General features: G+C 44.8%; 4 protein-coding genes across 7 annotated transcripts; 2 read left to right on the top strand and 2 right to left on the bottom strand.

Annotated features, from left to right (window-relative positions):
- Positions 1-5,538: 5,538 nt before the first annotated feature.
- Positions 5,539-14,370, bottom strand: LOC128913380 (high affinity choline transporter 1-like). Its single transcript, XM_054210805.1, has 8 exons — positions 14,060-14,370; positions 12,916-13,029; positions 11,228-11,383; positions 10,595-10,743; positions 9,947-10,090; positions 8,794-8,947; positions 7,668-7,885; positions 5,539-7,232 (listed from the first exon to the last, which is right to left on the bottom strand). Exons 1-8 carry the CDS (start codon positions 14,235-14,237, stop codon positions 6,711-6,713), a joined length of 1,635 nt encoding a protein of 544 aa, XP_054066780.1. The 5' UTR covers positions 14,238-14,370; the 3' UTR covers positions 5,539-6,710.
- Positions 14,371-14,804: 434 nt separating this feature from the next.
- LOC128913366 (transmembrane 4 L6 family member 1-like) lies at positions 14,805-35,898 on the bottom strand. 4 transcript variants are annotated; one of them, XR_008467923.1, is made up of 7 exons: positions 35,748-35,898; positions 32,536-32,715; positions 28,995-29,060; positions 23,346-23,491; positions 22,387-22,573; positions 19,037-21,870; positions 14,805-15,779 (listed from the first exon to the last, which is right to left on the bottom strand). XR_008467923.1 is itself a non-coding variant. In XM_054210784.1 (6 exons), exons 2-6 carry the CDS (start codon positions 32,704-32,706, stop codon positions 21,850-21,852), a joined length of 591 nt encoding a protein of 196 aa, XP_054066759.1. In that variant the 5' UTR covers positions 32,707-32,718; positions 35,748-35,891; the 3' UTR covers positions 18,916-21,849. The 4 variants fall into 4 exon arrangements, 1 of the variants encoding a protein (XP_054066759.1); XR_008467922.1 differs by having other exon boundaries at positions 32,536-32,718; positions 35,748-35,891; XR_008467926.1 differs by lacking the exon at positions 28,995-29,060 and having other exon boundaries at positions 32,536-32,718; positions 35,748-35,892.
- Positions 35,899-51,192: 15,294 nt separating this feature from the next.
- HEPHL1 (hephaestin like 1) lies at positions 51,193-84,951 on the top strand. Its single transcript, XM_054212768.1, has 20 exons — positions 51,193-51,434; positions 60,880-61,124; positions 61,919-62,131; positions 63,958-64,137; positions 65,147-65,401; positions 66,439-66,607; positions 67,331-67,470; positions 67,607-67,738; positions 70,475-70,686; positions 71,136-71,286; positions 72,456-72,668; positions 74,818-75,031; positions 76,665-76,804; positions 77,647-77,787; positions 80,852-80,958; positions 81,383-81,605; positions 82,342-82,481; positions 83,088-83,247; positions 84,581-84,661; positions 84,742-84,951. Exons 1-20 carry the CDS (start codon positions 51,265-51,267, stop codon positions 84,942-84,944), a joined length of 3,489 nt encoding a protein of 1,162 aa, XP_054068743.1. The 5' UTR covers positions 51,193-51,264; the 3' UTR covers positions 84,945-84,951.
- A 4,297-nt stretch (positions 84,952-89,248) lies between these two features.
- Positions 89,249-119,158, top strand: PANX1 (pannexin 1). Its single transcript, XM_054188028.1, has 5 exons — positions 89,249-89,486; positions 101,141-101,280; positions 112,531-112,754; positions 114,445-115,115; positions 117,067-119,158. The coding sequence occupies exons 1-5, from the start codon at positions 89,306-89,308 to the stop codon at positions 117,150-117,152; spliced, it is 1,302 nt and encodes a 433-aa protein (XP_054044003.1). The 5' UTR covers positions 89,249-89,305; the 3' UTR covers positions 117,153-119,158.
- Positions 119,159-120,092: the final 934 nt, after the last annotated feature.

The following is a 120,092-nucleotide window of genomic DNA, read 5'->3' on the forward strand; positions in this document are numbered from 1 at the left end:
TCAAATGCTCCACAGGAGACGAAGTCTAAAAACGTCAAGGAAAACCAAGACAATGGAAGCCTCAGGGTATCTCAGTGGATCCTGCCAGCCCAGGTGACAGTAGAGTGGTGCCCAGATGCTGGTATTTGCTGCTTTAAGTCCGTCTACTGCAAATATTTTATTGTCTCCATTCAGTCCCAGGTCCTGGGCCACTGAGTATCCACTTCATGTGAGTGTTAGTGCATTCCCTGGGTCTTTTTTGAAGTGAACCAAATGGTTTCTTCAAAACCAAATCTCAGGTGCTATTCTGGAGAAAGTTCACTTCAGATCGCTCCAGAGAACTGAGATTGAGCCAGATTTAGTTCCTCCAACATCTGCAGTCTGTCACTTCTATTCCAGCAGGCTTTGCAGCACCCTCAAACACCCCCCAAAGTCTGGTTGCATTCACTCTACAATTTGGCCTAGGGGCCCAGGACTGTTCCATCGTGCAGAAGCTTTTAGTCATGTAGACATAATCTTTGAGACCACTGTGTCGTCTCCCTGCACCATGGAGTGACCCAGCACAAGCGATCTCCAAGAAGCTCTTCATCTCCTTCGAGGTAGCTGACCAAAATCCAGTACAGCCACTCTTTTAATCTGGAAGCTCTTTTTCCCATTTTTAGAATCTTTCTGCTCATTGTCATGCAGAAACCACAATGACGCCATAAACCTTGAAGAGTCCTTATCACACCCACATTCACACAAATAATCCAGACCATTCTGGCCTTTTTGTTCCAGCTTTTGTTAGTTTTCATAAACAATTGCATGTGGCCGGCTAGGCTGGACTTCTGTTACCTTGGACACTTTTGGGTCCAGACCATTGTACAGCAATAAAATGATAGCATTAAAATGAAATTTTTCTAGGATTCAACTGCTTGTTATTACCGGTGGCTAAAGCGGGAACATACCTGAAAGGAGCCCCAGTCCAGCCCACCGAAGGGATGCTGCTGCCAAAGCAGTTTAGCTTCTTGATCCTTCCATGAGACTGTCATTGCGCTATTCCAGGGTCACAAAATCATAGAGTGACCGAGGTGGGAAGGCAAGACTGGACATTATTTAGTCCAACCTCCTGCCTAGATCAGAGTCAGTGAGAGCAGGTTACTCAGACCTGTGTCCATTTGGCTTTCAATATCTCCAAGGATGGAGTCTGCACAACATCCCTGAGTGACCTGTTCCAGTGCCTGACCACACTCACAGCGAAAAATACTTTTCTTATGGATTATCCTGTGTTTCAATTTGTGCCCATTGCTTCTCATCCTCTCACTGGGCGCCACTGAGAAGAGTCTGTCTCTGTCTTCTTTCCCCTGCCCCTGCAGGTTTATATATACACATTGATAAGATTCCCCTGAGCCTTCTCTTCTCCAGGCTGAACAGCCCCAGCTCTCTCAGCCTCTCATCATATGAAAGATGTTCCAAGTCCTTAATCATCTTCATACTCCTTCAGTGGACTGTCTCCAGTAAGTCCGTGTCTCTCTTGTGCTGCGCATCCCATCACTGGACACAGCACTCCAGATGTGTCTCACCAGGGCTGCACAGAGGGGAAGGGTCACCGCCCTCGACCTGCTGGCAATGCCCTGCCTAACGTAGCCCAGGAGGCCGTTGGCATTTTTTGTCACAAAGACACATTGCTGGTTTGTGGTCAGCTTGCTGGCAACCTGCACCCCCAGGGTCTTTTCTGCAAAACTGCTCTTGAGCTGGTTGACCTCCAGCCTGTCCTGCTACCTGGGGTTATCCCTCCCCAGGTGCAGAAATTTGCACTTCCCTTTGATGAACTTCACAGGGTTCCTATCAGCCCTTTTCTGCAGCCTGTCCAGGTCCCTTTGGATGGTAGCGCACCCATCTGCTCTGCTATTCAGGAGGAGTCCTGTTTATGTATCATCTGCAAACTTGCTGAGTCTGCACTGTACCCCAACACTAAGGCCATTCATGAAAACGCTAAACAGTAGTGGTCCCAGCATCAGATCCTGGGGCACACCAGTAGCAATTGACATCCAGCTGGACCTTGTGCTGTGGATCACAGACCTCTGAGCCTGGAAGTCCAGCTGCTTTTCAGTCAACCTCACTGTCCACTTATCTAACCTGTACTTCATCAGTTTGCCTGTGAGGATTTTGTTGGAGGCAGTGTCAAAAGCCTTGCTAAAGTAAAGATAAAAAAGCCTCCACTTGTTCAGGGCTGTGAATTAAACTGACCAGGAAAACTGCCCTCCAACTAAAAACAGAAGCTCTCAAGTCATGCAAAATGAGTGTGGAGTCACCATCTCTGAAGGTGTTCAAGACTCGTTTAGATGTGGTGTTAAGGGATATGGTGTAAGGGAGAACTTTGTAGAGTGGAGTTGATGGTTGGACTCAACGATCCCAAGGGTCTTTTCAAACCTAAATGATTCTATGATTCTATGATTCACCATTTATAACAGAGCTTCCTCCTCTAACCGTTCTATCATTCTATGATTTCTTCTGAAGATCTCAAAATCCTTCTTGGAGTCAATTAAGATGCTGTCCCTCTTCAAGGAACTGGGAAAGTAAAGCATGAGTGAGGCAAGTGAGATGGCTAAGGGAGATTTGCAAAGTCTGCCTTGGCAGCAATACCTCCAGGGTCAGATAAGATAGCTGGTGGAGGGAAACTGAGGAGGGGAAGGGGAAAATGGACACCTCTGCCAAGGCAGATCCTGTATTACTTCAAGAGACCTGCCAAAAGATTTAAAAAAAAAAAAAAGAAACAACCACTTGGCCATTTGGCTAAAGAACTGAAACAAAATACTGTCTCTTCTTGAGGTTGTTTAATGTTGAAGGAAGACATTTCCCAGTAGACTTAAGGAAAACTTTAGCTATGTGACATTTGGGATGTTCATGCTTTTGTGTCTAATAATGGAAACCTTACTCCAGTTCACATTATTCTCCTTCTTTTGATTATTCCCTCCAAGTGTTAAGGATCAGCAACGCAAGCTGGCTATTTTTCTGGATTTACGGATTTCCTGTTATGGGGGGTTATTGCCTTTGAATTCTTCCCTTGTTGTAGGACCACGAAAGTCAGTGGTGATCTAGAGCAGGAAAAGTTGTTAGAAGACCAAAGAGCTCTGCTGGCTGAGCTGATGTATTCTCCAGCAGAGGCTGTAGTAAAGTCTGAGAACTTTGGAAGATTGGTGTATGGCATGTGGGGTAAAGCCAGAGAGCATGGCATTTGTGTGGAAACAACAAGAGGACCATCTTGGCCCCACACAGCTCATTGCTCACATGGAAGTATCTCCCTGACAGTACTAGAAGAGTCTGGCAAACCTGCAAGCATTTCTTTGCTTTCTTGCTGGACACCAGCTGTTACTCTGGTGAGGACACATTTAGGAAATCCTACAAATGAGCATAAGTGAGAAGGGGAAGAGATGCAGATTTCCCTTCAGAAGTGTTATGTTCCTATTCCTCTCATCTGCGTAAACTAGACATACAAAGATCCCTGGTGAGGAACTGGTGAGGTGCTGAGAACTCATTGAAAACCAAATGCTTCCTAAATTGCAGATCTTCTTTTTATTTATTTATTTTTTAATTAGACATGACAGATAGGGTATTATTAACTTTGAAAGTGCCAGAAACAGGTAGCAGCTGTCTAGTCCCGGAAAAGTTAATGAAAACTGAACTGTACAGAGTCGTTGGCATGGACACCTCTAAGGGGCAAAGGAGGTAAATCCACAAGTGGAGAGGTAAACTGGGGCCCTCCAGTGCCTGAGCAAACTTTTTATAAAGGGGGGCAAAGAAAAGAAAGGAATGCTGAACTGGAGGCAGTAACCCACGAGAGGAATGATTTCATAGGAGCTGGGTCATTATCCCCCATGCTGGCAACACCTCAAGGACTTTGGGTGTGCTGGGCTGGAACAACCAGGCATTTTGTCATTAAGTATAGGCTAGAATTGCTTTTATATTTATTTTACTTGCAGCTAATTGCTTTCAAAACTTTGCCTGACCTTGATGAATGTTTTCTTTTTAAGCTTGCTGGGGTATGTTCTGAGGAGGGAGTCATATAAGGGTGGAAAACAGTAAACATTCAGGAGAGTTACAGTAATTGTGTCTTTACCATTTTTGTCTCCCCATGTGAAGCAGAGCGTGTTTTAGTTCAGAGAAGCTTTGTAAGGGCAAAGTGACCCTGCTGAGTATGCCAGATACCCCTTACAGCCCTAAGACTTTCCTATTTGAAGTTGCTGGGAGTTTTCTGTGGTGATGCTGGGTGGTGACGTGATGGTGGTGGTGATGCTCTTCAGCAAGGTCCTACCCCAGAGTGCTCTTCTTCGACGCTGTCTCGGGAAGCTGTGGATCTACTGCCCATCAGGCCAAGCATGTGAGCACGTAAAAGTTTTAATATCAAACTTTGAGACTCTGCAGGGGAACAGCAGGAGAAGTTGGGCACAGTGGTGCAGAGAAAAGATATCTCCAGATTTAATCATATGTCTTTCAGAGCCACTAGGTGGGATGGTCTGTCAGTGGGATGAGGATGGATGCTGACCTGGACATGAAGGCATTGGAGTTACCCTCTCGTCTGGGCCATGCAGCAGGTCCGTGCCCTTGTGCGAGTGCGCTGTGGCAGCTTTGGTCTGCTCCACACAGAGGGACATACAGGTCCCCAAACTAGGTCATCCCTAAATCTTGCAGGGGAGTATGCTTGAGTCAGCATACGGCAACTGCGATTTAACAAGAGCCCAGTTCTTCTGGCGCTATGGTAATGATAGCCTTAGCGTCTCCCTTAGCTAAGCACGACCTCGCATGCTCCCACTCAAGTCACTGGGGTGTGAAAGACCTCAGTGGGTGACCGCCTAGGGCCATAGTTAATGCTAATGCTTCCAATTTTAAAGCCTTTTTTTGTTCCTCTTTTCTAGACGTAGAATAATAATATTTCACAACAATCTCTACAGGAAAGAATTTCTGGTCTTGGTTTAACAAAGCGTATCAACAGCACTGCTGTGCTCGGGAAGTTAAGTGTGCTCGTGGGTGTTTACCAACACCAGGGCAAAGCATAAAGTGGTGTGATACGTCTGAAGAGCAGGCTCTCCACCTTGCTGAGGGTGGATGTTTTAAAGGAGACGGATGCTCCCCATGGGGACCATAGTCATCAAAGCCATATCTAGAGCTTGGGGCTGCCAGTCCTCCTCCCGAGACACTGCACTTGCCTTGGGTCCGTTCAGAGTGACATGTGGCTCCTTGCTGAGCTTTCTGCAGCTGTGCATGGTGGCACCAGCAGAGTTTCTCACCTCGTGCATGGTGTTCAGCACGTGCTGGAAGCAATTCACCGAGCAGCATGTTGTTTTCGCCCTCAGCAGCTCAGAGTATCTGAGCTGTGGGGTATTTTGGATATGTTAGCAAATATCTTCCCTCCAGCAGTGCCAGATATTTCCACGCACAGCAGCTCCCACAACCACTTTGTAAAGGTTTTGTGGTGAGGGGCTGCCCGGAGCGTGGTTCCTGCTGGGTCTTGGTGAGCCACTGCACGGCTACCAAGGGAAGAACAAAATGACAGCCATCCATGAGCTGTCACTGCAGGGTCTTTCTGAATCTTTATTTCAGCTCCCGTCTTAATGACCCATCCCACTGAGGGATGACCTTGGTCCATCAGACTTCAGGCTAGAGTCCGAACTCACTAGTTAGCTGGGCTGCTTTTCTTCTGACCCGTTGAGAATTTATGCAAACAAGGTACCGGGGGCTTTTCTGTACAGATCCTGAGGCTTGAATCTTTTGGGATCTTGCCCTTAGGGTGTCGTGTCCCTGCAGGCAGGTTTAGGATCACTTCCCAGCACCTTTCTGTCATCACAGTCCTCTGAGGTCTCACACGCCAGTTTGTGTGTGTCCCACAGCATCCCACGGCTCTGCACGAGTAACACCTTTGCATGAGTGATTTGACCAGGTTTTTTAGAGAAGACTTGTTGAAGAGTCTCTCAGGCACCTCCATTTTTCCAGCTGGTTGAGTTTTTGTAAATAGTGGCTACATAAAACTTTCTTATCCAGTAAATAAGGGCTGCTGCTTCATCTTGCTGCTTCTGCCCTACCAGGTCATATGAGAGGGGATGTCCTCTCCTCAGCCATGTGGCAGCAGACTGTCTGCTTGGCCTGAGACCACAGCTGGGGAGAGGCATATGCAAAACTTCTTGCAGTATCAAAGAAAGCTTTGTAAAGCTTACAAAGAGTGGCGCTGAACTGATATTACTGCTGGAATGCTATTGTGGTTGCGCTGTGCTCAGTAATCTGTGTTTTTATAGGTCTGATGAACTCCCCAGGGGAGATTATGCTAAAATTCTAGCTGTTGTGATGGAAACAGGTTTGCTCACCTTTTTTTTTAAATCAAGAATACCCAATCTATTAAACATTAATTTGTGTCCTTTGTGGTGAGAAAAGTATGTGACTTGGGAATGCCATAAATGTTGGAGCGTGATTTGTAGCTTTGCCTTCAGGTGGGGTACCAGCAGAACCCTGAAGCAAACACCGCTGGGGCCCGTGGTGGCCCATGGTCACCACCACAAGATTGTGCTTCATCACCACGCGCCTTTAATCACTGCAGACTTGGAGGTCACACATTCTCCTTGGATGAACAGAGTGCGTCTTTATTACTCTGTGAGGACTTTAAATAATTCATTACTGGAGAAAGCAAAGGGAAGAGCAATGCTATTTGTGCCAGGCTCTAATTGTTGAATGCACCATGACCTTTCAAAGAGGCCCCACATTTAAGCGCAATTCTCTTCTAGTGCAACTATTGGCGAACCCATCTGCTTCTCCATCTGCCGTAGGGGAATGAGGGTGCTGGCCCCCCCCGTGATATTGCAAACATCCCACCTGCGGGGAAGGATGTTCCTTTGAAACAAAACCACAGCCACATACGAAACAGCAAGGATTGTCCCCAAGGTGACAAGCACGGTGAATGTTTTAAAGGGGAAGAGCTGGCTGTAGGTCCCGTTCACCAGGGAGCAGGCTGGGTAGCAGATGGCAGGGGGGATGCTGAGGGCAGGTTCTCCTGCCAGCAGCCTCAGGAGGAGCCCAACCAAGAAGCCGGCAGCCGAGCCATAGGCGTTGGTGCTGGGAGCGAAGAGGGCGCAGCAGAGCTGGGGGAAGAGCAGAGCGTACACCAGTTCCCCGCTGAGGAACCAGAGGTCATAGACAGAGCTGGAGTAAAAAGCCAGACCGGCAGCCGCAGCCCCAAACACCAGCATGGAGGTCCTCATGGCCCATAAGACTTCCATCTCCGTAGCCTGTAAAACAGGAGATTGCAACATTACAGACACGGTGTTTGCTGGCCGGGGGGTCAGCACTGCCCTGCCCTGGGCTGGTTCCCACCAAGCCCTTGCTGCCACTGCCAACAGCCACCCAAGACAGGCAACCGTGGAGATGGAGCTGCCCTCTGTAATTTTAAGGATCATGGTTTTATGTTGTTTCCATTAATATACTAGACCAAATTCTGTGTCAGTCATTTTATAAAGAGCAAAGCTCACCAGTGTGGGTATTTGTATCCCTACCAGGGATACGAACACCCCTGACCTATGCTTGAAGCTCTGGCTCCAGAGCTCAGTTCAGCAGCTGAAGGACAGACACTTCTACCTGCAGACCACACAGACTGGACTTGAAACAGTCTTGAAACAAAGGCATCTATCCTCACTCCAAAACCACTGAACGTTGTAACCAAGTACCTTTTTCCTCAGGGTTTTCCTGTAGATATTGTGAGCGAACATGGACCCGGCGGAGAGTAGAGCTGAGTCTGCAGAAGACATTGCGGCAGCAGCGACGGCTCCCAAACCAGCAACGGAGATGTATGCTGGGCAGAGATAGTGCAGAACAAGTGGCAGTATCATTGCCGATTCCCCTCTCTCAAGTGGACTTGGAAGACCATAGCTTGTCTGGTTCCAGTCTTTAAAACAGAACAAGGAAAAGTTACTACAAATCCTTCACTGACATTTCTGCTGTCTTTGAAGCTGCCTTTCCACAGGGACCAGTCGCAGCAGGGCTAACCAGTCGCAGCAGGGCTAACCAGTCACAGCAGGCACACTCAGTGTTGTAGGACTTGGATTCATTTTTTGGATTCTCTTTATCTTTTGTGATTCCCCTGAGCATGCTGCAGCTCCCACTAGATCAAAGAGTTTCCTTTTCCCCAGTAGCATCTACAGAAATAGCTGTACTTTGTGCGTTTCCAGGAACGGTGCACTTAAAGGTCAACCGTCTAGACCTCGCTCAGGAGGAGAAGGGAGTTTTTCTCTGATGCCCCTAGTCACAGATGAATTCATGAGTTCAAGTTTGGTGGTCTGGCTGCTCTTTAACCCTTCCTATAAACCAACACAGGATTGATCTCCTGGGCTGGGGCTGTGCGTTTCAAGGACTGAACTTCTTGATTCCTTCAGGCAGGTTTTCTCCTGAGTGTTATTAACAACCTGCAGTAATATTACTGGGTCTTACATACAGAAGGCATTAACAGAAGCAGGCATAAGATTTCTTGGAAAATAGGATTATACAGCATTTTACAGGGTCTGCCTTCATCTTTCCTTGCCACAAGATCCATAAGGAGCCATTTCACCACAATGAAATAGCTTTAAACAGGTCTTGGGGCTGCTTAAATGTCTCTAGGTAGTCATACACTGAACCTCAGAGTGCTCCACGTTTCTGGTACAGCCTTCTGGCTTGGTGGCCAGGTCTCCCATTGAGGGCTTTTAGGTACACAGGATGAGGTAATTTGAAGTATAAATCAGGACTTCTTTGGGTACCATTTTAATCAGCTTTGACCAAAACATGTTAATTATTCAGAGACAAACGATTTAGTTTTACCTGTTGATGCTGCAACTGCACCAATGAGCACAGAGGGGATGGCCATTAAAAAGCACCCCAGTCCGGAGAGGTAGGAGATTAGCCTTGCCTGTCCTGGTGAGGCAGCGGAGAGCACTCTTTGGAAGTAAGTTTGCCACGGGATGCTCCCAAGCACCTGAAACATTCAGATGTTACCGGTGGTACCCACCAGGCTGCTGTAGGGCATCATCCATCCCTTCAGAGGGATGATGATCTTTACCGTTGTAAACCTCTCGCTTCAAATGCACAAACTTTGCCCAGTTTTACCTATTGAGGATGATATTTGTCATGGTTGAGGGTGTCTTTTTACTTTGTTTTCATTGTGATGGGTGTGAAATGTTGGTCAAAACAGGTTAATGGTTTGGCAGGCTGAGAAAGCTAAATAGAACAGGTTAAAAAAGAGTTGTTTGGCATAGTAAAAGAGGCACAGAGGAAGGAAAAGAGAAGCTTTTCAGGAATGGAACTTTTGTAAAAACCTACCAAAACTTAGCTAGAGTATAACCCAAAATTAAAAATAAAATCACCATTTTCACTTTCTTAGCAGACAATTTCGTCAAATAAAATCTGAAGATTCTGTCCTCACCAAACAGGCTCAAGCTTCTGTGTGTCCCTATTACCAGCCTGGCAAGAGCATAACAACCTCCTGTAGCCTTGGTTATATTGGTAGCTCAAAAGTTGAGTTGTGCAGCGGAGCCAGTGGCACCATGCTTGCTGATGGCCTGCAGTTGTGTCATTTTAATTTTTTTTTTTTTTTCAAATAGAGGAATTTTACATAATTATGTTAAAAGCACGCTATGGAGGTTGCAAGACCAACCTCTCAAATGCTAGGAAATGCCTCATTTAGTGCCAGGAGTGGAACCAGTTACCTGGATGGTCTTACTCAAGAGGTACATTCCTTCACGTGGGTAAAGGATGGAGTGTCCCTACTGCTTTTTTCCTTCCCATAGCTGAGCCCTGGATCTCCCTGGTCCATTCAATGCGCTGCATAGTGGCTGAGAGAAGGTTTTACACATCATCCTAACTCTGCCAACTGTGCAATGTAGGGCTCCTGGCTGGAAGAACCCACAAGTTTTCTAGACAGAAAGTCCCTGCACAATCCCTTCTACCAATCATCTGTCCAAGAAATACTCCATACCAGGAAGAAGAAGTCATCCAGCCACCTTCCAAGGTACTGTTTTTCTATCTTCCCAATCCAAGGGTCTTGGTAAGATTCATGAGTTGCAGTGTAATAAATACTTTCCGTTGCAGAGTTCATCAGGGCAAAAGGGATGCAGATCCACTAGAGCAGAAACAGAAATAGTTAATCATTTCCCCAGGGTACTTGTTCTTGGAGAATCTATTCAGATATTGAAATTAAGGTAGATGTAGAACATAAAGCTACATAAGATTAAACCCAGACTAAGAGTCTTCCTTTTTCCCCCTTCCTTACTCTAAATCTACGTATTTCTGGTTCATGGCATCATCAAGAACACAAGTCTGTAATTCGGGTCAATTGATGCCTTCAGTAGACAGATCTCTCTCCTTTCCGGTCAAGATTGCTCTGGACAAGTTCTGCAGACCTTACTTGTGAGCAGCCACGTTCACCCAGCAAGGTCAGAACCTTGTGTGAGCACTGCCTGAGATGCGTAAGGACTGTAAGATGTTTCAGGAGACCTGTTCTCCTGAAGAGGAACTGCAGGGCGAGGGCCAGTGGTGGAGTTATTTTTGGTCTGAGACATACTGAAAGGAAGAGCAGGCTTTTGTCCCTTAGGAATCTGGGAACAAAGAAGTGCACAGGACTTGCCAGGCTGAGCGTAATGAAAACCAGCTGGATGACATCTGTGTACGCAACAGAGTAGAGGCCTCCCAGTAGAGTGTAGAGTATGACAGTGCATGCTGAGATGATGATAGCCAAAAAGCCTCCAATATCCAAGATGACCCTCATTGTTGCTCCTGCAGGCAAGGACAGTGGTCAAGTGTTTTAAGACAAGATTTCGTACGTGCAGAATACAGAGTTAAAAAGGATATGTTATTCCCTTGATGCCACACTGTATGAGAAGCACATGGTCTACAGAGAGCGAGCAGAGTGAGGACTCAGGAGGGACCATGTTCCCTTTCTGCTCCTGTTGCTACCTTGCTGTGTGGCCTTTGCCAAGGCACTTTGCCTTTTTACATTTGCTGTCCCACAGGCAAGATGAAGGTACTAATTCATGTTGCCAGACCTCTCTATTACAATATCATGAATATATACTAATGCCATTTGTTTTACAGCTAAAAAAGTATTTTCCAGAAATGAGAAAGGTTTGTGTTCCTCTCACAAAAGGAGACATGAAGCACAACTTTCCACAGCTTAGTCCAACACGATTCCCAAATGTGGCAACTCTGATAGTCGTGCCACATGACCTTTAACAAATACAACAGCAAAGTAAGTATTTACCCAGGGACGCCAGGATAGCTGCAAACCAGAACACCTCTCCTAGCAGTGGTGGAATGAAGAGTAAGCTTCCCATCACATTCCCATAAATTTCTTGAAGGGGATCCATCACTGTCACATAATTCTTGGATCTCATTGGATTTACAAAGAAGAAACCACCTATCAGAAGTGATGACATTTTGGTAGAATTTTGCATGTATTATATTCCAGGAAAACAAAGTAAGAATACTATGGTATTTGTGTATCAGACCTGTATAGTGAGCATGGAATTGGACATAATGGACCCGAGAGAATGATGCAGCCAACCACACACAGGGGCCTCAATTCACTTGCCTAAATGTGAGGTTGTATCCATCTGAAATGTCCCAGGTTATAAAGGACATCTGCTTACAGCTAACAGATATGACCCTCCACTTTTGGCAGATCTACATCTTTCCAGAGTGGCTACTGGATGCCAGCTAGGATGCTCTGGGGCACCCCAAATGGCTTAAGATACCTGTGTGACTGTAACAGGAACTTAGCTCAGAGGATACCCCACAGATAGTCTCCTCTCCATCTCCAATAACCCACCAACCTGAGACACAAAGTTTTCTGAAGTGCTTCCCGTGGAAAAGGTCAGTAGGCAGAGTGAGGCATTGAAGACCCATATTTGGCTAGAAAAGAGACAAACTTTTGTCCTTGACCATGTGATGCAACATGTTGATATATGTTCCTTTTCTGGTTACATTTGCATTTTGGTGGCTTCATTGTCTCTTCCCAGAACCATATTGTTTTATTCTGCACATTGAGCTGAGTCCGACCCTGCTTCATCTGAATATTAGACTTCAGACGTAGAACCGTCTCATTAAAACCAAAGAATACGTATTGTACCTAATGCGGGAGCCAAAAGGACTGCTTGTCTGGGCACTGCTGACCTGAGTAAAGACTGCAGGATCAGACCTGCACTCCCCAATTTCATTAGTAAGAATTACTCACATAAGAAATGCTGGCAATGTAGTTCCAAGCCTGATTCATATTCACGTCAGTTGGACTGGTGTCCTTGCTTTAATCATCCCATGTCCCCAGAGAGTTATGGTATAACTCAGTGTGGACTGGAGGAAAATTTGGTCTTGGCAAGACAGCTGAACTTCAGCGTGAGTCCAGTAATTCTTGTCCAATGGCAAGTTAGGTATAGGACACTGCCAACTTAGCTTAGTTTCAACGAAACAGCGACCAGCTGTAAAGTGGGATAAGCTGGATACACCACAAATTCATCCTGAGATGAGACAATTCCCACTACTTGGAAGAATGGATCTCAGTGGAAAAATTAAGATAGTATTATTTCATCACACAGAAATTTAGAAGAAAAAATTACAATGGTACTGATACTCTCAATAGTCTGTGAATAAAAGATCATGAGAAAAAAGCAATATGCACATAGCCACATGCTTCTAAAGTTCTCAGATAAGATTTTTGTCTTATGAATTGCTCCAAGCAGGCAAAACTCTACACTAGCTCCAAGCTACCCCAATTTATTATGCTTCAGTTTAGAGGATAGTATTATAAATGCTTATTCTCGATCTATTGGAGACTGGAGAAACAAAATCTCCTTTAAAATGTACTGTATCCTCTTATGCATCTTAATACATTCATATGATTTAGTTTGTTTGTTTTTTTAAAGCTTATGTGTCCTGATTACGTGAATTATTTACCAATAAGAAGGGACAAAGCAAATCCCACAGGCGCCTGGACCCACAGCAGTCCTTTTGAGGGCAGGTAGACAATTTCAGCTGTGCCATTGATATACGCTCCTCCGACCCAGGTGGCTGTAAACATGACAGATGGAAATGTAAGGATCGCAGTACATGCTTTCAGCTAGTTTTGCAGAACACTCTGAGAGCTTGTAAAGCCTTTTCCTCATACAAATATTTAAGCGCATTTCTATTTTCTTTTTAGAGTTTTCTCCCATAGTGAGAGGTGCTGCTGAGTACAAGTAACAGTATTGGAATCTCACCCTAAATGATTTCCCGTGTTCAAGAAGGAATATCTGTGTGCGCATGGAAAAGCTCAATGTTTAGACATTTAGAGGCAATTTGAATATACTCATTTCTAATTTTGTTTTTCTCAATGGAAGTCTCTTTCTAGAGCAAACAGAATTGTCTTTGTTTTTCTACAGTGACTGATAGACCACCCTTCATAAGTATCACCTTCACATTAAGAAAATTACTTAAGAAAATAGACATTACAAAAAAAAAATGCAAGCAGCCATTGCAGTCAGAATACAAACCTACAACATGGGCTTAAGTGTCTTAGCCAGGCATGTACCACATGGGGAACTCTTCACAAAAAACTGGGCAGCGAAGCAAATTTCAGATGATGCCAGGCAGCAAGGAGAAAAAAGGGAAGGGGAGGGCAGCAGTCAGTGGGGAAACATTTTTTCTTTAGGAGAGAGCCCAATTTATTCCACACAGAACTGGATTGTTCCAGGAGTGAAATTCTTCTGTCACACTGGATAACAGAAACTGTTTCAAGATTAAGACCCCAGTCTTCCTTAATGAAAAGTGTCACATTCTCCAGTCACTCTTAAATTAAACTCTTTAACGCTTAACTAAACTCTTAAATTAATCTCTTTAATTTAAAAGAATCTACATAAACATTAGGTTCTGCTCAGTGTGAAGAGGTTTGGAAGAATCCATCCCAAAATGATTCATGAAACCAAACTCCTTTAAAGCCACACTTAGGTAAAATCTGCCCTGACATTAAAGGAGTTCACCTGCTTTGATAGAAAAGTCCCCCAGATCTATGTAATGCATATGTTTTAAGAAGAATTTTTAAAAGTCCTTTAAGAAAACTTACCTGTTGCAGTGAACAATCCAATGAAAACATTTATATTCCTGCCTCCAACCATGGCCATTTCAGCTGGGTTTCTGTTCTGCTGGTCCTTTTTGCTTTTCCAAGAAGCCCAAATTCCAGTAGCTAAAGTTAACATAAAAAACACACTCAAAGATACTAAACCTGGTATATTTAGAGCCATTTTCTGTTAATTAATTTAGGTCATAGAGAGGAATAATGGATTGACGATAATATTCTTTGGTCAAGTCCGCAATCAGAAAAAAAAATAGAAAAAAATTAGAAAAAATAGTGCTGTTTGTAAAGAAACTGCAAAGTATTAGTTTACTGTACTTTGCAAGGAAAGATGCAGTATGAAACAGAGCCATAAACCTAAAAGTCTTGAGAAGTGAATGCAGAACCTCTGTCTTTGGAGGACTACTGGCAATTCTTCAGTACTTCCCGTTCTTCAGAAGATATCCAATCTTATTTTTCTGGGGAGCAGAGATTACGAGGGTAGGAATTAGTGTTGATAGGAGCAACGGAGCACTGATGTGTGGATCGCTAGCTTGACTTAAAGGAGGGGAAATGTTATATTTTGTCTAACATGCAATGGTATGAAAATACTCTGTATTTCTCTGGGTTCTAGGCACAAGGCTAACGCAGAAGATAGGGCTAAGAATTTGTCTGTTTAAAGCTGACTGAACTAAACCCACAATAATAATGAAAATAAACCTAGGAAACAGCAAAAGAAAATTTATCACTGACTTACCGAAGGAGCTGCACAGATATTCAAAGCAAGCGCCTTAGCGTTTCGCTGCTGGAAGCAGGCAGGAGAGCAGGCTGGTCTTAGCCTCTGCAATAAAACTAGAGGAAAGATAGAGACTTTTCTTTAGCTATTTTGTGAAGCTCCCGTTAAACAGACATGATTCTGAGAAAATCTCATACATGCATTAAAGAATTAAGTTGGTAGACGTGGTGCTGAGGGACATGGTTTAGTGGTGGTTTTTGTCAGTGTTAGGTTGATGGTTGGACTCGATGATCTGAAAGGTTGTTTCCAACCAAGACAATTCTATGATTCTATGATTATAGAATCTGGGCAGCCTGTTCCAGTGCTCTGCCACCCTCAAAGTAAAGAAGTTCCTCCTCATGTTTAGGTGGAACTTCCTATGTTCAAGTTTGTGCCCATTACCTCTTGTCCTGCCACCGGGCACCACTGAAAAGAGCCTGGCCCCATCCTCTTGACCTCCACCCTTTAAGTATTTATAAGCATTGGTAAGATCCCCCCTCAGTCATCTTTTTTCCAGACTGAAGAGACCCAAATCCCTCAGCCTTTCTTCATAAGAGAGCTGTTCCAGTCCCCTCATCATCTTGGTAGCCCTTTGCGTCCCCTCTCCAGCAGTTCCCTGTCCTTCTTGAACCAGGGAGCCCAGAACTGGACACAGTGCTCCAGAGGCGGCCTCCCCAGGGCAGAGTAGAGGGGGAGGATGACCTCCTCCGGCCTGCTTGCTCGCGTTCATCTGTGGGGTGAGTAGCTCCTTTCCAGGTGGAAATCACAGATTTCTTCATCACAGATGCACTCTGAGCAGGAGTTTGAAAGTTCAAATGTTCAGGAAGGTTTTCTGCAGTGTGCCATCTCCTGCAGGCAGGCAGCCAGGAGTAGCTGCGCATGGAAATGGCAGTGACACAGGCTGAGCATGTCCCATGGGCAGGACACGGTAGGAACACACATGCACACAGGTGATGGCTGCGGGAAGAAGGCGGAGAAGTGTAGGAATCCCCTGTTTTCTGTGACACCTCTCTGTACAAGGGAAAATAAGGTTTTTGCGAACTTTTGCAGTGATCTGGTAGGAAGTCTCTCTAAGGAGTATTTAGAAAAAAGTGAAAATTAAAAAAGATGAAAAAGCCTGACAACCACATGACTATTTATTCTGCCTTAGGAGAAATATTCCTTTATATTTATATTCAAATATTATTTTGACTGAGTGAGGGGTTTTAACTTTGACCCAATATTTATGTACAAAAGAGACACCGTGCAATTTTAAGGTGCATTTTCTGGGTGGTAATTAGAAACACTCCCTTCCACCTTAATTGCACAAGGTTGTCGAAACTGCAGCTGTCGGTGGCAATGGAGCCGCTGGTTTCTCTGGGCTGCCTTCCTTGCTCAGAACAGGATGTTTCAATAGCCTTTAAAATGCTTTTTACATACAGGCACACACTAAGCTTTTTTTTTTTCTATGCACAAAAGTTTTGCGGCAAATTTCCTAAGCAAGGACAGAGCAAGGTTGAAGGTGCATGTGGCTGAAGGTGCACATGGCCAGGTCTCAGCCCACTCTGCAGCCAGGAATTCCTGGGAAGAAATATCTGGCATTGCATCCTTCATGTGGGGGTCAGCTAAATATCAGCACATCCAAAGCAAGATTTGAATTTGTTCTTTGACGTCCGCACAGAACGTCTGGAGTGACTCTGCTTTTTATTATCTCTTTAAAAAAAAAAAAAGAAGAAAAAGGAAAGGAAAGGAAAGGAAAGGAGAGGAGAGGAGAGGAGAGGAGAGGAGAGGAGAGGAGAGGAGAGGAGAGGAGAGGAGAGAAAAAAAAGAAAAGAAAAGAAAAGAAAAGAGAAAAGAAAAGAAAAGAAAAGAAAAGAAAAGAAAAGAAAAGAAAAGAAAAGAAAAGAAAAGAAAAGAAAAGAAAAGAAAAGAAAAGAAAAGAAAAGAAAAGAAAAGAAAAGAAAAGAAAAGAAAAGAAGAAAGAAAAGTGAAAGAGAGTGACAGGCATAAAAATCTCCAGGGAAATTTTATTTAAAGACCCAGAAGAGTGGAGGGCAGATGTGGTAGGACAAAACATAAGTGAAATCTTTACACGGTGGGATGAGGGAGACTTAGAGAAAAAGTATGTTATGTAGTTCATCTGAAGCTGTAGAGTTTTTGCTGGTATACAGTGCATGGAAGAAGGATTGTAAAAGCATGAGAAGACGGATTCCTCACTGAATCTGTCGTTGTGCTCTTTTGCCACTAGGTGACTCTCAGGAAATGCATCTATTTCACCCCTAAAAGAGAAATCTCATTAAGGGAGAGATGGCTGAGGTGTGCTTCCCGCTCCCGATGGGGGGCTGCAGCTTTGGACATCACCTGCTGCACCGCTCACCCCAGGCTCCCTGCGTAACCCGTGGGGGGAAATATGCAATTTTAGGATGTGATTCACTGACCTATTTTAGGTCCTGTGGGGCAGGACAGGGTGAGGGCAGATCTCAGCCTGCTCAGGGCTGTTTTTAGGTGCGGTGTTGCTGTACCCAGTAGATGCTTCAGGGCTTGATTTGGCTGCTCATGTCGAGATGGCTGGTGCCACCTGAGATGCTCTAAAGCCTGTGAGATGTCCACATGGGCAAGTGGATGTTACAGAGCCCCTGTGGGAGACACATGCCCTTCTGGAGCAGCAGACAGGGTATTCTGATGTATCTCCAATGGTTCTGAGTATCTACTTAGGAGATACTCAGGTGAGCTCTTACTCTGTCTTTATCACTTGACCTTGATGGAACAACTCTGACACAGCTGTTTGAGAAAAACAGAGGAGTGCCTGGAAGGAAGCGAGGAGTGCTGCGTACCAGGGAAGTTTTCGATCTATGGTGGAAATCTTCTGCACCTCAGTGAGCACTTACAGCTACTCAGCTTTGAACCAAACCAACAGGAAGAAATAAACATGGACAAAACAATGGCCTCTGTCCCTAAGATAAAGCCTTTGCCCTGCTTTTCTGAGTTAAATGTGCTACAATGGCGAGCTTTAGATGTACCTCTGTGGCCCATGGGCTCAGGAGGAAAGGGATGCTGTGGAATATTAGCGGACCTGCAGGGAAGGGTGTTTCTGAACAGTAGCTGTCCCCTGCCACTCCTCTGGAAAGGGACAAGCCCAAAGAGCTGGTGCTCCACAGAAAATGAAATAAAGTACTGTGAGAATTTTGAAAGCGTTTTTTTGGTTTGGGTTGGTTTTTTTTTTTTAATTTCCTTTGCGACTTTTTTGAAGTTTGTTTGCAAAGAAGTGGTTGCCTGAGAGTCGCTGCCTGGGAGGAGAGACGCAGGGCTGGGGACGGGGCAGAAGAGCAGAGACTGTGGCACAGGGAGGTCTGCGGGGACCAACCTTTCACTGGTTTGCTTTGCTCTTCCTGCCAAGAAAAACCCAGCTCTGAGGCCTGAGGCGTCTGAGCTATTTGCATCAAAATGATCTGACGGTTCCTCTTGAAATGAGATGGTCTGAACTAGTCTGTGGTTTCCAGCTCAGGTATTTGAATCATGTCCTTGATCCTGGCAGCTGAAACATGGGTCTCTTAGTCTTTAAACATTTACAATTTTTCAGATGGTGTCCTGGGTCTAAAGTTTTGTTCCTATCCCAAGTCAATCCCAGGAACACTTTTTTCTCTTCCAACCAACATAGATTTGCATGTGGCTGATCTCCTGCATGAGTTTCACATGCAGAAGAGAGAGGGATAATTTGATTAGAAAGTAACACATTTGTACTCCTTGTATGAGAGCCTGTGTAGTGAGACTGCACAGTGAGTAATAAATATAAAAATTAAACCAATATTTTGTCATTATGCCTGTGTAGAGTTTTTGACCATTAATTATTTAAGATTGATACATATAGAAAAGACAGACTGACAAATAGGTAGGTAGGTAGGTAGGTAGGTAGGTAGGTAGGTAGATAGATAGATAGATAGATAGATAGATAGAAAGAAAGAAAGAAAGAAAGAAGATTAATAGAGATAAAAGATTAAGAATATATAGAAGATCTATATATATATAAAGAATATATAGAAGAATATTATGAGTTCCTTAGTTTTACTGAATTCTTCATGTCTAGAATACTGAAAACATTTCAGAGACAAAATGCCTCTTTTCTTTTGTTAGATTTCCCTGAAATAATTCTTTCCATTTTGAAAAAACAAACCAAAACCAAAACAAAACCCACTTAAAATCTGTAGTAATCCCAGTTCTGAAAGGTGGTATTTTACCTTAGTCAAGCTGATTCTCTGTCCAAATAAAAATTATTATTAGTAGTATTATGTAGTTATTTTCTCTTGAAGCCCACCCAAAAAAGCCTGGGTTTGCAGGTCTCCCCGCAGTGCTCGGTGTGAGGGGCTGCCCCTCTTGCAATGTGCTGGCTGGTTCCTGGAGATGGCTCTGGAGACACCTCAGAGAGGTCAGGCTTCGACACACTTAAAATGTGATTTGGGAGATCCGAAAAGCCATGATCTGAAATGATTTCACCTAATTTTAGCCACCTTTATGTATCTAGCTGATACATAACTGAATTTTTAGCATCCTTGTGTTTGCAAGAGACAAGCGTTTGCTTTGGTCACCCACACGTCCGTGTTGCGGGCTCCGGCTAGATACTTGGGTCTCTAGACATTTGCGAGTGGCTCTCAGGTGTGACAGAGGACATGTGGAAGACCCTTGCTGCCTGGAGCGGTATCTGGAGACCGAGCAGGATGCTTTGCTGCACTTCAAATGGCACTAGATGCTCCTGTCTGGGGTGGACAACTGAATCTTACCCAAAGAGGCAACGCCTCCCCCCTGCCCTGGACACCTCTTTCACTTTGGGCTGCCTCTCTCCATGGACTATGTAGCTTGATGCCTACCCCAGAAAAGACTCCTTTTCAGTGGTTTAAGTTAGACAAGATGAATTTAACTCTACTTTCTGTATTATTCCTTGTCTCTTCCTACTGGAGCTAGTTTGAAGTCACAAGTCCTTCAGGTCACACAAATCAAGCCAGAAAATAACTTCAGAATAACAATATTTAATATTTACATATATCAGTGAGGCCAGCGATTGCACAGTTGGCAGATCAGAGGGTGTCCCCGTAAGCACACAGACACTAAACTTCCCCAGGGCAGGACAGTTTGGAACAAGCAGATGGCAGCAGTAACGTGCATTTATTTACTTTCCCGTGCTGGAGGTGGTGTGTGCCAGTGGGGACCTCTCCCTCACCCGGTGGTGGCACAGCCCAAACTGCCTTTATCACAGAGGCGAGAGTCAGGGAGAGCAAACTAAAGGATGAGGGCAGGGCTGATAATTTAGGGACCATGAAGGGCTCATAGAGCCCCTCTGCTGATGGAGTCTCTCTCCTCCTGACTACATGCCAAATATCCTTACTTCTAGCTGCCTCCTTGACCCTTTTTGAATCTGTTGGCTTTACTTTGATGTCTGTTTTATATGGTAGCACTGTCCAGCCTTTATCGCTGACAATGAACGCAAGTTTCTAAGCCAACTGGCAGGTTTGGATGCACCTGGTCCTGATTGCAAACTTCAACGTGCCTTATGTTTTTTTTACGGAAGGTACTTTTAAGTTTTATGGGGCAAATTTCCTGCTTCTAAGGGTGAAGCTGCTCTCCAAGGAAGTGTACACGTGCTCTCCTTCTTGGCACAATTGACATTTTCTTCCCCATTTTGTATAAAGAGGTTTGTGTGCTGCATTAGAGAACAGCACAAACAGCCATATGTGTCTGCAATAACTGTGTTCATATATCTTGCCCTCGTGCTACAATGCAGAAATATGAACAACTTTTGACTGAGAAAACACAAACGTCTCTCTTTGAAAAATAGACTCCAAGTGCTTTAGATATATTCAGCTTTTCATAACTGCAAACACCCTTTCAGGATGGATAAAGATCATCTTACAGTTTGGCTGACTCAGGGAAGTCAGTGGTATGTCCAAGAATTAACCTTTGAGGGAGTCACTGAAATGATGGGGTTTCTGAAATTTGCCAGTCATGGACTTTAGCATCAAGGGCTTGATCTTGAGCGAGGATGGGGAATTACGCAGTTCCTGGTTGGGATTATGGTTGCCGTAACATGAGGACTGATGCAATTTGTTGCCTTTCAGATTATATCTCTTATTTGTTACTAAACTGCGCATAATTACTACCTTTACCAATTTAATGTTTATCTTTACCAGTTAATTACTTTGCCCATGTGATCTATTCAAGAACAGCCCTACAGACTTGTGTGGAAATTAGTGAAATTCCCATGCAGTCTCGTGAGGGCAAAATTCGTGGTGAGGTTCTCCACCGTTTTGTTAAACTGGACAATTCCAAACTCTTGCTCCAAACCCTACTGTCCATATTGACCCAAATGCCCCTCCAGGGCTACCACATCTCTCAAATGCTCCCGAAGAACTTATTTAGAAGTGCACTGGACTTTGTCAAACAAGACAGCAAGCACCGAATGGGCACAAGGGGATTTGGCTCCAGGGTGGCTGAAGGAGGCTGAAAACTGTATGTTTCAGTTGCCTCCGTGGTGCTGCGAATGCCACTCGATATATTCTCTGCACAACCTCATTTAAATCCGGAAGCGCCTGGTTAGCAGGTTAATAGGAACAGACAGGTGAGCTCACAGCGGCATTTGTTGGGGACGGGAGGTTATTTACATCCAGCCAGAAAGCGCCTGCTTCGTGCAGTTGATAAATGTATAAATTAACAATGGTTCAGTTTCCCATATGCACAAGAGGGCAAGTGGCGAGCTTTTATCTGGGGACTGTTGTGTTTTATGCAGCAGTTTGGCAGTCAGGACCAGGCAGATCAGTGTTTTTGCCAGTACCTGCGATTTAGCAGGTATATTCAGAGAGACGAAAATTTGGAGTCTCAGTCTAAATGATCTAGCCCTTTTCCACCCTGACTTCTTTATCAAAAATTCATTTTGCCCCATGAAACTCGTGAACATTTTGGGTTTTCTTTGTCGTCCCCCCGTAAATACAGCACAACGCGCTATCCTTATTGTATGTGAATCGGCAGCTCGGGGCTTGTCCTGGCATTCTCTGTAGGTCATTCACATTCCAGAAATATTTGTCTGAAAGGCAATGAATGAAAGATGATTAATTAATATTCCAGGAGGATATCAGACTTACTGCAAACATCTCATAAAATGAAAATAAACAGTAAAAAAGAAGCAGTAGTGATAAAAGAAACTTGAAAGAGGTTTTCTTCCATTTTGTAAAATGATATTTTTACCACTGTTGACCAATTGAAAACACCTCTGCTTCTTATCTCTCTCACTTACAGATGGTGGGGGTCATTACACTTTATCAAAAAGGTGTCTTGAATGGGAACAAAGGCACGTAACTGAGTACATCGATACATCACATTACTCCACTGTTTTGAAATATATGAGGATGGAGTTATCCCTGACTACAATGTGAGGAGAGAGGAACAGTGTGCAAATGCCTCTGTACGGCCTCAGGCTCCTCAGAGGAGCTCGGTCAGGCGCTGTGCGGATCTTTCTGATCATCTACTATTACCAGAGCCTGAAAAGAAGTAAAAGTGGTAGGAATGTAAAACACTCCGATATCTTTTACGGCATACCAACCTTTCTTTTCCTCATACATGTGCCACATATGAAGCCAGTAAGTCCGTTGACAACTTGAATGAAACAAAGAGCAGCTTCAATCACACCGATGGCCAGGAGAATAGAGAAAAGGATAATATTCCAAAGGACGATGTTTTCAGGTTCTTTGCAAATGCTCCATGTTGTCTTGTTGAACAAATAATTGTCTCTGTGATACAGAAAAATAATTGGCAATGTATTAGAAAGTAAAAATTGGAGAATGCTTTCTGCGTTAGCTTTTTCTGAACTTGTTTGCACAATGTAAAGTGAGTCTCATATTCTACTATAATTGGTAAAAACGGGCGATTCTCTTTGGAACTCCAGAGGTGTAATTGCAGAGGTGTAATTGATGACTAGGGAAGAGAGCGGCATCTGTACGTCGTTGCATGCACAAGAATCTCCCTTTTGTTTTATGGCCATGCTAATAACTAACGGGAAAAGTCCCTAATGTTTTAAAAATGTGTCTCCGTATTCTCCATTCCTGCTGTGGTATCTCACTCAGTCCAGTCCATCCCTCGTCTCTAGCGCTGGCTTGAAAAGCGTGGTTGCCACAGTTAACTTTAAAGATTATTTGCTTTGCTTTTCAGAAGTAGGTAGAGTAGACTCATTTCATGATGATTTAACAGATTGATGTGGCATAGTTATCAAACACTTCCTTTTGACTCCAGTAGGAGTCACAGCTCAGCAGCCTTTTGAAAGCTTGGTGCAACTTGCACAATGGGCTGCTGACAGCATGACAGAAGCAGCTCAGGCAGTTTACCCAAAGATGACTCCTTGGTCAACGAGATGACTAACTGGAACATGCTACACAGAGAAACGTGAATTTAGGTGTAGACAGGGTGGACCACCAATTCACTTTGGAAAAATCCAAATTTTCTACAAAAAGATGGGGATGGGGATTAGGGAAAGCAAAGTTAGAGGAGCCTGTAAGTCATACTCACTCCAGAGTGTCATTCCTGAAAGGGTAGAGGTATTCTCCATCACCTGTGTTGCACAGAGGGCCCCCAATCAGCCCCAGCGAGGAGATGACCGCACAATACGCTCCTCCCGCGAATCCCATCATGGACAGGACCACTGACAGCAGCATCTGAAAGGGAAGAGACCTTCAATATCACATGCACAGAGGCTTGAGCAGCATGGAAAGCTTACACTGAATGGGAAGGAATGATCTTCATCTGTTTCTTACTATAGAACCATAGAATCATAGAATTGCCTAAGTTGGAAGGGACCTTTCAGATCATCGAGTCCAACCATCAACCTAACACTGACCAAAACCACCAGTAAATCATGATAGTATGATTTTTGTGGGAACAAAAAATGACTTTTTCTGACTGTTGTGGCTATCCTAGATGTTAAAGGATTTCAGACTGTATTTGTTTTGCTTTTAAAAGTGGTTAAACCCAGAGCTTTACTTATTCAGGGTTTTATACTCATCCCATCAATTATGAAAAGTCTGGTGGATCTTCTTTCAAAAGGCCAATATGGAGCCAGTACTGGCTTGATGTGGTCCATATCATGTGCCTCAGCATTCCCAACTCTTCACCAAGAGCACCTTTCTCAGCCCTTATACCAAGAGAAACTAGCAAGCAACTACTGAACCAGGTATGAAGGCAACAGAAGATGCATTAATTGTTTTTGCTAATTGATGAGGAATGCCAAAGAGCCTTTCTTATTGCTGCTTTCCTTAATTTTGCAACAGGTTTGACATGTGGTTACCACTGCTTGTGTTGAGAAATCTAATTGTGCTGCATGTGGCAACGAACCAGTGGTGACTTTGAATTATATGTGGTGCACCTGTGCCTTTTACGTCGGCGACTCCCACAGAAACGTTACTTTTACTATGTTTTGGGGTAGTTTTCTATTAATGGGCGGGATGTATCTGGTTGCTGTTTCTATATAGAAACAACAATCTCAGGAGGGTGCTACTGGTGGTGTATCTGGGACAGGCTTCCCACTAGTCTGGTTAAGAGTCCTTGCCTGTGGTTGTTCATAACTCTGCCAAGAGAAGAGAGAATAAACTCCGGAGCAGACTGCCAGATCCAGGGGAAGACCTGGACCAGGGGCAAGGCAGCAAAACTGCCTTGGAGTCAGGGCAGAGGCACGGCTGAGGAAGAACATGGGAAACACTCCCGTCCATGACTTGGGTTTGAAGCCTAATACCTCAGGCCTCACGTTTCACCATTGCCAGCAAATACCAGTGAACTCTAATAGCCCACAAGGAAGGTAGAAACCTTCTCCTGATACCAGCTGCTCCACACAGCGCTGCACTACAGAGTCAAATGGAAACACCCACCACCCACATTGCAGATTCGTGACATTATCTTGAAAACTATTCACTATTTAAACGTGTTCAAGCTGGTGAATGCAGTTTCCAACTTGCCAGCTGATGACATTACTGCTTTCTGTACAACCTTGCATGCTGCCAGTGTGTGAATTGACTCATTTTGTGTGTCCTTTTGCCTCTAAAGCAATCCTTGGGTTAGAAGTTGCTGGGATTTCTCATGAGGTTTATTTCATCATAACTGATTAATGACTCGTCTTTTTTTGCAAAGCTGGACACTCTTTTTGTCTTTATCTACATGTTGGCTGAGTTCCCTCTTAGCAGACCTTTATTGTCAGCAAAACGCAGGTAATTTAGTATATTGTCCAGACCAAAGCTGGGTTGTAGCTGATGCACTGTCTCTCACAATAAGATCACCAGCCATGCCTCGCGGTGATGGTGAGTGACTGATATTCTGTCTGAAACTCCTGCCTGCGCTGAACCACTTCTCCCCATCTGCTTTCTCATTTACTTCAACAGTGCATTCTGCATCTTGGCTGAAGGATCTTAATTACGCAAACGATTAGTTTTGGCACAGCATAGCAGTATGGGATATCCCAAAGACAATTATGGTAGAAAGAGTCAAATGGTCTTTTGCTACTTCTACGTTTTATGATAGTGGTTAGTAGTAGTACTGGTACTACTCATTGGTGCTACCTTTGATGGCTATTCTTTGACACATGATTTTGTCATTTGAAATCTTGGATAACTTTATCTCACCTGTTTCCTTCACTGTGCACATGATAGACAAAGACTGTTTGTCACTGAAAGCGGAGTCTGAAGTTGCTGCAGCTGTTAGATTGTCTCTCTTGGCCATTTTACAGACACACAGTGGCATTTCTCCCTTATATCTACTCTTCTGTAGTCTTTTTTTGAGGATTGTCCCATGTTCTATGGAAATCTGACAATTTTATTAACTATTGCATTATCTCAACCTTTCAGCATTTTCCTACCTGTACCATCTTCATTTATCACTTTTTTTTTGCAATTTTTTATTTCCTCATTTGTGCCTTTGGTTGCAACATGAGGACTAAACTGGGATGCTTGAGTTCGTTGAAATTAGTTTCCCATGGTGTTGGCTTGTTATCTACCTCTTGCAAAGGTTTTGCTGATCATTTTTGCTGATTTTTTTTGATGTTCTCCCTGCTTTGTCTTCCATACAAGTGGTTTGTCTCTGCTGAGCTGATGAAAACTTTTAGCATTCATTCTCTGAGCATTTGCATCAGCTCCTTTAGTGAAGTTACCAAGTTCCTCCTGTCTCAGCTTGTGCTGTTCTTTATTGCCCTGATTCTTGTTTCACGCACATTTCTTTCTTCTCTGTTTCTTTCTCTGGAGGTGTTTTGTTGTGGAATTAATATCCTGTCTGTTTATCCAGGTATCTTTGCTTATCTAGGTTTGTTTGTCTGGAAAGCTGCTATGGCTATTCTTGTTCTACTAGTAACTCTTAAGGAAAGCTTAGAGAGAAATATTGGAGTATGTGTTTGCCTTATTTTGGGGAGCCTTTTTTCCTCATTGTGCCAGTCCAGTGGATGCTTTCAGTTGTGGACACACTAAGGTGCAAGACGTGGAAGCTTTCTAAATCTGTTACTTTCCAAAATCATTACTGTATAATGCAAGGATATGAAGCCATCTAGGTATATTTGCAGGCAACAATTGTAAATGGATTAATGAAAAAACTTGCTCAATGCAGCACATAATCACTGTGAAGTGGAGAACTCAATAAGGTGGATAAAAGGATGAGAAAGTTAGTAATTATTATTACTGCTGTTGATACTTCAGCAGAGCGCAAAGGCTGTGAAGAAGTCTGAAACTATTAAACCAGGGATTGCACAAAATATAATAGGGCAGAGTCCCTACCCTGAGGAAAATAGTTATGGTCTGATTGAATAATAATTCTGATCAGTATTAGTTCTTTTACCCTTTTTTTTCCCCTATGAAAAGCAATGCTGAACATTAAGTGTAAATTATAATTTTATACCTAAAGCCCCCAAAGCAGAAAGGTGGCCAAACTAGCCTTTGGATTACACAGGCTCCTGAATATCTCCAGTGTGGGCTATTTCTCTGCCAATAGGTAGAAGTTGGTGGACAAGCCACCAAGAGCTGGAGGGCCTGTATCAGGTCCACCCAGAGCCACCTCACCAGGAGCTCTGGCACCTTGGTAAGCTGCGGCCATCATGCATGTTTGAACCAGTCCCAGGGTTCTTCTGCTCTCCAGTACCTGCTGATTCACACCATACCCTGCCTTGGGTATACAGCCCATATGCTCAGGGCGTCTGAGCAACCCTGCTGCAGATGCCTGTGTGTTTCCTCATGTTGTCCCCAAAGTAAAGTTTCCCTGATGTTTCTTCACCTGAAGAAGCACATCATTGGCCTTCAGCTCTCCCCGCAGTACTCACCTCTTTTTGCATACTTGCGAATCACTCTTCCCCAGGAACTGTTCTGGGAGAAACCGTTGTTTTTAATGCCATTCATAGCCATTTGCTCTTTACTCATGTCCCCATCCCATGTCTACAAAGATCCACATTCTGTCACATAGGATAACTTGTAGAACTGCACTCTTTTCCACCTCAAAGAGGTGGGCAATTCCCACAGTCCCAGAAGACAGCATTTTCTAAGATATACTGTCTTCACTGAGCCTCTTGTCTAGTTTGGTTTGAGCAGCTTCATCACCTGGCCATCAGCTCATAATCAATAGCACATAATCAAACTACTTTCTCTACAATGTCTACTGTATTCCTCTGTAACAGCAAAAGAGGAAGAGGAGGAACACTTCGTAGGTAATCGATCAGTGATGGGAAGGTGCAGACAGGATACCTGGCATCCATGTGGTGCTGGTAGGAACGGTTCAGACCGTGAAAGGGTGGAGCATGGTGGCTGCCAGATGGCACTGTGTTACCACCTGCATCGGCAGGCTGGGGGAGTGAACCCAGCCAGCCTGGGGAAGTTTGACTCTTGGCCCTGTAATATTTAGTGCTGGAATGACAGATGGAGAAGGGAGACCTGAGATGCTATGTGAACTGGTCCCAGTTCATCTGGATTTCCCCTCGTGACTTACCATGTTCAGCAGAGCGTGGGAACACCCACAGTACAGCTGTTTTTCACCACTGCTTTCTACATTGCTCAAAACCCGGAGAAGCAGCTGGCTCAGGCACTGGGTTCGGGATGCCTAGGCTCACATCCCAGTGCTGCAACTGGTTTACATGGCCATCATTAGCAAATCCTCCTTGCTGTCCATGTGACATTTGGTAAAATCAATGTAATGACATGTCCCTTGGGATGAACTTGCTGACATCCTAATGGAGAATGCTATTTTGATATTTTCAGTAATGAATTAAGTAAAACATCTTGAAGAGGTAAAGGTCTTCTCATGGATCAAACTAAAAGTTAATGGAAGAGTACAGAAGAGACATCCTTTATTGTATGGAATCTCTCATTCCAGGCTTCTTCTGGGAAGCATGTAGTCTAAAATAACATTTCTAAGTCAGTTTATTCTTGCTAATAATGATAGCCACATAGAAGTCTCTGCCCAGGGCTTGAGGATTAATGGAGATGCCTGTATAACATGGTGTTTTATAATATTCTTAATTCTCAAGAGAAAAAGTCTCTCTGGTCTTTCTCTGGATGACAGAGACACCAAATTGCATTTGCACCTTTCATGTGCCTAACACTTGGGCAAACGCATGCTACAGTTCAAAGCTTTCCATGTGGACCAGCCTCCGGGAAGCAGCGCTGGCTCCTTAGTGCCAGCAGCAGCAGCTCAGACTTTTAGTATGGACCTGCAAAGTAGAAGACCTATCTGCCCATATGGAGGTGAGCAGGGCTGAACCTGTGGAAAAGCAAATTGCCATGGAAGGGTATGGAGGAAACAGGACCTAGTGAAAGCAGAAGGCACAGACAGCCATCTCAATCTCTAGGATTGCCTTGAGCGGGGGGAAGCTGGAGCCACGCTTTACTTCATGTGCGTTGAAGTAAGCAGTTTTGTCCTTCTCTGCCATCAGCAATGTGGCTCAATGCTCCAGCACCTGCCCTGGCTGACTATGATTTCCCTCATATCAGTGGCTGCAATATCATAACATTCTTGTTGGCTAACTGAGCTCTCAGCCCCAGCCCAGGGACGCTGTAGATCAAGCTCCTCTTCTGCATTTCTCTGACATGGCTGTTGATGGTGGTGTGGTGGTTTGTCATTGTACGTTTCCACCTGCTGAGCAGCCATTTAAGAGCTATTGGGCAAATCATATAGTGCCATTTCAACACACAAATATCCACTTACCCCACATCTGTTAGCGCAACATCCTGCTCCGCCTGCTCCCAGCATCATGAATGCTGGCAAAATAACCTGTGAGAAAAGCACAAGCTGAATTGGTGTGCAGTACTTCTGCTGAGATGGTTTGTAAAGACTACCAGCGGGGCATCTTGTTCCTCAAATGCAAACCACCTTCTGCCTCTTCTCTGTGAGTTACACCTGCTTGGTGCTTGCTGAAGAGTAACTCAGGAGGAAGTGTGGGACTACAGCTAGAGCTGGCTGGCAAATTTCTGTTACAGTAATTCCAATTGCTGAAGCTATACTGCTTCTTTTCAGCAGGGTTTTGGTTTTTTTTCAGGAACAAACATGTCCGTTTTGAGAAAATGGAATTTCTGCTCGGAAAAGATGCGTCACTGGGGTAAGAATCATGTCAGTTTAAATCTTGTGAGCATCCTGCTCTAGATTATATTTGGGAAATTAGTCTTAAATTTCCTGAAACGCGTCTGACTTTGGTTGGTTGTGCTGAGCTTCCGGAAAACCTGTAGAATGGACTTCACTCAACAGGGAACTCCCAGTTCACATCAGCTTCTCCATGGTAATTATCAGGTGGAGCTGGATGATTACAATGAAGTCAGTAAGCACCCGTGTCTCAGGATATAATGCCACCTTACAGAGGCACTTTGGAGATAGAAAAAGCTGCATTTAGTTTGATAGCTAGAGGGCAAGAAAGCTTTTGTGGGTCTAGCTGTGCATCCAGAGCGCTCCTGATGCCTTGCCTCTGCCCACTACTGCTTGTGTAGGCATCTCAGAGCAAGACAAGAAAATGAGTATTTGAGAAAGTAGGAAACGGTCCCTATAAAGTTAATGAGAGAAGGAGAACCCACCAAACAAACAAAAAAGGTAAAAGCTGTAAAAACAGCATGACTACATGCTGGAGAGATATTTGGCCATGTAGGGCAGGAAGAGCACGTATCCATGGTGAATGAAGCCCAGGGAATTTACGTGTGTAGTGTGAATATCTCTGTTAGACTATGTAGGACAGGGTTATGAAACCCACTTAGATTTGCAGGCCCCTAAACATTTTTCGAAGGATTTGCTCTCCGCTGCGTTTTATGCACACCCCAGAGGCAGCCTCCAGCACCTGCAGTGGTCGCTGGACCACAGCTGGAGGCCTGCAGGGGTAGACCATTGAGGTTAAAAAGACATTCCTCTTCCTGGAAAGAAGTCAGCTCTTAAGTAACCACAGGTGGTCCCCAAGGCAGCCCCAGCCCCAGCGTGCCACTGTCTGGCACTCGGAAGGAGAGCTAATACCTCTGCCCATCAAACCAACACTCCCTTTCCTCCAGGGCTGTCTTTCTTCTTTGGAGGTTTCCCATCTAAGCTGCAAACACCTTTGTGTCATTTATTAGCCTGGCTCAGGATGAAGGGTTCACTTGGCAGCTGTCTTTTTTTGAAGTGCCTGATTGTAAGCACCTGCCTTTTGACAGGGAAATGAGAATTTGCTAGATTTGGCTGTTGTCAGTAAAATGAGGACTGTGTGTGAACCGTGGCTCAGCCAGGCATTTCCAGGTGTTGCACACAAGCTTTCCATCAGGAAAGACGTTATTATGACACATGGAGCTAGTCCTCCTCTCTTTACACCCTAAACTTTTGAAATAAGGAAATGGAGTGGTTTTCACGTCATATAAATTTCCATTAGAGAAGCAGCAGAGGAGAAGGAAAGGGTGGGGCTGGTTGCTCAGCCAAAGAGTGCGCTGATGGTCTAGGTATCTACAGATACAGATACAGTCTACAGATGAAGTTCCCAGGTGGAGGTAGGTTTTCTGGCTCACACAGCCAGGCCAGGCTTTTATGAAATTTCCCCCACAGTCCTGGCTCTGGAGACTGTGCCCTAGTTACAGGGAGATTCTCCAAGATCGGGCAACCTGTTGGCATGACTTTCCTGAGTTTCCTTTGGGAAGAAACTGGGTACGTGGGGAATTGCATTGCAGCCTGGTCACTGTGGAGTCAGGATACAGACCAGGCTCCAGTGGTGGAGCATTCTGCCCCTTGCTTAGCTCCCTGGGAGGACTAGAAGCCAGTCTTCATTTTTCCATGCTTCCAGCACCTGGAAAATGGAGCTGATGATAACGCTTTCTTTCCCCTTCCCTTCACCTGTGGGCATTTTTCATGCCGTTTTCTGGAAAACACGTACACTCAACAGCATTGTTTGTGGATCAATAATTACTCCTAATGCTGTGTTTTGAAGGTCAATGCAAATTTTTCCTCCCCTCTCACTTGCTGTTCTCATTTTTGATGTACGTAGTGCTGGCCACAGGCAAGTCTGTGTGGAAGCCTTAAAAGAAGGCACGTTTTCAATGAGCCTGTGATGCTCTCATGCCTAACATCTGCCTTTCCTTTCATTGGACGCCAATGACTCCTGGGCTTGCAGTGATACGAATTTTCCACAGGCCTCTCATGTAGTTCCACTTCTTCCTTTAGGCTTCCTTCCACAAACTCATGCTTACGTTCAAGTTCAGCATGAGTAATAAACCCAAGTGGTAGCTGGAAGAAGAAGCAGGCAAGCTGCTGGTGGAGAACAATTTATTGAATGATCTTATACCATGTTTCTGCTTTAGGAAGTATGAGTCTGAACCACATCCATTGTAGCTTTCCCATAGACTTAAGTGGTAGCTGCATCATAGCCTGACTGTGAATGAGATTTGCTTTTTTCTAAGTTAATTATTCTTGAACATTCATTTTTTTGATGCTCAGGTAGCCAGCTCTGTGCCAGTTTACCATCTGCCTAGGCTGCCTAATAGCCAGTACTTGTCATATGCATGTTACTTGCTTGGCTTTTTATCTGCACTTGGGTGGGTAATTGGAAGACCGTAAAGGGATCAGGCTTTCTAATGAACTGGAAAGATCGGTATCCCCAAACCTGTTCCCTTCTGGTTATGGATATTCACATAAAAGCGATATTTCCTGAGTGTTGGAATAGAGAACTGGTTATAGAAGAGCACATGCCAACCAGGTCAAACCCAAAGGGTGTTGGGTGGGTGTGTGGGAACGTAGGGGGAGTTTGGGATTTCAGCCATTTGCAGCTCCACATTCGTTGAGTGATGGCTGGGTCTCTAACGAACACCTACTGAAACATGTTTCAGTTTTGCCCTTAATGTCTTTTGTGAATTATGTGAGCATAAAATCAGTGAGAGGAGTAGCGAGGGGGTGTAGACAATACTGAAAACTCACCACCTCCAGCTGAGTTTAGGACCTCAGCTTTGCTTTGACTCATAGCGGATGAACACCCACGACACCCTTCTCCACAGTGAGAAGTCAGTCCTATTGCTTCCTCCTGACTTGCAGAACTGATATTTGTCTCAGGAATACCTTGTATTCCTGTGATTAGGGACTTTTTTCAGACTTGAATGCACTTTCTCCGCCCCATACCCAGCTTCCCAGTTAAGCTGCTCACATATTTATGCAAAGCACTTTTCTATGACTTTTTTTTGTTACCAGAGATTTTCTTAGCCCTGAACTTATAACAAACCAAAACCCATAGGAAACAGTAGTAATACTTTTCTCTTACCAGTATCCCAGCTCCTAGAATGCCGTGGAAAAACCAGACCAGATCGGTTATCTTGCTGAGCTGCAGAACTCGTCCATTGGGGAAGTACAGGAGGATGTTGGAGACTATGGCACATGCTGCCAGTGGGAACAGGGTGATCCCAATGCACTTTGAACACTTCCCTGTGCACATGGTAGCTCTCTACTGAGGAAAGACATGGAGAGGTTGTGGTTATTGCAGTGAAGGGAGCACGGGATGTCAGCAGTTCTTTTGTTTAATGACAGAAGAATCAGTTTCGAAGCAAGAAATGTTCCAGTTAAGGCTTACACGGATAATCCTGTTCTACAGAGACTGTTCCCTTCAGAGGCTCTATTTAAAATGGAATTATTAAAAACTGGAATGTTTAATTGAATTTATTTAAAATTGCCAGGACTGAACATGCGTTGGTATGAAATGAACCGAGAGTTTAATTTTAGTTGTTAATGGACCATGGTCTGTCCATTGGGAACATCAGTAACACAACCGTGGCTGCACAAACTGATACCTGGGCTGTCAGACTTCATGGTGGGGCTAAGGCCTTGGGTGGAAGGGGAGGTGGATTTACTGGGTTGTCTGGGACCACTGTCTTGGGAAGCTGATTTGAAATTCCATGCACTAAAGGTCTAGAAGAGCATGAAATAACTGCCAGGAATGCCATAGAAATGTTCATCCTTGCCTTGGTGCTGGGGCAGCTGGGGGAGCCTCACCAGGGCCCCTACCAGCTGCATCTTCTCTATTTTGGTCAAAAAAACATTGCCAGCAAGAAATGGAGAAACTTTGGTTAATGTTTCCTGTGACCTGCTTATCCTGCAGATAAGGGCAGATAAGACCGTGGGTTACGGGGCTGTTTGGCACCCACCCTAAAATATCCAAGAAACTGGAAGCATGTCTAATCTTGTGGCTATTTTCTAAGGGCAGGTCACAAAACCATCCCACCTCACTTTCAGAGGTCTGCCATAATGTGTAAACCAGCAGCTTAATATTTCACAGTTGTCAGGTTCTTTTAAAATCAAAGAATCATCTTTTAAAAATCAAAGGATCAACACAAATGAAGCACAATGTTTGAAAGGGATCTCTGCAGGTCTCCAGTCCAATATCCTGCTGGAAGCAGGACTACCACCAACACTAGGTTGTTGTGTCAGCCACCGCTCTGTGTAGCTGAGCTTTGAGAACCCCCAAGGATGGAGCTACCACCAACTCTCTGGGTGACCTCTTGCAGGGCTGCCCCAGCCTCTTGGTGAAAAAGTCTTTCCTCATGTCCAACCTGAATCTCCCAAGCTGCAAACATGGCTGTTACTCCCCATTATATCCTCTCCCACCACTCCATCACCTCTGCCGCTCCCTTCCCACTTTGTTGTAAGCTGCTATTAGATCCCTCTTCACCAAAGTGAACCACCTCCGCTCGTACTGCATCCACGCTGTGATCTGTAGCCGAAGAGAAAAGGCTGATCAGTACAAACGTGGACCCACAGATATTTCTCCATGTCAGGTTGGAAATCTCAGACTACTGGGTCAGAGACTGAACCATCACACTGCCATTAACTTTATGGCACAAACTGATCCCACCTTCTTCATGATGTTTTATCATAGCTTCACTCCAGCTCAAGGCTTTCAAACACATAAAAGTACAAAATATCAATCTGTGTATTTCTGTCCTCAGAGAAAGCTGACAGACAGTTTATGACAAAGATGTGCCATGAGAAAGTTACAAAATGTAAGAGGAGGAAGATGATCTGGACACACACCATTTCAATACACCCCCTGTCCTACACACGCACACACACAGCCATGCACGCGTGCATGCCTACGCTTGCTACGTGCAAATAGTTTTTGTAATAACCGAGGCAATAAACAGTGAAATGTCCCTCAATTTAGTCATGTGCGTTGGCTAATCCTGGAAGTTTTGTGACAGAAGTTGGTATTGAGAAGGTATTAAGCAGGCTGGAAGTACCGGAATCAATCAAGGTTGGGTTCCCAAGCAAAAAAGCCCAGGTGAAAGACAGTATGAAGATATTTGAGAAAACCAGAGACGGGCTGAAATTGGCTTCATTGGCAGAACAAAGACAGCGGAGAGATGAGGTAAGCCATGAAGACAGACTAGCGTCCTCAAACCTCTGTAACTGAGAGGGAAAACAGAAAGACTTTATGGGATGCTGTATATTGCTGTGAGGTGGCTGAGACTTCTTCTGAGTTTGCATTTCTATAGCAAAAAATTTGCATTGTTCTCTGCTGCTACAAGTTTAACAAGAGCACTGTGCTTATATGCTTTTTCTTCTGAGCACTTTATAATCACTTTATGCCTTTTAATCCAGCTTTAAAACAAGTTGACGGGCATTAAACTATTCCAGAAGGGAATGTTTTTAACAAAGATACTTCTTGGTTTACTGTCATTACCTATTGTTTATATAGTGCTCAAAATTGGGCAGGGCATTTTGCAAGCCTCTTGAAAAAAAGCTCCAGCTCAAAGAGATAAAAATCTAAGCAGAAGGAAGATTTGCAAATGAAAAATGAAGCAGAGAGGGAGCGGAGGGAAACGGAAAGAATATTGGATATTTCACCCGTCCTTCTCTCAAACACCCAATGCATTTGCTATTTCTTTTTACACTGACTTTTGCCTGTCTGCTTTCCTGTCTCATTCCAGCTTCTGCTTTTCCATGTGTCTGCCCAGCCTCACTTACTTCCCCTCCCCAGAGAGAAGCAAACAAGCACAGGCACAGCTTGGCCTCCTCCTGTAAAAGCTAAGTCTTGTAGGCGAGTTATAAATTCCCTTCTGCATCTTCCGTACATAGCCGGAGGGCCCAATTCTCGCCTGGTGCGAAGCAACACGACGCTGCTTTGGCTGGAAGAACAGGGGTTGGCAGCCCATTCTCTCTGACCTATCTTAATACCACTTCAAACTGCAAGGAGAACTTACCTAAACATCCATCACCAGACCTAGTGAGAGTCTCTACCGCCAAAATCAATGCCGCTTTGCTACCTGTGTACATCAGAGGATCTGACGTCTGTTATTACAGCTTAGGAAAACACTCTGGATTGCCAGAAGCACTCAAAACACTTTATTAATTCAGCAAACAAAAGCACTTTCTACAGCTTCGTTAAGCAAGGTGGCTAGAGCAAGCTTCTAATTTTTAACTAGGGTTTTAGAAAGTTTTGCTTTTTAATGCTGAGGGAAGCACGGAAATACCTTTGCTTACCTTCTACACGGGCCTAAGATGGCCTCCAGGCTCCAGAGCTCCCCACAGCCAGCTTCTGGCTTTCCAGCTCCTCTCTCCTGGAGCGTGGCGATCTGAGGGAAGCACAGCGACGTTTTTGGGCAACAGCCTCTATTAAACAAATAGCTGTTTCTCTTTGGAGAATGAGGAAATACCCCAAGTTATCCCTGGTTGGCCAGTGCGAGGTCGGCATGTCACACAGAGTTATTGATTATTTTAAGGCAGTGTTCCAGTGGTCAATGCCTTGGCCCTCCGGGACACGCAGATTGGAACAGCAGAGACCTTTTTACTGCTGCAACTGTTTCAGCCCTGCACAGTTTGGCACAAGAGGAAAGGCAGGAGACGGCAGGGGTGCAAGTGCACCAAGAGGAACAAGGGGTGAGTGGCAGAAAATGTGGTTAAAGCACAAGGTGGTGGCCCAGCAAAGTCTGGCCGTTGGTCTAAAGTCATCTTCTGCACAATGGGCTTGCGGTTGTTAAAGTTTGGCACCAGCTTTGCTCCAAAGCCTGCTGTTGGGAGAGTGGGGATGGGAAGGGAAGGAAAGAAAATTCTCAATAAGATGGGGAAAGGAAGAGGGAGAAGGGTGGAGAGAAGGGAGAGGTGTGATCAAGTGAGGAAGCAAGGAAATAAAACCACAGTTCCAAGGAGCAGAGAGTGGGAATGTGGAAGAGAAACTGAAGATTCACTTTGGCAAAGGAGAAGAAAAAGGCAGAAGAGACACTAGGGTTGGGCGAAGAAATAAAAAACAGAGCAAATGGTATCTAGAAATGTTAAAACTAAACTAGGAGAAGACTCATACTGAGGAAAGAGGGATGTAGATATTTTCTTTTGTAGAAAATGTGGTAGTAATAACTTTTAAAATATGTCCAAACACTAAAACATATAAATATATATGTTACTCCATAGGTCAGGTTTGGTCCCAATCATGCTGGGAATATGCTCAGCTCTCTCTTCAACTGAAAACATGTCCCCCCGGCAGGCACCTGCCGCCGCCTTGCTCTTAACATGCAGATAGAAGGGTGACTTGATCACAAAAACATCAATGAAAGGGGCATGTGAGTGAAAGCAAAGATGCAAAATATTTCACCCTCCACCTTGCTGCCTCTCATCTTCACTCTCATCTTTGGAGAAAATTTCTCACTATGAAAGACTGGTTATGTAGAGTGGAATTCATCTCACATGACTTTAGATGTCCATGAGGTAGGTGTCACCCTAGACTGACTTTATTCCTAGTGAGAGGAACAGACACTTTTAAGGAAAAAATCACCTATTTAGTTTAGGAGCTACTGTAGGGTTACAATAAGCCATTAATAGTGAAAGATCTCAACACCTGTGGGGACTTAAACGTTGGCATTTGTGGTCAGATGAACACCACACATGAGGACTATCAGGGTGGCTGCAAAAGCACAGGGGCAAAGCCTGTGACTTCAGTCCCCAGGTTGCATATTTAATACCACCAGCGTCAGAGGATGCAGGGGAGGTTGTCTTCATCAACGATTCACAGCTAGTGAAAATCTTAAAAAAGCCCATAAAGTGAGTCAGGCAAATAAACTTAATTACAGTACAAATGGCAAAAAAGAAGGGAAACTGAGCTGAACCCAGTGAACCCAATGCCCCACACTTCAACTGACATCAGTGGTAACATCATTTCACCATGTTTTATGTGGTGGCGCTTCAACTCCAAGGAAAAGGAACAAAATAAGTCTCCAACAATCTTCAGACAGAGCAAAAGCACAAGGTCTAATGGCATTTAAAGCATTTAAAAAATTAAATTTAGAACAACTTGAAGACCATCAGCAATTTGCATTGACACCTGGGGCACCTGGGGCACCTGGGGGGGAGCTGCCAGCTTATTTAGAAAGTTAAGAAGCGAATAAGGAAACTTCATAATGATATTTAAGATGAACCCTAAATCTCATACCCTGGTTTCTTGGAGTTTTTATAGACTCTTACTACATAATATCTATAAAATACCACCTTTCCCATCCTCACATATGGGATCAGCATTCTTGATTTTGCCTGGTTTTCTCTGATTTTGCCTGGCTCATAGCCCTCCAGGGTGATGTGCAAGGCTCACCTCTGTAGTTTCTCATCTGTACTGTACTGTGTCCCCAGCACTATACAACCCTTTACTGACCTTCACCTCTTCACCTTTCAAAGTTTATCCCATCCTACCATACTTCATCTACCATTTATCATTTAGTGTCTAGACTTGATAGCTAGACTTGATCATGTTTCTTAATTCCAAATACTTCTCTGTGCCATTGTCTACTGAAGGCTTAATAGTTTTCCAAGCAAGTGCACGATGAACAGAACCTATATTGTATTATTTTCGTGCTTTTCCATTTGCCTACTTCAATCTCTTGTCTTTTGTTCTATTACACAGATTTTCACAGAATCATAGAATCATTTTGGCTGGAAGAGACCTTTAAGATCGTCAAGTCCAACTGTTAACCTAACACTGCCAAGTTACCACTAAACCATGTCCCTCAGCACCACATTTACACATCTACCCATCTTTTAAATACCTCCAGGGATGGTGACTCAACCACTTCCATGGGCAGCCTGTTCCAATGCTTGACAACCCTTTTGGCAAAGAATTTTTTCCTAATATCTAATCTAAACCTCCCCTGGCACAACTTGAGGCCGTTTCCTCTTGTCCCATGGCCTGTCACTTGGGAGAAGAGCCTGACCCCCTCCTCTCTACACCCTCCTTTCAGGCAGTTGTAGAGAGTGATAAGGTCTCCCCTCAGCCTCCTTTTCTCCAGGCTGAACAGCCCCAGCTCCCTCATAAGACTTGTGCTCCAGACCCCTCCAGACATTTTAAACTGCTTGGGACAGGTTCAATGTTTTCACCTCTGTTTGCACAACACTTTTCACTCCAGGGCTTAACCTAAGACTAGCACTTCTAGCCATTACAGAAAAACCAAAATACTGAATATTGAACACAATTCTCTTACTGCTTCAAGAATATCCTTAGATTTATTCATTACTGTGTAGGATTTATATTCAGTCTTTGGTGAGATCTGAATGAAATACTGCTTATTGTCAGGTACCGAAGGCATGCCAAACAGAAGAGCACAATAAAAGTCTGTATTAACACCAGAGAGTCTGACCCCTGCCTGTTTTTCTGAAGTGACAGACTCATCCCAAAGAAATGCTCTAAAACACTTAGAAAAACTGAGTTTTGCCCGTGAAGCGTTTAGTGGCTAAGCTGAGCGTATACAATTGTGTACATCTATTTTCCCCTCTGCAATATTGACTTTGAAGGCAATGAAAGCATTTTGTGTTCCACTGATCAATTCCTCCTGATTATATTGACTTCCTGTACATCAGCTCTGGTCCTCCTTTTATTTCTGTCCTTTTAGCTGTAAACTCTTTATTAATTTTCCAGTTATGTGTAGTAGCACGGGTACCGAGAGAGGAAATGTAAATACATGAAAAATCCTGTTCATCACGCTAGAAAGGAAAACCATTCCAGCCCTACAATTTCCCTGGGTGGTGCAATGTCTGAGCTAGAAACTGAAGAATTACAGCCCCGTGCAGGTTTTTGAAGGGCATATCTGACTGCCCACTTACTCTATTAATAGATCTATCCCATTAGGCGGGCAGCTGCAGTGTGCTAACGAGAAAATGCCCTTTTTGCTGTAGATGCTCTATGTAAAAAGGAGCCAGGCGGCTCCGCTCTCATTTATTCTAGTACAAATCTTAAGTGTTTCCTCTAAAATCAAAGCTTTACTCCAGGTACACAGCGATACTCCACTCAATTTAATTTATTCCACTTCGGCACCATGACACAAATTATCTCTTGCTGCTGTTTACCGTGACACTTCGTTGTTAATATTCTCTTCAACTGAGGGAAAAGGAGGTTGACTTTCCCAAAGAAGCATCAGGAAGAAAGCTGCTGTTAAGAGGCTTTTTCTGAGATGAGCTGTCTCTGAGAAGGTCCGTGAGCTTGGGCATTGCAGACAAGCTGCCCCGCAGCCCCAGCTGGGCTCTCCCTGCTCTTGCAGCAGGTACCCAAGTTAACGTGCCTGCCTGCATCCAGGAGCCTGCGGACGCCCTGGTAAGGTAGAAACAGCAAGGTGGAAATGGCAGAACCAATATTATTCAGGTTTTCCTTTATCCAGAATATGTCAGACCCACATAAACCCAGCTAATACAGAGCTGATCGCGTGGCGAGAGCACGGAGCAAGATGAGGGGCGGCTCAATGTAAAAAGGCTGAAGTCTTGAATGAACTCAGAGGTTGCCACAACAAATAACACCGAGTAATTGAGTGGTGCACGTGACGGTGCTTACATTAATATAAATGAGTCTGAAGAGGTGAAATGGAAGTTGTTCTGTTACAAGTTTGCAATAGGCTCTCCCCACTCTTTGGGAGTATGTTCACTGCACAGTACCACCACACACGCGTGGTCCTAACACAGCTTGTTCTGGATGTACACTTTGCGGGGACAACAGCTTAAGCATCACACAGATGGTTCTTCTCTTCTATTTTACTTATTTTTCTGATATTTTTTCCCTTCTTTCTCTTCCCTTGTATCTCATTTATATGCACTACTCCCTCTCCTACATACTTAGGCTCTCTGCTCCCCCTGAGATGACATCCAGAGTCTTTGCTGAGCAGTTATCCCCCTGTGATGATGGCACGCACTTCATTGTCTCTGGGGACACTAGTGCCACCAGAAAGAGACAGTCCTTTAGGGGTAAACCCTGTGGTTATCAGAGACTCTGTGAGCCTGGGGCACCCCAGGTTTGCACAGCCAACGCTCTGCAGAAGCACCTTCTGGGATGAGGGGGAACGGTGCCGAAACAACACCCAGCAAGCTCTGCTCATCCAGCAAAGCATTACCCGCTGCTTGCTTGTGTGTGTGCATGTTCATCTGATTTATCGAAAGCCTCGTTTTATTTAATTGCATGAGTGTTTTGTCCATGGACAGCACTGTGCCAGCTCCACTGTTTTCTAAAATGGTAATGAACCGTGACCTGTGGCCAAGGGTTGTTTGTGCTCCTAACGCAGAACAACACTGTCACTATCCAATATTAAAATAATTAGATGTTTGTGCTTTCATTTTGCTGGTTTTGTGCAACACTTCTTTCTGGTTTTGGCGGAAAGGCATTTCTCATCCCTGTGTTTTGCCACTGGGGTTTGTCCAAGTATGTGCAGGTGAATTCGGAACTAAAAGCAGTTCCCACTGGAAAATGCCCCTGTTTACCTGACCAAATGGGAGAAATGTTACCCCTTCTGTTGATCCTTCTCCTCCCTTCCTAACTTGCTCTGAACTGCCCTGTTTCCCCCAGGAAGCCTTCAGTAACGAAGAGTAAATACTTGGAATACACTGAAGAAATGTGGGTTTTGTTAAAAGCACTCACTGAATTTTTTTGAGCTGTTTGACATTGTCAGGAAGGAAGGTTTGTGCAGTCCAGGGTGGTGTTTCTGGTCAGACTGAAAGACTTGTGGCTTGGCCGGGTAACCTGTGAGAGACTGAAAACTCCCACGCGAGGCTGAGGCACCTGGAGCAGCGGCTCTGACCAGCATGAAAGCGGAGGGCAACAGCCGGGAGGTTAGAAGCGATCGGTAAGTGTTTTGTTATTGCAAGTGGGACCGTCCTCTCGTTAGAAAATCAATACTCTAGTTGTGTGTGTGAAGCTGTCATGTTTCAAACATGGACACGTTTGTAGCCAGAATTCCTGCTTGTTGGTAAAAGTACTTACTACTTACTTTGCCTGTATCGGAGAAACTGATACATGTTGAAAAATTGGACAAGCCTTTGGAAATACAACTGGTATCCAGATCCTGAGGGCTGTCTGGTTTTTTCCAGCTGGTGCCGGCAGGTTGAAGAAAGGACAATCTGTTCCCTTGCTGACCCTGAAGTGGTCAGTTTGGGCCCACTGTGGGACAGAGTAGTATTTTAGATCTCCACATATCTTACACAGCAGCAAAGCCCAAGGCAATTAGGGCAATATTTCCCAAAACGGGAAGTGCCTTTGAACATTTCTTAACACTGCCTGGGTTTCTGAAGGTGATTCTCTGCTTGCACAGGTAACCGCATCACAGAATTTTCCCAGAAATGAAGCAATCTCCATCTTCAAACTATTTATACTTTTCTGCCCCTATGTTCACTGAAAGGCAGCTTCAAGGCTTTTTTTGAATGCGAGGGGACGTTGAGGAAGGTGGACAGTAGACATTTTTGTTTGTTGTCTAAAATTACATACCAAAAGGAGTCATAATTAAAGATCCTCTCTGAAAACATGTGACCTATCTGTCTCTCCTCATCCTCCTCTCCATCCTTGGAGATACATCATTTCCATCCTTGGAAATATTCAAAAGCCTTCTGGCTGTGGTCCTGGGCAGCCTTCTCCAGGCAGCCTTGCTTGAGGATTGGGGTTGGACCAGATGACCTCCAGAGGTCCCTTCCAACCTCAGCTGCTCTGTGATAGTGTGGCTCTATGAAGGACTGTGATATATCAGAGAGGGATAACAGCACTGGGCTGGTGTGGCGCGGGGGCAGCTGCACTGCCCTTTGCCGAGCACCATGGCCGTGTTGGCAGCAGTGGCATTGTGCTGCCACGGGGTTTGGTCCCTGGTCCCTGTAGCAGAGCTAGCTTGAGTCCGCAGCTCCTCTGCAGCCGGCATGTAGAACACATCAAAAAGCTGGACTTAAAAAGACGAACAAACCATCTGGCATGTGCTGTTGTCATTCCTCGGTGGTGTAATCCATTCTTTATATTAGGGTGTGGGCCTAAATTGAGCTAAGGGCAGGACGTGCATTAACTCTGCGATGATGGCAGGTCTCCAGAGGCTGGGGAGAAAGGCAAGAATCCAGGGAAGTGTTAAGAGGGAAGATACCGGGTGGAGACAGGATCGTAAAAGAACTAGGTGAGAGATGAACCCACACACATTAAAAAAATAAAAACCTGGAGGGCTTCCTCCGGTAGGCACATCTCACCCTGTGCAACGCCGGGGCATCCTGCCTGTGTCTTGCCTGACCAGCGGCACAGGGAGGCAATGAAACACGCTGTCTGTGGCCATTAGAGGGAGCTTGGTGAGAGCCCGAGGATGACATGCAGACCTGGAAAGCTGAAGCAGTGCATGGCGGACACCTGGTTCAGCATTTTATACCTATTTTTGACATCCTTACCATACTTGTAGTATTGTATATGGCTATTATGAGATAAGGATGCACTTCCCTATGACCTGCCAGAAACACTGCTGCCTCTTCCGTGCAAGAATTGCTTTTTGAAAGAGGGCTGGGTTTTTTTTAAGAGTAGTTTAGTAGTTTTATAACAGCTTGCACTTGGCATCCTCATCTCACCATAAGCTCAACAGAAACACAGTTGATGTTGTCCTAAGTCTGTTCACCAGCGGATATTCAATGAACTGGATGCTTTTACTCGAGAAAAAGCAAACAAGAAAACCATTTGGATTCATACAGCAGTCAGAGGAAGGTTCAGTGGCTGCTGGATTCACCTGGGACACAGCCACAACCTCCTTCCACAGATGTGCTGAAACAGTCCCTGGAGGAGGTGAGGGATGCAGATGTCCAACTGCTGGGCTAACCTGGTATTCCATGCCCAGGGTCTGCCTCCATGACCCTTCATGCTCTGAAGGAAAGGTGAAATGGCTCAGATTGGCACATCTCGCCCCAGAGCATCCCAGTCTTGCTACACTGCTGGCCTTGGTTATGCTTCCCACCCCCTCCTCTGAGCCAGCGCCAGCACTTCTGCAGCCACGCGTGAGAGGTTTCGGCATCTGGCTGGGAGCCACTTGGTTTTTTTACTCCTCTATCCGTCTGCCTGTCTAGTCAGGCATTAGATAAAGGAACAAATTACTGCGGAGCATCTCATCACTGCATGTAAACTCCTCCGTGGTGTGCACCCAGCCCCTGGCACTTTGGGGAGAATGAAAACTAATTGTGAGAGACTCACCAGGCGCCTGGGAGGGAAGAGGGATGAGCTGCCACCAGGCCCATGCTCATCTCCTTCCTGCTGAGCAGCTGATTGACAGCAACCTGTTACTGCCAGGTATTTGTCTTACATATCCAAATACTTCAACTTGTTTTTTAACAATTTTGACCTTTTTTTTTTTTTAAGTGAGTGTGATATTTTTTGTCCTCATGGCTTCAGAGAAAAACTTCAAAACTGCTCAAAAATCAGAGTCCAAATAAGGAGAATTAGCATTTACTGTCTTTTGTAAAAATGTTTCCTTTTTGAAAGCCTGACTTGTGATTTTTAAATACCCCAAAATAGTGATATTGTGCTTTTTTTTTGGCCAAGAAGGCACTTTTAAAGAACAGCTGTTGCAAAAAAAAACCTGTGTGTGGTAAGTCACTACATGCATTGCTTTTCTCTGGGTTTGTGCTCCTTTCCTCACTCTTTGTCTGGTTTATCTGGCTGGTAAGATTAGGAGCACCGCAGGGCAGGGAGGGTCCCTGTCTGTGTATTTGCACTGTGTCTTGCCACTTGTGAAGGAAGCAAGTAATCATCACCCTTGCTGCTTTCATGTCTACTTGCACAATAGAAATAATTAATAGTAATAGCAATGCTTTGCCTATCTGCGGCTCCTTTCATCTGAAGACCTTAAAGTGCTTGACAAGCATTAACTAAATTAGCTTCCAAATACCTGAAGAGGGAGTCAGATATAATGATCCCCACTTTGCAGATGAGCACACATGAGGAGAAGCGAAGGCTAACTGAGTGCTTACAGTTAGTCAGCTGATGCCATGTTTCCTGCATTGGGGGAGGTTGCTCAGCACTTCTTGAGGCTCAGGCTTTTTTCTCAGGTGCCCAAAGGTGGGTTTTGATGTCTACTTTCTAACTCCAAGACTTACAGACTGTGGACCTGTGTGATCTGCCCCAACACCTGTGGGAGCTGGAGGAAGCATTTCAGGCATTGTGATTCATGAAATTTCTCATTCGAACTACTAGCCTGGCCTGGGAAAGGAGGAAGCTCTGCTGGTACCATGTTGGCATCACTGTGAGCAGGCAAAGCCAGGGTGACTCTGAGTTAGTCCTGTTTTCGGAAATGTAAGTGGACTCCGGCACAGAAAGACTCCAGCTCGGACCCAGGGGTGGTGTAGCCACGTTTGCATCATGCTGCCTTTCACTTCTTAACCCTTTTGAAGAGGGATCTGCATCCGACTTGGCCAATTTGCTCAGTCTTGTATGCATGGTCTGGGCTTACCAGGCTGCATCCCTGCTGTCGTGTTCACAAGCTCTTACTTGCAAAGAAAGATGCCAAGAGCCCAACTCTGGTGTCTGAAACCACACTTATCTTGTCTCCTGCATGTCTCTGTTAAATCAAGGTGTTCTGCACCTCCCAGGATTGTACCCAGTAGGGGAAAGGAGGGACTTGTCAAGAGCTAGGCAGAGGAGGAAAGAAATCCTCAGTAGGGACTATATAAGATTCAGTACTAACTCGGAATGATAGAACAAAGGCAAATGACGTTTTGGAAGACCACAGCAAGATTTTCCTTTTTAATACCAGGCCTGAAAGGCTTCCATTCCGGGAATGGCACTTTGGCTGTAACATAGGCTTCTTCAAATAGGAAGCAACAGAATCACTGAAGAGTGGTAGGGCTGATCTTTATTGCAAAGCTTCACAGATATAGATGAAAGACACTAAAAGTGATGGCAGCCATCTGCAGATCCCATAAATCACATCATTTCACCGTGGGCAATCATCCCGTCTTCCACAAGGTCATGGCATTTTCCCTACTTTCTCCTTTTCAGGCAGAGAAGCTGGACAGAAGAGGTTGTCTGGACAGCAGGTAACTTCACCGCGCACAACACCCTCCCATTTAGTCAGCAGACACCAAGCAAAGCCTGCTGGGAATTTGCAGTTTTATAGCACTCTTGGGGATGGCTTGCCTGGCAGAGGTGAGTTTGCAACAGCTTGGAAGACACTTCTGCAGGTGCAATCACATCACTTCTTTCTCTTCTTCCTGCAATGCTCGGTATCTTCCTTTCTGCTACCTCCTTTAAATAGCCCTGGTTAGTTTTACAGTGCTGGGGTTTCTTACCACAACACCCGTATTTACCCAGAGAGAAAATGGGGCAATGATCTCATAGGAGGAAAACAAAAGGGCCACATTTCCTCTAGAGTAAGTAAGTAGGTCAATGCTGCCAGACACAATGGAAGAGGATCCCATGATGCCCATGGGATGGCTGGAGGAGGCTGGGCAGGCAGTGGAGCTGCTTAGGGGAGAGCAGAGGTGGCAGTTGGCACTGGCACTCCTGCTAGAAGGCAGCAAAGGTGGGTTGGAAAAGGTTTCACCATGCAACCAGGTCACAGCATCACTCCCATAAAGGCCGAAAGTCCAAGGAGACCCCAGTCTCCACCGCCCTCACACACAGAGCGAAGGTGGTGCAACAGGAGGGCTGTCACCTTGCCACCCCTACTGAATGGGAAGCCCAGGGACCTGGCTGCCTTCCTGCCTGGAAGTTACCTAGCCTTCCTCTTTCCTCATTTGTATAATAGGGTTAATAAACACGCTCTGCCCCACAGTGATGACGTAAAGTTAAGCTCTTTCATGTTTGTTAGGTACTACAATGGGCAGCACTATAGAAACCCATAAATAATGTACCTTGAAGTTCTGTCGAGGTATTAGCCTTGTTTTAACAGTGCAGATATTACATGAGTTACCACACACAAGAAGCTTCTCTTAATTAGGATCAAAACTTCCTTTTTTTAGCCTTGCTGTAATGGCTTTTGAGGTTGAACATATTACACTTGCCCAGACTCTTTGGCAATTTATTATAATCTCTTCAAACTTGCAGCTCTTTTCAGTATACTGTTAAACCCTTCTTTCTTATTGTTGCATCCCTTTACAATCTTTGAATTTAAGTATCTTTTATTCTGATGTATAGTTAATTTCTCTAAAGTCTAAATTCAACTAAGGTATCGTCCTTTGTCATCCATGTGGCAGATAAAGGATTTGGGTCAATCCCATGCTGGAAAAGAAAGGTTCTATGGGCTGGTTCTGCTATAACAGGAGCCCTCTTTTCCATTTCACACCTTGGGCCAAGATTTGTCCACAGCTGGTAATGTACCAAAGCATCTGTTCTGCAAGAAGAACACCCGCACAGAGATGTACAGAGACAATTATTCTGCTCTAACGATGTCCAGACAACCATTGTGGTAAATGCCAAGTGTGACCCTGAGCTGGGTGCATGGACTGAGCCCAAATGACCGGAGGGTAATGCTGGGGAGCTGTGCGGACTCTGACGTGGGAATCTGCAGGGCTGGGTTCAGTCTCCGTCCTGACACAATGACTTCTGGGCAGACACGAGTCAGGTCCACACTGGGCCACCTGTAATATGGGCTGCAGCTGCCTTTCTAATATTCTCACTGATCACAGATCCTTGTAACTACTCTTGGAGTTTCAGCAGCTTCTTTTGTCCTTCTGTCTCCAACTGTTTCAGTGCTCAGACTTGTAGTGCTCCTGGGAAGTGCTGTACACGACAAGGAATCCTTTCTCACCAAGGTCCTACCCAGAATGGCAAATGGAAGTGGTGGGAGCCTTCAGGGCAGACAGTTTTTGAGATTTCCAACTTACCAGTGTCAACTCAAAAGATCCCACTAATTCAGATACACCTGGTGTGACTACCTAAGACCATAACACGAGGTTTATCTTCTGTTCACTACTGCTGCAACACAGGAAATTATTAGAAAGTGCAAATGAAATTGTTTTTCACAGGTGTACTATGAGGCTTTTGTATTTAATATGTGTTTGTGACTGGAGAGTGTGGGAAAAACGAGGAAGGGGAAGGGTGGTTTGATTAAAAGAGTGCTGTGAAACTTGGGAGGGTGTAACTCAGTTCCCAGCTTTACCACAGACACTCTTTGTCACCTTGGGATGGTCACTGTTGGCACAGCTCCAGGTTTGGTGGCAATACCAGCTGAGGGTAGTCCTATGCTGGAAACAACCTGGACTGCCATGCAGAAACAAACCAACATAGAAGAGGGACTGGGAACAAGTGTGTATGAATGGGAACTCTGCTGCTGTCAAGAAGAAGCAGAGGGAGAAGGGTAGTCAATCTGCTTGAACATCAGCCCATCATCTGCTCAACGGAGAACGCAAGCTGGGTTTCAGTAGGAGGCAGTCTGAATAAAGTGCTCATCTCTGAACTCATGTTGCCTAATTTCAAGGAACTGAGGTATAGTCAATGCAGAAGATCAGCACATCCAACATCTCTCTTCACTGACCTTATGGCCATCACCAGGTTAATTTAGGCATTCTAGTTAATTCACTAACATTAGTTGGCATATGTCTGGTCTTTAGTGAATTAACTTAAGCTAATTATTGCAATCACTCCTGGTGTATTTATAAAGAAAGCTCCACTGGTGATGTTTCAGGGCTCATTCACAATCTGGTACTCAAGATATTCACCCTTCAGACCTATGAACATTGCTCCTTGTTATAAAACTTTGAAACCCAGCCATGCACTAATTTTAGCCTTCAGAGGGACAGAAAATCTCAGAAGCACCAGAATCCAACCCTTTTGCTGAAAGGATCCTGAACAAAGGGACAAACTTAATCCCATTACCCCACTGCCGGAGGGCAGCTTCCCAGAGATTTTCCTGATGCAAGGGCAAAACAGCTGTTCTTTCATCTTTTTCTGAGTCATGCTCGCAGCACCTTCCCAGCACATGTAAATGTGCCTGGGTTTAATGATGTGACAAGGTAATTAAGTGTTAATGTGTGGATGCAAAGGGTATACAAGTTGCCAGATCTAGTAAATGCTTAAGCCAAGCCAAGGCGTTTACCAGACTTACAACACATTGCTGATATAGGGTGCTAATGCCCACACATTTTTCCTGTTACACAAATAATTTTTACGGTAATAGACAAAGAAATTAACTTTGTATTTGAATTTTGAATAGTTGTTCTATCAAGAAAGCAAGCAGGACCCAGTCCTGGGCACATGAGAAGCAGTAGAAAAACTAGGACATAGCACTATTATTATTTAAATGCCTCCAGTGCAGTTGGGTGCCAGCTCCGAATTGGACACTGCCCCTTCCTATTCCCTATTAGCTCGATGCACTTGAGTTATATGAGTCCACATATATAGAGATTTATGCTAAACACATAACAGAATTCTTCAGTTGCAAAAAAGCAAACAAACAGGCCATAGCAAAACTGTCTGGATGAAACTGGCCCCATACCTGGTCTTTAAATATCTCTAATACCATGCAAATGCCTGATTTGAGCAATTGAGCTCTACACAATCTCATTCAAAGTGCACGTTACCCTCTATATAAACATATTTCCTATTCAAATGCAAATGTGCATATGTTATAACAATGAACATTTGCACAACAGGCACCCAGTTCTGTAAACTCAGGTGCTTGAGTGACAGGAGGTGAAGCTCTAGTTTGCCTTGGCTCAGGGCAGTGACTCTGGGCGAGGTAAGTATCCGCTACGGGGGGGGCTGCAGGGTCCCAGGCCCTGTGCAAAGATCACAGTGCAAATCTTGCTAACCTGTTAAATAACCACCTTGGCCTTTTCACAGCTTCATAGCCCACCAGCTGGCCCATTGGTCTCACCACAGTTGCACGTTTGATAGCTGTGCCACTGGCTGGCAAAGCCTCTGCCTGTCCTGCAGTCATTGTCATTTCTTTTGCTTTCTAATTATGCCTTTTAGAATCACAGTACTATTAGTTGGCATTGTTTGAGTAACTGAGTGACACAACAAAGCAGTGTAAAAGGAAGATGATTTTTAACTCTTGGTATTTTGGAAGAGAAGACGTAGATTGACGTGAGATGCCGAGAGGCTGGCCAGCATGTGGTTTGCAGCAGAAGGATGGAGAGATGAGCAAGGTCTCCAAAGTTATCAGGAAGTCTGTGGGTGCTGCTTCTGAGCATCGGGATCTGTGTACAACATCTGCATTGTCCTGTCACTTCTCCTCCTTCTCATTGTTCGTCAACTAACTGACTTGGGAAAATGAACGTCAGCAAGCATCATAGCAGCTTACAGCTGAGGGACTCTTGCTTATACGGCTATATTGCAATTGTCTGACTGCATCCGTACCCACGTATACAGTGCTTTCAGTCCTCGCAGCTAAAGAGATGCAATGCAGAGCCTAAAGAAACCGAAAGCTTCTTTAATAAGATACTCGGTGTGTCTGTGTGCCTTGTGGCTGAATTTAGACGAGACTCACCGTGGTCCCGGTGGCCAGAGGCTGGGGTGGTGTGAACCCCACCTGCTTTTTGAATTCTGTGTGTGACTTCAGAGCCACCTGCACACCAGTGATGGAGAGAGGTGCTCGGCACAGCCGACCGTACGTGTAGCTGTCGCTGCTGCATGCCAGAGGGGGAACCTCACGCGACTGCCGCATAAAACCATTCACATCACTGAGCTAGGTTTTGACTGATGAAGTTAAACCTGTGGCTACCAAATTCATTCGAGAAGCCTCTTACACCCCTAGCCATGAGTAACCATTAGCTTCTTACGGGAAGAGGTCAGATGGTTTTGGAGCTGAAAGGGGAGTTTCACAACTGTTAAACCTGGCAGTGAGTCTCAAGTGTAATGCTATTTTCCAGAATTGCAGCTTTTCAACACCTTCAGTCAGTTAAAAAATGAGTAAGAGAGCAGTATGATTTTGCAGAGTGTCTTGCCACCTAGGGGATGTTGCCTACATGGTTTAGAACACTCTATGAATTCATATTTATATAGGTTTACACTTTGCTTTGCCGAGATGGTAATAGAAATGTACCCTTAGAGGAAGTTAAGCTATAAAGGGAGGGGCTGATTTTCTAGAGAGCTATGTGGGCATGTTAATTACCAAGTTTAATAAAAGGGTGATCTTTGTTTGCTGCAATTCTTAGGTGTCCAAATGGAAAGACTTCACAAGGGCTCTAATTTCCAGAAATGTTTGTAAAAAGGGGCCTCATTTTGGGCACTCTGAAACTGAATGCACTCAGATCACTTGCCATCCTAATAAATGGGTTAGAAAATCCTAAAATTGGAGAGCTACTGGAGAATTCTCTCTCTCTTTAATAATGCTGGATTGTAAACTGGTGTTATGCCACTGAAAAAACCCGACACAGGCAGCAAGATGCTAGTTTTAGGAATCTCAGACATGCTAAAGGAGTTAAATTAAAACTAAGAATAAAAGGTTTTATAGGGATGGCAAAAAGACCAACAAAAAGATGCTCCAATATGCCGTACCACCTAGCCTGGAAAAAAAGAGGACAAAAAAGCATCCAAAATTCCAGAAAACACCAACTGTCTCTAGCCTGGGCAGGTAAATGAGCAATTTATGTATTCACCAAAGGATTGGCAGAGGTCCTGCCATGGCAGCAACCTCCTCCCTAGCCCTGCTCTGCATAGCCGGGCTCTCTACCTATCCCAGTCCTACCTGCGGAAAAGGAGGAGCTTTGCTCTGTCCATTCCTTATTTATAACTTGTTGAGAGCTGGGAGGGAGGGGTGAGCTCTCTGTGGTGCATCCTGCCGCTGCCTGCCCGCTGCCAGCCTCGCAAGCACAACTACAAATGCCTCCCACGCAGCGTGGTGGCTGCCTTCACGCTCTTGGGTTCCTCTGGCTGTTGGCGGCGGTGGAAGCAAAGACCAGAACCTATTACCTTGGGATTGTGGAAGAGAACTGGGACTATGCACCGTCTGGGAAAAATCTGATCACAGGACAAAATCTGCTAGAGGACAAGTAAGTAACTGGGGTCTCTGATAAATGGGAGACGTATCGACAGCTCCAAAGAAAATCGACTAACGTGGTGAATGTGTCTGTAAATGTCTTAAGATGACCTTTTTCTTGTTTTTCTTCTGATGATGTTGTCATAGGCAGGATTTCAGCTTCAAGGCAAGAATGGACTTTGGTTGACTTCTCTTCCATCGTGGTTTGTTAAGCAAGGCGATAGTCAGTGTGTATTTGAAGGTGACATTAAGGATCTGATATTTGTCAAAAAAATGTCATATAGTGGGCTCAGAATCCCCCATGTATGTTTCATGGAGATGCAGGTATTTCTGGGACTTGTTCAAAGGCAAATTGCAACTTTGCCATAATCCAGCACATCTCTTCCTTACTTTGAGGGTGGCAGAGCACTGGAACAGGCTGCCCAGAGAGATGGTGGAATCTCCTTCTCTGGAGACATTCCAAACCCACCTGGACGCGTTCCTGTGAAACCTGCTCTGGGTGACCCTGCTCTGGCAGGGGGGTTGGACTAGATGATCTCAGGAGGTCCCTTCCAAACCTATGATTCTGTGATAAGACATAGAAGTCTCTTTAACTGGCAAAAGCTTGTGAGTTCTCCCTGTGTGGGGGCTCGGTGTGACATCGTAAAATTCCGATGTGTATAGTACCTACAAACGAGATATGAGTAGATGGTGCATGTAACCCTGCAATGTAGGCAGCTGTGGAGAGCTCCATTTGAGAAATCTATTTAGATAGGTGCTTAAGCATACAACAGTGAATGGTCACACTGAAGTCCCGGAGACCACCTGTGATGAAACTGGAGCATGTAGGTAAGCACTGTGATGAATTGTGTCTTGGACAGAGTGAAACAGGCATCCATTCTCATGCCCACACTGCTGTGGTTGTCTGCTGGACATCAGACGGGGATGGCACAGACCCTTGGTGCCTCTCTACAGTGTGGGCTTCAAACACGTGTGGGAATATTTTTAAGATTTCATTGGTATTGTTGAAACTCTAGAGATAGTTTGGAGGTCCTTCCTCTGAGTCTAGGCTTGGGGTTGGGATGGGAGCTGTGAGCGAGCGAGGAGGTCCCGGTGACCATACCAGCTCTGGAGGCATACTGGGAGCTTGATGTTGTGTCTGAAGAGTCAGAAATGGAAAAGTCCTTTCCAATTTTTCAGGAAATCCCAAGCAATTCTGGACTTTTCTCTAGTGGCTGATAATTTTGAAATCACTCTCAGCTGTATTTCATAAATGAAATTATTTTGCCACAAGGAGGAGGCAAGAAAGAGTTTCATTTTTCAACACAAACTTATGCTTACGCTCTTAACAACTGGAGATAACACTAGGTGTTACCTTTATAGCTAGAATTCAGGGTAATAGTTTGTCCCAGCCCATGAAAACAAGCTTTGCTGGGAAGGTTATTCTTCAGTTGTGTTAAACACCTGAATTTCTAATTTCACTATTCTTTTTAGCAGAGGATAACTTCCTCCACTCTCTAAACTGGAAAACCTCTCACTAAAAATAGTTCAGCTTTAAGTGAAGGGCAACCACCTGTAAATCCACCCCAATGCCATAGAGAGATTTGGAATCTGTTCTGTAAATTTTACTTTTAAGGCTGTCTGCACTTTGTGTTCCCTGAACATCAAGTGGCACGTTTACTTTAAAGTCTGTGACATAAAAGTGATGCCTTTAACATGGCACGACAGGGAGGAATGATAGCTTCTGTCTTCAGTCATCGCTGTAATGTAATAATTACAGAATATTAATTCCAAAGGGTTTACCACAGAGGATTTTAAGGTATACTATGCATTCAAAGCTGGGGAGCTGTTTGTGATGACCTCTCTACGTGCAGAATAGAGCGATTCGTGTAATAAGTTGACTCTATTTCCAAACTATTGAGTTGAGCCAGAATAAAGTGCTATATTCTGGAATAATAATGTGTCTGCATAACCATGTGGACTAAATAGTGAACCAGTAATAGCTATTTTGACTATTTAGTTCTATAGGAACTAAATTTAAATGTAAATTTACATGTAAATGTAAATATGTAAATTTAAACCAGTAAACTAATGGTTTGCTTTTCAGCTAATTAATCGGTTCCTTTGGATATTGTCAAAAACATAGTTCCGCCAACAAAATTTAAAGATCAATTCCTAGGTAGGGACAGGAATGCGTTTTGAGCCAGCTGTGTTCTGCAAGCAGGAACGCTGGGGCTCGCTGAGCCAAGCACTTCTCACCTTGTGATGCATCCTCACAGCACCCATCTAATGGGGCGCTATCCCAGTTTTATTGATAGGGAAGTGAAGATAAAGAAGTTGCAGACAAACTGATTATCTTTAAAAGAGTTGGTGCATACACATAAAGGAATGCTCCCTTTGATTCCAGCTAGCCCACAGAGATATGATCAAAACCACTTATTCTTCACTACTTAATAAAAATGCTGAATTAGCAAGCGTGTAATGGAAAGTGTTACATTAGCTGGATCAGATAGTGAGATTTAAGGGATGATTTTCAATGTTGCTGTGCCAAAGTCAATAATACCTTCCTCAGCCTTTAGTTTTTAGCAGTAACGAGGAGAAAGGAGACTTTGGTAGCCAAGACATGGGTCTGGAAGTCAGGTGAGCTGGTTCTGGCAGCAGGCACGGCTCAGCTCCGGCTCAGCTCCGGCTCAGCTCCGGCTGTGCTGGTGCTGAGTGAGCTGCTTCCCCGGCCAGGAGCCCTGGAGCTGCATCAGCACCTCCCTGGGTGTGAGCTGAAAAGGCTGCCTCTCCTCAGAGCTGATTAACCCAAACGCAGCCCTGTGTTGGCATAACTATTCTGCTTGGATGCTGATTTTTATTACGCCTTGTGTTGCTGCAGTGCTCAAGGGCCAGCCTGCCGCTTGAGCAGTGCGAGTATCTTGCTGTGCATCAGTGTTTCTTATGTAAAGAGAGTAACGAGGCTGTTCACTTCTGCCATTTGTCTTGTCTACTGGAAGCCGCAAGCGGTTCCACTAATTCTCATAATTTGGAGTGTTATGAATGAAACCAAGACATTTCACTCTTGGTTCTCGCTTCAAAAATTAAGCTGACATTTTCTGAAGCACGCAGGACTTTGGAAATTGCAGACACAAATTATGGCCACTGAGTACAGGTGAGCTGAGAAGGTGTTCAGCATCCCCTCCCACCTGATATAACTGGTGAAAGTGCTGACATCATTAAACCGTGGTGGACTGGGCACACAGGGTGCAAGGTGCTGTCAGTGCTGCTGGACGTGCTGCAGATCCCAGGGAGATTTTGTGGGTTAGGGCATGAATATTGCTGCAGTAGGAGGGTGAGCTCAGGCATTGCCTGGTCCCTTTAACGGCCACATAGGCAATGGCCTTTCAAAAGAAAAATACACCTAGGTGTTGTGGCTTGACATACACCCATCTTTCCCTCCCTGCTGTGGCTCAGCCCTCAGGATTATAGTTTGGTTGATAATCCCTTTAAATTAATTTGGTGCTGGTTTATGTGATGGACACTTAAATCTTGCTGTTCTGGTGGTAGATGTTATTAAGTTTTGCCTGATGTAATAGCTCTTCCCTTCTCTTTGGGCCACCAGTCCTACATATATCTGGGCCAAGTCTTGCACCCACTAACACTAACGGGTGTTTTTTGTTACCACAGCATCAAACACAACTTGTGCAATGAGGAGATCCCACCCAGATAAATGACAGCAAAACTGTCGTCACAGATGCTAAACTAATGGCTGAGTCATCATGTGGCCAAATGACCCAATTGCATCAGTGGAGATGCTCATTGTGGGAAGGGGCAACATCAAAAGGGCATTTGAGGTGAAATCCTGGCTCTAATGGAGCCTGAGAAGAATTTTGTTATTGACTTCAGAGGAAGCAGAAGTTTATCCTAGGAGAGGAGCCATTATTGCCACACTTCAGAGCTTTGTCTAAGACTGTATGGGTTTGACTGACCTCTTCAGTTGCCTGTGTGGGTCATGAGAGGCCTAAAACATCCTCTGAGGACACTATGTGTCTCCCTTTTGAGGACACACAATTCACCTTGTTGTTTGATGCTGTGTGGTCAGGGTACCATCTACAAATGTGAGTTGGCACTACTGGTGCCCCTCTCCTGGACATCCCTCTAGCACAGACCTTGCACTGGCCTTAACACGGCAGCCATGGTTTGGCAGAGGGTTACCTTGAACAGGTTACATGACCCAGGGGCATCCTGGAGCTGTGGGCACTGTCCTGGCTTACTCCAGCCACAGGAACAATGGGGAATGTGGGGGAAAAAAACCCATTATAAACCGAGGCATAGAGTATGGAAAAAGGGTAGAAAATAAGGAAGGTTTCACCATCAACAGATTTTGGGGAACAAGCCCATAAAGATAGTTGTTAAAATGGTTGTCAGTGTAAAATCTATGGGATTGTAGTGGAACAATAGTAATAAAAGAAAGTTTGCATCTACCTACAGTTGCAGTCAGGAGTGTACAGTGGCTATTGAGCATGTTAACCTCTGGAGAAAAGCTGGGACTCCACATCTGGTGGTTATTTGAAGTGCTAGTTTTTCATTGATGGTTACAGTGGCAAAGAAGCTCAGCAGGTTTCAAAACTGTATGAGCGAGGGATCTGGCTCCAGTCTACTGGGGAGCATTTTGGCCATGCACAACATGTAGCTCACTCTCCATTTCTTACTTCGCACTGTAACACAGTACTCGTGTAAGCACCACTTTAAAAAACCTGACCTCTGTTAGGTTTAGCTCTCTTTCTTATGATCAAAGGTAACATAAACACAGTAAAAATCTTGTCAAAATACTTGTTCTGTGTGATAAAAGAAATAGGTGTAGAAATTACACTTAACTCATGGTCCTACCCGAACTCATGGTCCTACCCTCAGATGGCAGATTATCTGCATGTCTAGTCTTGATTTGAAGTAGAGTCTACATGACACTCTTGTTTTACTCTTTCTCTCATTTGGAAGAGTTGTAGTGCTCATCTTTGCAGAGGGATGGATGACTGTAATTATGTTAATACTAATTTTAAGGAATTAGAGTTCATTCCCTATTAATAACTCCCTGTCCCACTCGTGCATCACCAACATTTCTTTGAGCTTAAGAACTGCTGGGAAAGGTCAACTAGCAAACTGAAATCAGACACAGCAATAAAGGAAGGATTTGCAAGGTTTTCCTAGTATGAACAAGACTTTTTACGCCCTAATTCACAAGCCTGCTTACTTCTATATGTAACCTCAAGAGTGTTGCGACTGGAATAGGTGAAGGAAGAACTTAGTGAGGCTGAAGAATTTCCAAGAGTATTTAGAAAGTTTGCATGGGTCCAGGAGAGAGAGAGTTTCCATTCCCTACAAGAAGTGGGACTGGCGGATCATCACAGCTTTCTGCACATGAACTGCAGGCTGACAACTGAGTTGGAGGGAGATCTCCAAGATTTAGAAGAGCAGCTCTTACATCCACACAAGACCAGAAGGATGGAAGAGGTTCAGGCAGCGATACCACAAAGCCAGCAGGAGGATGAAGTGGTTTGAAGAAAGCAGGGGAGCATGCAGTAGCAAGGAGAAGGTTTGTCTTCTTGTGACAAGACAGGAATGAGAGATAGGAGACATTTTGGCAGAGAGTGCCCAGTAAAACAGGCATATTATGACCACTGGAAGAAAGAGGCAAAGGCAGATTCAAAGAGCTGGACATGGTTAACCATACGGGAGAAGCCACTGATGCAATAACATATTGGAAAGTCATTGTGTGGGAAAGAATAAAACAGGAGTTGCAGTAGAAGGGGATGTTTAACTCAGTGACTGAAAATGTGAAGTGTTTCCCAAGGAAGTAGACATCATCGAGAGAAGACAGGGAATGGCATTTGAGAACTGTTGTCAAAGACAGGAGATGAAAGGTCAGCAGGACACTATCCTGAAGCTGAGAAAATCTCAAAGGGACTCTGGAGATGGGTATTGAGGAACCACGGGGTGGGAGATGTGCTGGTACGAATGTCACTGGCAGCAGAGACTTCATGGAGCACTGAGAAGATGCTCTCAACGAAAGACAGAAGAGGGATGGGGTGAAACCTCTGTGTCCCACAGATGGGGCAGCAGGGGCCATGGCACTGAGCCTGTGCCAGCTCCTCTGACACATCCACTGGCTGCACTGTGGCACTGTGGAGAGGTACCAGCCTCAGCGTGTGGCCACGTGTCTGTGATCCAGGCATCTGGGGGTGAAGAGGAGAGGACACTCACACCCCTGCATCCTTTCTACGAGCTTCTTATGGCCAATACCATTGACTCCAGTGTGGACAGTCTTTCTGCAAAGGACTTTAAGCACTGTAATGTGCAGCACAGCAACATTTGTAAAGAGGCACAGAGCTACCAACTACTGGCAAGGCTGAGGTGGGCACACAAAAATTCTCCTGAATGAAATGGACAGCTAGACACCTGGACGCCACCTAGAGTGGGACTCACAACAACCAGTGTGCTCTTTTCTTGGGTGCTGATGGTTACCAAAAGGACATGCTGAAAATACATGAGTCTGTATAGGTAGAAAAGCTCCCAGACAGTAGAAGGAGTGAGGCTGAAGTGTCTGCACTCCAAGGAACATCAGGGCATTTTGGGTAGAAAACTCTTCTGCCCTTTGGAGAGTGTGGGTCTAGAAGGAAAGAAGGCTATGAAAGAGCCTGAGTCTGTAACACAACAGCAAGGCTGTTGTAGGCTTGTAGGCTGAGTAGGAATTTGTCTCCCAGAGCTGATTGGTTGTTTTCTTTCAGACAATGATTAAAAATCCCCATAAATAATCAGTGCCAAGAGGCCAGGTTGCTCCTTTCATGCTGTGATCCCTTTCTGGATACATGACTCTTGCATTGCTTGATGCCCTGCGTAGAAGGACATCACCTGCGTTGTGACTAGCTGCAGATGATACCCATTGCGCAGGCAGTGGTCTCTGCAGCTCTGAATGCATGATTTGAATAGGGATCCTTTCAGAAAACTGGCACAAAAAGACTTTTTTTCCTGGCTCCTCGATGGCTTTAAGTAGAAGTCAGACACAGATCTAGCCAACAGAGATGCCACAGCATGGCTTTAGGCACTCAGTCTCTGGTGCCTTAATCTGAGGGTTTTCTCAGGGTGACTTCTTGAACCTCCAGACCTAACTGGGTTTTAGGATCCCTGTTCTACACATTTACAGGAGTTAGACTGATGTGAAGCATTTGACAAATCCTGGTCAAAAAGTGTGCATTTATCTGGGGCACAGTTCTCCTCCTGCAGGAGAGATAGTGTATCCCAGGGGAGTGAAGTTACGGGAGAGGGTGTGATGTGTTCTGGCCACAAAGCCAGGGGCATAAGGGCACTGTCATCCTGGGGAAAGCACAGTGCCACTGCAGCACTTCATTTAAAATATTTGGTGGCTAATGAAACTGGAAAAAATTCAGTGGGAAAAAATTCAGTGGAAAAAAATCTGCTTAAAATAAGTACTTCTGAAAAAAAAAATCTATTTGATTTTTTCTGGAGAAAATGTCTTAAAAACCATTTGAAAAATCAAGTTATAATTCAAATTAGGGCATAGCCACATGAATACATTGCCATGAGGTAAGGAAGCATGTGCATTTACACTGCACTACTACCGACACCACCTGCTGCTCTGTGGTAAGGTCTCTTGTAGCAGCTCTTCCCCCCAGGCAGTGGAAGGTATCTTCTCCTTGGTGAACGTGGCATGACTTGCCAGGTCTTGCCGTGCACACAGAGACAGTTACCACAGACCCACTAATTCACTGAAAATCCAGACTTCTTGACAACTCGTTTCTTAACCATGCTTTTGGGCTGTATTTATCTGACATAGGTCGTTCTGTGAAGAAGCAGACTGAGAAGCTTCTGTCCCTTCTCCTCCATCCTAGCCAACACTTTCTGCCACAGCAGTATCATTGCCTATGTTTCCATTTGTGCCAAAATAGCTCCTGGTTTGTTATAAAGCACATTTTTCAAATGAAAAAGCATTCTTTTTGGAGGTTTTTATATCCAGATCACTTCAGGGATCTGGTTTAGACAGTGGCTGCGGAGGTGCCACAGATGGGAGATGTTGTGAATTGCGGTGTCACGCAGATATGGCTTGAAAAGGGGGAGCAGTGGATCTTATGGTGAAGAAATCATAGCAAATCATACCTTTCAACTCATGTGACGTCCAACACAGAGGTTGCTGGCACTGCACAATGGCACCGAAACAAAATGGGTTCGCAGGTGGACTGGCCAGTCACAAAACCTCATTATAAATATGGAGTTCCTGTATTTCTGCCAGTGATGCTTCTGGAAAACTTAGCTCAGCTTTTTTATGAGTTTGTTAGGAAGCATGAAAGTTCAAACACTCTTCAGGGGGATGCAAAAACTCCTGAAGCAGTCAACTATGGTGAAATGGGTCATACAGTCCACTGCTGGTTGTGTGGCAAAGGAGGGTCATTTCTACACCATGTGGGATATCTAGGGATGAGGAATGTGTATCGCACTTGTCAGCTGTAACCTGGAGAGAAATAAAAACTTTAATATCATAACAAGACGTGCTGAATGTGGTATTCCAGTATGATGTTATAGTTATTAGGGCAAAACTAATTCCCAGTTGTGTAAGAAATATTGACTGGGAGCACCTCTGGCTTTAGCTGGACTATTACTTGCGTATTCTGTGAAGTTCTTGTGTTCAGACTTCAAAAGAGATAGAGAAATATTGGAAGGCTTTCAGAAAAAGAGCTTTGGGAAAGATTTGTGGCATAAAGCATGTCAGTGTACTTTGTTTGTCCAGAAGAAGGGTAGGAGGCAATTTAGTCAATTAATTAAAACTTATGCAAGTGCCTGCATAGAAAAGAAGCTCTTGATGGTATGTGGCCTCTTTGATCTGAGAGAGAGCTTGATGGGAACCAGTGGTTGGAGTACGGAGCTAGGTGGTATTAGACTACAAATGCAATTCAAGGAGCAGATATTTAATAGCTATAATATGTCAACCACTGACCATATGGTGGATTCTCCATCACTTGAAGTCGCTATAAACATAGGCTCTGGAATGTAGAAACTATGCATTTCGTGCAAAAAATATTTCATGCTACTCTTCTGGGGTGTCAGACTAGTTGATTACAATCACTCTTATTGGCTTTAGAAAAAACTTCATTTGGTTTTCTTTTCCTTCTAACAGTCATGCTTTCAGATGTGAGGTTTCAAACCTTCAAAAGAGGGAGAAGGTGCTAAAACTGTACAGAAAGGCCTGAGTGCTTGGTCCTCAAGTGAAGACTTGTAGCAACCAGTCTTGGAAGTAGGATGACTGCTACCACACAGAAAGGGGCTTGGACACTGCTAGCACTGTCCAGGTTTACTCCTCAGCCTTTATTCCACTAGTTATGTGATATGTCCCAGGGAACTATTTATCTGCACTGCAAGCACCAGTTATTTATCAACTCTTAAAGGATTTTTTTTGTCTCTAAATTATATTCCCTTCCCAACACTAGGTTTGCAAGTGTGTATGCGACCAGAGGAGCCAACCGCATAGGGCGTGTGTACAAAAAGGCTATTTTTAGGCAATTCACAGATGACACTTACTCCCAGGAAATCCCCAAAGCAGCCTGGTTGGGGTTCCTAGGGCCAGTCCTGAAGGCAGAAGAAGAGGATGTCTTTATTGTCCATCTAAAGAACTTTGCTTCCCGCCCATACTCTGTGCATCCACATGGGGTATTCTATGACAAGGACTCCGAAGGTAAAAGCCGGTTTGATCTTTCTCTTTTCTCTTTTCCTCTCCTTTTCCCCTGGAGTAGCTAATATCATGTCTAAAACTTTGTCCAAGTATTTATTGTTCTGGCCATTGACATCAGAGGACTTTAGAACACTCTCTCATAAAATCATCAGTAATTGCAGCTGATGACTAAAAACAAGAACAGCCTCGTCTCTTAAAAGTTTTCGCCACAAACCTTTGACGCTTGGGATAAATCCAGCACTGAAACAGGTTAGGTGGGTCTTTTTCCTGAATTATTGTCCTGAACTATAAGTCACCGAAGCATCTTCCCTCCTTCCTTCTACTTCTAGCCTGTTGGAATTGATAGAGTTCTTGTAAGTAAATGTTTTCCTCTCTATGGGCTATAACAGGCTTGATTTAATTTTCAGAATCCAAAGCTGTGCATGTGTATTTTGGTTAGAGGGCTGTATGGATTTGTTTACGTTGACTACTCTCATCAGTTTTCTGTATGAACATATACAATGTTAGCTGACAAAATGTGTAGATGACAAGAGTAAAGAGCCAAGGAAAAATTTGAGCCTGTTGATGCATCTTCAAAGCTTCATCTACTGAAAAATGGTGAATTTTAACTCTCACCATTTTTTTGACTGTTTTGCCAGAACTTCTGAATTTTTTTCAGAATTTCTCAGTGATTCTATGTTTGTGAGTGCTGTTACTATTTTTTAAATCTCTGATAAATGAGAAGAAAATACATATTTACTTAAGGAAAACAATTAAGGGGGGGGCTAAAAACTTCCTTTTTCCTTTTAATGCATTAGGAGCACTTTACCCTGATGGAACCGGCGGTAAAAGCAAAGAGGACGACTTTGTTGTTCCCGGTGGAAATTACACATACACATGGCCAGTAAGGAAAGATTATTCCCCAACTTTGGCAGACTCAAACTGCTTGACTTGGATTTACCATTCTCACATTGACACACCAAGAGATATTGCATCTGGTTTAATTGGGCCACTGCTGGTTTGTAAAAAAGGTACTGAGCTAGAAACACCGACAAAGCAAGCCCCTCTGCCAAGCTTGGCATCTTAACAGTCATTTTTGCTTACAGGTATAAACATGATGGTCTAGAGTCTATCCCTACATAGCCCATAAAAAGGGGCAAGGAATAGATGGGCCATTCCAGGAGCATCCCAGGGTAGGTATTGTAGCTCTGGGACAACCCCCTTCCTGCTCCCCTTTGGCTTCACGAGAGATTTGCCTCGGCTGGTGGAGGGATTGCAGCATGCTCTGTGGCCAGCCGGTCATGGCCGAGACCAAAAATACATGTTCCCAAACTGGGATCGTTTCAGGACAAGCAAAGGACTCATTGCCCAGGAAATGAAATTAGGGCTGTGCGGGTGACTTCGACATTGGTATTTACATATTCGAAACCCCAATGTTCTCTGTCTTTTTTTACCCATGTGGATTATATATTTATTTTTGCTCGTAAATTGTATAACTCAACCATACGGGGATGTGCACTGAACAGTGGAGGTGACACCCTGTCCCGTGTACTTTATAGCCTTCTAATATTGTGCTGGAGCCATCAGGGACCATGTACCAGCCCTCTCTCCTCTATTAGCTGATCCGTCACCCCCTGTCCACCTGGGCATGTGTAACTCACCCACCTCTTCCCAGTACCTCCAACAGTACAAAACCAGCCCTGATTTTATGTACAGAACACATAAATGGAGCAGGTTTTATATGTGAAGAAGAGAAAGGCTTCAACATGGAAAGGATAAGCCTGATCTCCAGCTTAACTTGCACAATTAAAATGTCTCAGACTTTTATTCTCCCAAAGAGCCTTTGAAATCTACAGAACTGCCTGAATATGTGAAACTGAGCCGATAAGTATGCAATCATACCTGAAGTTAGGGGATAGCACATTCAAGACAATCCTAGCCTTAAAGACCACATTGTCTGCATGTTTGGTCTTGAATTCATCAACGTGGATGTCTGCACAATGCTACTGCTGTAGTCCTCCATCCAACGGTGGTGGGTGGCTCCTTACAGGACTGACAGCAAGGCTCTGGGGCTCCCTCCCATAGGAGACAGGGGAAGCAAAGGTTTTCATGGGTTCAGAGGCAGACTGGATGATTAGATGAAGTCTAAACCTGCCAATGGTTAATAAAAGACTACTCAGTATCGCCAATCCTATAGTCTCAGGTTGTCCCCCAAATGGTCACTCAGATAATGATACTGAAACTTAGCCTGAAGAGATTATATTCATCCTGCTTCAGCCTTTTTAAATTTAAGTATCTAGTCCTAGATAATTGTCGTGGTTTCCTTGTTAGTCCGCAGAAAGCGAGCCACATTTGGACAGCCATTCTGGTATGGTATGGTTTTCACTAGTCGCTTCAATGCAACAGACATGCAGGCTACCATTTTCTTCTCCTTAATCCTTGGTCAAAAGAAAGTCACTGGTTTCTGACTGGATCAGGCCCATGACCTGGCTCACTGTGTAGCCACACGGATGCTTACACTGACTAAAGGGCAGGGTTGGGTGCAGTGGGCCAAAGATGGGGAAAATGGGACCACATATATTGGCAGGTACTTGTGCTTATGTCAAATCAAAGAGATCCTGAAATATCAGCTTGACTTGGACGAGATGCACTGCCTTCTGGAGGCACTTGTTGGCTCAAAGGCTGCTGGAGGGGGGTCAAGATGTCTTAGAAGAGCAAAATTAGATGAGGTTCATTCTGCCCCACAGATCATAGGCAAAGCACCGCATTTTCTTTAGTGCTGCAAAGTTATTGTCACTTTTAAATTCAATCCCCGCCAAGGCTTTTTTTATCACTCTCCTTTTCGTTTGCAATTTAGGAACTGCAGATGAGACCTCAATAGAAGGGACTGGTGCTGCTAACGCTTTTGCCCTGATGTTTAGCATTGTAGATGAAAACTTCAGCTGGTACCTCGATGAGAATATAAACACCTTCTGCTTAGAACCAGCCACAGTTGACAAAGAGGATGAAGGTTTCCAGACCAGCAACCGAATGCATGGTGAGCAGGACTCTTGAGCAAATGGTGACTTGCAGCAGTGACCAGGCTCTTTTTGTTTCAGTAGGACTTTCTGTCCCTTGGGATGCCTCTCGTTTATCTGTGTCAGCAAGGAATGGGTCGGGATGTTGAAGTACCGTGTTGATAAAAAGCCTCTCCCCAAATACAGCACAACACACTGGTTTGCAGAAAGGAGATTTAGCTTTCGTGCCCAGCTCTGCCACTTGTTTAGCATTTTATCTTAGGCAACAGATTTAAGCCATTTGGTGACTGTTTGACCAGCTGTGAAAAAATAAAAGGAGGCTGCAGAGCACTTTGAGATGTGTGGATTGGAACAGGCCAGCATTTCTCAAAGGCCCTTGTGGATGGTGGGCCGGCTGGTACAACCACTCTTGCCCTTCAGAGACCCACTGGCCAATAGTACTTTGTGCCATTTGGAGATCTGGTGTAAGAAGTTAAATCCAGATATTTCTCTGTATTTGGGTTGTTCCATGGAGCCTAGGAGCTAAAATATTTTGCAAAATAGGAGTCTCATTCTCCTAGTGTCCTGATACATTGTCAGGTGTGGAAGCTGAGGAAGAGCGAGCTGACTAGACTGATTTAACCGGTATCATAATTTTCAAATCTAAATTGCTTAAGCCTGGCATATAATGGTATATTTATGACTCAGAATAAGAGGAAATAGATTTCAGACATGCTAAATAGCTGCAGAACAAGTTAACTTCATTATCAGGCCTTTTTGGTAATGACTTGGCCTTCGCAACATCTTGATATCACCCAGGAAATTTTTCACAGACTCGACCAGAATATTTGGACCATTTGATCATCCAGAGCTGTGAACTCTACATTCAAAATGTTACTCTTCATCAAGGAGCCTGTGAGGGCCTTATTCACTGTGGACGTTCAGACAGTTTCTTTTCTGGACCAGGAAAGGATCATCCTTAGAAATAGGGTCAGAGGCACTTGGCACTTGTCTTTCACCTCTCATAAAGTCTCATACTTTTGTTTTTAGCTATTAATGGTTATATTTATGGCAATCTCCCCGGCTTGGAGATGTGTGCTGAAACTTCCATATCCTGGCACTTGTTTGGCATGGGAAGCGAGATAGATATCCACGCTGCGTATTTCTACGGCCACACGTTCACTAACAGAGACCAGAGGGCAGATGTCGTTGGTCTGTTCCCAGCAACATTCATCACAGCGGAGATGACTCCTGGGAACCCCGGGAGGTGGCTGATAACGTGCCAGGTTAATGAGCACTTACGAGGTATGCTGCTATAGATCTCCCCGATCCATTCAGAAGTTCCAGCCTCTATTATGCTTGGAAAAGAAAACTGAGAGATGTTTCCAGGGGAAGCAGGATTTGACAATTTTTTGTGACTAACTGAACTCCTTGGAACTGTTTCACCAGATAAACGTCATGAATGTGAGTTTAGTCACCAGTAGAAATTATACGTGTTGGGCCAAATCTTCAGCTAGTACAAATGTATTAGCTATGTAATTCATATGAGGAAGGCTTGCTAGACCCAGTGCTGACACCACACTTCCTATGTAGACTGGAGATTTTGATGAGCAATGAGAAGAGCCTTCATCATCACTTTTTGTGGTAGATAAGGACTTACACATAAAGAAAAATCATGCCAGCTGAACACTTCATAGCTTTTCCCTTTACAGTAATCAGACAAAAATTGGCAGTGCTTTCAGAAACCTTTATGTGAGGGAATTTGATGGTGATGTTGTGATATTTGTGTGATGCAAGAGCCCGAAAGCACGTGTCATAAACTAGGTGTCATGACAGCAGGCAATGTGTAATTATCATATCAGAGATGAGTTGGGAGAATTTTTACTTTTAAGAACTTGCACATTGATTTCAGTGGGAACTTGCATCAGGCAAAACAGACTTGATTCTGGTAAGCAACAAATATCTTCAGTGTGGTAATCGGCCTCTGTTTCAATGAAAGTGAGGAGGAGATGATGCCATTTTGCACACTTCAGGAGGCACTCTGGCCCCCAAAATCATTATACCATCCTTACACAGTTTAAGGAATTGAGTAAGTAAGCTCACTAAAGAGTGCCATTGATGTCAGTGGATTTCACCTGTGGCATAAAGTACCACCTTGCAAAAGAAGGCTGCTAGCATCTGGCCCCGTGTAGGCAGAGGAAGTCTTCAAAAATAGAAACTTACCCTAGTAATTGTTTCCAATCCACGTAGCTCCTAGAGAGTTTTGAATGTGCATTTGTAACCATGAGATTGCTGACTCTGCAGCTGGCCAAGGACTGTCTCCAGACTCTTTCTTCTCCCAGGTGGCATGGAGGCACTGTATGATGTTCAGATCTGCCAAAAAAACCTGTCTCGGCCTTCACCTCTCAGTCACAAGAGAAGATACTATATCGCTGCTGAAGAAGTGCTCTGGAATTATGGACCTGACGGTTATGATAAATTCACTGGGCAGGGTTTAAACGCCACTGGCAGGTAAGCTTTCTTGTCCTCTCCTGTTGTGCTTTAATTTCAGGAGTCTGGGTGAGACTTCCCCAGTGATTCACCAGGGCTAGGTCCTGCACTGTAATTAATTTTAATTGAAAGGGGCAGGGAGGAATGGATTTCAACAACCTTGTTGGGAAGCTTGATTCGTAACTGCGATGCTCGGAGCTGCTGTCTGGAAGCACTTATCTTGCTTCATTAAGTCCATGGAGAAAGTGAGGCCTGGTCAGGTATGCAAAGTTCAGCAGAGTTAATGACCCTACGTCGAGACTCCGCAGGCAGCTTTCACACTTATAATCCGTGTATCTCAGAGGGGCCATAATGGTAGATTTTTTTCCCCCTGTTATTACTGATGAAGATGAATTGTATTACAGTACCTCCCGGGAAAGTTAACGAGAATTAGAAACACATTGTGCGCAGGTATCGGCACAGGCCTTGCCTAAGGTAGTTAGAGGTAAGTTGACGTAGATGTCTGTCTAAGTAAATTGGGGTTAAACACATGAAAGTCTAAAGCACAATGAATGGCCATTTGTTAACTAATTTATAACTGTAGTTCAGACCACTAATATGTCTCTCTGTCTCCTAGGAAAGTGTATGCAAAGTAGTAACTTGGGGGGTCATTTCTCCTGTGTCTGGAGTAATAACTTTACCCAAAATGAAGGGTTCTGTCTGAACCTCCAGTTATTTAACCAGTCCAATTTGTTAATTCCACAGTGAATCTGCAATATATTTCACACAAGGGACTGACAGAATAGGAGGGCAATACTGGAAAGTTCTCTATGTGGAATATACTGATGCAACGTTCAGTAAGAAGAAGATTCGGTCAGAGGATATGAAGCACCTGGGAATACTTGGTAGAATGAATATTTTCCCCTCCTGTCATTATACTGGGTTTGAATGCAGATCCACTTGGATCCGGAGGGGAATTCTTGGATCCCTTGGATCCGGAGGGTAGTTCTTCTAATACCTTCCCTCACTCTCTTTTTTAAGGCCCCGTTATAAAAGCTGAAGTGGGAGACACAGTGCTAGTTACGTTTGCCAACAAAGCCAGAAGGAGCTATAGCATTATGGCCCACGGCGTAAGCTTCAGCAAGCTGTCGGAAGGTGCTCCCTACTTAGATGGTAAGTTTTGACCACTGTATCATCACATCCAAAACACCTGAGTCTAAAGATCTTCTGTTGCTCTGCAGGTTTGCCCTTTTTGTGGATGTGAAGGCACAGAAGGGATGATTTGCTTAGTTTGTATCTACCCTGCATGTCACAGTCTGCCGGTCTCCCCAGTCTGCCAATGTGCTGGTTCTTCCCCTTGGAGATGTGCCAGAAAAGGTGTTTAAAAGTAGCTGAGATCCATGTTGAGCAAAAGGCACAAGTCCAATCCAATTTATATTAGTTGTAATCTAATATTGTTCAACTGCAGTCAGTGGATCTCCTCTGGATATGCTCCAGAATTATAAAGCTTAGGATCTGGCACAACGCCTCTGATGAGTCTTCAGACATAGCTGTCCACATGGTCTGGGTTGATTCACTCGTGATTCTCTAATCCAGGTCGGGCATTGCCCTTGCTTCACTGTCAGGATTGTTAGCGTCGGAGGCATCTTTTATCTGATTGACCCAAAATGTGGAGCAGTGATAATCCTTATTAATCCTCATACATATGTAAATGCTGAAATGGAGCATTTACCAAAGTCTTCCTCTCATTTTGTGCAAGGACAGGATCTTTATCACCTAAGCTTAACCATTAAATGTTAAATGTCATATTTAATTGATGGGCACCTTTTTCAGTCAGTGACAGGAAACAACTCCTTCAGGGGGTAAGAAGAGTCCCTTTTACTTTGAACACCCATTTTAGGAGAGAGTAGGTCACCCTCCGGAGATGTCTTTCTGTCTCTGTTGACTATAGAGAAGCCTAGAGTTTGGTTTAGGGACTAAGTTTTTGTAAGGTGAGCTGAATCCTATCTGTAGCGTCTACAGAGATAATATTGTGGTCTCTGAAAAAGTTTTTGCTGCATTTGTAGCATTGAAAATAAATGTAGGTTTCTTGTTGTCTAAACTGCTTTGTTTCCACTACAACATATGAGGAGGAAACTCATGGGACATAATCCCTGTTTTGAGAACTGTACTAAGAGAATTAGGTCAAGATAGAATCATAGACTCATCTAGAGGCTTTATTAAATTCTGATGTCCCTAATTGCTGACCTTGCAACACACCAAATTTGCCAGCAGGCCCTACTGTAACCTAAAACAACTGGCTTGAGTTCAGCCTTGAAGCCACCTGCATACATCCTGATGCCACCCCTATCAGATGTAGTCCCCTGATGGAAAAGCATCTTCTCTCCGCTCACAGTCCTGTTGAGCTTTCACTTAACGCTCCCCAGTAATAGCATCCATCAGCATTGCACCCTTTGGTGGGGAGCAAACCCAAACCAAATCCTACAATTCAGCAGCAGTGTGTGCTCCACACCTCTGCGGCTTTGGAGAGGAACCTGACTCCAGATTCATCTCTTCCTAACAATCTTTCTGCCCCTTTTCCTCTCCCTGTAGCCTTTGGGTTTTGGATTTCCATCATCTCTATCAACAAGTGTATACACGTACAGCCCCTACAGGTGCTGTAGGTTTACAGTGAAGGTAAATGATTTTTCAAAGGTTGTGTATTGTCTGAGTGCAGCTTATTCATGAGAAAATACTGTACATAAATGTACCTACAGATGTCTGTAGGCATCTTTTTTCAATTGTGCTCTCAGGAAATACTCTTCTATGTTGATAGTTCTCCATTCTCAGAGAGTTTTTACCCCCAAATCAACGTTCTTCTTATTGAGCACTGTCGCAGGATGAATCCAGTAGCATCAGATAGAGCGGCAGGAGTACTCTACTTTGTATTGCAGTTTGCAGCAAATAGTGTGTGTTTAAATGTAATACTGATATTTTACTCATGTCTAAGTTTCCAAGAGGATTCTCTTGGAGTGTTAAAGATGAGAATTAGGTTGGTGCAGTCTGCTGCTGCCAGACACATCTGTCTGTGCTGGGAAAATCCAGTCAGTGAGTGCTTAAGCATTAAAGAAAATTTCTGGTTTGGTCTTCCTTGTAGAAAAGACCAAAAAGGTTACTTAGCACTTTTTTTCTATAAAGGGTGCTGGGATGACCCCTTTTGCCAACTTTCAAGTCCTCTCTGAGTGGTTACCAACACTCCTTTACAGTGGCCAAATTACATGAGTGGTGCTACCTCCGCCCTGTGCACAGCCGCAGACAATGGCCCAAATCCTGTAAAAGTGGGTTCTAAAAACAGTAATAGCAACCACCCTCTGGAGACTCTGACAGAGGTTCCTGTCCGTTGCTACAAAATCAAAAAGAAACAATTACCAGGATCAGATATCTTTTGAATTTCTAAACAGCCACAGCTGCAGCTCCGCTCGCTGAGGTAATTGCTTCGTTGGTGCTTAATGAAAAGCCGGAGTCTCTGTTTGTGCCACAGATGAATCTCATGATAGGGCAGGTAAGCTACGAACATTAGAGGAAGCCATTTCAGCACAAGGATGAGCTCTACATGTCTTGTCTGACTGAATCCAGTTAATCCAGATAGCGTCGGAAGGTGTCCGGGTGAAGCAGCTAAGCTTGTTCTGCAGGGAATGAGCTTGGTTGTCCCCATGGTAGAGGACTCTGGTGAGATGTTCCCATGGCATAGGACTCTGGTGAGATGTCCCCATGGCAAAAGTGCCCAGACTATGGGAGGTGCTTGACCTGTAGCTACAAGGCAGGGAGGCTTGTCCACAGAAATCAGCAGCTGTGTCTGATTCCCAGCTAAAGCTTCAGGAAAACAAACCCTTCCCATAAGCTTGATGCTTCTCAATTTTCCCTCTGCAGGCTATCTGAAGCCAGGAGCCCATGTTAAGCCGGGTGAAACCTTCACATACAAATGGAGGGTGCCTGAAAATGGAGGCCCAACAGAGAGTGACCCCCCATGCCTGACCTATCTGTACTACTCAGCCACTGATGCTGTCAAGGACACCAACTCCGGCCTCGTGGGGCCTTTGCTGGTCTGTCGGAAGAACACGCTGAATCACGACGGGACGCAGGTGCTCAACGTGGACACATGCCTGTCCCTAACATCAGGGTGGGGCACTGGGGGGGTTCCTATATGGGCCAGTTTGCCCATTTTCCAGATCAGTTTTAAGAGATTAAACAAATATCGTTCCTCAGGGTAAAAGCTGACCTAAAGGGATGGTTAGGAAGATGAAACTGTCATTACCCACTATTCTGGCTCGTCCCTAGGTTTTCCATCTTTTCCATGCATTTATTAGCAATGAATGCATCTTTCCACTCTAAGAAAGTAACAGACACTTTATTTATCCTTCTGTCTGATGGTAGAGTGACAATCCCTCTCTCTACAAGGACATAGTGAGAAGGTGGCTGCAATCTGGAGGGGAAAGAAAGCTTTGTTAAAAAAAGAGTAAACATTTTTGCTTGGGTAACTCTGCACAGACTTTTTTTTTTTTTAATGTCCTGGCTTCCTTCTTGGCTACAGAAAGGAATAGACAGAGAATTTTACCTCCTCTTTTCAATCTTCGATGAGAATGACAGCTGGTATCTGCACAAAAATATCGAAGCATTTACTGGAGACCCTTCAAAAGTAGACGAAAATGATGCAGATTTCAAGGAATCCAACAAAATGCATGGTATGAAATATCTAGTATCTGTTAATGATACCTTTCCTTCAGTCATATTAGGAAGATGAGTTGGCAGATTTTATCATCATTCACAGCTGACTGCAGTGCGCTGCAGGGTGAGGTGGAAGGCTGTCAGTCCGCTTCTGGCCAGCTCCTGATGCCCTTGGAGTGCACGTTAAACACCGGTCACATTAGCAATGAATGCATCCACCTACCAACTATACCTGGAGAAAGGCAACAGAGTGCAGCTTTTAGATACAACACTTGGGTCTATAAAAAGCCATAACGACAGAGTCACACACCAGCTGCAGGAAAGGCTGATGTTCACTGGTGATTTTAAATTTCACTGCTGGCCTTGGCACTGACTCAGACAATGAAGGTCCTTCCGCTCTCTTCTGCCAGCTCCCACTTGGGCAGTGACCAACTCTGGAAGAGGAGAGACAAAGACTAGGGGAATGGCTAATGATATTTTAAAACATCACTTCTGGATGTAAGTGTCTGACTTCAGCATGGATGTCCTCAAAGTTATTCTGAACATGGCAGACTTGAGCAAAGCACATAACCACTCTTTGCTTTCGTTTTCTGAAGAGCACTGAGAATATATACTGTTAGAGAACCTCAGGGCTTTCTGGACCCATCTCTTTTATTCTTCCATTATGAGGTGGTATCTCATACTAAAGTTCTGTTCTGCCGTAATATCTTTCACCCAGTCACCACAGAGAGCATTTGAGGATTAGGGAGTTGTGAAAGAACTTGTGAAAGAAAGATACATTTTGGAAGTACAAGTGGAAATCAAACATCAAAATCACATAAAAAGGCTCTGAACTTATAACTTGGACTCTTTATGGCCTACTCCATGGCCTTAATGATCTGGTTGTACATTCTCCAGGCTGAAAGGAGGTACCAAGAGGCACCTTGGAAAGCTCAGAGGAGAAATGCTACAAAGGGCTATTACAAGATTTTGAAGGCTAAAAAAAAAGGTAGAAGCTCAGAGTTTACAGGAATAGCATTCAGGCATTAACTTGGTGTCATTCGCTGCTACCTTTGCTTCCCAAAATGCCCCTTTAACTAATGCCGTGACTTGCTGAGTGGTGAGTCTCTTGCTGGGAAGGTGGTGGGGGCTCTGTGATGAGTTTCCACCGACCTGCTGCCAGTTAGGCACTTTCCTTCTCTTCCAGCTGTCAACGGATACTTGTTTGGTAACCTGCCAGGCCTGGCCATGTGCAAGGACGACAAGGTCTCCTGGCACCTCATCGGGCTGGGCAGTCACTACGACATGCACGGGGTTCATTTTCAAGGAAACACCATCGACCTGAGGGGGACAACGAGGGACGGGCTGGCCTTGTTTCCTCATTTATCAGGGACAGCGCTGATGCAGCCAGACCGTGTGGGTACGTTCCTGAGCTTATCGTGATGGTGTGGCACCTGCAGAAATGAGGCAGCCAAAATAAGAGTCGGTGAGATGCTCTGCTCTGCACAAGGGAGCCTGAAAGTGTGGGGACCACAGGGACCTGGTGGAGCTGGTTATTCAGGCTGGGCTACTTTCCGGGCAAGGTGCTGTAAATCAAATATATGTGTGCACCGAAGAGCAGGGGCTTTGATGACCTCGGATAGGCAAAGCAGCAGGCAGACAGATGGCTAACGGGATGCTCGCAGAATTTCCATAACTCTCAAAACAGGCTTTTTTTAAGCGAAGACAATATTCATTGCTATGCAGATAGTCAGCATCATTTAAGGCATTTTAGGACTTCAGTAACATTTAGTCTCTAGGACTTTCTTTAGAAGCATATACATAAAAGGTTCTCATGTATAATTCAGTGATACATTCCTCAAACTCAGAGGGAATTAATTGTTTGTTGAAGATAGCAGATAAGCTTCATTCTGAAGAGTGCAATGTTACTTTTCTTTACATTGGTGCAACCCTATTTAAATCAATGGAGTCATCAGAGTTGTGCAAGGCTACGCCAAGGACCATCCTTGGCCAGAGCACCTGATAGAAATATCTGTTGCCCTTGTGTTAGACCTCTGGTGCTGGTGTCTTTAAGACAGCAAACTCTTTTCTTATGCATATCCCATACATTTCCATCAATTGTCATGAAACTGCACTGCAGGACTCAAACTAAACAATATGTTCTACAAGATTATTAATTTTTGCCAGCCAACCTTCTACTGTCAATAAGGAAAACTGAATGAATTATCAGAACTTTACAATCACCAATGCCCGTGACTTTGTTAACTGCATTTTATTTTACCTTTTTCAATACTTTTGCCCTAGAAGCAGAAGGAATGGACTGAGATCCAGTCTGGACAGAGCTATGCTTCCAATTTTGGTTCCATCACTGACTCCCATACAAGGCAGCTATGAAAGTGCTTTCCTCCTTCAGAGGAGTGGTAGCTGGTAGAGCTACGCAGGACTACACTGTGGTCAGCTTCTGCTTGTGTAAATGGGAAGGAGAGCACAAATGTTAAAATCTGCCCATGGACAAGTTGAAAGATGCTCCCACTGTCACTGCAGCCTTTGACCATCAGAGCTGCAGAAAAGCTGGTCCATGGCATTTTGGCCTTTCATGGAGGAAGACCAAAGGGTCTCACAGTTGCAGCTTTAACTCAGTCATTTTTATACCATATAGATGCACATAAACAAATGGTTATAAGCAGCATGTTTCCTTTTGTTAGAGGAATTCTTGTATAATGGGTCTATATCTGTGTTGCAAAGTCTCTAAGAGGCCTCCATTAGCCTAATTACACTGGGCAACTGCAGGGGCTCAGTGGAGAGTCTCATGCACCCAAGGCTGGCACAGCAGCTCTGTGCTCAGGGACAAGGAAACAGCATCTCTGAAACACACACCCTGTTTCTCTGCGCCTTTATTGGTGTTTGCAATGCACACCCCTCCTGCGTCTTCTTGTGCTCCCCATGGGCACATCTACAGTATGGGCAGCACTGGCGAATTCAGGCTTATTGGCAAGCTTGCTCCTACTGCCAGACATCTAATCAATTGCTTTTCAGAGCTCCCTTGGCTAAACTAATCTAATTCAAATAGTTAGAAGTAATTTATGGAGATTTTTGAGTGAAGATGGAGCAGCCTAGTCTTTCCGATGGAGCAAAAAGTTACTTGCTGACTTACAGATCTCCATTTGTGTCTGCATTCACGCTCAGCTTTTAGCTGAAGAACCTGTTGCAATGTAGGAGTTACAGGTCACAACCCTGCAGTGTCCTATGTGCATATTTACTCTTACGTGTGAATGTCAGCCTGAAACCTGTTCCTCTTATGTCTTGGGACCATAGAGCATATGGTGACTAATGGAGATGACTGGTGTATATACGTTTTATCAACTAGTTTCTCCTTCAGTCCCCTTAATTTTTCAAAGCCAGTGGGCTCTGAGTGACACAGGCATCCCCTCACTTGGCTTTCCATACAGCATCATGGATTTGGTTTGTTTCAGGACAAACCAGAGCTGTACAAGGCACAGGACCTAATTTGACAAGCTGCTTTTTGAGGTTTTTTAAATTGTCTACATCTCATGCACTTTCCTTTCCAGGCACATTCAAAGTGGTTTGCAGGACTTTTGATCACTTTGTCGGTGGGATGAAACATCTCTACGAGGTCAGCAGCTGCCGTAATAGCACCCGAGGCCAGCAGCAGCACGGAGCCATGAGGCTCTACTACATCGCTGCGGAGGAGGTGGAGTGGGACTATGCCTCAAATAAGAGCTCGGCACCTAAGATTTACAACATCAGCAGCAATGAGGAAAGGTACTCAAAGCAAAAAAATCTTGTGGCCGTGGGGTGTGCTCATAGTGGAGGAGGAACTTTGAAGCATCGTTGCATGAAGCCAGCCTCATACTTTTTAGGAGGCACTCTTTGCTCAACAAAACAAGAGAAAACCTATTTAAAAAGTGACAGCCTCTCAGACTAGACTACTTCATGGGCAGCATTTTCAAATGTTTTCATCTGGGAGTGTCTTGTAATGCTGCTGAACCCAAGAAAGCTTCCAAATCCCTAAATCCGTGTGTGTGTTCCAGCCCTGGCTCACCTCCACAATGGTGCCCCCCAACCTCCCTTCCTCATTGTCCCCAGTTTCCCCATCCCACTGCTCTGGTTTTTACAGAGAAGAAACCCAGGTATGTGTCCGAGACATGAGCCCCTACAAGGAGTGCAGATGCAGTAGGGAGGTTCTGAGCCTGCTTCCCTGCAGCGCAGTAGCCTCTGGCTTCCCTGAAAAAGTTAGAAGCAGTAACAGCCACAAGTGAATCACGTTGACACTGCACTGTGCTAAGGAATCAAAAGTGTGTGCAGAAGATAGGCGTTCCAATTCGTATTGCATAGGGAGGCCTCTGAGACCACTTTGTTGAAAACAAAAAGGAAACAAGGAACATATTTCAAAAACAAACCTTAGAAAAGTGTCTGAGAAACTGCACCCTGTAAAGAGGAAGAGAACAGCGTAGTCGGTAGAAAATATACCTGAAAAGTCACGGGTGATGAAGTGTATTTAAAAAAGTATTAACTCCAGCATTGTCAAATGCTGCTGTTGCACACACAGTGTATTACTATGGTAAGCAGTACTCCTGGGGCATTTTTTCCTTTTATTTACTATGTTGTGAGCCAACTGTGCAACTCCTCCGCCAGGGGCACCTTGGAGATGAGCTGCCAGGAGACAGAGCTGCTCTAGGAAGAGGGTGAAGGCTCTCCTCCACAGCTGGTGGCGAGTGTCCTCTGCCGGGGAGTCAGCCCTCTGGGATCCCACAGGAGCAGGGACAACTATCTGTGGGTGACTGCGGGAACCTGGAGGGCACAGAAAAGCATCCTCTGCCAGGCGCAGAAGGGAAAATACATTTCTCACTTTATCTTTGCGCTGGGAAAGCATCCAGCCCTGTGCAGCACACAGCAGAAGGAGGGGGGGCTAAAGCAGGCCCCATTTATCTCAGACAATGGCATTTGCTTTTGCAAGGTTAGGCTTTGGTTATCATCTTCCTGTGGCCAAGACACAAAGGCAGCCACCCTGATAAGAGGATGCAGGTTTACAGGGACAGGCAGTATCTTTTATTGGAGCAGAGAATGCAGCTGGAGAGAGTGGCCAAACCCACCCTTCGCTTGAACTTCATCTCTGCTCTGACAGCTCTGGTGAACAATTTGTGTTCCCAAAAGTTTGTGATGAGTGAACCATATCCTCAGATCTACCTGTTTGAAGAGGGTGTGCGTTTCGTGAGGATTATCACTGTTATTATTTGCCTTTTAAAATCTTTTGCAGCACCCAGGGCTTCGCATTAATCAGCACATTGGCCCAAGCCACATATTCTTATCACATCTATTATGAATAACACAACAGTTACCAGGCTTTAGATATGTAAGATTTAGAGCCTATAATTTTTACCTTTTTATTTTGCAGCTATGGGCATGTTTTCCTCAGCCAAGCGGAAGATCTGATCGGTTCAAAATACAAGAAGGTGGTTTACAGGGAGTACACAAACGGCAACTTCACGCAGCGCAAAGTGAGGAGGGAGGAGGAGGAACACTTGGAAATCCTGGGCAAGTAGCTCTCACGGCTCACAGACCCAGCCTGATATCTGATTGCTTTCCAAAAACAAAGAGGTTTTCCAGCTTTACTAACGTGGAAAACAAGGAACACTGATGCCTGCTTCAGGTTATCAGTGATTTTACACCCAATGTGTATAATTGCTGAGTGCAAAGATGCTTTCCAGATTAGAGAATGCATTCCCAAACATGAATAAGGAGAACAGGGAGGATGTCAAAATGGCAATTCCAGGATTCACCTTAACATCAGAGCATGTAACGTGGGAGAGGCTCTTGTAGAAAGATTAAGTCAGTATTAAGGGGTTGTATTTGTGTCTGAAATTGGGCAAGACAGAATTTTACGCATGTCATAAAATAACCAACAGCCCATGTTTTTCATGGGGTGAGAAGCGGGCAACAACTGGTCAGAAAGTAGGCAACACTCTCTAGGAATATATTTGACATTTCCTTTTTTGCAGTACAAAAGTAAAAAAAAAATAGTGAAAAAAAAAGAAAGCTGTTAGCAGCTTAAGAAATAAAATTTTAAAAGATACAAAAAACATCCACAAAGAGTTTTCCTTAAAAACAAGCTTTCCAAAGACCTGTCTCAAGAGTCAACAATTCTTCTGATTGACCGAGAAGAAAAAAGATTATTTATATATAAATATACATATATATATATATGGAGATTTTCATCAGCTGAGATAACAAACCGATTTTGATGGCTTTGCTGAAACACTAGAAAAGCCCGAGGGTTTGGAGAAAGACCTTGGCTCCTCTCCTAGGCCAAGCTGAATTCAAGTTTGTTGAATTCAGAAAAGCAGCATTAATCACCAGCATCCTCTGTTTTAATTTAGGGCCGTTACTCCATGCTGAGGTTGGTGACTCTGTCCTGATCGTATTTAAGAACAAAGCCAGCAGACCTTATTCCATAAGTGCACATGGTATAGAAGAAGTGGGTTGTGAAGAACAACCTGAGACCCCAATCACCCTCCCCGGTAAGGCTCTCTTTTTTTTTTTCCTTTGAGCTATAAAAGCTGTATATAAAAGCATTTTAACACACGAATAATAATCCCCCTTTCAAGTTTACGCATACTTCTATGTTCTCCCAGGCACAATACGCTCAATGTTTATTCAGATATGATTTTGTGTTGTTATACATGTTAGTTCTTGATCAAGTGAGCCTGTCTGGGCAGAGAATGAACCTTTGTTCCTATCAGGGACAGAAACAGCAATGTAATATCACTGGACAACTGCCAAAAAAAAGCAGAAGCAGGCCCATAGTCACGGCAACAGAAGTGTCAGCCAGTGCTGCATTTGCTCCAGATGTTCTAAAAACTAAGAAACTCATCAGTAGAGTTGCAGTTGGCAATGTTAACTCTGCCTTTCTCTTTATCTACACAGAATTGGCATTTGCATTCAGAGCTGATGCATAACATGCAAAATGTCACTGTCACTTGATTTAAAAGTCTTTGAAGAAGAATATGCCTCAGTTTCTAGTAAAGAAAATAGTGGAAAATAGTTCTCACAGCAATGAAATTTTTCATCTAGAAAAGTACTTGTTAAAATGTTTGTACTTAAATATTTATCTTGGGTTTTAAATTCTAGTAGGAAGCCAAACTCAAACCCAGGCGTTATAGTTAATCCAAAATGTACGCTCCTTTTCTTTCCATCACCCATGCAATTTTTTTACATAGCATTTGTGAGCTTCGGCGTGCAACTAAATGAAAAGAAATTCTGATGTACTAAACCTCTCTGGAAGATGAAATCTCTTTCCTGTAGGTAGCTGTATCGATACAGTACAATCACACTCAAGCTCATGGCCAAATACAGTACAATCACGCTCAAATTCATGGCCAAATGTGAGCCATCGGTGCCTTGATGGAGACTGATGAACCTGTGCTTAATATATGGAAAAAAAAAAAAAGCTGATTTATATTATTCCCTTGCTTTGTTATTTGCTCCATGATGTTGATGATGCTGTTTTGTTGACAGTCGAGGTGTAACACTGGGAACACTACTGTCATGTCTCCTGTGTCCACATGGGAGCAGGCTTGGGATGAGTTAGCTGAGGGAAGGTGTCTGCGGTTGTCAGTAAGCCAAAGGAAAGGACTCTTCAGCAAAATCTAAAGACACTTTTCCTTAGGAGCTTGGAAGCAGCAGTTAACATGGAGAATGAGTCCCTCAAAACAAGAATAATTCCTGGGCATTTCAGTCCCCACCAGCATCATCTAGAAATCCTCGCTGTCTGCCTTCCTTGGCCAGGTGGGACTGCTCACCCCAAACTCCTCAGAGCCCATCTAGTCCTACTAAATCCTGAACCAGTCATCAGTCAGATTTACGTCCTACTAAATCATGCTCCCGAGAGCACTGCCAGCTCCTAAAGAGACCGTGGGTGTCATGGTAAAGAGGTGCAGGGAGCAGATCCATAGCAGCCTGAGACAAAACAGCTCTCATCTCCCACAGCTTTGTTCTCTCCCTGTCCATTCCTCCATTTACGCATCAGCAAAGAGGGAGAAAACACCCGTTCTTCTCTTGTTCATCAGTCTTTTCAGGGGTTATGCTTCATCAAAGATGGGTCTTTGATGCCATCTGAAGTGTCTCAGGTTTTAGGTAGAGTGGAGATTTTTCCAATTACAGCCTCCAAACATCCTGAAGTGAGGAGTAAAATGCAAGGAGGTGGTGAATGACCGGGGCCAGGCTCCAAGGCATGAATGCCTCTGAGATTAATGGGTTTCTTGACAATGTTTTCTACCCTATCCATGTAGTGTTGTGTCTTGAAAGCCTTTCTGATCTCTGCTGAAGTGCATAAAGCCATGCTGTAATGCCCAGAAAGTGCTCGTCCTCTAACATTAAATGATATTGCAACATTTATGGGAGACTCATCTCATACAGTATGATATTTGAGAGTCACCGTTTCTTTTTTTTTTTGGTAGTTATTGCTGTACAATAAACCCCACTATTGCGTGATCCATCAAAACGGTGTAGTGGCTCAGTGACACAAAACTAGGCTCAGCCACTTCACAACCATTTAAGCTTGAAAACTCTCCTTTGCCCTGATGCCCACAGCTCTTGGCAGCTGTTGGGTTGTGGCTATACTGAGAGTCTTGTGATTTCCTTGTTTCCCCTGACTCGTGGCATGTCCCTAGCTGTTCTTGACTTTTGTCACCCTGGAAGACTTTTGGGCCAGAGACTGCCTGGTTCAGCATTTCTCCACCACTTAAAAGGGCAAGGTGCTGACCATATCTTGGTCTCCTGCCTTTCCCTGCAGTACCAGCAAAAAAACAAAGCGGGGAACCCAGCACAGGCAGTTCATCTGAACATAGGTGTGCTTGTGTTCCCTGTAGAGAACTGATCCTCACACAAAGAGATAATCTACCCATCAGATTGTTCTGTTTTCTAAAATCAGAGGTCGGGGAATCTCTGCTCAGGGAGGACATGGCGGAGGTGATGGCTTTCAGGAAGGGACAGGGGTTCTCTGTTAATTGCTGGGGAGCAGGGACTTTGCTGGAAGCGGAAAGGACCCTCCTGTTTCTCCCATTCAGCAGGTCGGTACTCTGCTTTCCTCTCCTGTCTCAGAGCTGATACACTGCTGCAGCACCATCTGCGAAATCCCAATGGCAACTGCCACATCTTTGTGCCCTGAGAAAGCCCAAAAAAAAGTCCACTGAGAAAGTCCAAAAAACATTTTCTGGCGCTTGGCTCCCAACATCTTCAACTGACCTTAAGCATTGGCATCCAAGACCATTGATATGCTACAAGTTTTGCCCAAGGAGAAAGATGAAGAGTCCTGTCTCCACAGTTCCCTCTGTGGGATGCCACTGTTGCCAGCATCATTGGCAGATCTCCTTTTCTGGGGGCCATCTGCCTTCTTTTACACCACTGGAACCTCGTTGACCTCCTGGAAGGCAGAATCACACCCATATCCCATTGCTGCATGCTTCCACAGATAGTTTTGATGCAGATCATTTTTGGATGAGGAGGGTAGCAGATCTCAGTTACATACTGTTCAAAGCCTCTAATACCCAGCTGCTCTTGGTAAAATTGTTCTCTCTGTTTTAGGGGAAATAAACACCTACAGGTGGAACGTCCCAGAACGATCCGGCCCTGGTAAAACAGATCCAAACTGTATCACTTGGGTTTATTATTCAACAGTGAATTTTGTAAAGGTAACCAAAAAGTGGTCATTAAAGATTACATTGCTTTGGCTAAAGCATCCTGTCTTGCATAATGTTTCTGAAAGGATCCTGCTTCTCGTTTACGCGAGGAGCACAGGCTAGAGGAACGACTTACAGAGCTAGATGCTTTGTCATCTTTAATAACAGTTGCACATGCCTGAGTAATTTAATCTACTGAAATCCCCTGGGATACACCCTGGTAATGTGATTCCCTCCTTAAAGAATAGTGGAAGGGATTTTGAATGAAGGCAAAACATTGCTTTGGTACATTAAAATAGGGACATGTAGAGAAAGATTTTCTCTCATCTGATAGAAAAATGGGATTTCATCTTTATTGAATCTGTAGCTAATCTGTATATATTTCTTAACTGAATGAACTAGAAAATGTGTAATGCATATATTTATTTTATTTCAGGACACATACAGCGGTCTGATTGGGCCTCTTGTAGTTTGCAGAAAAGGAATTCTAGATGAAAGAGGTCTAAGAAAGGACATTGATCGTGAATTTACCCTTCTGTTTATGGTGTTTGATGAAAATGAATCCTGGTATTTGAAAGAAAATATTGAAACATACCTTCATAAGAATCCTGATGACTTTAATTCCACTGAGAACTTTGTAGAAGGCAACAGCATGCATGGTATGTAGGACTCGGTGGCAGCAGCCAAGAGGACAGAGGTTTATTTTTCACAGCCCTTTTAGGAAGACGTTGGACTTAGCCTGCAGTTACCCAACCACGTGACAACTTCATAAGCTGCAACTCTGGAAACAAAAAGATTTCACGAGGCCCAGCCAAGATATTTTTCTAACAAGACAGTTTAATCTAATAGTCATGGGAAGAGGCTGCCCTGACAGAATTCCCTTGTCATTTGGGAGCTGTGGGCTTGTTTTGTAGGAGTGTAAGGATGGCATTTCAAAACCGTGGCTGTAGTAGCAGCCAGCCCAGGAGCCAGGCAGAACAGACTGGATGGAGCAGGAACAGCCCTGGCAAAGCAAACATCTCCTTCCGCAGATGGTACCCATTTTAGGCACCAACTCTATTCCCTCTTTTTCCATGTAGCTCCTCAGCATAAATCCTGTTTGTTCAGGAGTTTTATCTCAACCAGTAAAATACCTATCTGATGCTTTTCAAGACAGAAAAATAGGTGCTGCTGTGCACTTAGATGATTTGGAAACTGAAATGAAAATGTGACTGTCTCCCTGCAGAGGCAGCGGTCACTATGGAGAGGTCTTGCCCTGGCCACAAGTGCGGGTCCCCTCTCTGCCTGGGCACCCCTTCTCCCTGCAGAGAAAGTGGGAAGGGCACCTGAGGTGGAGGGTACCATCACCCCTACCACATCCAGTTATTAACCAGTCCTATTTTGTCATTCTTCCAGCAATCAATGGGAAGATTTACAACAGTCTCCTGGGTCTAACGATGAATGAAGGTGATAGGACAAACTGGTATTTGATAGGCATGGGCAATGAAGTGGATATACATACAGTCCACTTCCACGCACAGACCTTCATCTTTAAGGTTGGTAAAATTCATCAAAGTAAAACCTTTATAGTGTGATGGGAAATTTCTGCAAAAAAAGTCCGAGTTCTAGCCTGGTTTTGCAGCTTGGGCACGGAGCCCTGGGCTGATGCCGAGGTCAGTGGGAGTTTTGCATGTGAAGGAAATACAAAATGAATGAGAACCTTGCAAAGCTTCTACCACTCTGAACCTGTTCTGAAGCATGAATAAATGTCACTGTTAGAGAATGTGATTAGGTGGGTAAAAATATATATTTACCCATGGGTATAAGGGAAGATACAGGGAGGAAATCAGAGAGAGTTATGCCTGCTTACAGTACGGTTTTATGTTGTGATAGCTTGACGCTGGCAGGACTATCTGAAAAATCTGTCTTTCTAAGAAACGCCCATGCTCAACCAGCACTTGAAGTCCTAAGGAGGGGTGTCCTGCTGTTAATTAATTAATTGTTTAAATGAGGGATGTCCACAGACCTCAGTTTTCCTGGATGAGGCCTACTAGAAACATTTGATCTGCGTTGAGGAGCTCGAAGTCTGACGGGAGTATTTCAGTGCCCATGGGGAGTCTTTGAGGCAAGACTCTTATGATGCTGGTTTTGCCTTGCCACAGACAGATAAGGACCACAGAGGAGATGTGTACGACCTTTTTCCCGGGACTTTCCAGACAGTTGAACTTGTAGCAGAAAACCCTGGAACATGGCTTCTGCACTGCCATGTAGCCGATCACATCCACGCTGGCATGGAGACGACCTACACCATCAATAAATCAGGTGCAGTATCAGAAACATGTCCTAGCACTCGGAGGTGGCATCGCAGCAGATTGGATGGAAGGTGGGGAGGGAAGGAAGAGAGGAAATGTCACTGCTGCACCCTGCACGCTGGCGGGAAGCACCTGTAAATTACTGCCATGGCCAGTTAGTATCGTCTAAGGACGGGACAAACACCCTTAATGACATGGCAAATACAGTAGTCTTGGTTGCACTCTGCAACTTAGAAACAGTAGGTGCTTCACAAGAGCCCCTCTAAGATGGTGGCAGCCCTTAGTCTCCCGCAGGTGGTGCAGAAAACAACTGTAAAGCTATTTTTCAGCCTTGCTGCCACGTGATGTGCATGAGGGTCTGCAGACTGGCACGGTGCTGTTCCTCCCTGCAGTCTCTGCCAGCTCATGGGGCTATTTGAGCTCCTTCCTGCATGGGTAGAGACCAGCTGAGAGAGATACAAGGTGCTGCAGAAAATGATTGTCCATCCTGCAGAAAATGATTGTTCATCCTGTCCAAGAAATAGGTGATCTTTTGACTAAGAAAAGTTGGTAAAATTTTTGAGTGGTGCTGGTCCCTTCCACCACTGGTGACTGAAGTCAGAAGTGCTTTGTGAGCCTCTCCACATCACATAATTTCACTTAACATCTGGGTCCAGCATCTCCTGCCTGTGTCCCCGCCGTGCTTGCTACACTCCTCTGCAGGGACTGCAACCTGTAATCCTGTAGCAGCAGGATGATAAATGATTGGCCAAACGTAGCCAAAATACTCCTTCCTTGGACAAGGTGAATTTATTTTATAACACATGTTCATTCGGGCCGTGAAACTTCAAATGAAAAAGCAAAGGCAGAACTGAATCATGGAATCATAGAATGGTCAGGGTTGGAAGGGACCTTTAAAGATCATCTAGTTCCAACCCCCCTGCCATGGGCAGGGACATCTCCCACTAGACCAGGCTGCTCAAGGCCCCATCCAGCCTGGCCTTGAACACTTCCAGGGATGGGGCATCCACAGCTTCTCTGGGCAACCTGTTCCAGTGCCTCACCGCCCTCATCATTAAAAATGTCTTCTTTATGTCCAATCTAAATCTCACCTCTTTCAGTTTAAAACCATTACCCCTCATCCTATCACTACAGCAAGTAGTGAAGCAACAGAGATGCCTACAGAGCAGGGGGATGTTGCCCATGGAGCTGCCCAGAGCAATAGCTGTGCTGATCTAATCTGGATTTCTGTTCAGATCAACAAGGTAGAAGGAGTTAAATAAAATCAGGGCCACTTTTCCAGAAGACACAAACGTGTTTATTAAGGCTTTCAACGTAACTATGGTTTTTCTCTCTCTGCACAGAGCGGGAAGCCCCTTCAGAAGGAGGACTCACAACTGGAGCATATGATACAACTATTGCAAAAAATAGGACCCATGGAAAGGGTAAGGTTTTTTTTAAAATGGCTTTTAAAACTTTTCAGATTTACACATAGATTTCTTATGAACTACTTTTCTTTTAACAGATTATGACAGCAAAGGGGGCAATTTTTTTGGCAAAACTTTGAGTCCTGGAGAAGCCAGCCTGATACTCGCAGCCCTTTTTTTCATTGGCCTTGTTCTGTTGTCAACGGTATTAACCCTCTTCTGCCTCGTCACCCGCCAAGGAAGCAGGATCCACTATACAGCTCTGCACGACAAAAGTGCACTTCTGACGGATTCCCTGTAAATTCCCGCTTTTAGCATCATTCACAGAGCCGTGCCGGATTTCATGACATGCTGCTAATAAAACTGGAGGAAGACATGTGCTGATAGTCCTACCCCGTAGCCAGCGCTCACAAGAGGGACCAGGAGCTGTAGGGTTCAGCTCCGAGGGCCACGCACCACCCACCCATCACCGCTTCCACTCCTCCGGAGTTCAGCTGAGCTTTGCCCAAGATCAAATTTGGCGGCTGAGCAGCGCAGCACACCTCTTGGCCTCCACACGAGCTGCAAAGGATTTATCCACGGGAGTAAGGAGCGGGCAGCATGGCATCCATGCGCTCTGCGCAGAAATGCTAGGGAATAAATACCACCGGAGACTGTTCTAAGCGTGCTGGCTTCTGAAGGAGCAGGTGTCAATGTGGAAGTCCCCGCAGTTTCCCAAAGTCTGGATCAATGAATTCACCGATATTTAAGCGATTCTCCTTTTTTTTTTTTTTTTTTTCACCCTGTTAAATGAGGAAACTGTGCTCCGAGGACAGATTTTTAAAGGCATTTAGGGACCTACCAATATATTTTAGCACCCGATGGAGTTCAGCTGTGCCCCTGCTCTTGGTTTCTAACAGCTTTTGTTAATCCCTTTAAAAATCTACCCCTGAGCAACCTCTGAGAAACTTAGTAAACTTTGTAATTGCTGCTCATTGTGGTCCTGATTCTGTACCTCTTCTTTGCACGATTAGCGCCTCACTCCCTGCCTGTACTGAGGCCATCAGGAGGCTGATCTCTGCGCTCTGTGAGGAAGACAGGCAGAATCAGGCCATGTTTATTGATACTTGAATGTTTATAGCTCATTTTTAATTAGATTGTGCTCCTTCTTGCCTGCTCACATCGGCTACAGCTCTTGCAGAAGAACTCCAGAACACATACATCTGTGAAGCTGTTTATCTAAATTTGATTTTGAACGTAAATTCAAGTTTCTGGTTGTTTTTGGTTTTTGTTTTTGTTTTGTTTTTTTTCCAGTCCTGTATTTTGAAGTATGTTCAAATGTAGGGAACTTTACTGCCCATCACTCTTATTGTAGCCAAATGGTGTCCTGGAATGATGTCCAGTTAACCAGCATGTTAAAGTTTCTTGGATGTTTCTCAGTTATTTCTTGATTCCTTGTTTTCCCCGGTCATTTGAGAGCACACGCGTGAGGTGGAACTGCAGGACTGAGCCCAAACAGGAGTTACACCATAGCAATAAACACTTCCAGACTCCTTCTCTAACTCTTCTCTTTGAGCTGACAAAAACAGATGCTCTAAGCCCTTTCATCTTCCTGTTTTGTAAACATTAAAACTGAGGTCTCCTGTTCTGTGCAAAACTACTGTCTGTCTGTCTGTGCAGAACATTTGTTTTCTGTACACATACAAAATTAAAGCCTTTCACCTAAACATACGCTGTTAATAAAGGAAATTATTTGGTACTTTCCTTTTAGAGTAGCTAATGCGTCTGACATTTTAGAAACAGAATCATAAATATCTTTTGACCATAGCCAGCCAAAGCGATCACAACGATAATAAAAATCTGGTTATTTGTATGAGCCTTCTGGCACAATTCCTTTCATCTGGCGCGCTTCTCAGCTGGATGGCAGCTGTGAAACAAGAATGAAGCCTCCAAAGGTCCTCGGGGCCTAAGGATGTCACCGCCGCTTGCCCAGGTGACACAGCCTGCCACGGAGAGCGTGAAGCATCACAGAAAATGTAAAGCACGGCACGTAACGTTGCCTGCCTGGTGCAGGCAGCCCCGTGACCAGCCCAGCCCCAACACCTGTGTTGAAGGACAGCATCTGTGTTGGGCTGAAGGACCAGCAGGAACAGAGAGCAAAGCAACAAAATGAACAAAGGAAGAAAAAAGAGTCACCAGGAGGGGCGTGTTCTCCAGAGAGCGCTACAGGCCCTCGAGTGTGAATAATCTGGATTACAAAATTGGGTGACAATCGGTACCTGTCCTAGCACCAAAAGCTCGAAGGGTGAAGATCAATGTTTACAAACTTTCCAGAGGAATAAGCAGCTCTGACACCCACACAACGCAAGCTGGAGGAAACTGTTAAAAAAAACCCAACAAAATAAACAAGAAAAGTGTCCAAAGGAACAAAACAGATCATGGAAGAAGCAATTCTTTTTTTTTTTTTTCTTCAAGAAAATTGTGCCTCAGAGAGGCTTTTTAAGGACTCAACACGTGTATAAGAGGCCTGGATGAATATAGCCTGTTTACATTTTCAGACGATGTTTGACAAGGTCCTTAGTTAAAGCTTTTTTTTTTAAAGCTTCTTAAAGGAATGAAATCATCGTGGGATGAAAGGAAGAGTCCACAGAGGCTAAATAACTGCTCAAAAGACAGAAATAAGCCAGATTTCATGGTGAAAGTCACTCATGGGGTGCTGCAAGGACCCTTGCTCTTCAATATTTTCTATAAGTGGTGTGAAAAAGGATGACCAAGTTGAGTGACAATCATAAGTATGTGTGTCATGAAACATGAGTGATAAAGAGATAAAATTTAGTACTGGTACGCTTACAGCAGTACTTGTAGAAAAAAGCAATCCTAGCCCTATGTGCATCATACTAAGCATCTCAGAAATGGGGTCTTATTTTAATAGGTTAATGACAACGTTAGCTCAGGTACTCTTTAGTGGGCGGAAAGGCAAGTGAACATTAGGAATCAGTAGGAATTAAGAACAGAGCAAACCAGAAAACAACTTATTACCATTACATAAATGTCTGGGGCACCTGCATCTTGAATGCAGCGTGAGTCACATCCCCCGGCCCCATCCAGGGGAGGACACGGCAGCACAAGAACAGCACAGAAAGAACAAAGACAATCAGTGCTGTAGAACAGTTTCCATATGAGGAATTATTTCCTTGGACTACAGCTTGGAAAAATAAAAAGGACAATTGAAAGCAGACAGGATAATGGTTTTATAAAGGGAGAGTTGAGTGGAGAAGGGAACAATTCATCCCTTTTGGCAGAAGCAGTATGAGTTAAGGAAGTGCTACGTGCGAAGCACAGCACAGGAGGTGGCTCTTTACGGGGTGGACGGTCACCTCTGTGACTCCTGGTCTGAGGCGGCTGAGGATGCTCTGAGCTTGTAGAGGTTCAGAAAGCAACTGGAAAAAGATAAGGGAGGAAATAAATTAAGGGTTATTAAACGTGAAGGCATCCCATTGACTCCCGCAAAAAGTGACTTGCAATGCGACGGTGGTGACCAAAGACTTTGAAATGACACAGCACATGGTGCTAGGTAGATTAAGGGTTTGGAGCATCTGCCAGATGAGGTTGGGGGAGAGAGCTGGGATTGTTCAGCCTGAAGGGATGACTCAGGAGGATTTTATCCATCTGTACAAACACCTGATGAGGGATGTAGCACAGACGGAGCCAGGCTCTTCTCAGCGGTGCCCAGTGAGAGGACCAGAGGCCATGGGCGCAAACTGCAATACAAGCCGTCTCCATCCTCTTGTCCCTCCATTGCCCTCTTGCCTCTCCATCCTCCATTGCCCCTCTGCTCCGCTCTGGAGAGACCCCACCTGGAGTACTGCGTCCAGCTCTGGGGCCCTCAGCACGGGGAGGACATGGACTTGTTGAAGCAGGTCCAGAGGAGGTGCCATGAAGATGATCAGAGGCTGGAGCACCTCTGCTATAACAGGCTGAGAGAGTTGGGGTTGTTCAGCCTGGAGAAGAGAAGGCTCCAGGGAGACTTTATCGCGGCATTTCAGTACTTATAGGGGGCCTACAGGAAAGATGGGGAGGGACTCTTTATGAGGGAGTGTAGTTATAGGCCGGTGGGTAGTGGCTTCAAACTGAAAGGGGGGAGATTTAGACTAGATACAAGGAAGAAATTTTTTATGCTGAGGGTGGTGAAACACTGGCCCGGGTCGCCCAGAGAGGTGGTAGATGCCCCATCCCGGGAAACATTCCAGGTCAGGTTGAACGGGGCTCTGAACAACCTGATCTAGTTGAAGATGTCCCTGCTTATTGCAGGCGGGGTGGACTAGATGGCCTTTAAATGTCCCTTCCAACCCAAACTATCATTCTATGATCCTTGGGGACACCCCAAAGCGCCTGGCACGGCCCGGAGCCCCCTCCTCCAGCCGGGGGGGAGCTGCACGACCCCACCTCCCGCTCTCCCCCACCGTCCTTGGGGCGGGGGAAGGCCCAAGCCGCCCGGGCCACATCCCCCGCTCCCATCCCCGCCCCGCTCCTCCGCCGGGCGGAGCCGCGCCGGGCCGGGCCGGGCCGGGCCGTACCGCGGGGGCGCTGCCGAGCCGCAGCCGTGCCGGGCGGAGCACAGCGCGGAGCAGCCCAGCCCCGCCGAGCCCAGCCGAGCCGTGCCGGGCCCCGCCGAGCCCCGCCATGGCCATCGCGCACATCGCCACCGAGTACGTCTTCTCCGACTTCTTGCTGAAGGAGCCGCCGGAGACGCGCTACAAGGGGCTGCGGCTGGAGCTGGCGCTGGACAAGATTGTCACCTGCATCGCCGTGGGGCTGCCGCTGCTCCTCATCTCCCTCGCCTTCGCCCAGGAGGTCTCCATCGGTAACCGGCCTCCCCGACAGCCCTCCCTCCCCGCCCTCCCGGCGCCTCCCGCCGCGGACAAAGGGCTCGGCGGAGCGGTGCGGAGCTCCGCGGTGGACACGGTGGGGTTGGCGGGGGGAGAGCTCCGTGGGGACCCAGCTGCCAGCTGCCGGGAGGGGTTCCCATTCGGGGGTGGGGGGAAAAGGCGCCTTTGGGCCGTGGGGAGTGCGGAGGAGGGAGAGCAGCTCGCCGGGAGAGCATCCCTGGCAGCGGGCGGTGCTTCCGTGCGACCTTCCCCAGGTGTGCTGGGCATCCCGGCTGGCCTTTCCCGCTCTTCCCCATGCCCTCCTCCTCCTTGGGGCATTCCCTACCCGCTGTCATTCGCTAACACCTCCTGAGCAAGAGCCCTGTCAGCTCAGCTGCTGCGTCTTCTCCTCTGGGTGTGATTTAAGGAGAGGGATGGAGCCACGCCGCTCTTTGTTTCCCAGGGCTGCTCAGCCTCGAGTATGAGCTGTGCCTTGAAAACTGCCCGTGTGCTGCGGTTCTCAGTGCTTGGAGGGCTTTGCAGTAAGATCACGCTGTCATTCAGCAGCTATCAGGGATAGGTGCCAAGGAAAAGGGCTCTCGGAACCTCTGTGTTTGGACCACGGGTGGCTCAGTGGTGTATTGAGGCTGTTCACCTGCTCCTTGGGTGTCAGGCGGGATGGGCAGTGGAAGCACTTGCCAAAGCTTTCCCCCAGCTCTGCTTGCGCTTCTGCAGCTGTTCCAGTTCAACTTCTGGCGCGACTCGGTAGATGAAGCTATGCTTGACCTGAGAAAGGTCAGGTTTCCTAATTATTTTGCTATATTTTTTTCCTCATCCCCAAGTTATAGAAGTGCTTGTGCATCAGCCTAATAGCCAGCCCTTTTCAGAGTCTGAAGTGACTTAAATCCAAATGACAAGGACCTGCAACCTGGGGGCTCACTTATAAAATCTGTTATAGAATCGTAGAATAGTTCAGGTTAGAAAGGACCTTAAAGATCATCTAGTTCCAACCCCCCTGCCCTGGGCAGGGACACCTCCCACTAGGATTGCACTGCATTTAAATGGCACTATACGAATGAAAATTTCAAAGGTGAATAGCAGTGCTGTCCATTTTGAGACAAAGGTGAATCATAAGACTTCTTCCACACTTTGAGAATAGTTTAATTTACTCTATGTACCTGTTTATTGGCATGCAGTATTGTATACCTGAGATATATCATCTATAGGTTTGAGTCAAGAAAGTGGAAGCTGGAATGGGACTGTGAATTAGTGGTGAATCTGTGCAAAACCATCGTGAATAGCAATCGGGTACCAGACCGCTTAAGAGATAAGATGCCCCAGACTGCTGTTTTTACATCCAGCTCCACACCTATTGCAATACATTTGGTTTTGACACAAAGCATTGTGGCCTGCAGTAACCATGCAGGAGTCAAGGGCAACCAGGCTGGGAATGCCAAGACCAGATCCAATCCCTGTGGCAGCTCTGGTCAGTCAGAGACCGGATGGTTATATCAATATTTCTGTAATCTAACCTGCTGCTTTTAGTTTTAGGCCTGCTACTGATATGTGCACATTTCTTCCTCTTAAAGCAATGAAAAAGAGGGTTTGTATTTCCATACACTAGCTTGTATATGGGCCCCTTAGTTCTTCTTCCTTCTGCTTCTCCTCTAAAAGCGCTGGACCCAGTTTAAAACAGTGCCCGGGTATGAAGGTCTCTTATGAGCTGTGCAGAAGTATTTCTTTCATTTTCCTTCCTTATGTAAAGCTCCAACACACAACTGAATCGCCGAGGTTGGTAAAGCGTGCCTTTCTTTCGGATAAGTTAAGTTCTCGTCTTCACTAATCAAACATTTGGGCCTCAGTGCATGCTATATGTAGCGTATTTCAGTATTCAGTTAATTCAAATTGAATCTGTGACGGCAGGAGATTCATAAAGCAAGTACTAAAACGCGTGCTACATCTTGCATGTGCTTTATTTTGCTTATAATCCTGAGAAACTGTTAGAAGAAAACACGGGCTTTAAAACTGAGCTCTTCTATTTGAAAAATAAAAATGAAAACAAGTATGAGTAATACCCCAGTGAAGCTACACCACGTGGTTTCCATACAGAAAGTGATACTATATCAGCCACGCTGCTATTACGGCTGTCGCCTATTTCCCATGTGCTCCTTGCGGCGCGGCAGGCTGGCTGCTTATGGGAGATCCCAAACCTGTTTTCCATGAAGGCTTTTTTGGGGATAGAGAGGGTCTCGGGGGCTGGATATTCCTGAGTCTGTGAGCACTAGTGTTCAGCCAGTGATAAAATAGAGAGCAAGGATAGGTTTCAAACACTTCCTGATGTAATTGTGCTTTGAAAAAGGTCAGGAGAGCTAAACTGAGAGAAAATGGTAGGGTCTGTTTTAGGTCTGAAGAAGAGCAACTCAGAATCAGAAGTGGTTGTGAAAGCGGTATGTGAGTCACAGCGTGGAAATATCACTGCCTCCAGGTACAAAAACTGAACACTCTTTCCAAAAAAGGAATGCTCCGCTCCTATTTCTGTTGGGATAATTGCATTCTTCCCACCTAAAATTCTCTTGGCACCTTGAGCCATCACCTTCCCTTCCTGCTCCGCGTTGCTGTTTTGTTGCAGTGCGGTGTCAGATAACTGCAGTTTTCCTCCTACATGTGGTTGCTGATAATTGTGCAAAGTGATTCAAATGTTTACAAAGGCTGCGGAGGTTTTCTGAAGCCGCCAAGTAACTTTTAATTTCGATAGAAGCTTCAGGAAATAAATGAGATTCCAGTTGGGTATCGCGGAGGATTTCTCTGCCGCAGGCATGGAAAACCTGGCTGCTGCGGTCAGCCAGTGAGCACAGCCGAAACTCCCAGGGTTAGTGCCTGCACCCCACTTCGGCATCCTTCAGGGGCAGGAAGAGAACTAATCTAAGTTTATTTTTGGTTATATTTTAGAAACCCATGGTCAGCTGCAGGTCTGTGGTGATTTCAGGCTGGTTCTGGGAGTGCTTTGCTGTGACTGAGCTGTTCCCTGCCAGCCCTGGGAAGTGCTGCTGCTGGAAATCCTGCACCTGTTATCTCTTTACAGCTAGACCTTGTTTTATACAATTTTATATAATTTTATGTAATTTTATGTCATTTTATACTGGGAACTTGAAAATGGAAACAACGATAGGATTGTGAGGATTGTGTTGTGTATGCTTGTTTTTCTCATGTTATGGCCTTATATTATTTCCCTGTATCATTTAGCAGTTCTTAGGGTGAATATACTACAGGTGGTCAGGTAGTTCAGTAACAGAAACTCTACAAATACTTCTAAATTACCCATCCCTCTTAGAAAAGGTAAAAAAAAAAAAAAAAAAAGATAGGGGCACACTCGGCAATGCGTGAGCCACAGAATCAGTAGAAGTTTTTCTGTGTCATTTTTCCATCACCACTTTTTAAATCAGAGCAGCCTTGAGCCAGGACTGAGATTCCAGTTTTTAAACTCTGTGTGTATCTATTATGAGGTACGCTTTCTTATTGCATACAACTTAGCTGAAAACGTAGATATTTCTGACCAAGGCGCTGCTTGTTGCAGGATGCTGCAGGCCTAAGCAGGTACAGACCGCCGAGCAGAGAGGAAATCGAAACAAGCTGCTTAATTTTGACGGAGGCTTGTTTCCAAGTTAGTTCTGGGAAATATATCAGTGGCTGGCTTGGGTCGCAGCCGAAAGAAAAGCAGCTGCGAGAGCTGTCCGCTTGACATCAAATATTTGCGTCTTTTCCCGAAGGAAGGCAGTTGGGAATTGCTCATACGTGCTTAAGCCCAGAAGCTGCTTGTCACCAAATCACGTTGTTTGACCTTCTCTATACATCAGTTTTCGGGCACCGTGAGGCTGTGCAGCTGGCAGCGTGGGAGGTGATGGCTGGGAAGGGAGACGAGGAGGGAGGGAGAGAGCTGGAGAGGGGAGAAGAAGGGAAAATCGTGGTGGCCACCAGCAGTCCTTACTATAAGGCCATTTTGGGCGTTGGTTGTGCATGGCTCATACATTGCTGGTATGAATCCTCTCCTTTTAGCATCTCTGTTTATTTTATAATATAACAAAACATCTTGGAAACCCTCCCAACCCAGAAACTATCATATGTTAAGTAAGTCACCTAAGAAACTTGAGTATAATCAGCATGAAGGTCTGGGTAGTGATACAGGCTTGTCAGTTGCGGCAGAAGGGTGGGTTAGGAAGTGCCTGGCCGTGGACCAACCCACAGCATCTGCATGAATCTGTCAAAATGAAGATTTCCTGCAGTAAAAACATCTTATGTCCCTCTGATGCATCTTATCTCCTTGCTGGAGGGTGCTCAAAGGTTGGGAAGCGGAGTCTTGCCCTGTGCTCTACACGCCATGGGGTTGATGTCCCCATTGACCGCTTTGGGCTTTCCCAATGGTGAGAATCCTTGCTTGCCCTGCTGAATTTCCACCGAATTTCTGGGAGGGTTTTTTCCCCAATTTGTTTGTTTTAGTTCCCACCCCCCGAGTTGGCTGCCTGTGGGATTTGAGGTGCTTTGTCCAGCAGAAACCATGGGGTGAAGGGAGTTAGTGAGGAACTCCGGGTGCTGCATCCCAACAGCTTCTGTGGGTGCCATGGGGGCAGCAGGACCCACCTGCAGCACCCCTTATTGCACGTCCAGCTGGGCCCGTGTCTCTCTCTACAGGTCAATCATGTTTCTCAAACAGTCATCAGAACTAGTGATGAAAGGAAACTAGTGAAGAAAGGGAAAAAAACCCACCCCAATTGCAAGACTCAATCACAACAAATATACAAAAAAAATAGTCTTAACTATTGAATTAGGCTCCTTTCTTCTCCTGCTGCCCCACCGCTAGCCCTCCCTGCTGATGTCTCTCTCCCTTCACGTTCACGAGTTGCTGGGGAGGCTTTTGGGAAATAATCCTATCTTGTGACTTCCGTAAAGGCTGGGGGCTAAAGTTGGGTTGGGTGTAATTAGGCCAAAGACTATTACTATGGCAGCTGCTGGCTGAGAGCTTGAAAAACATCTCCCAAGTGCGGAAGCAGGCTGTATGCTAATGGTTGACATTTGCACATCTTGGGTTTAGCTCAGTAGGGTGCTCTGGGACTCAGGGCATTAATGACAGGACCGAGCCAACAAGGGTGCCAGTAGCATCAGTCTGGAGCCGCCAGACAGACTGTGAACTTCAAAGCATCTTTCAGTTAGACGTGCAGACCCCAGAGAAGAGCAGTATACGCTGTGCTGCTCTTTGGCATACAAAGAGTGCTCAGTAAATAGCAGAAGTTACCGGCGTCAGGGACGGGCCTGCCTGGGGAGCCACGACAAACTTGTGAAAACATTTACTTTAATGTCAAGTCTAAATCGTCTTTGGGTAAACATGTTCAGCTGTTGGTGAGGAGATTAGGAGATTTTTTTTTTCCTGTTTACCTTCGACACAGCCAAGTTTTCATGTCCTACAACAATGATGGTAAGCTGCGCTTGGTGCCAGAATTAATTTAAAAAGCATCATGGCCCTCTGGTCTTGCCTGAGATTTAGGTTTACCACCAATGTTGGCAGTGGAGCCAGAAGGTCATCACCCCTGTTTTGAGATGTTTCTCCTTCAGGTGAAGGGAAACTCCATATTTTCCTTCAATCTCACTGGTGGGAATTTCCTTCACAAGTTTTTTTTCCCATGAACCAAAAAACTCGTTGCTCTGAAGGCAATGCTTGTTAAACACCCAGCTCTTTTCCCACAGCGTGATTCTGAGACTTCTCTGTGGGATAATTGGCAGCCCCGTGGAGAGGAAAAGATACTTGCTGGCTCCTCTGACACACTTCGCTTAAACACTGCATCACCTCAGCTTTACCTTCTGCTGCTACTCCATTGCCAAAGTAAACCTCAGGGAACAGGTTCTTTCCTCCAGTGCACCCATTTGTGTCTCTCCATACTTCCTTCTTAAACATAGAGTTTATTCTCTGTCACCCAGCCTGCCACTTTGGTCCATGAGAAGCGTCTTACATATCTAATAAAATGATTCCTTCTGGTCCACTCTTAAGGTGTACACCCACACATACAGTTGCTTCTTCTTTGGCATGCATTGGGACATCTGTTTTTCATATTTTAAAATATCTTTTTTAATGTTGGGGTGGAGGATGCGCGTTGGATGGTGCCTGGCAGTCTGTACATTGTGTATGCGTGTCTTGATTTTCTTGTTGGTGGGTTTTATTTTAGCGGCTGCTAACGCGGGTTATTCTTGCTAGATAAAATCAGGTGTTTGGGTATCGTGGCTAGTTCATTTTGCCTTGTGGAAAATCATAGTAGTAATTAATGGCTGGGTTTTCATCCAAGCTTATGCAAATCTTTTTCCAGCGATTGCAGTGCATTAGAAACCAAATAATTACTGACTGAAGGTTTAATCCTGTCAGCTACAACCACCTGATCCTGGTTCAGGAAAAATAGTTCAGCATATGACTAACACTGATTCTTGGAAGTACTCTCTGTTAGTTGTAGTTTCTTAATTAGATGTTTAAGTCAGCAGTGGGTTGTTGAGCCACTGGGGAGGAAACCAGTCCAGCTTGCTGGGTTTGTGCTCTCTCTGGTAAGGGACGCAGCCAGAGGATGCTGAGCCCTCTGCTCGTCCCATCTTCCACCCCAGCAAAGCGGTTGGCTACTGAACAGGGATTCTCCTTCAGAGCTGAGACTTTCCTTGGGATAATGGGAGTTCAAGAAGGACAGGAAACTGCTGGAGAGGGTACAGCAAAGGGCTACCAAGATGATGAGGGGACTGGAACACCTCTCCCATGAAGAAAGGCTGAGGGACTTGGGTCTTTTTAGTCTGGAAAAAAGATGACTGAGGGGGGATCTTACCAATGCTTATGAATACTGAAAGGGTGGGTGTCAGGAGGATGGGGCCAGGCTCTTTTCAGTGGTGCCCAGCGACAGGACAAGAGGTAACGGGCACAAACTTGAACATAGGAAGTTCCACCTAAACACGAGGAGGAACTTCTTTACTTTGAGGGTGGCAGAGCCCTGGAACAGGCTGCCCAGAGAGGTGGTGGAGTCTCCAACTCTGGAGACATTCGGCCTGGACGTGTTTCTGTGCAACCTGCTCTGGGTGACCCTGCTCTGGCAGGGGGTTGGACCAGATGATCTCCAGAGGTCCCTTCCAACCCTACCATTCTGTGATTCTGTGAGTTTCTTTTTGCAGGTAGGTTTCTTTTTTTTGGAAAGCATCTACAGGGGCATTAGGGTGGGCATCGCAAAGGTGACTTGTATCCTGCTCATTTAGCATCGATAGCAAAATTTCCACCTCCATTTGAGGAAAAGGAGCCAGAGCAGGCCCACTGCTTGCATCCCAACTCTGAGAAGTCTCAGCTGGGATTGAGGCATCTTCTTTTAGACACCTGATGACAGATCCTTCCCGAATGAACCTTCAAGACTTAGGCGAAGCGGATGAAAAGGTGTCAGCAGGGCACAGGATCTCCACCTGTAGACAGCTCCACACCAGTTTGTGCAGTGCTGTATAGGAGCTGCAGAGGAGCCGGTTGCCAAAGAAGAGGGTTTTCCTGGTAGAGGCCCAGAGGAGATGGCTTGTTGGCAGAGCACACGTGAAGACGTACCGTGGCTGGGTGGGGTGACAGCTTGGCCTGGCTGCTCGCTGGCTGCAGGGAGTCAGGCTTGTGCTCTGCACTCCGTTGCATGCCTGCAAGTCATTCCTGCCAGCAGCGACTGGCTCCATCTAATAATCTCAGCACACTTATAAAAGTGACATTTTATCATACATGGTGCCCACCTGTTGCTGCCTTAAGTTTCTGCAGCTCTTTTACAGAATCACAGAATCTTCATGGTTGGAAAGGACCCTTAAGATCATCGAGTCCAACCAAACAACCTACAATCTCTGCCACTAGAGCATGCCCTGAAATGCCAAATCTAGACAGGTCTTAAACACCTCTAGGGATGGTGACTCAACCACCTCCTCTGGGCAGGCTGTTCCAGTGCCTGACCACTCTTTCAGTAAAGTAATTCTTCCTAATATCTAACCTAAACCTCCCCTGCTGCAGCTTCAGACCATTTCCTCTGGTCCTGTCATTATTCACCTGGGAGAAGAGGCCAACACCCACCTCTCTCCAACCTCCTTTCAGGGAGTTGTGGAGGGCAATGAGGTCTCCCCTCAGCCTCCTCTTCTCCAAGCTAAACATGCCCAGCTCCCTCAGCCTCTCCTCATATGACCTGGTCTCCAGACCCCTCACCAGCCTGGTAGCTCTCCTCTGGACACGCTCCAGCACTTCAATGTCCCTCTTGTACAGAGGGGCCCAGAACTGAACACAGTACTCGAGGTGAGGCCTCACCAGTGCCGAGTACAGAGGCACGATCACTTCCCTGCTCCTGCTGGCCACGCTATTCCTGATACAAGCCAGAATGCTGTTGGCCTTCTTGGCCACCTGGGCACACTGCTGGCTCATGTTGAGCTGGCCGTCCACCAGCATCCCCAGGTCCTTTTCTGCGGGGCAGCTCTCCAGCCACTCCTCCCCAAGCCTGTAGTGTTGCTTGGGGTTGTTGTGACCGAAATGCAGGACCCGGCACTTGGCCTTATTAAACCTCATACAGTTGGCCTTGGCCCTTCGATCCAGCCTGTCCAGGTCCCTCTGTAGAGCCTTCCTACCCTCAAGCAGATCAACACTCCCACCTAGTTTGGTGTCATCTGCAAACTTACTGAGGGTGCACTCAATCCCCTCATCCAGATCATTGATAAAGATATTAAACATATTTACGTGGTGTCTCTTCAGGACAATGATAATAAGTGGCATTTTTTTGTCGTCATTTTTTTGCAAAAGTGTAAGTCAAATCCCCATCACTCCCTCTCCAAAGTTGGTTTAGTACCAGGGAATGATTAAAAAAAAAGTGCACTGCGCAGTGTAATGGTAACTTGGCCAAACACTGTTGTGGCAACTATTTAATGAGTGCAGTCATTTATTATTCCTCATCCTTCTCTCAGTGTATTTTATCTCCCTGTTGTTGTACTGGGCTTGGCTGCTGCTTTTCCTTTTCCCCTTTTATTACTTGTGGGAGCAAAGGACGGGGAATGGCTTCACGTCGCGAAGCCAGGAGGCTGTTTCTTTGGTAGCAGAGGGCTATTAGCCTTTCATGAATTAGCCCTGAGCATGGGTGTGTGTGCACAGTGCTGCTTTGAAAGGCATTTGGACCTTTGCCTAAATTCTCCGCTAATCAAAACTACAGATTTTCTTTTTCACTTCCTCCAGAATAACCCAACATAAATTATCTGTGTAGATCTATTGCTATGACTCCTTCGGAGGAGAGAAAGAAAGAAAAAAAGATGGAAAGTTGTGACCATTTTCAGATGTGTTTAATAATGTGTGTTCTGTGTAGATTATACACAAAAACATCCTTTCTGGTTAAGTCTTAACATGACCGTGGTCAGTGCAAAGTTGTAATTTACATTAACAAGTGTTTACAACCAGGACTGCAATAAGTTAATTAATGGGTGCAATAACCGGAGTGTCCCCAGCTTCTGCTTGGCGCAGAGCTCTATCTGCTTGACTCCCAAGTCAAAGGTTTCCAACGTCCCTGCTGAAACCCTGGGGATCAGATGAGCGAGGTTCACTGCTCTGCTGCACCCCTGGCGTTGCTGTAGCTATTCTGGTATGACGTTGTGGGCATAACTCATTGGAGAAGGAGGCTGCCTGCCTTTTTCATCGCTAATTTGGGAGAAGGAGGCTGCCTGCCTTTTTCCTCACTGGTTTAAACACTCCATCACTCTCAGTGGTTTTCCCACCCATCAACGAGAATGAACACACGGAATGTGTTTCTTGTTGCAGATACCCAGCCATGAATAGGACAAAGCATCTTTCTGAACACTCCTATTGCTTGCCCCGTGAAAGGGTCACTTGTTTGCCGCTTCACGCTGGGCACAGCCAGCAGCAGGAGCTTCGTTAAGCGATGAGAGCAGAGCATAAATGGTCTCTATCCAGCCAAGCACAGACACTCCAGTTGCCTGCCCCTTTTTCTTCTTTTTTGCTTTTTCCTTTTTCCTTTTCTTCAGTGTATTATTTCTTGAGCTTCCACAGCTAATGGAAGTTCTCTGGAAAGCAGAAACTCCTGAAGCTTTGGGAGAGTGCAAGCGCTTGTCTTGTGTCAACTTTGCGAAGTCGCATGAGCTCTGGACTGATAAACAGTAATTTGTTTTCCATAAGGGAGGCTTGTGACAGGTCAAACCATGTCCTTATGATACTACAGCCTTAGAAATAATTATACTAGTGACTCATAAGGAAAGCCTTTTATGCATAATGCTCCTTGACTATGCTACGTTGTAAAAAGGCTGTACAAGTTACACGGCGAATGAGGTTGACTCCTGTTACACAAAAAGTTCTTATTCTCTAAAAGCTAGACCAGCAAAAAGGCAGAACAAGTGATACAATCTTATACAAAATACTTTTCCCCTATAAAGCACACAGTGATGCCTTTAGCATTAACTTTGATGAATATGTTTAGGAAAAAAAAAGTAGCGCTATTTCCTCTCTCTTGGTCTTTTGACGTTGGTGTTGTGTTGGAGGTTGCTCTTGGAAGAAGGTTGCTTGCGCATGAGCCATCTCCACTTTCTGTAATCACTTGGTGAAATGGTTATCCTGTTTCAACTTTTATGAAAGCCTGCTGGAAATGTGTGGGGTTTTTTTTTGCTTTCACTATCAAAGCTTCAGAAAGAAAATCCAAACCCCTCACATTGTTTTACTCCTCATTTGAGGAGCCAGCGATACTCCATGTCCAATACCTGCTCTTCCTCGTTGAGGTATGCTGCGGGAAGACTCAGTTGGTGCCTGTAGCTGGTCAGAGCAGAATTTGACCCTAAGGCTGAGGCTGGCTAAACAGCTGCTCTTGCTGTCAATTAGTGCCCTGATCTTAATTTGAAGCTTCCGAGCAGCTGGGGAGGTGCTGGGAGTGAGTGGGGGTGATGATTACATGCTTAATTCTGGACACAGCACATCACTGAGCTGGCGAGGAGGGACCTGGCACCCTTTGGAGATGACTGGAGGCCACAACTGCTCTGCCAGAAGTTACAGGAGGGAATCCCTGTTTTCACATGTGTGATGTGAACCCCTCAAAACTCATGCGCAGTCTTAGAGGCAGAAGAAGTGGCAGCACCCTGGGCCAAACTTGGGCTGTGGGAATGGTGTTTGAGGTCTTGTTTCAATAAACGTGTAAGCTGTAGGTTGTGTGTTTGGGAAATACAGCGGCATGATGGTACGTGATGGTAGCTGTTTCCTTGGGGAACCAGCATTATCTGATCACACTTTATGGTGGTTCCCCTTTAGCCAACCTGAGTCAAGTGCAAGCAAAAGAGACAGGTCTTGGAGGGTATGTTCCCCAAAAGCCTTATGAAAATAGGTCTAAAAGACAGGTGTTTCTAATATGCTGTCTCAACCTTTAGGAGACATCAGAGAGTCTCTGTGGGAGTTTAACCCTTTGGATACAGTGGGAGCTCGGTGACTCTTCTCCCCGCAGAGCTGCTGTGTTCGGTTTGATTGCTTAACCTAATAGCTTTGGGTACTGCGAAATCACGAGTGTGAGCTTTTCTTCCTAAACTTGATTTCTCTCTTTTTTTTTTTTTTTTTTAATCCTCTGAGGACATGATAACTTTTGCTTTGTTTTCCCAGGTGCTCAGATAAGCTGTTTTGCTCCCAGCTCCTTTTCCTGGCGGCAAGCTGCGTACGTGGACTCCTACTGCTGGGCAGCTGTGCAGCAGAAGCAACCATCCCAGAACAACTTAGAAAACATTCCCCTGTGGCTGCATAAAGTACGTACAGATCTCCTTCTCCTGCAAAAATTGTCCCTGTGTAGAAGCCTGCCTTTGCCTCGCTTTTCTTCTTCCTCTGCTCTGCTATAGTCCTTGGCTTTGACTTAACTCTCTATTTTTAGAGATAATGTTTTCTTTCCCTTACTTCCAAAGAGGGTAGTACTAAAGAAGGTATTTTCTGCTTTTAAATAAAGGCTCTGTCGTGCTCTAATAACAAATATCACCAGTTATCTGACACGGGAGTAATGTAAATGTTGCTGCGTTGCCCTGGAGCTGAGTGCCTCACCTGGCTTTAGCCAGGAACTATTTTAAAACCAGGACATGAGACACAACAACTGCCCTAATGCTTGTATCGAAAGCTTACTTTAGGAAAACAGGAGAGTGAAAACATTTCGCATTTTTATTGTATTACACTTGGCCAGTTTTGCATGGAGAGGAGCTTCTGGCAGGTAGGCATTGTGGGAGAAGTGGAATTCATCACTGGTACCAACAGGTTTAACCCTGTCTTCAGTGTGCTCTTCTGAGCCTCCCCAGGCTGTTCCCTTGCAAACCGTAAGCTGGCTTTCACCGCCCCGGGTAGAGCAGTGTCGTACTGAACGCACAGTAAGAGACGTGATTTGATGGGTAAAAGGAGTGGTAGGTACTAAGGCACTTGAGCTGGCTCAGAGCAGTTAGCCGAGCTTTGGCCAGCGTTACAAACCCTGCGGAAATGCCGTGCCAGTGCCTGGAGCTGGTGCAGCTCGAGAGGCAGCGTCGCCCTGCCCGGGCAGTGCTGATGCCCGAGTAAGAAATGCTGTTGGAGCTCTGCAAACGCGGGGTGTTGCGTGCTGCCTTCCCCAGCCCTTTGATTACTTGCCCCAGCAAATAACGCACCCCAGCACCTGGGAGTGGAGGAGAACCTGGCGTTAGAAGGAGCTCATGTCTGGGACCTGCAGCACCTGTATTTCTGGGGTTTACTGGTGTATCCTGTAGCTCAGCTTCGATTATCCAGTCAGGTGGTGGTATCTCCTCTGAAAGACTATTCAGGGCTGTCTCTGATTTGTTTGCTGACTCAAATCACAGAATCGTCCAGGTTGGAAGGGACCTTTCAAATCATGGAGTCCAACCACCGACCTAACGTTGACAAAAACCATCACTAAAGCATGTCCCTCAGCACCACGTCTACTCGTCTTTTAAAAGCCTCCAGGGATGGTGCCTCAACCGTTTCCCTGAAATCACTAACTGTAAGGATTTACTACTGCCTTCTCCACTTCACTCATAAACTTGACCCAGAGGTCTTGTGTCTCATGAATATTAAAGCCAGGCTTGTTTTCTAGCCTGAACTCTTCCTTGCTCAGTTAGTGCTCCACTTAATTTCAGCCAGACCTTCTACAGAGGCCAGTCGAAGCTGCTGGGACATCTCGCAATGCAAGAGGCTTGTGTGGGTGGAAACTCCACCTGCAAACCTGGATACATTACTGCCCCTTTCTCTTGAGGGAATGAGTTCTTCTTACCCAATTTCTTTCTGTTGAACTTTATGCCGTAGTCACCTGCTGATAGCTGTAAGTCTCCCAGTTTGCCAGCCATGAGTAATTGCTAGTCATGCTTTTATGATGCAACCCACGTTAATTTGCTGACCAGTGCTGTCTCAGGAATTGATGCAAGGCCCTTCTTCCCACAGTTCCTCTGTGATAGCTTAATGGTATGTGATGTTTCTTTGTAAATACCCTGCAAACTGGCTGCAAGAAGTGTGTCTGAACAGCTGAGTCAGAGTTTGTAGCAGAGGCTGGGTGCCTCATCTTAACTTCCTAAATCCATGCTTAGTCACCTACACTTCCACTGAGCCGGGCAACTGGAGCTGCGGATGCTACTTGGAAGCGAGTATTAATACCCTTCTGCTGATTGTTCATCAACTTCTATGCTTAACAAGTTTCCAGGGAAGGAGCGGTGTTACAGCTATTAACACTGACTGTGGTGGGAAGATCTGAAGGTGTTTGGCTGTTGGGTGTACCCAGGGCCAGCAGCTCCCAGCTGCACTGCTGGGTGGCTTGCCATGGGGACTGATCACTTCTGCAGGAAAGCAGGGCCTGGGTTGTCTCCTGGTGCAGGCTGCGTGCTCCAAGGTACGTACAACCTCATTGCTCTGCAGATTTTGGCTAGATAACCATTCTTTTAAATGGGCAGAGCAGAGTCTTTGTGGGAGCACAGTGATGTTAATGAGACTTCCCAAGGTCAGGTGAGAGGAGACTTGACTCTGCGGTGCAAGGGCAGGGATCCACATAGAGGGACAGCAAGGATCATTAGGCCCATTTTTATTTAAGACAACACTTAAAGCTTTTTTTTTTTTCTGCTTTCTGGGCAGCAGTGCATTTATTTGCAAAGCATCTCAGGTTCTTTCTAATGCTCTGACTCACTTAGCATCTCACTATATTGGCATGCTGGAAGGGTCCATGCAAAATGCTTAAGGAGGCATTGGATTACAGGTTTGGGGTATTGAAGTTCTAGGCCCTGATTGGAATGGATGGACCTCCTTATGGCATGGTCCCTGTGCTCGGTCAGAAGTGCTGTCAGAGGTTTGCATCCTAGGACAGTGCTCATCATGGTGTAGAGTAGAAGTAGACTATGTAGTTCTTTGGTGAAGAAGCCAACTTAACGGCAGCTTGCCCCGCTTTTGTTCTAGGCATCTGGTTGCTCTAAAGGATTATCAAAACCAGGTTGCATTACAGAAAAGATGAAACCTTCTCATTTCCCTCCTATTTTAGCATACAAGTTTGCGCTGGGATTTTTTGATTTTTCAATCAGTGAAATGTATGTTTCAGTTCTGGGCAATCCCCGAAGCTTGGGCACCTTTACTTGCTGTCCCTTCTGCTCTGGGAGGTCTCTCCCAACACTTGAATTTATCAGTTTGGAAACTTGTTTTGGAGTGGGGAAGGAGGAGCACTCCAACTTTCTGGGTTCCCTGCCGCTCTCGTGGTCTGTGCACTCCCACAGGGTGCCCAGAGCCTCTCTCCTTGGAGAACAGGATTTTTGAAATTTGTAGGGAACATGGAGTAACTCTTCACCCTGGATAACCCTTAGCAGAATGCAAAATGAGTTGTGTACTCAAATGCACAATTCAAGAAACAAACTCTCTGCAGACAGATAAATGGAAAGAAGAGACTATAGCATGTCCTGCATAAATTCTTAGTTTAACGCTAAGATTTCCTCCTCTTTGTCAGTGAAAAAGCTGACTAAATCCTTATATGGTTGAGTCCTCTGACAAAACTCATCTTCAGGTTTGTCATTGGTGACACTTAGTCTGGTCGGGCTTTGCTCTTCTGTTGTTCCTGTTTTCTTCTGGGGTTTTCCATTCAGACTTAATTCCTTCAAGAGGTTTCTTGTGTCTATCTGAAGTGTCAGAGCAGAGATACCGGTTTCTAAAGATGAATGGGGAAGGGAGACAGACAGTGCTGATGTGGGATGAAAGAGTCATGTATTGGTTCCCTCTGTGCAGATTGCTTCTTGTCTCTAAAGATGAGTGCTCCACCTGACAACTATCAAGCAAAAAAGCTTGATCCTTAACTGGAATAGAAACAAACTTTTGGCCATTGTGAGTGGGCAGTCCTTGCGGTCCAGCGGAGGAGGAGACCGCACTGTGAAGCCTTTTTAATCCATAGTGCCCAGAGAAATTTCTACAAACACATGCAGGAGAACAGTGAGCATCATCTTACTGGCTCTTGATGGCCAGCAGACGTGATGGCAGCCAAGCAAGATGAGGGGAAGTTGGACATTGAGTGATGACCTCTTCCTAGCCGTGAAATGTGGATTGCTAGGATGGAGGTGCCTATCAAGGGACTTCTAAGTTTTTTTGAATTACTCTATTTTCTAGTTGATTATTAATTAATTGGGGAGAATCAAGGAGGAAGATAAAGGTAAGCAAAGTTGAGGTAAAGGGAGTAGATGGTTCTTTAGAAGAAGGACGTCTGTAGCAGTGTGGACTGCAGGCAAACTGTTCATCTACACATTGGTATGTGCGTGACTGACAGCAGAAAGAGGAGGTCTTCACACGTGGCATAGCCAGAGGCCAGTCGTCTGGCTCACATCTCCGCAAAAGCACAGGGCAAGTGCTGCAGGAGCTGCTGAAAGCATTGAGTACAAAGAGTGGGTCTGAGGTCTTTGTATGCACGAAGCGAAACTTAGCTTCTTGAAAATACTCACTTTTTGTAACAGAAGTAAGACTTACTGTGGACCCATGGGATGTTCTTTGAATTGCTTGTCTGTAAATGCGCAAAAAACCTCCTGAGGTTCTTCATTGTGGTGTTGGTATGATTATAATCACGGCTGTTACCTGGTTCTCATTACTCACTCTTCGTACAACTTCCTAGTTGACGGAGGACTCTTCACATTTCACCTACAAAGCCCCACCCAGAGGGATTAGGGGCTGTCAGGGCAAGGAGACCTGAACGCAGGTGCGTTTATAAAGCATTCTTTGAGGGGGTAGTGTTAGGGCTACTTCAGTCTCATTAGCCTTACTCATTGAGGCTGGAGAAATACAGCTTTTAAGCTGTATCAAAACAGAAATTAAGTAACAGATGGGGTAAAAAAGGTCACGTGTGGTTTGAGATTCACTTTCACGTCTGGAGGCAGGAACGTATCGCAGCCCAAATGATGAGTCATTTATAGCTCACATTTCTGCCCTGAACACCAATGAAACGTCTCACATCGACTCAAACAGGAACAGGATCGTATCCAGAGGAAGCCTGATACCTTTGCTTCTGGAAACACGTCATTGCTCTCATTAGCCTGTTTGGGGGCTGGTGCCTTTGCTTAATAAGGGCTCTTCCCAGTGGCAAATAGAAATTTGGAGCTGAAGAAGCAGACACTTCACTATGATCTTATTTTTTAATGAGAAACACTTTCATCTCAAGTGAGTGAAGACACTTCAGTGCTTCCTTCTTTGAGCACTGCATGCCAATGCCAATGAATTTTCTCAAGGCTGTAATTCAGACCTGTGCAGCTTAACAGCTTTGTGCTAGTGTACTTAAAGTTAGTGTTTGACCACTATTAGGTATGGTAGAAGTCTGAATGCTTGCAGCCACTTTAATAGTGTTTGCCCAGAGGAAATAAGGACTGAAGCTGTAGTAACGTTAGAGAACTGTTGTTTTCTAAATGTCGCTAACGTGGTTGTCGTCGTTTGCCAGCCATCTTTATCCAGACCTTGGCAAGTAGATTAGGTCCTTGAAAATGTCTTTTGGGTCTCACCACCTTTGGCAGCTGTATTTTGTTTGGATGATAAAAACATATTTGAGCTTATGAAGAAGTTTTTAAAATGCCCTTTTAACTTATCTGTTGTGTATTTACTGTTTCTTAGCACAATTCAAGCTGGGGATGTTATAGAATAGACTATTTCGTGGTTTAGTCTGATTTTTCCTGTCACCTTCAGTAGACTCGGATGCTAATGCATCTTTAAAAGACAGTTTTGTCATTCCGGTGTCTTATGTGCTTATGCAAATGGATTAGTCAAACACTTCTTCTTCTATACCCGTTAATATGTTCTGGTTGAACAGTTAACTGGTTTTTAACAAATTAACTTAAATGGACCGATGTCTTCAAAGTTTATTTCCCTGGCCTCCCAATAAATGGTGAAAAAAAATGCGTGATGAGAATATCAGGACCTCATTTTGATATTTGTAGTGCTACCACCCTATGTGTGTTTATCAGTGAAAATCTATGCGTGTGCATCGGGGATCTGAAATGTAGTGAAATTGGTTCTTGCCGTTCTGAGTATTTATCTGAATGTAGGTTTTCACAAATTCTGGTAAGACAGAGGTTTGTGCAGGTAATCTTCATGAGAGGAGCAAATTCAGACTCTTGAATGTCTTGACTTGTGTCTTGAAGTCATGACTTCAAAAGAGTTCAGTGTGTTAAATAGATAGGTTTCTAAAATTTGGACTGCATGCATGCAGGTTATTTTTTTTCTCTTTTCATGGTAGGTAGTATTGATTTAAAATTGCTCAACCTGATTATGGTCAGTGATGTAAGAAAACAGCACACATCTACGAAGGCTAAGCATTTTGATGTGCAAAAATGATTTGCTTTGATGATAACCTTTATAACTGCTTTTGTGAGTGTACAACACACAACTGAAAACGATGTGTTGTGCTGAGACGGGGGATCGGGGCTCTGCATCTCCTGGACACGCTATTTCCTAAGCTCTCGCTGTCCAGAAAGATCATGCTTTCTGCATTGCAGGGCCTGGTGGAGTGTTGTGCCACAGGCTACCAAACAGCTGGTGTCAGATCTGGTCCCGTTTTCACCTTTGACTGCCCCGTGGGATGTGTTACTCTTGGACTACAGCCGTGAGGTACAGAGAGGCACTAAATCTGCAGTTCCCATTTCAGTTACTTGTTGCAGAGCAATGATGATGAGCACACACGTCTTTAGCATGGAGGGAGGAGTCCTTCTCTGCACAGATTCCTGCTCAGATAAGGCTTGCGTTTCAGTGCCTCATCAACACCAGTTAACATGGGCTTCGGCGGTTTCTGGTGCAGAGTTGTCAGCTCGGGTATCAGGTGCTTTTGGCTTTCAGGAGGAGTACGGGTATCACCTGTGATGTACACAGTGATGAAAGCTCCGTCAAGTGAAGTGAGCTGCAGCAGTACAGAACAAAGGGCAGCTGACCTCATGGCTTCCTGGTGCTCTGCTTCCTTGGAGCTTGCTGTCCCACCCAGCGTGCCATCAGACTAAGGGACAAGCAAGGCAGGTGAACCTGCTTCCATCATCTTTAGCTTTCAGGAGCTCAGCAATACATAGCAGAAAACATACAGGGGACTCTAGTTTGAGTCCCTGGTGCAGGCACTACTAGTTTTGTCTGTCTCGTGTTGAATATGAATCGCACAGTATCTGTGCCTAGTACCCCCCAGAAACTTGGATTAGCCTAGCTGAATCTCTGCTACTCTGGTTTTGAGTGGCAAACTCGATGGGCCTTTGCCTGTCCTTTTCGCCTTGCAGCTGGGTGGAAATGAAAGCTCAGGGCATCCAGGTTGAAGCATGATGATGTAGCTCTCGAAGCACTTTCACTAATAAAGTTCAGAACAGCGCATTTTGTACCATAGGATTTTGTATCTGCTCTAATGTATCTGTTCTTATCTGCTTTCAGAGGACCTTTCTTCAGTTATGCACTCTCAAACCATCTTAAATTCAACATTGTGAACTTGCTGTTGAAGAGGAACTTGAGAACTAGACAGCAAAGGAAAAACTGAGTTTTACTTTTAGGGCAATATCTTTCTCTGGCATATATTTGACCATATAGTTCTTGCAATCCGTGACACTTCCCATTTAACCTAAATGCTGGTAACTACCCAAGACTGAAGTAGCATTTCCTCCTTGTGTGTTCAGTGCCTTGGAAGTAAATGCATAAACCACAAAAGAAAGGCGCATGGCACATGCTCATCCATGTATGAATACCACAGAGTCCTCTTCTTAAAATGGGAAGTCATTATGTGTGACTGTAAAATGTAGTCAGATGAGCTGGATAATCCGAGTCTGTTGCTCTGAAACCTAGGACTCGTGCCAGATGACTTTGCATTTTCACTTCTGCCTGTTGGTTCAAGGCCTTAAATTTTAATGATTCAAAACAATTTGCTAGTTATCTAAGCCTACCGTTAACAAATAGAACAAGCGTATCTTTCATTTTTTAAAAAAAGCCAGAATCCGAGAAGGATGGAGTCGTGCATCAAGTGCTGTGGAAGGGCTGACAAATACAGGCTTTTGTTTCCAAACAAAAAGAGCTGGACTAATGGTCACGCTGCTGCTCTGGGTTTGAGACCATTCAGAAAAGAGCTGCATAGTGTTTTCCCATGTTGCCATAAACTACAGCTTTGGGAGAGACGAGAGTCTGGCGAGGGGAAGCCCAGTAAACATGTGGCAAATGTGCCTTTGTCCCAGTGGTGCGATGCTTCTAGGTGACGAGGCGGTGGTGAAGGAGTCGGGGCGAGGAGGAGGTGCAAGGGAAGATGGCAGAGGCCGCTCTTTGTAAGACAACAGCGTGTGATGAGGCAGGGGAGATGGGTGGGATTGGAGGAGGTCTGGAGCAGAGCAACAGGGCTGGTGCCAGTGTGTTACACAAGAGCAGAATGTGCCCAGAGTCTTTTTCTATGCATAAAGGAGGAGATGGGGACTGAGACAATGGAGGTTTTGGACTGTGACTTCAGTGTGTCAACTATCTCGCCTCCTGTCGCGTGTCTTGTAGGCCTCAGGGTAAAGAGATCTCAAGGATTAATCGGATACTGCTGGTGGTGTTTCCAGTTTTGAGAGTCAGACAGGGAATTAATAAATCCTCTGATGCCTGTAAAAATTCAAATGAGTGAGTAGTAAAGCCAAGTGGTATAAACTAATGTAAGAAGCTTTGGCTGCTCCTTACTAAATCAGATGTTTCTTTGTTGTTTCTTTCCCCACCTGGCACCAGTGGAAGGATGCTAAGAGGCGTATGACACAGAAGTAAGTGAAGTCAAACAGGCTTTGCAGCAATCTTATACAAGCTGGCATTTGGCCTACGGAAAAGGTGTTACATCAACTTAGAGCAGCTTAGATAAATTTAAGCTGCGTTCATAGATAGATAATTTCTGTTTCTACATAATACAGAATTCAGAGGACTGAAGGAGCCTGGTCATGAAACCATAAAGCTTTGAGTAGACCAAGGCATCCAGGACTTTGACCTGAGAGAGCCAGTGGCATTGTCCACAGAGTTGAACATGAAGGGCAGATTCTTGAGCTGTTGGGTTTGAGTTGACGAGATGTCTACAAAAACACATCGGACACGGCAGAGCTTTACATCTCAATTGGAAAGGATAGATCTGGAAAAAAAACTCCAGATGATCTGAGGTTGTCTGCTGTGTAGAAAGAAGGAAGAGAGGCAGTAGTGAGGGCAGAGCTCTGCACAGTTTCTACAGGCTGCTGGGGGCAGGGGAAAGATCACGTCAAGGGGGCAGCAAGTAGAGCTGAGAGCTCGGAGATGACAGCCACTAAGGACGTGTTTTTGAGAGAATGAGCTCTCTCAGTTTGGTTGAAAGCAGTTAGCAGTTCAAAAAGGAGAGCATCACCCACACCCAAGGGCTGTCTTGGCTGCTGGCATAGGTAGGAGCTCTGGAGGGAAGAAATTCTTGAAGGTGGCTATGGACAATCCATCGGTGAGCGTGGTTTAGTGGTGCAGAAGATAGTATAGATTCAGTGGGCGTACTGGGCAGACGTGCAGTTCCAGGAGATCAGAAGGAATCCCCTGGTTGTCTCTGGCCTGTGAGGTCAGTCCCCTGCGGCGGAGAGGGGACAGGCCACAGCTATGATATTGCAGTACAGGCTTGATGCTCGTTCCTGGCTGGTGAGGAAGAGCTACCCCTAGTGGGGTGTACGGTATAATTACACTCAACTCTGCTTTGTTAACTAGGTTTCTGAAACAATCTTGTCACTGGTTAGCCCATCCCTGCAGGATTTCTGTTTCAGTTTTAAAGGTGAGCCTTTCTTGAAGTTTTCTTTCTTTCTTGTCATCTTATCTAGAGTCAGAAGTCGCAATTTTGGCCAAGTTCAATTATGTTGCTACTGAGCAGAAATGGTTAAAGTATGAATTTACAAGAAGGGTTGCAAGGGAAAGCTGACCTTTAAATACAGCATTCTCTGTTTTCTGTGGCTGTTTAGTGCTTTTCCTGGCTTTGTCTTACTGTGTGCCACAAATTTCTGATGTGACTCCCATGTAGAGAACGTGCCCATCCAGAATGATGGTTGGTTTTATGGTCTCCAGTTGCTGATGCAGTTCCTCTAAGAAGTCAGGTTTTATTTCTGTGTTAACATGTTGTATGCATTCCTAGTATTAATAATAACATAGGATTTTGCGTTAATGGTAGGTGATTTTAGAAGCAGCTTTCCTTGGATAAAATGTTCAATAGCATCAAATTATTTATTTCATTCATACAAAACTTCAGTCTCTCTTGATTAATGCAAACACAAGTTAACATGTTAATATTAGGTCCGGATTCTCATCTTGTTAAATAACTACAAACGTAAGCAGAGCTGTTCTACTTGCACTGATTAATGTCTTCAGTCCAAGTTTCCTCTAAAATTCTCCATTGGCTTTTTCAAGGAATGCGCCTGTGTGCATGGCTGTGACAACTAAGATGCCTTAAATCTGTTTCAAATTGGTTCACCACAACTAATTTAAAATTCCTTAGGAACTGATGCTGGGTTTGAGTTAAGTGTGCTTACTGTCAAAAGCTGAATGTAATGAATTGGAGATTAGCCAAATTTGCAGTACTTTTTCTTAACTCCCCGCTTGTCTCACTAGATCTTACATCGCGTCTCTGTAAGGGTGATGTTATGTGTAAATGTACACCTTCACTATAATGTCACAGTGGATGGAAGATGCCTTCTTTTCAGCAGCTGGAGGGAATTAGAAATTAAATCTCGTGGTGAAAAACTCATTGATAACTAGAAGAAAGATGGAAAGACTTCAAGCTACTGTATTTTATATTTGCTTCAGCCCTTTCCCTAAGCAACGGGGACCATGTAAGGACTGAATTCCCAGCGCTGCATTAACACCAGACCATTCTGATGCTGTGTGTTCGTTTCCATTTAGGAGTTATTTAAAAATACATAAATACCCTTAAATTTTACAGCCGTAGTTCCATCCTTTACAGCCTCTGTATGCCAGGCACTCTGAGCAGATGTGTGTCTGTGCAGGCAGATGCAGCGTTACAAATGGTCTATTCGTTAACTTCCTGACAGCTAATGGAGAACAGGAGAGATTTTGACGGTGTTTGGAGTATTTTAGTTGCTATGAACAGTGGTGACACGTTTGGGAGGGAGGGTTATGTGACACCATCCTCTTCTTCCAGTCAGCATCTCTGATAGCTGCTTCGGTTGCCTTTGCTATTTGTCGTTCCCCAGGTTAGTGCTGCCTCTCTCACTTTCAGCTCCAGCAGTGCAGTTCTGAATATGCAAGGAAAAATGTTATCAGGATTATGGTAACTTTATTCTGCCATTTTTTAACTTTTTTTTTTTTTTATTTTTTTTTTTTGCAAAGCTCTGAGCAGCAGTAAGGTTACTGGAGCTGTCTGGAAAGAGATTCTGCTTCCCTGCATGTCCCTGATAACCACAAAAGTGGGTTTTAGTAAAAGCATTTAAGTAAAACTTCAGGGAATTTAATAGGCTTATAGGGAATTTAAGAGACTTATAGGGAATGGTGGTGACTGGCTGACGTTTTGTATACAGGTAGCGCCTAATCTGAATTTTTCCTCCCTTCAGTTCTTCCCATACATCCTTCTGCTCGTCGCTATCCTGCTGTATCTACCATGTTTGTTCTGGCGCTTCACTGCAGCACCTCACCTTTCTTCAGACCTGAAATTCATTATGGAAGAACTTGACAAAGCCTATAACAGGGCAATCAAAGCTGCTAATAGCATCCGCAGCGGAGACCCCAGGGATCCTACTGACTTACTTCCAGCTGTTAATGAGAACTTGACGCAGAGGTAAGATGCTGGGTCTTGGTTTTCTTTGCTCTTTTCTGTAAGCTCTTAACAGATGTGACACCCGCACTCTCTTAGAAATTTATTGCAAAGGTTTGAATGGTGGCCTGATGGGCTTTTAAATTTGGGTAAAAAAACCCATAGAATCATAGAATCTTCTGGTTGGAAAGGACCTTTAAGATCATCGAGTCCAACCATACACACACACACAAAAAAAAAAAAAACCAAACCAAAAAACACAAACCCTACAATCTCTGCCACTAGAGCATGCCCTGAAATGCCAAATCTAGACAGGTCTTAAACACCTCTAGGGATGGTGACTCAACCACCTCCCTGGGCAGGCTGTTCCAGTGCCTGACCACTCTGTCAGTAAAGTAATTCTTCCTAATATCTAATCTAAACCTCCCCTGCCGCAGCTTCAGACCCGTTCCTCTGGTCCTGTCATTATTCACCTGGGAGAAGAGGCCAACACCCACCTCTCTCCAACCTCCTTTCAGGGAGTTGTGGAGGGCAATGAGGTCTCCCCTCAGCCTCCTCTTCTCCAAGCTAAACATGCCCAGCTCCCTCAGCCTCTCCTCAGATGACCTGGTCTCCAGACCCCTCACCAGCCTGGTAGCTCTCCTCTGGACACACTCCAGCACTTCAATGTCCCTCTTGTACAGAGGGGCCCAGAACTGAACACAGTACTCCAGGTGAGGCCTCACCAGTGCCGAGTACAGAGGCACGATCACTTCCCTGCTCCTGCTGGCCACGCTATTCCTGATGATAGGTGACATCTGATGAAAAGATGACTTTCCTGATGAAAAGATGACATCTGAAATTATTACTGGGGGTACTTGGAGCTGTAACTTTCTTTTTTCAAAGAAAACATTTGATGAGCTCTTCACATTACTAATTACCTGAGAAGTCCTGGTTTCTTCAGTTGTAGAAGGTATTAATTAGTTTTACACACCCACACACACCCCCAGCGTAAGATAACGGGGATGGCTCCAGTCTTCAGTTCTCAATGTCTTTGTCAGTCATTTGCACACTGTGAGCAAAGTCTGTTACTTGTCATCGCCCATCCTTTCCGATCTAGGTCCGCAAAGCTTCTTTTTAAAGACAAAAAACCCAATAAAAAAACCAAACACCAAAACCAAGACCCCATCTCTGATGAAACTGGTGCACTGTTCTAACCAGATCCAGTTTCTGCTTCATCCTAGGGCAGGGTACCTGTTTCTCTTTGCGTGGCGGGGTACGAGCAATGCAACGGGGACTTAGGTCTGTTCCTTAAAATGGGGACTTAGATCTTGACAAGGGCAAAACCTTCCAGTGTGCTATTATTGAACAAGTGGTTGGGAAGTCTGCTTTTCCTCATGGATTTGCTTACTATGCCTGTTTTGTGTTGGAAAAGAACAAAAATATTTTTTTGCTGCGAGAGCAATACTTTTTTTCCATTTTCCAATGTTTGAGCTCTTTTGTCTCTTACGTGTTTTTTCTGTATTGGAGTGTCAATATTCTTCATTTATCTGCTATTCTGTTGTTTTTCTATTGACTTCAATAAAACTACACTTGATTTACCCCAATAAGAGGGAATCCAATCTTACTATTGGACTATTTTAGAGTATTACTAGGTTTCTGTGAAATTTGAGGTTGGTGAATGTTGCAGCATCTGATTTATGTGATTTATGTTTTTCTTTTCTCTCTCTTTCAGTTTGTGGGAAATATCTGAAAGCCACTTTAAATACCCAATTGTAGAGCAGTACCTGAAGACGAAGAAGAATTCCAAATGCTTAATAATTAAATACATTATTTGCCGTTTGCTCACGCTAGTGATTATTTTCATTGCATGCCTCTACCTGGGCTACTACATTAGCCTCTCCTCTTTGAGTGATGAGTTTCTCTGCACTATCAAAACTGGGATCTTAAAGAATGACACAACTGTTCCAGAAGTGGTTCAGTGCAAGCTTATTGCTGTTGGTGTCTTCAAGGTACTCAGCTATATTAACCTGCTAGTCTATCTTCTAGTGATGCCACTGGTAGTGTATGCAATGTTTGTTCCATGGAGGTGGAATTCAAGTGTCCTCAAAGTGTATGAAATCCTGCCAACTTTCGATGTTCTGAAACTCAAGTCAAAGTGTTTTGATGACTTAAGCCTTTACCTCCTCTTTCTTGAGGAAAACGTGAGTGAACTTAAATCATTTAAATGCCTCAAAGTGCTGGAGAACATTGCGGTTTCTGAGAAGTTCGATGTCATGCAACTTTTGGTAAACCTTGGTACTATTAAGACAGATACCGTGGATGGGAAGCCAGGGACAGCTGTGTTGGAGAAGCCTGGAGAAACAACTACAGAAGAGCTGGAAAAAAATGCAACAGAGCTACAAGGTAAGGTGACCTGCTCTTTCTTTAAAAAGAAAAATCAAAGAAAGAAACACCACAAAAACACCACATCCCAACCTGCTGGTATAGAGAGATAAGGAATCCATTAAACCAAAAAAATCATTCACACAACACAAAGCAGGTTTTATCTAGACGTGTAGTCCTAGATAAAACATTTTAATATATTCTCCAAGAAAATGGACCTGCTTAGACCTTGCTATGTTGTCTGCAGTATAACTGCTATGGCTTCACATGTGTGCCAGGAGATTGGGGTGTTGCAGGTCTGTGGCACAGGCTCTCTTAAGGTGGTGGTCCTTGCTGACATCTCTGCTGTAGTAGTAAGAGGCTTCAGCCGCCTGAACTCGAACTCCTTAAGACCACCTACACAGTAGAAGAGCACTAGATCGTTCCACAGAAGGTTGTGCTTGAAGAAGCTCCAGTGAGAAAGCTGGTGGTTTCAGGACATTTGTTTTTCAGACATTAGCTCAAAAGAGTAGTAACTGCTGCTTCTGCTTTTAATTCAGGCTTGGGCAGAAATCTTAGATGAATGTAAAAATAAGTCTTGATGCTCAGAAATGCCACTGGTGGAGGAACAGAACATGACAAAAGAAGGGAAGTGGAACCGGGGCCAGTGAACGTGCTCCTTCTCTTTCTTATGCAGAGAGAAAGGGAGGTTGACTGTAAAGTGGTTTTTGCCAAAATGGTCTGAGTCGGTCTGGATTGGTGCAGCTGTTGCCAGAATATTCCCACCAGACATGATCGGCTCTGAGCAATCGCTGCTACACAAGATGTAATCTCAGATTCTGTGCTAAAAAATGTGGCGTACGTTAAATGTGATTCCAATTCCCTCCTCAAGTACAGAATTAGAGAAGAAAAGCCAAATATCGAGGGAGAGGCATAAAGGGATGGAAAGGCTTTCTTGCCATTTGATGTGAGCATGGCCGCTGTCGTAGCTGTCCCCACAGAAGCAGCAGGACACCAGTGCCTGCATCCCCTGAATGACGGAGCTGAGACTCTGTTGGCTGCCTCGTCACAAAGTCCTTCACTCATGAAAGTGAAAATGCTTTAAAACGCTTAGCAGCTGACCTGAGTGGGCGAGCACAGTGCTGAGGGCAAGTTAAAGAACTGTTTCAAAGGCAGGAAAAAAGTTAAATCTACTTTCTCTTCAGAAAGCTGTGCCCTGTGCTTAATAAAAAAGAAGCAGCGGCATCCAGAGGGTAACTGTTCCTCTGTGCTTCAGTCAAGCAGTTCTGGTAGGCAGAGGTTTGGAGGAGAAGTCAATTTACAACAGTGGAATTCAGAACAAACAAGCAAAATTGTTTTCAAACTAGAAGAAGCTCTTCTGGCAGCCAGCTCTCGTACAGCAGTTTGGAGTGATTCTGACAGAAAATAGTTTTCCTCTTAAATGTGTGCCTTTTTGAAATTACAGGTGGGTGGGTTTTGGGAGGAGGATTTAAGAGCCCAAGGTGGGGATCTCTGCTCAAGGAGCTGAAAAAGCTAATAGAAAATCTGACTCGTTTTTATCTGAAAGCAGAACTTTTGAGATTGTTTTCATCTCATAAAAACACTTCAAAGACTTGTTTTCCTCCAGAGAGGAACAAAGTCATGCTTGAAGCTCTGTTAAAACGCGTTGCAGGAAGAAGCCGCTGTTTCATGGCCAGCTGCAGGTGGTGCAACTCTCTCCTTCTGCGGGGCTGCAGCTGCGAACTTCACCGCTCGTCAGCAAAGCTTTGCCTGTGGCTCATCGTCTTTTCTTCTGTCACTAGTGGCATCAGCGTGTTTTAATTAGTAACGGTGTTAACAAACCAGTGGTAGATGCCGACTGTGGACCGTGAGGGTGGGAGATGCTGCAGGGCATCCTGCTGCTGGGTGCTCCTGGTGGCAGTTCCTTCGTAAACGAGAACGTGTCGCGTGGTTTGGTGGCCCTTTCACTTCTAAAGGTTTACTTTCTCTTTAGTTTTGACAGACCACAACGCAAGTGGCAACACGAGTCCGAGAGAAGATAAAAGACTTCGCCAAAGACTCGTGGATTCCTCATGCTGATGCCTCCCCACCGCAGCAGGCAGGAGCTCGGTGCTGCAGGAGGCCTTCTCCTCCGCCCTGGCTGCGCTCAACGCAAGGTGCTGCTCTTGGAATGCAACCGTCTCAAGGGCCTGACAATTCCCCAGAGGCCGAACTGGTTTACAGACTACTTGTTGTGTAATACTCAGCAATCATGTACCTGAGAAAGCATGTTGTAGACTTTCATTATTTATTAAAAATAAAAAACCAACAACACCACACAAGGAACAAGAACAAAATATTTCTATCGTGAGTAACAAGTGACACGCATTGAATGCAATCGAAGCTGGCAGCAGGAAGGAGCCCGAGATGTCTCCGTTAGCCATCTCAACAGTGATGTCTGGGATTAGTTTACTTGGCACTGATGGAAGAGAAGCTACAAATAGGCTTAGTACAAGGGGGTATTGTAAACGTTAGAGATTTTGAATTTTCTACATATTCATAAATTAAAAACAATGTCTTTTTTTTACAAAATGTAATGATATGTAAACTCAGTGTTAGTTTAATTCCTATTTCTCAGTTGTTTCGGTCTTCTTGACTAACAAATCCGCCTTGGAGTTTGGACTGAAGATCAGTGAAGTTGGTTCCAATTTTGTGACGGTTTGTAGAAGCGGTTTTGTAATGTTTGTACGTGTGGAATTTGTTTCAACGTGTTTGTAGTATCAAATGCAATATTAGTTGTGCTGTCTTCCAAAACCCGCTTGAGAAGACGGTCTTACTTGTATTACAGTAGCACCGGAGTGCCTCGGCAGAGCCAAGCGCCTGGCAGCCCAAGTGAGGTAGTTATAAATACGATGACGATGTTCTCCCTGCACGGTCTGTCACTTAATTTTAATTAAAGATAAGATGCTGAAGTGGGTTAGAACAGACAAAAGAAGGGGAAGCATTTGTGAATTGGAAAACTGCCCTGGTTTGTTGTTGTACTGTCTGGGGAGAGTAGCATTCAGCTTTAATGTCGGCCCCCCTGCCCAGGACCTCTGCCTTCAGTTAACATTAAAATGACCATCGTCTTGAATTTTAGATACAAGGAGGGGTGGGGGTTTAACCACCACAGCGGCAGTGTGTATCTTTCACAAATGTGGTTTTTTCCATGCTGTCCACGTAACTGAAATGTCTTGCCTGTCACCTCTCGCAATGCGTCTTTTTAGACAAAGGAGCACCTCTTTTATGGCTAGGTAGGACTTCCATTTTCCAGTTCCTCTGTGTCACCCGCTGTTGCGTTCTCGACTGTTAGCATTCTCCGTACGGATGAGGATGAGGGCGGGGAAAAGAAGTAATGGGCGTTACCACCTTTGCACAGAACTACTCGTGTGCTGCAGCTGATTTCAAAGAAATAAAGTACCTACTTGGAGGTGGCAGCTGTTGTTCAACAAGTGGAACCCGAGGTGCTGCCATGCTATAGTTTGTGCTAGAGTTACAAGAACTCTTTGGTTATTATATGGCTTTCAGCTAAGACGAGCCTTATTTAAAAGAAAGTCTTTAAAGCCATAGTATTATCCTACCTCTGCACAGGGCAGTAGCGCAGCTGCCATTCTCATGGCTGTTGCATCACCAGCAAGAAACAGGGCTGGGGTTGGATAGTGGTGATCCGAACTGCTCAGTTTTACTGCCGTGCGTCTCCCAGCAAACCCACAACCCCTCTGGCCTATTCTAGATTGCCTGGCTGTGCTGATGTGTTGCCGATGGTCCTTTACAAGTGGGTAATGCAGGTGCACATTGTCCATCGCGTCTGTTGAGCAAGGAGCTATAGTGCAATACTAAGATTTTGTGACGTGGACGTGTTTGAACTGTTTGATGTAAGTAGGGATCTCCGTCGAAGCTCCTGAAAGCAACGTGTTCTTGTTTCTTGTTGCATATGAACCTAACTTTTTACTAATTCCCCTTTTGTATTTAAAAATATGACTTGCTGCAGTGAATCTCTCATTGTCTTCTAAAGTGCTCAATAAAATATGTATCCGTTCTTCTTGATTATTTAAATAAAATCAATTTTGTGGACTACAGCAATGTTAGTGACTGAAGGTTCCAGGAACAGTCGCATGTCGCCATCTGGAAACCTGTAGTGCAATACATGTGGTCTGATGCTAAACCCTGAGCAAGCTCTTTGGACGGTAGTTATAATTGTGTTCTTTTAATTTTTGTTCTCGTAAAACTGTCAGAGCAACATGAATTGGTTCAAAATCTATTTAACCTTTAAAAACTGTTGAGAAAACATCAGCACACGATAAACAGCTTGTCTATTGTGCGACTCACTATCTAAAAATTGGCAACAATCTCAGCGTGTTTGAGCTTTTCAGCTGTATCTCGCTCTTTTAGAATGTGTTGCTGCAACTGCCCGGCTCAGTTCTACTTGTGCCATTTTAGTGGCACCGCGCCTTCTGTATTTTGCCCTTTTTGAAAGATGAGCTAAATTCCAATTTAAGTCTTAAGGAAAAGAGTCCATCCTCAGCCTCTTCATCACTACACTTTTTCTAGAAGCAGTTACATCCGTCTGTCTTTTTTTAAATACCCCAGGAAGAAAAATGGCAATTGTTGAGGTTCAGGTTTGGTCTGTGCCGTCCTTTGTCTTCTCTCTCCATCACTTGGCTATTCAGGAGAATTGCAACCAGCTCCTCTGCACACTCTTTGCCTTATAGCACAGGTCGATGGCTCTTAGCTACCTTGTGAGATTTAAAACTTGCGATACAAACTACATTACACAGGGAGAGAGTAAAAGTGTCTATTCCAGTAGCAAATGGTGTGCCTCTGAAAGCAGCTGTATCCCACCCACTGCTTTTCCTCCTCTGGGTGTTGTCAGTCACTTCAGAATAAAGAGTATATTTTAGGTCCATGTTTTGTTTCTCTTACTGGGAGCAGTGAGTGATTTTTTTAGTAGGAGTTTTGATGACAAGTTTAGGGCTCAAGCCTAGAGCCCCATTTAATGAG

The sequence above is a fragment of the Rissa tridactyla genome, chromosome 1 (assembly GCF_028500815.1).
Source record: "Rissa tridactyla isolate bRisTri1 chromosome 1, bRisTri1.patW.cur.20221130, whole genome shotgun sequence".
Taxonomy (NCBI): domain Eukaryota; kingdom Metazoa; phylum Chordata; class Aves; order Charadriiformes; family Laridae; genus Rissa; species Rissa tridactyla.

Bases quoted from the DNA above. Each gene is read 5' to 3' on its own strand.
- LOC128913366 (XM_054210784.1), bottom strand. From the start codon at position 32,706: ATGTGCACAGGGAAGTGTTCAAAGTGCATTGGGATCACCCTGTTCCCA. The intron at 29,061-32,535 runs GTAAGAGAAAAG...CTTTTCTCACAG, and splicing joins TTCTAGGAGCTGGGATACTG to GTTATTTTGCCAGCATTCAT. The intron at 22,574-23,345 runs GTGAGTATGACT...TCTGTATCACAG, and splicing joins TTCAGGAATGACACTCTGGA to AGACAATTATTTGTTCAACA.
- LOC128913380 (XM_054210805.1), bottom strand. From the start codon at position 14,237: ATGGCTCTAAATATACCAGGTTTAGTATCTTTGAGTGTGTTTTTTATG. The intron at 10,091-10,594 runs GCAAGTCCTGTG...TTTCTGCTCTAG, and splicing joins TTTTCATTACGCTCAGCCTG to TGGATCTGCATCCCTTTTGC. The intron at 7,233-7,667 runs GTACTTGGTTAC...CCTGTTTTACAG, and splicing joins GGAAAACCCTGAGGAAAAAG to GCTACGGAGATGGAAGTCTT.
- PANX1 (XM_054188028.1), top strand. From the start codon at position 89,306: ATGGCCATCGCGCACATCGCCACCGAGTACGTCTTCTCCGACTTCTTG. The intron at 112,755-114,444 runs GTAAGATGCTGG...TCTCTCTTTCAG, and splicing joins AATGAGAACTTGACGCAGAG to TTTGTGGGAAATATCTGAAA. The intron at 115,116-117,066 runs GTAAGGTGACCT...CTTTCTCTTTAG, and splicing joins AAATGCAACAGAGCTACAAG to TTTTGACAGACCACAACGCA.
- HEPHL1 (XM_054212768.1), top strand. From the start codon at position 51,265: ATGCCTCCCACGCAGCGTGGTGGCTGCCTTCACGCTCTTGGGTTCCTC. The intron at 70,687-71,135 runs GTGCTCAACGTG...TCTTGGCTACAG, and splicing joins TGAATCACGACGGGACGCAG to AAAGGAATAGACAGAGAATT. The intron at 82,482-83,087 runs GTTGGTAAAATT...GCCTTGCCACAG, and splicing joins CACAGACCTTCATCTTTAAG to ACAGATAAGGACCACAGAGG.